We start from the raw sequence: 144,179 nt of genomic DNA, 5'->3' as shown, positions 1-144,179 counted from the left end.
CAAGCAAATAAATTTCTTGCACAAAGTAGACTTTGATAAATCATAATCAAAGCTGTAAGGACCCAAAAATCAAACGGCCCAAACCCACTTAAAATGGTGAAATCTATGCAACCCAGCAAGGCTCAAACTAATAGATATTTGTAAAGAGAGTGGGATAAAACAAGGGGAGGGGGCTTAGCCCGAGGATCTAATCAAAGAGGAAATGACCAAAGGTTAAAGTTTATGTATATAAGAGATTCTTTACAAGTTCGTCCGAGGACAAAGCTCTTACACTAGATAATACACTATTCACTCTCTTTCTTTTATTGTTCTTTCTCTAATTTTCAGTCCTTCGACTATTTTTCTCTCTTTTTTCCCCCTCTCACTAGGAAGCTCCCTTTCCTTATATACTCCTCAACCCATCGCATCTTGGCCCTTCATCCCCACTTACGCAGACTCTCCCTATGACACTTGTCTTTTTAAACTTCTGTTGAAGGTGGTAAAAGGAGCTGCTTAATTATGAATTCCGCTGTTCAAGTCACTTCCTTATCAATGCAGCTAATAAACCTATTGCCAGTCATTTAATGTGGAGGCAGTAGGTGGAGTTTCACTGGAAACTTCCTTCACCTACCACGATTCTCTCTCTAAACCCCATCCTCCTCATTCAGACTTCCCAAAAGTCTTTTGTCTCTTCTCCTCCTATCCTCGGGTAGATTCCCTCTTCAAGCTCACAATGCCTTTGTAGTGACAACCATAGCTCGTTGTACCCTTTCTCAGTCCTTGGGCCCCCACAAAAGCCATTCACATACTATATACCATCAATATAGCAAAATTTGAAGCATTCATGAATTAGGGTTTTTTCCTTTTTTGATAGATGGGGGTTAGGGATTTTGATCACAAAATTTTCTCACTTTCACTTATTTGTTGTTGTTGTTGTTGTTGTTGTTGTTTTTTTTTTTTTTTTTTTTTTTTTTTTTTTTTTTTTTTTTTTTTTTTTTTTTTTTTTAAGATTATGTTGACAAGTTAGTTTAGGTGTCCATTGATGTGGCAATTTTTTTTAATATTTTTATTTAGGCCGTTTGATACATCGGTTTTTTCCATCCAAGAAATAAGATAGAGACTAAATTGACATGGTATTGAAAGGTTAGAGACCAGATTGACAAAATTGAAATGTTAGGAACTAAATTGAAATATGATGTAAAAGATAGGAACCAAGTACGTAGTTTACCCAAGATAAAATAGAATAAGCTTTTATTGTGATTATCATGAAAATACAAATTTTTAACTAAATTTATTTATTTATTTTTGCTATATTTTAATGGGCAGAGTGTAAAAATTGCGTGGATAAAGAGTGATTAGGTAAATTAGGTATCCATTAATGCCAATATCAGTACTAGGTAGTTTTTTTTTTTTTTTTTTTTTCCTCCTCTGAGTGGTAGAAAATCAAATCAATATCTCTATAGACCACATTTGATAACCGATCAATCCTATTTCCATTTATGTTCATGATGATAAGAATTACATCAACATAATATATTACAAGTTACAACTCATTTTATTTTTTCGCTAACATAGCTTAATTTCCCATCAATATTACAACGCATTGTCCTATCTCATGAGGGTGTCAAAATCATCCACAACTAATACCTTATCACTGTAATCAACCCCAACTAACCTGCCAAGATAGGCTTCTTGGTGCACAATACGCTTGCCGGTGGTCATGTTCCACGCACTAGCAGACGTGTCTAGCCGTCACAAGATCAATTTCCTCACAACATTTTCCGTCCAAATCCCAAGCCGATCTACAAGAAAAAGAAAGTTCTTCGTAGAAATGGGAACTTTCTAATTTTCCATGTGGACATAGATTACTGTTTGACCAGTCCCATTAGCCATATTTTTTATCTTGCACCGTCCATCCGCACACACGAAAAAATAAATATACACACATGGATTAATTCTCACTATAAAAAAAAAAATTTCTAAACCCTACTCTGTATATAAGCATATCTCTGTACTACCCTTCTTCACCATTTTATTAATTCTCTCACTTTCTTTCAGACCAAACACTTTCTTACACACCAACCAAAGGCAAAACTCTCAAAGTCTCTGTCTCTCTCTAATCAATGGCTTGCTCAAGCTCTGCTTTGAAGACCATCTCTCCCCCTATCAAGCTAGCCAACCCAAGATCACACCCCACCTCTTCAGTTACCAATGACTCACTCCTATCATTCAAGCTCTCAAACACATCTCTCACCCAAAACCCTAAATTCCAGTCAAGAAAAAGAAAGTTCTTCGTAGAAATTGTAACTTTCTAATTTTCCACGTGGACATAGATTACTTTTTGACCAGTCCCATAAGGGTGAAAATAGCCAAATATCATGTTTTGGTAAAATTTATGGCAAACTAATACTATTTCGGAAATATTTAGCAATCTACAAATTATTTAGTACTGAGTTCCACAAAATCAAATTCTAAATAGTACTCGAGTTCAATGAACTCGAATTCCTAGTGAGTCGCCAACGTGGCACCGCTGATCTGGAATTTGTGTAATTTAAAAAAATAATGTAGTACTCAATATTACTGAAATCAAGTATTTCTTTATAGTAATCGAGTTTAGTGCAATCGAGTATTTTTTATTTTTTTTCCTTCTTCTACTTTTTGTTTATGTTGGAATGACTTGAACAGTCAAATTTAGTGACTTGACATTAACTAACAAACCATTAAATGGCTTGCATGCCCATGCCAACAAGATGCATGATATTCAAGAAGTTTCATGGGTGAAGAAATGTAAGAGCTTGTATTAAATGTTTTTCATGAATTGTCAAAGAAGATGACCAAGAACAACACCTGACATGCAATCCAAATTCATGCTACCTTTCTTTGGCCATAAAATGCTTGTCATTTTCTTTGACTTGACAAGTTTCATTGACTTACAAGATTAAGTTCCTATGGGAGATAAAAAATAAAAAAGAAGAAAGAGTGTCTCTAAGTGAGAGAGATAGAAAAGAACTCAATTGTATAAAAAAAAATAAAAAATAATGAGAGAGATAGAAAAGAACTCAATTGTATAAAAAATAAAAAATAAAAAATAATGAGAGAGATAGAAAAGAACTCAATTGTATAAAATAAAAAAAAAAGAAAAAAAAAAAAAAGAAAGAGGTACTTGGTATGAAGCTCGAGAACTATAAAGAAGTACTCGATTCAGTAATATCGAGTATTACATTTTTTTTTAATTACACAAATTTCAGATCAGCAGAGTCACGTTGGCAATTCACTAGGAACTCAAGTTTATTGAAGTCAAGTACTATTTAGAACTCGATTTTGTGGAACTCAAATACTAAACTCAAGTTTATTGAAGTCAAGTACTATTTAGAACTCGATTTTGTAAAACTCAAGTACTAAAAGAATGATAAATTATTAAGTATTTCTGAAAGAGTGCTAATTTATCACAAATTTTACCAAAACATAATATTTGACTATTTTCGTCGTCCCATTAGCCATATTTTTTTTCTAGCACCGTCTATCCGCATACTCGAAAAAAAATTATACACACATGGATTAATTCTCACTATAAAAAAATTTTCTAAACCCTTCTTTACCAATTTATTAATTCTCTCACTCTCGTTCAGACCAAACACTTTCTTACACACCAACTAAAAGGCAAAACTCTCAAAATCTCTGTCTCTCTCTAATCAATGGCTTGCTCAAGCTCTGCTTTGAAGACCATCTCTCCCCCTATCAAGCTAGCCAATCCAAGATCACACCCCACCTCTTCACTCACCAATAACTCACTCCTATCATTCAAGCTCTCAAACACATCTCTCACCCAAACCCCTAAATTCCAGTCAATCTCACCCCAAACCCCCAGCTTTTCACTGCCCAAAAGATCATTCACTTGCAAAAGCCAGGCCAACCCATCAGACTCCACAAGACCTAGTAAGTATTTCTCACATTAAATCACTCACCCGCCAATTTTTACACCATACAATCACAGTTTTTGGTATGATCCCCTGTGACCCTTTTGGTTTTTTCCTTCTGTTTTCGCAGCCAACGTTCAGGAATTGCACGTGTATGAGATCAACGAGCGAGATCGTGGAAGCCCTGCCTACCTCAGATTGAGCCAGAAATCTGTCAATTCTCTTGGAGATCTCGTTCCTTTAAGCAACAAAGTAATTTTCTTATGCTCTGTTTGTTTCTCGAGAAAAAGTCAATTATATATGCATGTTAAATCTCTATCCATTGAAAAAAAAAAAAGGTCATGACTTTCTAGTTTCTGTTGTTTTCCAAGATAATCTTTTATGTGAGGACTTAATTATGCAAAGTAATATATTAGTAAAGACTTAGGTCATGTTTGGTAGCCATTTTTATTTTTTATTTTTAAAAACTTGTTTTAGGAATATAAAGAAAAATATTTTTTTGTATTTTTTAAACCAAAAATATGTCTGGCCAGTTAAAATTAAAAAGATATTTCTTTAAAAATATATATATATATATATAAAAATATGTTTATATTAGAATTTAAGTTTTAATACTAATTTATTAAATGAGGTAAATTTATTAAATTAAATGTGTTTTTATTAATTTTTGAAAATTAAAAATTAAAAATAATATTTTACATGTTTTTAATTTTCTTTCTAAATTAAGTTTTGAAAACCGTTTTTATTTTATAAATAATGTAAATTAAGTTTTTTTAATTTTAAAAATAAAAAATAAAATAACGAATAGTTACCGATCATGGGAAAGTATTTCCCATAACAAAGCAGAAGTCAATAAAGACATCCTCTTTTTGCTTCAGGCAAATGACTTTTTTTTGTCTGTTTTCTACTTTTTCGTACATAGTGAATGAACATATCTTTGAATTTTTTTTTTTTTTTTTATTTTAAATGTTCAAGTTGTATACCGGAGACTTGGAGAAACGGTTGGGGATCACAGCAGGAATATGCATTTTGATCGAGAACAAACCGGAAAAGAAAGGTGACCGGTACGAGGCTATATACAGCTTTTACTTCGGAGACTACGGTCACATAGCGGTGCAGGGAGCGTATCTGACATACGATGAGGACACGTACTTGTCAGTGACTGGTGGGTCTGGAATCTTTGAGGGTGTATATGGGCAGGTGAAGCTGCACCAGATTGTGTTCCCAATCAAGATCTTCTACACGTTTTACTTGAAGGGCATCAAGGACTTGCCAAAGGATCTTCTATGCAAGCCCGTGGAGCCCACTCCTTATGTGGAGCCCACCCCAGCGGCAAAGGCTTGTGAGCCCCACGCAGCCATTCCTAATTTCACAAACTAATAGTAATTTTCATATAAATTATTTTACTATTTAGTTTATTTTTTTACTATTTATATATTTTACTATATTTTATAGTACTATTTATGTGTTTTATTGTATTATTTTATCTAATTTTTATTTTTATTTACTATACTTTTTAATAAACAAAATTTAATTTCAGTAAAATAATCTGATTCCAAACAGACCAATATAAATGGACAGGGAATTGTCATGTAATAATGGGTTTTGCCAAATTGTCTTTTTGGAAGTGATTTATATATATATATATATATATATATATATATATTTTATGTGGAGGGTTGATAGTGTTGCATCAAAAGGCTAAAGTGGGAAAGCAGAATAATAATAATAAGTTATTATTATTATGAGTACTTTTTTTAATAGGAATGTGAATTTAGCTTAATCACAAGCATGTGTAGCAATTATATATATGGGCTATATACACAATTATTTATTTTTTCAAAAAACAAAGATAGAAGGCATATGATGATATAATCATATATGGGGTTAATTGAGATGATGGCCATGATGGTGAGTGGCAACAACAATGTTGAGTGCTTTTCCCTTTGTTTTTTAACATAGCATTTAACATTTCACCATACATAGGATGTTTTATTTTTCTGTACACAACATTAAAATAATACATACAATACATTAAAATAACCTTTTAAAAACTCCTATATTAAAAATTTATTTAAAAAAAAAAAAAAAAGCGCACACACACACACACACACAATACCCACGATACCACCCATAACTCACCCCACCAAATCAAAAACCCACTACCACCACCACCTCAAAACTCAACTCAACACAAGACATAGCTGCCAAGATGAACCAATGGCCACCAATCAACAACCACCACACAACCACCGCATCCCCCACAGCCTAAAACAAAACTCAACCAAATATAGCCAAATACCCATAACAAACCCACAACCACCAACGACAAAAACACCAACAACCAGCACCGTACAACCACAACTCAAAACCTATAAACACAATTTGAAAAATTATTCAAGCTTAGAAGAGAATAGGCCAAGAAAGCTAGAGAAGAGTTTCACCCATGGGGATTTTGGAGCTATGGTGAGCGGCAGCGATGTTTTGGAGGACCAACCATGGGTTTTAAAGTTGTGAGAGCAGGGGCGTTTTTGCTAGAGAGACCGACCATGGGAGGGAGGAGAGAATACAATAGATATAGGAGAAAGGAGAGAGAAATCTGATTTATGGGAGAAGAGAAGAGAGACAAGGAAAGAGAAAAAATGCTGGAGAGACCGGCCATTGCATCTAGTTTCTTATATTATTGGAGTCTAATTTCATGAAATATAAATTCTAGTAACTCTTTACTAAAATTATCAGGTTTGATACTTTGAACAATCAATTCCCATTAAATCTATCTCAACAAGATGCTGATTGTCTCTTATTGAGATGGTGGATTCCATTTTGAGGAATAGTGTTCCACAAAGGCAACATAAAGACTCCTTATTTTATTGAAATTTCTTAAACTTAGTTTATAATACTACATACAATTACCCAACGTATTAGGGTATTGACAATAAAAGATTTCACTTCGGTATACATCAAAATAACTTATATTTTACTTCAGAGTTCACCATCCTCTCAAGATTGAGAGTTTATGCATTTGGCAATTGTGAGGTCAATTATTGAAATGAAAGTAGTTTATAGGATAACAACTCACAGTAGTCCAGTTCAATGTATTCCAAATAAATCAATGTATTAATCAAAACTCTCCACTTCCATAATCAAAATAGATCATCATGATTGATACACTAAAGTCTTATTAGATGAAATTCCCAATTTCATTACCTACTACAAACTAAGATTTATGAGTTTACAAGGAATGGTAATTTAGATATTCTGTATGTGGATCTCATTCCCATACTTAAATCATGCACAATGCATCTCATGAACTATTCATTAATGAATGTGTAATATCCAATTATTATATATTCTTAGATAATTAAACACTTTTATTAGTTGAAGAATGTTATGCAAATTGGATTATAGGGCTTAAATCTCAACAATCTCTCACTAGCCCTCAAAAACAGTTTTGCATATATTATTTGTCACTCACTTCCCTTCAAAATAGTTCGCTAGTATTCTTAATTTGGCAAGGTCTAGAAAAAGGTTTCAGCCAAACTCACAGCAAAGATATCTTTGCTACTACTATATCCCACACACTTCTATCTCTTTAATGACTTAATTAAAATGCCAATGACCTATTTAGGGGGGAAATCTTGGAGTTTTTAAATGATTAGGAAACTAAGTTGTTTGGATATCATTTAATTATATTGTAAAAAATATTAATAGCATTTAATAAGGCCTTACTTATGGGAAGAAGTTTTCAAAATATACTTGAACTCATTATACAATAATTCATATGATTGTCCACATCTATTTTGATCACACTACCTATCAAGTCATTTAATAAGGCACGTGACTTTTTTTTTTAATGATAATTCAATAGTTAGAAGAAGGGATTTAAATCATGGGCGTGTCCGTTGGAAATATTAGGGACTACCAATTCAAACACAAGATCCTTGCCCACATGGCTATTAAATAAGTAATGTAATTAAAAATATTAAGTTCAATAAAAAAAATATTAAGGATGTTCATTTGAACCATTATTTAATGAATTGTGGAAGCTTTCCTCCAAATCGGTTTAGAGAAGTTTTTTATACTTAATAAGTTAATTTTTCATGAAAAATAACTAATCACTTAATTATGATGGAAGAGAAGTGAAAGGTACAAGCCATAACACCTAGTTATTTGTAATGACATGCACTCAATTATTTTATACATATCAGAACCGATGAAGCCACTTGATAGATTTGTTTTTTTCTCCAAATAAATAAAACTTGGTGGGAAGAAGAAGAATATAAACTAGTAAACTACGTATTTGGTCCCTATCTTTTACACCATATTTCAATATAATCTCTAACTTTTCAATTGTGTCTATAGGGTCCTAGTTTGAGGCCGAAACCCAAAATGTATGAGATCTTGGTCCAATGAGCCCAATACAATGAATTTGTAGAGAATGGGTCAACGAACTAGGTCTTAATGAATTGGACAACAGCTAGTATTGACTGGCATGGCGTTCAAACACGAACCAAGGATGCTAGTACCACTAAACTTCCAGTTCGAGGAGGTTAAGTCTGGATATATTGTTCACTCAGAATGATTTAGATTAATTTTCTATTTTTTTCTCTCCCTTTCTCTGTCCCCCTTCTCATGGAGGGTCTTTCACATTATATAACTGCTCTTGGATCATCTTGATTCTATACTTGTTGATCATCTGAGTCCCTACTTGAGTACCCGTCCCATCAGACACCTCTTTCAGCCTTCTGTGAGTTGTGGTAGCCAAGGCAACACTGTTCAGAGGTCTTCTCTACATAAATGAGGCTAAAAAAGTAGCTACAATGCATTTAATGCGGTGATAGCAGCTTTTCTTTAGATATTTTGAATTTCCTTCCTTCTCATACATTCACAAGGTACATTTAGTGCATACTTGGACTACATTTGTCGTATCTAAGGAGGTATTCCTCCTCGGATATCCTTCCATTCATCCCCCACTTATGAGCTTTTAACTGGGAACCCCTTAGTAGCTATTCGTTCCTCCTTGAACTTGTCTATATCCTTGGACAAGGCCCAAGGCCCAATACACTATTTTAGGCCTTAGTCCCTCAATCCGAGAATATCAGAGGGGCCGAGCCGGATACATAGCTGAAGTCCTGGAGCAACCCATACTCCTTCCTAAGGACATGGACACTTACAGGCGTTTCTCGCAAAACAATCTCTTCCTGTCCCTGAAGAGGGACCTCGCAATAGTAAGGTAGCTTGTCCTTTTATGAATATAAATGCTAAATCGTATTTTGTTTTTAACTCGTACTATTCTTGTGGTTCTTGGGTAGATTACTCAACAAATTTTTGTGGCCGAAGAGTGGCACCGTGACGCTCGTAAGTAAGCCGATGTTGAGGCCCTTTCTCGCGCCGAGACTGAGAAAGCATTGGGGGCTATTAAACGGGAACAATATGAACTAACTGAGAAGCTAAAGGAGGCGCAATCAGCCCGTTTGAGTGCCGAGGCCGATTTGAAAACCGCAGAGAAGCAAGCTGAGGACCAGCGGCAGAAACTGCACGTGACAGAGACTAATCTAGCCACTAAGAGGCAGTTGGTCTTAGATCTCAAAGCCGCGTTGCAAAAAGCCAAGGAGGAAGCCCCAGCTAGCCAAGGAAGCAGCCGAGGTCGAGAAGAGAGCTGCATACCAACTTGGCGTGGAGGAAACGCAAGTAAGGTTTACCGAGGAGCTATCAGAGGTATGCAGGGACTACTGCAGCGTGACATGGGACAAGGCCCTTAGCATTGCAAGTGTCCCTGCAGACTCTGTTTGGAGATTGCCTAGAAGCGTTTTCTATCCCCTAGAGATTCGGGAAGTTCCTACCTCTATCCCTTCTCCTCTTGCTCATACCCCCGAATCTTCCGAGCAAACTTTGGCTATCCCAAATGCCGTCCCTTTGGCTGAGATTACGAAGGGATCTAGCCAAGCCGGCGACTAAGGCCAGGGGGCCGAAGGGGAGAAGGGCAAAGGGAAGAAACTCTCCTCCAAGTTGAAGGATGCTGCCAAGGAGAAGGAAGTAGAGGCCGAGACTCAGGGAGCTGACCCCCAGGCCAAGGATGTTCCTTCTTCTCAGCCAAGCCAAAATGAAGATCCTCATCCTCCTCCTACTGAAGCTTAGCCCTAGGGTTTCTTCTGTAATACCATTTGTAGTAAAAGTGTATTTTTTGTTTCAAAGACATTATGTCTGTGCATAATGTACTATCTTTATTACTTAATGAAAATGCTCTTCACTTCATCTTTTGTTCTTTTGCCTTATGTGACTTAAATTTTATTGCATAGCTCTGAGTTGATGTCACTGTGCCTTCAATTAAAGTTTACAATAATAATTTGTTTGCTAATCTAACTAAGTGTCAAGAGTAAAGTTGTGAATTGAATCTTAGGTAATGAAGACTGACATGCATAGACTTATATCATGTGGAAGAGAACAAAAAGGGGTAGACAGCCTGTATATTGCACCTAAATACAAGTTTAAATTTGCCTTGGGTCTATTTTGGCTTCAAGTCCTGTTTAAACATTTACGTATATGCATTTGAGTATTAGTTTCATCCCCATATGTGATTCGAAAAACCTGACCCATTTTAAGATCTGTTTGTTATTTGAGCAATCATCAGAAGTAGTTAATTTCCCTTAAGCCTATGGTTCGAGGAGCCATGTAAGACTTAGGTTCTGTTTAACACTTGGGTTGATGTCAACAGTTGTTAATTTCCCCTAAGCCTATGGTCCGAGGAGCCATGCAAGGTTTAGGTTCTGTTTAACACTTGAATAGATGTCAAAAGCAATTAATTTCCCCTAAATCTGTGGTCCGAGAAGCCATGCAGGACGTAGGTTCTATTTAATACTTGAATAGATGTCAAAAGCAATTAATTTCCCCTAAGCCTGTGGTCCGAGGAGTCATGCAAGACTTAGGTTCTGTTTAATACTTGAATAGATGTCAAAAGCAATTAATTTCCCCTAAACTTGTGGTCCGAGGAGCCATGCAAGACTTAGGTTCTGTTTAATACTTAAATAGATGTCAAAAGCAATTAATTTCCCCTAAACATGTGGTTTGAGGAGTCATGTAGGACTTAGGTTTTGTTTAATACTTGAATAGATGTCAAAAGTAATTAATTTCCCCTAAGCCTATGGTCCAAGGAGCCATGCAGGACTTAAGTTCTGTTTAATACTTGAATAGATTGAGAGACAAGAAACACGATGACTTTATACAACAAAAGAACTTATTCAGAAAGGAAATTTTCATTAATAATAGTACATTTTCAGGTTGCTTACATTCCAAGGGCGTGGTATTACATTCTCATCTAAATCTTCTAGAAAATATGCCCCGATACTAGCAACTGAGGTGATGCGATATGGTCCTTCCCAATTTGGTCCCAGCTTTCCCCATACTGGGTTTTTTGCAGTGCTTAGAACTTTCCTCAACACTAAGTCCCCAGGTACTAGTGGCCTTAGATTTACTTTGGCATCATACCCTTGCTTGAGTTTGTGTTGGTAGTAGGCCAATTGAACCATTGCCCTTTCCTTTCTTTTTCGATAAAATCTAGGCTTTTATATAGCAGCTCATTATTGTTGCTCGGACAGAATGAGCTGGTTTTTAGTGTTGGAAAGCCCGTTTCCAGAGGAATAACGGCCTCGGCTCCATAAGTCATCGAAAAGGGGGTCTTTCCTGTTGATCTACGAGGTGTGGTCCGATACGTCCATAGGACGTGTGGCAGTTCTTCCACCCATCTTTCCTTTGCGTCGTCTAACCTCTTCTTGAGTATGTTCACTATGACCTTGTTAACAGCCTCGGCTTGTCCATTCCCCTGGGGGTAGGCTGGGGTAGAATATCTATTAGTGATTCCCAATTCACAACAGTACCTCTTGAAGGCCTTACTATCGAACTAAAGGTTATTGTCCAAGATGAAGGAGTGAGGGACCCTGAACCGGGTAACAATGTTTTTCCAAACGAACTTTTTGACGTCCACATCTCTGATATTCACTAAAGGTTCAGTTTTTACCCATTTAGTGAAGTAATCAGTATCGACGAGCAAATACCTTTTGCTCCCTACTGCCTTGGGAAAGGGCCCAACAATATCCAAGCCCTACTAAGCGAATGGCCAAGTGCTGGACAGTGGATTGAGGATCCCTCGTGGTTGATGTACATTTGGCGCAAACCTCTGACACTAGTCACACTTCTTCACGTACTTGAGTGCTTCTTTCTGCATGTTTGGCCACCAGTAGCCTTGAGTGATGGCCCTATGAGATAAAGATCTGCCTTTTGTGTGGCTTCCACAAATCCTTTCGTGTAATTCCTCCAGGATTAGTTCTAAGGCCTCAGGGTGTACGCAAAGTAAGTATGGTTCATAAAAGGAACGTTTATACAGATTTTGGTCCTCGGATAGCCAAAACTGAGAAGCATTCCTCCGTATCTTGTTAGCCTTGGTCTTCTCTTAGGGCAAGATGTCTTCCTTCAGAAACAGTACTAGAGGGTCCATCCAGTTAGGTCCCACTCTGACATTGTGGATGTGGATTACTCCTCTCTTCGTCACTGAGGGTTTGTATAAATCTTCCACAAGGATGACTCGGGGTAGACTTTAAGCCGAGGAGGTGGCAAGCGTGGCTAAAGAGTCGGCATATATGTTCCCACTTCTAGAGATATGCAGTAAGCTAAAAGAATTGAAACGTGACTATAGGCGTTTAACTTGGGCTAAGTATCTCTGCATTCTTTCGTCTCTTGCTTCTAATTCCCCACTCACTTGGCCAACGACCAGTCTTAAGTTCGAGAACATGTTTACTGCTTTCCTACTCGGTTTCTGAACCATGGACATCCCCTCCAGTAAGGCCTCATATTCAGCCTCATTATTCGTGGCCGAGAAACCCAGCCTTAGTGATTTTTCAATGGTGATCCCTTCAGGGGAAATCAAAACTAGCCCCACTTTGGAGCCCCTTTGGTTCGCAGTGCCATCAACATATACTTTCCAGCATGTCAGCCCCTGTAGGGAGATTGCACCAACTAATTTTTCATCCATGTTCTGCGTCCTTGCTTCCTCTTCTAACGAGGGTTCAGTGAATTCAGCCACCAAATCTGCAAGGACTTGGCCCTTAACAGAAGTACGAGGCATGTACTTGATGTCAAAAGCCCCCAGAATCGTGCCCCACTTAGCAACTCTCCCTGTATAATTAGCACTCCGAAGTATGGACCTAAGCGGGAGCTATGCTAGAATGATAACTGTGTGTGCCTGGAAGTAATGGGGAAGCTTTCGTGTAGCCTGAACTACCGCTAAGGTGGCCTTTTCTAGTGGTAAGTATCAGATCTCAGCTTCATGCAACGATTTGCTCACGTAATAAACTTGTCATTGCACACCGTTGTCCATTCGTATTAGCACTAGGCTTACTGCATGAAGGGCCACAGCGATGTAGGCGAACAAGACCTCTTCGACCTCGGGGCTGGACATGATTGGTGGCTGAGATAGATATTCTTTAAGTTGTTGGAAGGTCAAAGCACATTTCTCGGTCCATTCAAATCTCTTCCATTTATTCAACAAAAGGAAGAAAGGTCTACACTTGTCTGCTGACCGGGAAATAAAACAGTTTAGGGCGGCAATCATGCCGGTAAGCTTTTGGACTTCCTTTGGATTCCGAGGAGGCTGCAAACTGTTGACAGCCCTGATTTGATCGGGACTGATCTTGATCTCCCTGTAGGTCACCATATAGCCCAAGAATTTTCTTGATCCTACCCCAAATGAACATTTGGATGCATTGAGACATAGCTTGTGTCTCCTCAGAATTTCAAAAATGTCCCCAACGTCTTTCACGTGCTTGGACACCACATTACTCTTCACCACCATGTCGTCTATATAGACTTCAATGCTCTTACCCAGCTGCGGCTCAAACATTCTGGTCATCATTCTTTGGTAAGTGGTACTTCGTTTTTCAAACCAAAAGGCATCACCTTGTAATGGTAGTTTCCAATGGGAGTGACAAAAGCTGTCTTTTCTTGGTCATCTGCGGCTAGTGATATTTGATGATATCCTTGAAAGGCGTTCAAGAAGCTCATCCGGGGATGGCCCGCGGTTGCGTCTACCAATTGATCTATTCGAGGCATAAGGAATTGATCTTTTGGGCAGGCTTTATTCAGATCCGTGAAGTCTACACAAACTCGCCATTTACCACTCTTCTTCCTTACCACTACAATATTGGCCAACCACTCGGGATAAAAAAAATTTCCTTGATAGCCCCTGCTTTTTTAAGCTTCATCACTTCATTCCTAACAGCATTGGCATGCTCCTTCGACGAGTGTCGAGGAGGTTGCTTCTTGGGTGTGGCGGATGGGTTAACGTTTAGGTGGCAACAGATGAAACTCGGATCAACCCCTGGGGCCTCGCAGGTGTCCCATGCAAACACGTCCACGTTTTCTCTGAGAAACCCAATCAGTTCTTCTTTCTCTTAGGGAGGTAGTTCCAAGCCGACTTGAAAGAACTTTTCTGAATCAACGCCAACGACTACCTTTTCTAGATCTTCGCATTTGCCTCCTCGGTTGATCCATTACCAGGCAATGCCGGGGTGGCTGATTGCTATAAGCCTCTTCCAGTAGAGGCTAAGGGCTCAACACTAGGTTAGCGTGAGATGGCAGCCACCATGCACTGTCTGGCCATGGTCTGATTCCCCACAATCTCTTTAACTTAGCCCTCCGACGGGTACTTCACCTTCTGGTGCAGGGTAAAAGAGACAACCCCTAGGGCATGAAGCCAAGGTCTAGCCACAATGGCCATGTAGGGTGAATAAGTGTCAACTACAAATGAAATTCACCTCCACCACGTCCGAACCGGTTTGTATGGGCAGTCTGATTTGGCCCTTTAGAGTAACGGTTTTTCCCTCGAAACTCACCAGAGGGGAATCGTATGCCGATAGGTCCTTTTTAGGTTCAGCCCCTTGTATAGGTCGGGGTACATTACTTCCACGGCACTGCTCTGATCTACCAGCACTCTCTTCACATCATATCCTCCAATCCTGAGTGTGACTACTAGAGCATTGTCATAAGGTTGGATGGTTCCGATCTTATCTTCATCCGAGAAGCCCAACATTGGTGAAGCTCCCTTCTTGGCCTTTTTGGACTCCCGATCGTTATCCTCGGTGGAAATCCGAGCCACAGACATTACTTTGGAAGGGCAAGAGCTGGTCCTTCCCAGAGCAGCAAGAATGACATTTATCGGCCTATAGGAGGTCTTAAAGAGGTGTCTCTCAGGTCTCATGATTTGCCTGTCCTTGTTGACCACCGGAATGATGTAGGAGGTGCCTCAATTTTCCTTCTCAGACCAGCTGGTCCAAATGGTTCCTTAAGTTCCTGCATTCTCAGTGGTATGCCCTGGTTCTTGATGGTATTGGCAATACAGGTTTTGGTTGCGCTTCATGGGGTCTCCTGCCATCTTATTTGCCATTTAAAGAATGGCTTGTTCTTGATCTTCTCTAGAACCTGATGTACTGAATCTTAGAACACAGCATTAACTGCCTGCGAGTCGGTAGACCCGGATTGCCCCGCAAAGTCTCTCCTCGGCCGATTGTTGTTGTTAAATCGGTTCGACCTGAAGTCCCTCCTCTCTTAAGGGACAATCTTTGCCTTTCCTTTACCCAACTGCTGGTCTTCTTCGACCCTTTTATACTTGTCGATCCGGTCCATGAGTTGGCGCAGGCTGGTGACAGGCTTTCCTGTTAGGGATTTTCTTAAACCATGCTCAGTTGGGAGGCCGCTCTTGAAAGTGTTGATGGCGACGTTGTCATAGTTACCCTCTGTTTCATTGTACATCTCCCAGTACCTGTCCTAGTAGGCTTTCAAGGTCTTCCCTTCTCGTATGGACAAAGATAGTAGAGAATCCAAGGGCCGAGGAACCCTGCTACTTGTGATGAAGCGAGAGCCAAAAGCCTAGGTCAACTGCTTAAAGGAACTTATGGAATTTGGTCTGAGGCCGTCAAACCATCTCATCGCCACTGGTCTTAAGCTGGACGGGAATACTTTGCACATCAAAGCCTCGTCTTTGGAATGGACGGCCATCCTTTGATTAAACTGGCTTACGTGCTCTACGGGGTCAATTTGACCATTGTACATAGTGAAAGTAGGTTGATAGAATCACTGAGGAAGCTTAGCCCCTTCTATCTTGCGTGTGAAGGGTGACTTAGAGATTCAATTCAGGACCTTGCTCATGACATCGTTCACTAGGCCTTTACGAGACGGACTCTTGCGGCTGCGTTTATAGTGGTACTCTTCCTCATAAGAAAAGGTCTCACTTGGCGTAGTTCTTGATCTTTGTCTATAATTATCGTCTCCTTCATCACTAGTATCTGAGCTGGAGAGGGAACGCCTCCGTTGCGTGCGACGTAATTTCTTTTTTAAATCATCAATTTCCTGCTGTAAGGCTTTGTTATCATCCTGCCTTTGGGATACGTGACTTCTCACCCTAGAATGGCTTCTACTTGTATGGGTAGTACATACACTACCCTCTCGACATTTGTCCTGGTCTCTTTCCCGTTCGAGGTTGAGAAAGTTGTCTTGCCGTTGAGAACCTACTAGTTTTGTTTGGTGTGGACCTGATCCCACCATGTTTAACCATTGCACTCACTAAGGCACAAACTCTCCCCATAGACGGTGCCAATTGTAGGGTCCCAGTTTGAGGCCCAAACCCAAAATGTATGGAATTTTGGTCCAATGAGCCCAATACATTGAATTTGTAGAGAATAGGTCAACGAACTAGGTCTTAATGAATTGGACAACGGCTAGTATTGACTAACATGGCGTTTAAACACAAACCAAGGATGCCGGTACCACTAAACTTCTAATCTGAGGAAGTTAAGTTTGGATATATTGTTCACTTAGAATGATTTAGATTGTTTTTCTATTTTTTTCTCTCCCTTTCTCCGTCCCCTTTCTCATGGAGGGTCTTTCACATTATATAGCTATTCTTGGATCATCTTGATCCTACACTTGTTGATCATCTGAGTCCCTACTTGAGTACCCGTCCCATCAGACACCCCTTTCAGCCTTCTGTGAGTTGTGGTAGCCAAGGCAACATTGTTCAGAGGTCTTCTCCACATAAATGCAGCCAGAAAAGTAGCTGCAATGCATTTAATGCGGTGGTAGCAGTTTTTCTTTAGATATTTTGAGTTTCCTTCCTTCTCACACGTTCACATGGTACATTTAGTGCATACTTGGACTACATTTGTCGTATCTGAGGAGGTATTCCTCCTCGAATATTCTTCCATTCATCCCCCACTTATGAGCTTTTAACTGAGAACCCTTTAGTAGCTATTTGTTTCTCCTCGGACTTGTCTATGTCCTCAGATAAGGCCCAAGGCCCAATACACTATTTTGGGCCTTAGTCCCTACAGTGTTAATTTGGTCTCTAACCTTTCAGTGTCATGTCAATTTTGGGATTTGCTTATTTTGCTAAACTGAAAACTTTTTGCTAAAAGTATGGTAGATAAAGGTAAAAGTTAGCTGAAATAGTATAGTGGGGCCCGTGAATAGTACCAAAAAGTGTAATAAAACCCATAAATAGTAACAAAAATAAACTGATTAGTAAAATAAGTTGGCAAAAATAATCCATGCCAAATGCACACTTAGTCCCAGACGTTATTTCTTGAATGTAAAAGTCTGACGTGTCAAACGGCTAAACTAAATAAATTTCCACGAACACCTAAACTAACTTGTCAGCATGATCTTAATTTAAAAAAAAAAAAAAAAAGTAAAAGTGAAAGTGAGTAAATTTTGGGATCAAAATCCCTAACTCACCTTTATCAAAAAAAAAAAAAAAAAAACCCTAATTCATGAATGTTTCACGTTTTAAAAAACCTAATTCATGAATGCTTCATGTTTTTGTATCAGACGCAGTTACTGCTCTGACTGTGGCGATCTCTTCTGGAATAATCACAATAAACAAGTAAATTAAGAATCCAAACAAATTTCAATTGAGACTGAGAACTCTTCTAAGAAGATTTGGATCTTTTAGATGTGCCAACTTATGCATAGTAGATGGAGCTATCATGATTGGCGCTGAGATTTTATAACCCAGTACAATAGTTGACAAATTTATTATGCTAAAATCTACAAGAATTCTTGGCCGGAATCTAAGAAGCAGTGGAAAGTGATCAGGAAATAGCCAGTTTGTAGCAAAAATAATTGCAAGAATTTCTTAATATATGTGACTCCTGTTTAAGGCCTTAAAAGTTTTCATTGATCTTGCTTATATTATGATATAACCACAGGCCAGCTTGAGGCAAAGTTGGGTTCCCAAGCAACTATATTTCTGGCACAAAGTAGAATTTGATAAATCATAATCAAAGCCATTCACATACTATATACGTCAATATACCAAAACTTGAAGCATTCGTGAATTAGGGTTTTTTCCTTTTTTGATAGATGTGAGTTAGGGATTCTGATCCCAAAATTTACTCACTTTCACTTATCTGTTGTTGTTGTTGTTTTTTCTTTTTCTTTTTTTAATTTAGGATTATGTTGACAAGTTAGTCTAGGTGTCCGATGATGTGGCAATTTTTTTAAATATTTTTATTTAAGCCATTTGATACGTTAGATTTTTTCATCCAATAAATAAGATAGGGACTAAATTGATATGGCATTAAAAGTTAGAGACCAAATTGACACAATTGAAATGTCAGGAACTAAATTGAAATATGGTATAAAAGATAAGAACCAAATACGTAGTTTATCCAAGATAAAATAGAATAAGCTTTTATAGTGAATATCATAAAAATACAAATTTTGAACTAAATTTTTTTATTTATTTTTGGTATATTTTAATGGGTAGAAGGTAAAAATTGCGTGGATAAAGAGTGATTAGATAAATTAGGTATCCATTTTACCAAAAAAAAAAAAATTAGGTATCAATTAATGCCAATATCAGTACTAGGTAGTTTTTTTTTTTTTTTCCTCCTCTGAGTGGTAGAAAATCAAATCAATATCTCTATAGACCACATTTGATAACCGATCAATCCTATTTCCATTTATGTTCATGATGATAAGAATTATATCAACATTACATATTACAAGTTACAACTCATTTTATTTTTTTCGCTAAAATAGCTTAATTTGCCGTCAATATTACAACGCATTGTCGTATCTCATGAGGATGTCAAAATCATCCACAACTAATACCTTATTACTGTAATCAACCCCAACTAACCTGCCAAGATAGGCTTCTTGGTGCACAATACTCTTGCCGGTGGCATGTTCCACGCACTAGTAGACGTGTCTAGCCGTCACAAGATCAATTTCCTCACAACATTTTCCGTCCAAATCCCAAACCCATCTACAAGAAAAATAAAGTTCTTCGTAGAAATTGGAACTTTCCAATTTTCCATGTGGACATAGATTACTGTTTGACCGGTCCCGTTAGCCATAATTTGTATCTTGCACCGTCCATCCGCACACTCGAAAAAATAAATATACACACATGGATTAATTCTCACTATAAAAAAAATTTCTAAACCCTACTCTGTATATAAACACATCTCTGTACTACCCTTCTCCACCAATTTATTAATTCTCTCACTTTCTTACACACCAACCAAAGGCAAAACTCTGAGAGTCTCTGTCTCTCTCTAATCAATGGCTTGCTCAAGCTCTGCTTTGAAGACCATCTCTCCCCCTATCAAGCTAGCCAACCCAAGATCACACCCCACCTCTTCACTCACCAATAACACACTCCTATCATTCAAGCTCTCAAACACACCTGTCACCCAAACCCTTAAATTCCAGTCAATCTCACCCCAAACCCCCAGCTTTTCACTACCCAAAAGATCATTCACTTGCAAAAGCCAGGCCAACCCATCAGACTCCACAAGACCCAGTAAGTATTTCTCACATTAAATCACTCACCCACCAATTTTTACACCATACAATCACAGTTTTTGATATGATCCCATGTGACCCTTTTGGTTTTTTCCTACTGTTTTTGCAGCCAACGTTCAGGAATTGCACGTGTATGAGATCAACGAGCGAGATCGTGGAAGCCCTGCCTACCTCAGGTTGAGCCAGAAATCTGTCAATTCTCTTGGAGATCTCGTTCCTTTCAGCAACAAAGTAATTTTCTTATGCTCTGTTTGTTTCCCGAGAAAAAGTCAATTATATATGCATGTTAAATCTCTATCCATTGAAAAAAAATAAAATAAAAAAAATAAAAATAAAAAATCATGTCTTTCTAGTTTCTGTTTGTTTTCCAAGATAATCTTTTATGTGAGGACTTAATTATGCAAAGTATTATGGAGTAGTAAAGACTTCACATTTTTTCTTGGATTCACTTTCCTGGTAAAGTATTCCCCATAACCAAACAGAAGTAAATAAAGATTTCTTTTTTCTTCAGGCATATAACTTTTTTATCTGTTTTCTACTTTTTCGTACATAGTGAATGAACATTAAAATTAAAGATAATTTTTTTTTTTTTTAAATGTTAAAGTTGTATACCGGAGACTTGGAGAAACGGTTGGGAATCACAGCAGGAATATGCATTTTGATCGAGAACAAACCGGAAAAGAAAGGTGACCGGTACGAGGCTGTATACAGCTTTTACTTCGGAGACTACGGTCACATATCGGTGCAGGGAGCGTATCTGACATACGATGAGGACACGTACTTGTCAGTGACTGGTGGGTCTGGAATCTTTGAGGGTGTATATGGGCAGGTGAAGCTGCACCAGATCGTGTTCCCCTTCAAGATCTTCTACACGTTTTACTTGAAGGGCATCAAGGACTTGCCAAAGGATCTTCTTTGCAAGCCTGTGGAGCCCACTCCTTATGTGGAGCCCACCCCAGCTGCAAAGGCTTGTGAGCCCCACGCCACCATTCCTAATTTCACTAACTAATAAATGGACGGTGAATTGTGATGTAATAATGGGTTTTGCCAAATTGTCTTTTGGAAGTGAAAGTTTTTTTTTTTATGTGGAGGGTTGATAGTGTTATATCAAATGGTTAATGTGGGAAAGCAGAATAATAACTTATTATTATTATGAGTACTTTTTTTTAATAGGAATGTGAATTTAGCTTAATCACAAGCATGTGTAGCAAGTATATATATATATGGGCTATATACACGTTTATTTATTTATTTTCAAAAAACAAAGAAAGAAGGCATATGATGATATAATCATATATGGGGCTAATTGAGATGATGGCCATGATGGTGAGTGGCAACTACGAAGTTGAGTGCTTTTCCTTTTGTCAATTGATGCATTTGCTTTTTGGCCTAGATTTTTAAAGAATGTGTATGTGGGTGGAAGCATATACTGGCAGGCAGCAAACATGCGTTGGACTTAATTTATTTATTTAAGGATTTACTTCCATTTAGAGTGAAAGTACGATGTGGGCCAACTTAAAAATGTGCGATAGTCCAATCACACAAAAGTATTTGCAACATATTTTTTATATTTTATAATTGTTTTAATAATAATAATGATAATAATAATAATAATATTAATAATAATAAAAAAATTATTTTTATTATTATTAATATTATTATTATTCAATAAAAATTGGAGATTCAAGTGATAGGGCTAACATTAATGGTATTAGTTCTGGTCATGTGGTACAAACTCAACTCCCCCTTCCTAATTTTATGACAATGATAAATCTATGTGAAAATAAAGATGCATGGGTCACAAATTATCACATCCATGAACTATAAGATAGATTGTAAAAAATGTGTTGTACACCCTTTTCCTTCACGTAAATTTTATAAGTCATAATAATCTCATGTTTAAACTATGTAATGGGCATCTAATTTTGTAACTCCTTTGTAATCCCATGTACTTAAATGAGTTTTAACTAGGCTTATGGCACCATGTGGACTCTGATTTTTTTATCTTTAAATACTTGTAGTATGCTAGTGTGATATACTAGTTAAAATTTATATTTAAAGTAAAGAAAATATCATAAATATAAATGAAATCAAAATACAAAATTTCCTTCATTTATATGATAAAAGCCTATCATGTAAGATCGAATTTTTTTTAATAAAAATAATAATTATGGTAGATTAATTAAATAAGTTAAAAAATGTAATGGATTTTTGTTTCTTTCAATTTTAAATAGGAATTTAGACTTATTTTTAGAGTAAAATTAGGCTAATATTTTTAACGCGTTTATAATGTGGTGAGAACTCTTCTATTTAACACATATATATAGCCAAAACTCAGAGAAAATCTAATTAAATTTTAATTGGATTTTCAATTTTGCGTCATGTGTCTCATTTAATTTTTAATTTTGTGCCAAGTGAATTATTAAGTATAAAAATTGAAAAGTCAAAATCCAATTAGATTCTAAATTGAATTTCAATTGGAGTCTAATTTTTCAACACGTATCCATCTATTTTTTTAATTTTTGTAGCAAGTAAATTATTGGGTGCAAAAACTGAAAAGTCTAAATTCAATTAAATTCTAAATCATATATATATATATATATATTAGACTCATTACACGTGCTTTGCAAGTGCAGTAATGCTTTTTATTTTTATTTTTTTTATTTAGTGTTATAATACTTAAAAGTGATATATTTATATATATTTATTTATATTTTAAAGAATGAGGTAAGGTAACGTGAAATAATGTTTAAAAATGAGATAGAGAACCGTAAGAAGTTAAAATCAATGGGACATTTGAATTTATTGATTGGGATAAGAATTGTGATAAGTAAAAAAATGTTTGAGATTCGAACAAAAGAAAAATGATATACATTAGTGTGGATGGATGGGAATTTGTGATAAATGTATAGAATTTGGATAACAAAAATTTTGGAATGTTTTAAAGAATTAAAAAAAATACCATAGAAATTTTGGGATAAGAATGAGTAGTTTTTACATGAGGTTGTGGGTTTTTTTTTTTTTTTTTGGGAAGAAGTAATTTTTTTTTTTTCTGATAAAGATAATTGAAGTTTTTGAATTTAAATAGATAACAAATATAGATAGGAATCAGACATTTGAATACAAATGGGCAGTGAGAATAACTTTTTTTTTTTTTTTTGTTGTTGTATGTGAGATAGTATTACGGCTGGGCAATTATGAGAAAAATAGTCACTAGGTAATAATGGGTAAACTAGTTGTTGGGTTTTTATGGATTATTATTAAGCAATAACTATAGACATATTGTCATGAATAACATATATAATACCATCACAACACCCTTTCCTATAAATTATTTTTTACTTTATATTTCCAAATACACAATTTCTATTTTCTTTCTCTCCCATATATTTTTCTACAATTTTATGGAAAGACAATATTAGAAAGTTGTTCTTGAATCTCCGTGAGTGAAAGTGCGTCTATCATGAAGGTTGACTTTATAGATTAATCCTATAAGGTTATTTGGCGAAGAGAACCAGTAGCATTGAGTTTTACTCCGTGTGGCACGAATCAACCTTTAAGAACGACACTTTCGCAATGTGATTCTATAGCATTATGAGATCTTTCTAAACTTCTTTTTATTTTATATTCTTGCAAATTATTCTAGTTATTATCTGTTATATCAAAACTTGTTTATTCACTCAAATATTTCCAATTTGTAACATAAGAAAATATTGTTCACTTGTTAATTGTTATAACCACAACTCCTAATATTGACTTTTATTATATACTATATATGGTTTCCAATTTCCATATATTTAAAAGTTGTTACATTAGCCACAAAAAAAAAAAAAGTTGTTACATTAATGTTTTGTGATTAAAGTTGAAAGTGAAATATCTCAGAACCTTTTGTCAAAGTAGTAATGGTCCAATTTAGAACTCAAGCCACCTACAAAAAGCAAAGAAAAAAAAGTCGGGCACCCATCTGGAAGCTAGAGAAATTTTCTTATTTCAAAATTTCTGTTTAAAAAAAAAAAAAAAAAAAAAAAAAATTGGTGCCAAGAATCACATGCATCATGAGTAAGAGCATCTCAAGCATAATATGTAAACCATTTTCTCTCCAAATTTAGGAAAACCAGACCATAAAATAGACATCCAATAAATTAACTATTTAGCTATTTTTCCTAAATATTATCGTGGCTTCCACGTCGAGAGAGTCATTGGTGAGCCATCTATTTCTGTCCAAATAAAATATTCACCCCTCTCTCCTTTTTCTCTCTTCATTTTCTTAAAAGAATAAAAAAAAGAGAACACATAAAAAAATGATAAAAGGCAATACTAAATAGAATAAATAAAGAATGGAGAGTTTGTTGGACACTAATTTAAATAATGATTAGCTAAATTTTTTTTTTTTAAATTGTTTTTAAAGAAAATTTGAGTGAAACTTTTACATGGGGATGCACTAAAATGGGGCTAATCCTATTCAAACATAACATTCGGGTTCAAGATCTTACTGAATTAAAACAAAATTATTGTGGTTATACTCCGTTGAAAGACCAATAGTATATATTTTGATAACCAGATAAACTTTTTAGTGAAAATGAAAAAAAAAATTAGGAACTGATTACAAGTTACTACCACGTCTGGACACAGGTCCTGAAGAACAACATCAACAAAAAGTCCCCAAAACAAAATTGCATAAGCATCTCTGCTATCTTGCTTCTTTTCGTGATTCATATATGTAGAAAGGTGATTGTTCATTGTTTATTTGTCATTCATTTCAGGGTCTTCTTCTTTTTTAAGAAAAAAAAAAAAAAACTATTTGAGCATTATGCCTTTGTTTAAAGAAAAAGAGGGAGAAAAAGAGGGAGTGGGGAGCAGAAAGAAATAGGAAAGGGTACGGAGACCGGAAGCAGGAAGAAACAAAAAAACTCAGAATGAGAGCTACGATAACCAAACAATATTGGCGGAGGCTGCAAGTCAGCCCCGCCAGGAGCAATGATCGTATTAAGTTGGAACTGCCGAGAGCTTGGAAACCAATGCGCAGTCAACGTTCTCTCTCACCTAGTAAGGGAAAAAGCTCCCAATATTTTGTTTCTAATGGAGACAAAACAGACCGTTGAGGAGATGAGATGGGTTCAAGGTGAATTGCATTATGATTCCATGCTTGCAATTTCATGTTTAGGAAGAAGAGGTGGCCTAGCTATGATGTGGAATAATGAAGTGGATTTGCATATCCAAACCTACACATAGAACCATATCGACGCCTTTATTTTTAAAGATCGCAGCTCTCCATGGCGAATTATGGGGTTCTATGGTAAATCGGAAAAGCAGCTTCGTCATGAAACTTGGGACCTACTAAAGCATCTCAAATCAAGGAGTTCAGCCCCGTGGTTGTGTATTGGGGACTATAACGAGATTTTGGCATCGGAGGAGAAGGAAGGTGGACACCCCAAACCAATTAGATTAATGAATAATTTTAGAAGCACATTGTTACATTGTGGATTGATAGATTTGGGATTTACAATAAATATGTTTACTTGGAATAATGGAAGGGGGGGGGGGAGATGATTTTGTTCAATTGAGACTTAATAGGGCTTGTGCAATAGTCGAATGGAGGAGTCTGTTTCCACAAGTTTGGGTTTCCCATCTTCAAGCCTCTTACTCTGACCATGTGCCCATCCTACTCACTACACACCTAGCAAGCCACCAGGTCCGACCCAAAAAATTCCCACGAAGATTTAAGGAGAAATGGGTGATGCATCTAGATTGTGAAGTTGTTATTCAACAAGCATGGAATCACACAATGAATGTGGGCAGCCCTATGTACCACCTTTTTGAGAAAATTAAAACTTGTAGAGGTGCCCTGGTGAGATGGAGTAAGATCACCTTTGGTCAATCAAAAAATAATCTCCAAGAAAAGCATTGAATCTTGGAGGAGTTGACTAGAGAACATACAGCAGCACACTTGGAGGAAATCATAAGGGTAAAGGATGAAATCAATACCATTTTGAACCATGATGAGCTACACTGGAGGCAAAGATCTAGATCTACCTGGTTGAAGGCAGGAGATAAAAATACAAAGTTTTTCCATCAGAGGGCAAGCCAAAGACGACAGAAAAATAATATCTCAGGTATCTTTGATGGAGGTGGGGTGTGGCATGAATCCGAGAAGGGTATAGCAAGGGCAACCAAGAGCTATTTCCATGAGTTATTTAAATCGACAAACCCATCAGATATGAATAATGTGTTGAATTCAGTGGATAAGGTAGTAACCCCGGAGTTGAACCATAGCCTTCTCCAAAACTACACTGCCAAGGAGGTTTATCGTGCTCTCTTTCAAATGCATCCCTCAAAATCTCCGAGCCCCAATGGTATGTCCCATTTTTCCTTCCAAAAATTTTGGCACTTTGTGGGTGTTGATGTCACAAATGCGGTACTATTTGTCCTCCACTCGGGTCGTATGCTACATAAAATGAACTTCACATATATTGTATTAATCCCCAAAAAAAATGAACCAATGTATATGCTTGATTTTCAGCCTATTAGCTTAGAAAATGTGGTAGCTAGAATTATCTCAAAAGTTATTGCCAATAGGTTGAAAATGATTTTGCCTAATGTAATATCAGATGCCCAAAGTGCTTTTATACCGGGTAGGCTGATTTGGCAATACCACTATAGCTTTTGAAGTGTTACACAAGATGTGTAATAAGAGGAGTGGAAAGAAGGGCCAAATGGCGATGAAGCTGGACATCAATAAAGCATATGATAGAATGGAGTGGAGCTTCCTTAGACAAATGATGCTAAAATTGGGATTTGATGGAAGATGAGTGAATTTGGCTATGGAGACGGTGTGCACAACATCATACTCAATCTTGATAAATGGAGAGCCTAGAGGTTTTGTCCAACCATCTCGAGGTATAAAGCAGGGTGACCCCCTATCACCATATCTATTCTTATTGTGTGCTAAAGGTTTGTCTGGAATGATTAGAAGGGCTGTGGAAAATAGGGAGATCCATGGGGTATTATCTTGTCCAAATGGGGTGTGTATATCCCATCTATTGTTTGCCGACGACAGCTTTCTGTTTTGTGAAGCATCAGTAGAGGAACGCCAACGCCTTATGGATATCCTAGGTCAATATGAAGCAACATCAGCCCAAGCTATAAACAGGCAGAAGACATCCTTGTTCTTCAGTAGAAACACAAGGGAAGAGGTAAAACAGAACATTCAGCAAATGTTGGGGGCAAGGATTATGACTAATTGTGAAAAATACCTTGGTCTCCTAATGGCATGTGGGAAATCAAAGGTAAACACTTTTTAAGACTTCCAGGAGCGGATCACCAAGAGGTTCATGGGATGGAAGGAAAAATTTATCTCGAAGGAAAAATTTATCTCTAAGGTGGGGAGGGAGATTTTAATCAAAACTATTGCTCAAGCTATTCCCACATATACCATGAGCATTTTTAAGCTCCCAAAAGCATTATTTGACTCTATTAACTCTACACTAGCAAAATATTGGTGGTGGCAAACAAAGGATGAGAAGAAGATACATGGATAAATTGAAGGAAATTATGCACAAAAAAAAGGGAGGAATGGGATTTTGAGCCCTACAAGCTTTCAACTTAGCTATGTTGGCTAAACAAGCTTAGAGGTTAATACAACATGCACTCTCTCTTATATCGTGTATACAAAGCATGGTACTTTCCAAATTGTTCCTTCATGGAGGCAGAGATTGGACACAACCCATCCTTTGTGTGGCGGAGTTTGGTGGCTGCTAGAGAGGTGATAATGGAAGGATCTAGATGGAGAGTGGGAAATGGGAGGCAGATTCGGGCAGAGTCACATAATTGGCTATCCCATAAGCCAATTTTTAGAAGGGAGGAATGGCCAAACCTGCGGGTGGGAGACCTGATTGATGATAGAGCTTGGGAGTGGAAGAGGACAATGATTGCGGAAATTTTTGCTCCCAGAACCTATGAGGAAATTCTAGCAATTCCGCTCAGTAGAGAACGCACCCAAGACACATTGATATGGAAGGAAAATAGGAAGCACGAATTCTCAGTAAAATCGGCCTATCGTATCGCTCAACGGCTAAACAAGCAGGAAGTAACGGAACACTTACAGGCAGGGGCGGATGGGAAGCTATGGAAAACAGTATGGAAACTCAATGTCCCACCAAAGGTCCGAATGTTTATGTGGAGAGCTTGTGCAAATATCCTGCCAACTCGTGACAATCTGCACCGGCAAAGAGTGGACGTGGATAGAAACTGTGAATTCTGTCGCCAACAACCTAAAATGGGTGCACACTTGCTGTGGGAGTGTCCATTTGCTCGCAATGTTTGGGCTTTGTCCAGTGGGAAAGTACAGAAATGCAGGAACGACGTATGAGATTTTTTCCAGCTATTCCGAGTGTTGGAGGAGAAATTGACAATGAACTTGAATAGTGGGCAACAACGTGGGCAATTTGGAACGCAAGGAACAGAGCTCTCTTTGATAAGCTTCAGACACAACCTCAAACGATTTTGGATGGCTCTATAGCTCTACTGACTTCATATCACACACTCACAGCCACTCAAGAAAACATATGATGGGGAGACAAGGGGTCCACGGTTTTATAAGGGGTACATGTTCTTCCACTGGTATAAGGAAAAGTTAGCATGAGTCAAGTGTTTCCATTTCCTTTTTACTCTGAATACAAAGGATATTACAATCGATAAAATATTTCTATCAGTTATCTCAAAAAAAAAAGAATAAGAAAAAGAAAAAGAGAAATGATTGAATATGTCGGCAGACAAAATTCATTGGTTAGAACTTTAATTATTGCCAAAGTAAAAGGCAGTAAGAAATCATCGCGAATTGGTAATTTGGTATTACTAGGCACTTCATTGAAGAGTGAGTCATACAAATATACAGCAAAGTGCAAATGACACTTGTGGATTTCTTGGGCATGACATGCTCAAAAAGAACATTGCTTGGGACTACTCCATAAAACACTTGCATTAAAATAAATAAAAAAAAAAAACCACAACACAATAATAATTAACTGAAAATGAATTTATTTTATTATTTTATTTTCTTGCAAAATGCTTTATAGTTCTTAATTATTGTAAATGGACAAAGGATGATCTCACAAGTGTGGTATATTTTATCAGAAAGAGTGCTATTTGGGACAGTTTATTTTAATGAGTTTATTTCACTTAAAAAGTAAGTTAGAGGAATACCACTATACCTACAAAATAAAATTAAAAAAAAAAATTATTTACATAATTGTACATAAATCAAATAGATTGAAAATGAACTCTTCCATACCAGCGAGTAAGTAAGATAATTCATTCGAAATTGAACTCTCATAATGGAGTTCCAAAATCTCGATATAGGTGTTGAAACTATTTTACACCCTTGGGGTAGAATGAGGATTGTGTCTCTCAAAATTCAAAAAATCCTTAATCTTTTTTTAAAAAAATTTATATATTAGTTTTGATGCATGTGCAAGGCATATAAAAAAAACATTGTCAAAGAATATTCATAGTAGATAGCATTATAATTTGGTCATAAGTTGGTCTAAAGAATGAGAATTGACTTCCTCAAGTCCGTTGTTCCTCATTAGCTTAGTGGTAGAGTGGTCGATTGCTAATTGATTGGTCGTAGGTTCAGGTACTACTTTGGGAGACTTTTTAGTTATTGCTTTTTTGACCTAGCGAGCCCTACCCCTCTCCTTAGTTTCAAAAGAATCTAAACTAGTAGAATCGTGAGACATAAAAAGGGGAAGTTGATTGTTGGTTTTATTCCTCACTCTCATATAGGTGAACTTGGTTCATTTATAATGATTTTCTTTGTCAAAAGTCAATTTTATAGTGGGATGAGTAGGGGTGTGCATAGGTCGGATTGAGGGAAATTTTCAATCCAACCCATGAGTTTGACAATATTATTTTTTATTAAAAAAAAACCTAAGTATTAGAACAAACAATATATAAAATTATCAACACAAATAACAACATACTTATAATCTTATTTGTGTTGATTTGATGCATTAATCAGCCTGGAGCATAACACCAAACCAATACAAATAACATCAAATTTATAATCTTATAAACATGAGCATAGTGCCAAATCAACATAAACTATTTGATTAGTGCATCAAACCAACACAAATAAAATCTCAGATTGAAATGAAAGGAGAAAATAAGTTAGGAGTTTGTTTTTTATTCAGGAAAAGAGGCAAAAGAGTAATTAGCAAAACCGTATAATATATATTTACAATATATATTAAATATAGGTGGGTCAGGTTAGGTTAGGCATATTTGTGAATTTGCTAACCCAAAGCCAATCCAACCCGCTGTAAAAACAAAAAATGGCAACCCAACCCAACCCAATGGGTGGGTTGGATTGGGGTCAATTTTGGTAGATCAGTGGGTTGGCTGCACACCCCTAACGGTAAAAACTCTTTTGTTGAGTGGGTTGGGTTGGGTTAGTTTTGACAGATCAGTGGGTTGGCTGCACACCCCTAACAACGAGAACTCTTCTATCGTACATGTTGCAAAAATGGTGTATATCCCCGGAACTATGGCATCTAAGATTCAATTTAAATAATGAAATTTAATTTCTTTTTTAAAAAATTCAAAACTTTAATAATAAAATACAAGTAAAAAATTTAAACATATTAGACTTATAACTTTAATAATAGAGTTTTTTTTTTTTTTTTTTAATATCTAGAATAGAATTAGATTAATAATTTTGATATATATATATATATATATATATTTGAGAAAAAATTTTGATATACTTATAGTGCAGTGACTGGTGAGAACTCTTTTATAACACTTGTAACATAAAGAAAGAATATTCATTTATCACAACCACAACTTCTAATATTGACTTTATTATATAGTATATGGTTTCCATATGTTTATAAGTTGAAATATAAATGTTTTGTGTTGAAACTTACAAGTGAAACATCTCAAAACCTTTTGCCGAACAGTAATGGACAATTTAGCAATCAAGTCCGCTACAATAAACAAAGGTAAAAAAAAAAAAAAAAGATAGGGCATTCATTTGAAAGCTAGAGATTTTTTTTTTTTTTTTTTTTAATTAGTTGGTGCCCAGGAAATTAATTAAACCATAAAATAGACACTCAACAAATTTACTATCAAATAGAGCCATTGTAAATGAGCCATCTATTTTGTCCAAATAAATCTTCACCCTTTCTATAATTAACATTTCTCATTGTCATGACTCATAATGATCAAATTTTATATTTATTTTTTAAATAAAAAAGAGATTAAATCATATTTTATTAAACTTTCTTCTATATTGCACAAGTTATTGATTAATTAAATAGAATGGAGAATGAATGAAGAGTTTGTTGGACACTAATTTTAAAAAATGATTAGCTAAAAAAATGTTCTTAAAGAAAATTTGAGTGAAGCTTTTACAAACATGTTGGCGATGCACTAAATGAATGTTATTTCTGATGAGGATAATTTTGGCACAATTGCACTTTTAGTCCCTATATTTTGAAGTTTTTCCATTTTAGTCCCTACATTTTATTTTTTCCATTTTTAGTCCCTAAAACCAATTTACGCTTTCCGTTTTAGTCCTTTCCGTCAGTCAACCAACGGAAATAGCTGAGGTGGCAGCCGGAACAATTAAAATATTATAAAAAATGCCACATCACCCTGACAAATCAGCATATATATTTTAAAAATTAATTTATTAATTTTAACTAAATAAAAAAAATAAAAACATAATTAAAAATCAAAATTCACCTTAATTAAGATTTAAAGAGTACAAACTCAAAAAAATCATACAAACCCAAAAATCAAACACAGAAAAACCAAATCCACATCATATTAAACATGAACAAGAAATTAAACATGAACACATTAAACATTTGAACAAGAAGACAAACACAGAAAATTTAAAACCCAAAAAATTAGCATTAGATCCACATCAACACAAAATTATACATGAACAAATCCGAAAAATCAAACCCCCACACCACCAAAGCATCAAACACAAAACTCAAACCCAGAATTTCTAGCCCCCAAACACAAAAACACTAAACTCTAAACCCAAATTTTCGGGCACCAAAGAAAATAGAAGAAAAGAAAGAGTATGATTCTCTTATCTTTTTGAGAAACCAACACAAAACTCAACAATCTGAAACCCAACGATCAACGACCCACCGATCTAAAACCCAACGATCTGAAACTCAACTCAAACCACCGATTCGAAACCTCCAAACGCACCAGATCCACCACCTTTGATCTCTACTTCTGTTTCATTGCAAGGAACCCAGGCTACCTCAAGCTTCAATCCTTCGTTATTGACCACGACGCCACGAACGGCAGTGAGTCCTTTCTGGGCTTGGTCTATGGGTTTCACATCAATGGACCTAGCCGATCCAAACCCAAAAAACCCAGATCTACCCAAAAAACCACCACCACAAACCCACCAACCACACCACCGCCGATCACCACCACATCATAACCCAGCAACCCAAATCAGCCAAAAGTCACGAACCCAGCCAAAACCAGATTCACGGCAGCCCACGACAGCCCACCGCCGCTGCATGTCCTTAACCCACGATTCATAGCCACCAAACCCGACCCACCACCAACATCAAGAGTAGGGGCCATTGAAGATGAAGGAATCAACCTCGAATCTGCCCAGAATGACTTGAACAATCGCTGGTCCACTCGTCGGTGGTGGAAGTACCATTAAGGCACTCGATGGAGAGGACCGTCGGAGAAAAATAAATAAGAGAAAGCCAAGAGAGGAGTTTGACCCGAGAGAGAGAGGGAGAGAGAGATTTGGGAAAATGAAAGATGAGTTTGGGTCTGAGTTTAGTGTTTATTGATAATTTTGTTTTGTTTGGTTGACAAGAAAATTTTAGAAAAATTGAGAAAGTTACTACAAGTTTTTTTTTCTTACTCTTTAAATCTTAATTAAGGTGAATTTTGATTTTTAATTCTGTTTTTATTTTTTTTATTTAGTTAAAATTAATAAATTAATTTTTAAAATATATATGCTGATTTGTCAGGGTGATATGGCATTTTTTATAATATTTTAATTGTTCCGGCTGCCACCTCAGCTATTTCCGTTGGTTGACTGACGGAAAGGACTAAAACGGAAAGCGTAAATTGGTTTTAGGGACTAAAAATGGAAAAAATAAAATATAGGGACTAAAATGGAAAAACTTCAAAATATAGGGACTAAAAGTGCAATTGTGCCGATAATTTTTGATTGATTGGTATAGGGTGCTGAACCTCCCTTACAATCCTAAAGGGATGACTGACTCCATGGGCCGACGGATCAGGCAAGTGATCTAGTCCCCAATCTCGATGACCTATCACCCTAGGGTTTTCATGGGACTTGGGTAGGGTCCATTCATACATTCTTACATGGAAATTACTTGCACATCACAACCAAAGACCCTATCACGCAATAAGATCTCCTATATATGGAAAGGTGATCCCTAATATCTTGGGATTCTTCTCTCTACAAGGAAATTTCCCTGTATCAAAAGATTCGGGTCAACTCTCCACCACTATATAAACCACAAACCCAACCCTTCTTGAGGTACGTGAATTCTCCCTAGTTTTTACACTCTTGAGTTCTTGGAGATTCTTTTATTATTGACTTAATCTTCGGAGGGTCTTTGGCCAACACCCCACCGGTGCTCTCTAATTGGTTCTTCTCTTTTGTTATTCAGGTACACCCATTGGCACATGTGTGGACAATTAACTCATTGACAATTTTTGTGCATCATCAATTTTGATATTTATTTTTTTTTTCACTCATTCTAATTTAAGGTTTACACTTGTGGCCATATTAGTAGTTTTAACATTGAAATAACATTCTATTTCGATATTCATTTTTTGGAGCATGCCTTATGACACTTCTAGCCATATTAGTAGTTTTAAATGCGCAATTTTGTGAGAAAAAGTGTAAATCTTAAATTAGAATGAGTAAAAAATTATAACAGTAACGCATGTGTTGAGGCTAGAATAACTTATTGTAATTAATACATAATAAAAATAAGGGCAAGACTTAGGTATAGTACTTAGGTGTTGTTCTTTAGATTACTCTCTTAAAATTCCGTCATGTGAATTTTTTTTCATGAGATGGAAGTATATTTTTTAGTTAAGTATCCATGTGGTAAAATCTTAAAAGGAGAACCTAAGGAATAACACTTAAGGTATTATACTTAAATTTTGTCCTAAAAACAATATTAATGGTAAACTAAAGTAAAAGTAATGTTACTCCACCATATAATAAGTTATTAAAAAATTTCACCTTGGTGGGACTCCATCATGGAATTGAGATTTTTGAGTTTATTTATTAAAAAATGTTACAACCACAATTTATTATTATACAGCTTTTCCCAAACTTATCACGTGGCAAGTTGTGAGTAGTGAATTTCCACTATTCACGACTCGCTATGTGGCAAGTTATGACAAAAGTTTTATAATGAGTTACATGGTTGTAGCGTTGTTCTTTTATATGTCAACCTAACCACCACCAAGATTGTAAAATGAGTAGGCTCCAATTGACTTAACTGGTAAAATCTCTGATGATTGAATAAGAGATCTGGTGTTTAATTCCCGTCTACACCAAAAAACGATTAGTGTCTTGATTTGATAATAGTTATTATCAAGAGCGAACGTTATCGGTTGAAACTCTCTTAAAAAAAATTTTGCAAAATGAAATATTTGTGTCCTGTTCACCTTCTTTTTTTTACTTTAAAAAAAAATAAAAAAACATAGGGAAAAATCATACATAAGTATATAGCTTAGGCATTGAACTCAACTTTAATGAATCAGTGAGTTTCAGTTAACTCAACTAGTAAAGTTTTTGATGATTGAATAAGAAATCTAGGGTTTAATCTCTGTTTACATTAAAAATTAATCGATGTCTTGATCTAATAATAAAAAACTATAATCACGAGCGTAGGTTGAAACTCTTTAAAAAAAAAAAAAAAAATAACAAAACAATGTTGAATCAGGATTCATCACAATCCCATCCCCTACCTAATTAGACTTTAAAAAAGACTCAACAGCAAACCAAAGAAAATCAAAACCCAACGACAACATGTTTCTTCCAATTCAATGCCACTTCTAACTTTCCCACAAGTCTAACACACACACACACACACCAAAATCTCCCTCTTTCTTTCTCTCACAGGCCTTTCTGGTTTGTGTGTTTATGTATATGTGTATTTTTGGTTTCTGTTAATCACACTCTTCTCTCTTTCTCTCTCTAAATCTAAATGGTAGTTGTTCAAGCTTCGAAGCTCAACCTTCCCAACCCATCTCTCTCTTCTCCACACATAACCTCTCTTCTCTTCGACCCTCACTCTCTCTCTCTAGCTCTCATGCACTCCGACTCTTCTTTCTCTCTCTACCCTTCTATTTCCCTTCTCTCTCTAACCTCTCTCCCTTCCCCTCAAACCCTAATCCCTCCTCCTTCTTCTTCCTCCACTTTCCTCCGCCTCCTCCAAAACCCTAACCCTAATTCTCGCTCCCTTTTCATTGTCTCCGGACCCTACAGAGGTGGCTCCCAGGTTCTCCTCCGCTTCTATATTCTGCGCAACAAGACCAACTCATTTGTTAGAGCTCGGGTCCTTTGTAATCAGAGAGGTCTCCGATTTGACGAAGAGAAATTGGGGGTTTTGATCGATGTCAAGCATGGGGTTTCGGTTCGTGTTTCTGGCTCGGTTAATTTCTTCGCTATGTACTCTGTTTCGAGCTCCAAGATTTGGGTTTTCGGTGTGAAAACCTTGGGTGATGAGGATGAGGATGGGGTGATTGTGAAATTGATGAGGTGTGCTGTGATTGAGTGCTCAAGGCCGGTCTCCGCAATCAGCGTTTCGTTTGGGGTCTTGATTTTGGGGGAGGAAAATGGGGTTAGGGTTTTTGATTTGAGGCGGCTTGTGAAAGGGGGCCGTGTTAGGAAAGGAGACAGTTCGGGTTCGAATTCGAGTTTGAGTTTGGAAAATGGGAAATTGTTGAATGAGAAATCGTTTGAGGAGGGCCGGGGAGGATTGAATAATTTGCGTTTGCCAAATGGTGTGAGTGGCGGGCATTATGCGAAGTTTGTTGCTGGAAAAAGTGGTGGTGAAGGGGCTCAGGAGTTCACTTGCAATGGTTACTTGGATGGGGGGATGGATAAGCATTGCGTTTCTGGTGAGTTCTGTATGGTAATTTGGATTTGAATTTAATGTTCTTTATATTGCAACCGTGAATGTCGTTGGTAAATATGGAAAGGAATTGATTAGCTTTTGTTGAGTAAACAGAGTTTTTATTGTAGAACTATTCGGTTGAGATCATGAGTGCTCTATATACTGTAGTTAGCTTTTAGATTTGGAAAGTAAATTTGAAGAATGATGTTAATATTTGTGTGTATGGAAATGAAATGACCATAGTTAATAGTTAATAGTTAAAAAAAGTGACTTAAGTTGCTTTTCTTTTTGGTATTATTTTTTGCTTTTAGATGCTCTAGATTTAGAAGGTACATAACATTTTTAGAAGTGGTTCTAGGTATTTACAACATTTACAAGTATTTTAGAAGTCTATGAAATGGTATTACTTGTTAAAAAAAAGTCGATGAAATGCTTAAATGAACCTTATGGAATGCCATGATGGTCAAAATTCTAGTGTAATGCTTCTCATTTTCATTTTTTATCAAATTGGTGCTGTGGAGTATCCATTTTTACCGCAATTTGGAGGTATGCAAAAATGAGAAATAGAAAAAATTATGGAAATATAAGTCGGGAGTGGCTATTTGGGGCTCCCAATCCTTCGAATCCCCCTAAGTGTCCCTCATTGCCTTTGAAATTGGTTTCTTTTGAGTTTTGAACATTCAATCCTTCAAAGTATATTTTCGTATGCTAAAATCCTTCAAAGAAGTTTTGAACTATCAACTATGCTAAAATCCCTATTCGCAAATGGGCAAAACTTAGGTACAGTACATTAGTTTCTCCAATTAAATTCAAACACCTGGTTAAATTGACTAATAAAGTACAAGCATTGTTACCTTTTCCAAGGATGAATAAATTCAATGCAGCTACGTGTTTGAATTTAATTGGGGAACCTAATGTGCCATGAGTCTTGTAGCTCAAATGGCACCTCCTAGTGTTTTCAATGAAGATACTAGGGTTCAAATCCTTCCTCTGATGCACCAATTTGATTGATTGTGTGTGGGTGTGTGATGAGTCCTACATCGGGTATTTATTGGGTTGAACTGAGCTTTATTAATAACTGTAAGGAGCCCCAATTGTGACTAGTCTTTTTAAGTTATATCGTAGATGTGGCTAGCACTTTTCCTTAGGTCGTTATATATGGTATCAGAGTCGGCCCGGTAATCCCGTGTGGACTCGGAGACATTACCTCACAAAGTGGGCCCTAACGAGGACATTAGGGACTTAAGTTGGGGAGATTGTGATGCCCCAATTTGATTGATTGTGTAATGTGTGTGGGTGTGTGATGAGTCCCACATCAGGTATTTACTGGGTTGAACTGAGTTTTATTAACAATTGCAAAGAGTCTCAATTGTGACTGGTCCTTTTGAGGTATAGCACAGATTTGGCTAGCGCTTTTCCTTGGATCATTACATCCTCTCCCATTGTAACTGTCGAATTGGGGAACCTACCATCTGGAGAGAGAAACTAGTTTTGAAGCTAAAAACTTGTTAAAAGAAAAAATCAATTGCCTATTCTTACATTTGAAATGACATGGAATTATTCTTGATGTTCTATTTTGCTATCATCATATACATCCAACACAATCTTCCATATGTGATTAAGATGTAATGGGCATTCTTTTCCCTTACCACATCTAAAGTTTTGAAATTGTTGCAATATCCATGGAAAGACTAACATAATTTCAGCTGGAGAGTTGCAACAAACTTGAGAATTGGGTTAATCTACTAAGTCTTGTTATCTTAGAAAATGTATCCCTTCCAACATATCTTGCCTAAAAAATTCTTTGGTGATGGTGCAATGTACAGCCAGCAATATTTCCTTTAAATTATTTCCCTTTTTTTTGTATTTAGATTTGATAAGGGTTTTTTCGGTACTCATTGGGACTAAGGTTTGGTTGTTGTTGTTGTGTACTAGGGCTTCACCATTTTTCACTTTAATGAAATTATTACTACTTATCCAATTAAAAAATGAAATCTCACCCTAACATGGAATGACCTGATTTTGTGTATCGATATGTGCCTGGCACTTTGAATTGTTTAGTTTTCTTTTCCTAGTAATATTCTACTCTGAATTTCTTTTAGAAAAAAAATGCTTAACCAAAAACTTGAATCCAGTCATTGAAAATTGTAGAAACTCTTACTCCACGCTCTTGTATAATTTTAGGTTGTCCTTTGTAAATTTCTTTATTGTATAACTATCAAATAATCAACTTCGGTTATAGTGATGAACCTATATAACTAACTTACTTGATTGCTCTTTTTTTTTTTTTTTTGGGTCTATATATATTAAAGTATGCTAATTATGAACACAGTAGCCATGTTGATATACTTGGTCCTATAATTTTTTAGCATTTGGCAGTGGAGTTTAACATCTAGAAGCTTAAAATTGTGCAAGAAGTATATGAGTGCATATTGCTTAATTTTATATCATTTTCATGCATTTTTATCTTGATTGCTTATTTTTTGTTAGAGCTTTAGCAATTCTATAGTCCTTGACCTATAGAGCTCTGAGGTAGACAAATGATCTAAAACAATTCTCAGTGCAAGATGTATAGGATTGTCTCATTATTAACAAGCAGAGAATTTGGGGGCTCTAAATCCTTTACAGCTTGTAGCCAATAAGCTCTAGCTCAAATGCTACATCTTCCCATTGTAAAAACATGGTGGAAAATAAGGTCATGTGACGTAGGACAACCACACTATTTCAATGGAACAAGTAAATCACAAAACAAACCCTAGGAGTCCGCACCTAAGGGCTGCTTGGAGTCCGCACCAAGCAAAAACTAAAACACATGTTTTTTTTATAATTCTCAAAAACTGTCTTACAATAATCAGAAAAAGTGCTTAAATAGCTAGCAATAAAAATGCATCAAGAAACCTTAAAGAAACCCTAATTATTAAATGCTTGGGCTTGCTTAATCTCAAGTCCAATAACTAATAGGCTCCATCCATAAGGCCACAAGTTGGGCCGTCTTCTTTTTGCTCTTCCTCCTATACGTGCGTGTAATTGGGGGCTTGTACTTTGTGTCCACACCAAGTCCCCCGGGGTGAGAAGAACTCGACCCCGTCAAGTGGAAATCTGAAGAGTTCTGATATTACTCCAGCAAGTCAGGATCCAATCGCTGTAGTTCATCTCAAGTAATCCATGTGCAATCAGAATCTGGTCGCCCTTGCCACCGAACTAGGAGACGGTGAACTCCTCCATCCCTGGTAGAAACAATCTGCTCATCTAAAATAGCATCAATAGATTTTCTATGTGCATAGGGCAGATTTAAGGGTAAAGGGGTGGGAATAGGGGCTTCAATAAGATTAGGCAAAGACTCATCAAAAGGGGTATCAGGAATAGCTGTGGGGCTTTTATAAGCAACTAGATCCTCAATATTAAAGGAGGAGCTAATACCATAATCATGAGGAAGGTCAATGACATATGCATTTGGGCCCATTTGTTTCAATACCTTGAATGGTCCGGCACTACGAGCCTGCAATTTCTTAATTGTCCCAGAGGGAAACCGTTCAGGTCGAATCCGAATCATGACATAATACCCTACCTGAAACTCTGCATGACGCCGATGAGTGTCAACATGAATTTTATATTGAGAATTACTTGCCTGAATTTTTTTGTGAATCTCATTATGCAAATCATGAATATGTATTGCAAATGCCTCAGCAGATTCAGAAATCCTAACATGTGGGGACATGGGCAAAAGATCTAAGGGCTTCCTAGGTGTATATCCATGCACAACCTCAAAAGGACCAAGTAAATCACAAAACAAACCCTAGGAGTCAGCACCTAAGGGCTACTTGGAGTCAGCACGAAGCAAAAACTGAAACACTTTTTTTTTTTTTTTTTTTTTTTTTTTTTATGATTCTCAAAGACTGTCTTACAATAATCAGAAAAAGTGCTTAAATAGCTAACAATAAAAATGCATCAAGAAACCTTAAAGAAACCCAAATTATTAAATGCTCGGGCTTGCTTAATCTCAAGCCCAATAACTAATAGGCTCCATCCATAAGGCCACAGGTTGGGCCGTTTTCTTTTTGCTCTTCCTCCTATACATGCGTGTAATTGGAGGCTTGTACCTTGTGTCCGCACCATCATGTATTCAAGACCCGTTGGATGTGCACTAGTAAAAGAAACTCGTACATATTGCGGCATAAATGAGATTCTCAAAATGATAGGCATACTTGAAGGAGCCCTACCATTTACCGATTTTCTGGCCTCCTACCAACCCCTATCCTCCTTGCATAGTGATTGATTGAGGATTCCATATTTCAAAGCTTTACTTACCTTTAGTAGTTACATTTTGTTTTCCCCAAGCTTTGCTTTGTCAAATCTCTAAACAAAATGATTAAGAGGACGGCGGGAGGTGGCTTTCTAGGTAGATTTAAGGTTGAAGGGGGAAGAAAATGAGTTTTGGAAGGGTGTGTGGAAACCAAAGGTTCCTAAGCGAGTGGCTTTCTTTTTGTGGATAGCTATTCATGGTCGGATTCTTTGGATAATCTCATGGTTAGGGGCCACTCTTTGGCAAATCGGTGTTGTATGTGTCGTTGTGATGGGGAGTCGGTGGACCACATTCTTCTTCATTGTCCTGTTACATATACCTTATGGACTCTTATGCTTCAGCCTTTCAGTATTCATTGGGTTATGCAAGGAATGGTGGCGGGATTATTATTTTGTTGGCATCAATGGCTTTGGAATATACTTCAAATATTTGGAATTTGATTTCAGGTTGCTTGATGTGGATTGCTTGGTTGGAACGAATAGTTGTTCCTTTGAGGACACTAAGAAGACTTTGGAAGAGTTAAAGGTTTTATGCCAGTGTAGTTTGTTTGAGTGGTCTCGGTGTTGGGGTTTTACTGATTGTTCTTCTCTTTTTGAGTTTATGTTTTCTCTTAGATTAGTTTCCTGATTTCCCTCTTCTTTGTTGTTTGATTTATCCTTTCTTTGTTGTTCATCATCATGAACAATTTGTATTTTTACTTTCTATTTTCATTAATAATATTTCTTTGATTACCTAAAAAAAAAAGAAAAGGAGTTTTGGAGATCTCTCACCTCCTTTTTTATTAATGAAATTTATGTTTTGTGAGGCAAGCCCTATTCAACCTCGATACTTCTTGTCTCGTCTTCTATGTTCAAAGGAATTTCACCTTTTCAATCTAACTCTTTTTATATAGGTGTAATAACTTCATTTATGATTTGTTCACAACTACATTGGATGTAGTTGTGAGGTTAACCTTGAAATTCAATGTTATAAATAAAAATCATCTCGTCCAGATTGACTTTCTCGTTTATTACTGCTTTTAACATTGCAGTTTCTTCTTATGCTGTAGTTTCCTGTCCCATGATATGGTTTACTGTAACTTAACGCTGATCAACTGTAGTCAAACCTCCTGTACTTACTCGTGACTACTTGTAGCAAATTTATATATTTATTTGTAAATTCCGCTGACAAATTGTTTTTTAGGTATTTTTGACCGGATGCTACCTAAGCAAGGTGCTGTTCTTTGGTTTATACATGATAAGGATGCCTCTAGATGGTAAAGTACTAATCGTTAGATATAAAACTTTAATTAGGGAATATCTGTCACAATTTTTTAATCCAAATAAATCTCTAGTGGGTAGACGGGTCTGTAAAACTTGTTTCTTTGATACCTCCATACATATGTTACAAAGATAATTCTGTAGTGTGCTGACTATTTGGTTAAATATTTCTTAATTATTCACTGAGGTTCCTTCCGCTGGTTCTTAGTAGTTGCAACTGATTGTGCATTTTAACTTGCAGTGAAGCAGAATTCAGTTACATTGAGACAAGACTCCAGCAAAGGAGGTACATGTTTTGTGGCATTCAGAAGTTATGAGGTTACATCCTTGACATCTACAGCAACACCACTGATGTCAATAAAGGCAATTTCCATTCAGGCATTGTCTCCGAAAAAGTTTCTAATCTTGGACTCAGCTGGGGATTTACACCACTTGCACCTATCCAATTCCGTCATTGGATCGGATGCAACTTATCACATGAAGCAGTTGCCCCACATTATTAAAGCGCAAAAACTGGCTATTTTTCCTGATGTTTCTATAAGTATGGTTCCTTCATTTCTTTGTGACAAATATTTGTGGATTCTTTCATGTTAGAATGCTTCATGATCAAAAGTCATTTGAATATTTATGGAATTATGATCTGGGAAGAAAAAAAGGGGGGTGATGGTGACGTGTGCAATTAGAAATTGCTAGACCTGGAAGATAGGTTAAGGGATTGGGTTGTGGGTAGTCTGGCATTTGTGCTTGGTTTATGTCCCAGAGAGGGAGAGAGAGAGAGAGAGTGAGAGAACATTCATATTATATATTATTCCAACCAAATTATAGGGTTAAATTATAGAGATTATGTAATTAACATTTTTATGAGTAGGTTGAATTCCCTTATTATTAGGTGAATGTGTATAGAATTATATTGTGATAAAAACGCTTTAAAAAAATGAGTTAAGGGAATAAGGATATAGGTTTGATTTTATTTAATGTCCCTCATCACAATTTTTCCTTAGCAGATGAACTCAAGGGGCTTAAGATATCTGTATAATTTTGTAGTCACCATGTTCTTTCAAGCTTGTTAGGATGTTGATCAATTATGTGGCTGCATTAAGAAGGATAAAGAAAAAAAAATAATTCATGCAGTTTATGTGGTTCATGTTAATATCAGGCATAGGCTTGGTAGTTGGTATTAGCATTCTGGTCCAATACTAAATCCGTAGTCGGGTTTGGGTTGTGACAAACATGGTATTCGATAGCACATATTATGTTAATCCATTAATATTTTGATATATACCTTTTGATATGACTTTAGCCAAATAGGAAAAAGCCATTGAGGTCACTGGCCACAATCTCACTGCTGTCTGCAGCTAAATGACTGAGGTCATCATTTTTGCAGGAACCCAAACTGTTTGGATATCAGATGGATGTTATTCTGTGCACATGATGGCAGCATCTGACATGGACACCGCTGTTAATGAGAATGACAGGAATGAGAGTGATGAGATGCAAATGCAAATCTCAGGTTTTTGTGTTTCCATAATTTGGTGGTTACTAATAATTATGATATGCTTTTCTCCTAGTCATTTGGACAAGACCTGCATATTTGTTTACCCAGGGTTTGTGAATGTTTTGCTTTGAAGCATTTGTCATATTTGTCTTCTATTTTACCCTTGTTAATAGAGTTTTATAATGTTGGAAACTTGTTTTGACAATCATTTAGCGTCAATTGCTCCCTCTGATGATTGGGCCATTTGTGCAATTTTCCTTTTAGTAAGAAATATGAATTGGCTTCTAAGTATATGTGTGTGTCGTGGTGGACAGATGCAAATTTAATTATTTTTCTTTATTTGTCTGTTAGTTAGTCAGGCAATTTTCGCTAGTGAAAAGATTGAAGATGTTATTCCTTTGGCTCCAAATGCTATTTTGATTCTTGGACAAGGTAATCTCTGGATTTCTTTATTTAAATTATTGTTTAGTCAAGAAGTGCTTTAGAATTTTAAATAATTAAAATGGCTAATTGTTATCAAATCAAATTGACCATGAAAAGTTAAATTTGGACCTTAAATTAAAAACAAAAAGACAAATGAAAAAATATTTTTATGACATGTGATTATAAACTCAAAAATAAAATAAATTAATGTATCGTATACTATACTTTGTAATTTGAAAGGTGATATATCTGGGATATTTCTTGTGGGCAGCCTGAAGTTACAGGCTGTATAAAAATGCACTCCCTTGCATAACAAATTACTAAACTGCTGTTTGTGCAGTACTTTGTATTCTTATGCTCTTTTTGTTCCAACAAAAAATCATTTCTTGAAAATTATTAATTTTCCTGTATTTGGTTGCAACCTTGAAAATGAATTTGGAAGATATTATTTTGTTGTTTGGTTTACATAGAAAATCATTAATATTTCTTGTGATTCCAAATAATTATATGAAATAAAAATTTCATTCATAACATGATCTGTCCAACGTGAATAATATTTAGAGCAACTAGAAAATGCACCTAAAAAATATTTTTTAGGACACATTTATTAGTTTGCCCAAAAAAAACTATAACTATAATAATAATAATAATAATAATAATAATAATAATTTTATCTTTTTAATGTCAATCATTTATTATTATTTGTAGTATTGTGCCGGTATGATGCAACTTATCAAGAATCATATATAAACTTTTTTTTTTTTTTGAATAATATAACTAATATTGAATTATAAAATAGATAGTAAACTAAAACAAAAATTTCTTTAAATTACATGACGAAGGACGAATGAATGAACATCGTGTAAGTCCAAGTTCGATAAAAAATCATAGATTGTAATATAAAAAAAAATTCTAATAAAGAACCAAAATCTTTTTAAATATCTTGAAACTTTTGATAATTTAGTTTTCATTGAAATAGTATTTTAATATTTTAAAACTTTGGTAATAGTTACTTAAAATAAACTGAAAGGGTCATACTTAGTATACAAACTCTCACTTCTACGAGGTCTGAGTCTCTGAGAAAGATGATGTGTAGGTGGGCAATCTTATCCTTTTAGAAAGGCTCATTCTCAGACTTAAAATAAACTATATTCCTAGTCTTAATGTACTTATAGTGAGTCATATGACAAAATTATGTTTTACAACCTGTAGCACTTATAATAAGCCACATAGATATATTGCAAGCATGATGCATATGACCCAACCTTTATTATTAAAACAAAGGATTATAACAGAATATTACAGTTCAATAGTTTTTTGGGGGGGGGGGGTGGTTGGAGGACTTGAACCTTACGACGGCTTTGTTGGAAACACCAAGAAGTGGCAATAGAGCTACAGGGCTCTTTGCAATAGAAGATTCTTTTTTGATATGTAAAAATACGACAGAATATTAAAATAATATAGAATAAATGATTAATATATATATATATATATATATATATGATGCAGGACAAATTAGGGATTTGTCTACTTTTAGTTGTGGTGGATTTAGGGTAGGAAAGAAGAAGCATTAGAGAGAAGATAGGGCTGTTTAGGGGCAGTGTGAACAGTAGGCCAATGTGCCTATTGCTCAAAACACTCAATTTTATTAATCAACTCATTCTCCTTTTTTGAATACATTGAGCACAATATATATATATATATATATATATATATATATATAAAGAGACTCTTACTTGTACCAGCAGTAATATGATTCCTACTAGTATTAGGACTACTAATAAAACCTAATAAATACTAACTTGGACCCGAAGTAAATAAACCTAAGATACTTAAAACCCTAGAAGATTCTAGACTCAACAAAATTACCAAAATACCCTTAATTTGTAGGAATTGCGGATTTGCCCCTCAATATAAAACTGACCATAATTAATAAAATAAAAACCCAAATTAAAAACTATTTTAACCCTAAAAGACTCATACTTAGACCATTAAAAAGTCACTACTTTCACTTCAATAGAAATAGGAAGTCACATGAGAACCCAATAAAATAATTCTTGAATAGGCGAATTTGCAAAGTAATAGCATATTAATCTTCCATGAATCTATCAATATATATATATATATATATATATATATAAACTTCTATATACTCTTAGTAATGGAATTTTAATTGTAGTAGTACATAGTTCATCCCAAATTGTTAGGCTTGTTTAGAAAATCCAACTTTTTAAGAGAACATGATTTAATACATTGTCTTTCACATAAAAATGTACAAGTTTCTAAAACTACCCCCTTAATTTAAACTTTAGTGAAAGGGGGGAAGGGGGGAATTGGCTTTTTAATTAAAGGGTATGTTAGAAAATTTATTTATTGACTTTTTAAGAGTACTTCATTTTGGGACACCTTGAAATGGAATAGAGAACTAACAATTTGGAATGGAGGGAGTATTTTTCAAGTTTTTTGAAAATTTGGAAATTGAGTTTCACTTATAGTAGCTATGTTAATTATTTAATATAATTATAGTGTCGCATGAGATGGAGAAGAAAAAAACTCGAAAAAAAATTAATAATAAAAGTGTGTTCACTTGGTGCAACCATATCATTTAGGGCACAATTTTTATTATATTTTATTTATATGACATCGTATGATTTGGACATGAGCTTATGTAATATATAATATTATTATATTTTGATGACAATAATTAAATGATTGATCATTATATAATTTCACAATTTTCATATTATATACCAAAGGTCTTATAGTTTTACATTAAATCATTGTTTATGTTTAGATAGGTTTTGGTACTCATCAACCTATCAAAAAAAAAAAAAAAGGTTTTGGTACTTATAAAAAAAAATGTTTAGATAGGTTTTAGTTACAACTTATGTGAATTTTTGTTGTCTTTAGTTATTAGAGACTTATTGGAGGTGTGAATTGAAACAATTTTATTAGAATAATGGTGAAATGATTAAATTCACCATATTCTAATTTCTTCAACTTTTGAAATAAGTGGGAATTTATCATGTTATTAGGATAGGTGGTCCTAAGTTTGAACCTTGTCTCACCCCCCATTTAAAAATTAAAAATCACACGTTGGATTCCACTTATTAATGGGGAGTAGTTTGGACCCACACCTGAAGAGGGAGTGTTAGAATAATGGTAAAATTCACCATTTCTTAAGAGCTTAAGTTTTTCAGGGCAGGTGATGATTTATCAAATTTAAAAAAGTTCATAGTTTTAAGTAAAAATCTTTTTAAAATTCAGGTTTAATTTGAAACCACCCCCAAATTTTTTGAAAAGTTTCGTTTGCATTAATTAAAAGAAAAAGAGGCATTAACCATGTACATTGGATGTATACAATAGGTACACCAACATCAAACACAGAAGTAAAACTATCTTGTTGTTCTTGAGTGGTGTTTTATGTGCAAAAGGTGTGGGGAATCTTTAGATCATGTCCTCCTTCACTGTCCTATAGCATTTGAGATGTGGAGTATGATCTTTTGCTTGTTTGGTGTTTGTTGGGTGATGCCGCAAAGGGTAGTGGATTTGTTGGATTGTTGGTCATGCAATTTCAGGCAGCATCGTAATATAGTTATTTGGAGATTTGTGCTGCACTGTTTGATGTGGTGTATCTGGCGGGAACGGAATTCTAGGAGTTTTGAGGGTCGCGAATGGTCCGTTCTTGAGTTTTAAGTCTTTTTTCTTTTTTACTCTTCTCGAATGGTGTTTTGTTTTACCTTTTTTTTTCTTGTTTCTCCCTTCCTGTGTTGATTGATCATTGTACTTTGGTTTCTTGATGTTTTTGCCTTTTTCGTACATTCTCTATGTACAGGGCAGAGTTTTTTTGAAGTTTTTATGTTACTTATCAAAAAAAAAGAAAAAAGAAAAAAAAAACCCGGGGCATTTATCCACTCAAGCAAAGTTTTGAGTAATAAAAGCTTCATGTCAAAGATTGAATTTGTACATTCTTCAAAAGTCCTAGCCTTTCTCTCTTGCCAAATGCCCCACAGTAGTCTCCCTATCCCTCTTCCCTCTTAAGCAAGCAATGCCGATCTATAATAATTATTCCATGCTTCTTGAGGTTATTAGCGGTTAGAATTTTCCCAAAGTTACTGTCTTAAAAAAAAAAAAAAAAAAAAGCTAACCTTAGTTGGAATTTTAGACTTCCACAAAATCCTCCAAGGAAAAGGTGAATGGGCTGTGGATTGTAACATTTTGTAATAGGATTTAACTTCTAAGACATTCCATGAAGAAGTTATCCCGAAAAAGAAAAGAACAGGACATTCCATGAAGAAGGATTCTAGCAAAAGGTATCCACCCTCACCTTGTGTTATCAACTTAGAGTAAAGCAAGTCCGTAATAGCGGCAATGGACTCTAGCTCCCGATCATGGACCAGTCTAACAAAGCTAACATCACAGTCGTAATTGAAACCACCCAAAAATATGGAGAAATTATGGAATTTACCAAAGTCTTTAATTAAGGGTAGCCACTTGGTGCAAGGAGAATGTAATCACTTGGTGTAGAGAGAAAATAGTCACTTGGCACAACCACAACTTCTAGGACCCAACTTTGATTGTATAATATATGTATGATGTATTAATATTATCATTATCTTCCTCAAATTTAATTTAGAATTTTATATGCTATATCTTAAAATTACATGGAATCAGTTTAATTTTTTCCCCCAATACCCAAATTTTTTTTTTTTTTTTCTCCACCTGTTCATCCCATCTTTTTGCTTTCTTACCTTTTTCTCTTCATTCTCTTTTTCCAGCCCATTCAACTTAACCTTATTTTTTTAAATTTTTTTTTCTCTCTTTAACGCCTCACTGATTACTTCTCCTCCCTCAAACTGCCCTCCTTTCCTTCTTCCTTGGGTGAGTCTGACATTGTGGGTGTGGAGTGGAGATGTGGGCATGCAGGATGGTGATTGTGGTTTGGGGATTTGGGGCTGTGGCTGTGGGGCGGGTGTATGGTGGTTATGGTATTTTTTGGCCTGTGGGTGGGTATTTTATGGCTGTGTGTTCTATTTTTGAGGGACAGGCTTTATGGTGGTAGTGGGATGGGGTGTGTGTCATGGGGTTTGGGTGGTGAATTGGTGCTGTGGATGCTGTTGTGGTGGAATGGGTAGCATTGCAGCTGTGGATCAGGGGCAAAGGAGAGAGACAGAAGATAGAGATTTTTTTTTCTTATTGAATGTTTTCGAGAGGCATCTTTGAAGTGGTGGCTTAGTAATGTGTTCCAGACTTTTTTTTTTTTTTTTTTTTTGGTTGGGGTGGGGGGGAAGCGGGCGGTGGAAGGAAAGGAAAAACCATTTCAATAAAAAATGGGTTAGTTTTTTATTGACCAACCAGCCTTTAATTCTAGTAAGGTAACAAACAATGCAAAAAGGGTGGCACAACCCTAGTACACGGGATGTGTACAAGAGATCAGCAAAGAAACTACGAAATGCAAAACCTAGTTTCCAAAGTTAAGAGATCTAAGTATTCAACCATGGATTTAAGAGTAGAATGATTAGTTGCAGCCATCCAATTGAAAAGCAAGTATGGATTTTTTGAGCCCATCCAAGAAGATTCCAATCCGTAGAAAGTGTATTCCTTGTTGTCAGACTGAAGTCTTGAGCCATACAATAATGCTTTCAATTGCCTAACTGTGTATCAAATTGTTTATGATGCGGATTTTTTATTTTTTAATAATTTTAAGTTCCTGATCTTTGCCACATGCTGCTCCCCCCCCCCCCCCCCCTTTCCCTCATTTATTGTTTTGGCTAACATTTATTCTTGTTAACCAGGAAGCTTATACGCGTATGCAATTTCCTGAAGTTGCTGAGGTCCTCAGTGATTGTCATTTTCAGTGGTCAGTAGGTTGTCTAGTTTTTCTGCCCTATAATATATTTCCTCTTATTTTCATGATCTAAGCCGGTTATTTTCAGGACATCTATGTTCTGGGAGATACTAAATAATGTCTTGCCAGTTTGAGTGGGTTCCCTGGATCAGTTGTTCTGTTTACTCAGTAAGTTATTTATACATGTAAAATTCACTCAGATTTTTCACATTTTGTCAGTAAATTTAGGATAACCTATAATTTTTTAGTTTAAAAATTGACTCATTTTATACTGAATTTCAGTTGGTTGTCATAGGTCCTCTGATTACCATGGTTCCATTTGTCATTGTGATATTAAGTCATGAGCTGCAGTTGCCTCATTCATATTGTGGTGCATGACACCCAAGAACACTGAGCTCTTGAAGGTATGTATGATTACAATGTTTATTATTTAATCAAACTTTCTACTGGTTTTAGAATGTGAACTTGAGTGAAATACTAACATTTTAAATTGAAATGGTACTAGAATAGTGCAATCACATTCACTTTATGTTCAGAAATATATATTTTTGTTGTTGTTGTTGATAAGTTTTATTGATATAAAAAAAGGGACACCCTAGTACACAAGGAGTGTACAAGGGGTCAACAAATCAAGAATAAAAATTACAAGAATCAAGAAAATCAAGAAAGGAAGAGAATGATTGGTTTCACAAAGTAGCCAACCAATCTAATAAAGTTCTAAAGGAAAATAGCTTGAGGTCTGGTATGGAACTCTCATTATCTTCAAAACACCTACTATTTCTTTCCCTCCAAAGACTCCACATTAAGCAGTGGGGAACAATTAACCATATGCGACCGTTTCTATGACAACCAAGCCTGCCTTGCCAGCAAGCTAGGAGCCCCACAACAGTTTGCGGCATAACCCAGCTTACTCCAAATAAACCCAAAATCATAGACCACAAATCCATAGCAACCTGACTGTGAAGAAATATATGGTCAACCAATTCACCATTACACTTGCACATATAACACCAATCTAATATCCAAACCTTCCTTTTACGTAAATTGTCAATCGTCAAGCATTTTCCTAAAGCAGCAATCCAAACAAAGAATGCCACTCAAGAAGGTATCTTCTGCTTCCAAATACTTTTCCATGGAAAACAACAATCATTAGAGCCCACTAGAAGACTATAATATTTATTAAATATGAACCCCTTATTTCTATTTAGTTTCCAACAATTCTCACCAAACCCCCTTATTGTAGAGTCATATATGGTATCCATGAAGCTCGACACAGCCTCTAATTCCTGAGCATGAGCACCCCTAAAGAAATTTTCATCCCAAAAAAAAAAACTCTATTAGTGGACTTCATAAGCTGTGCCACACTTGTCTCCTTATCTCGGCAAAATCTAAACAATTCAGGATAGGTGACTGCAAGAGATTTCTCCTCACACCAATGGTCTTGCTAGAACTTCACCCTTGACCCATAACTAGGGCTGTCCATCAACCTGTCAGACCTGACCCACCCACCCGACTGAACCAACCCGACCCAACCCGACCCGAAGACCCACGGTCAGACCTGAATTGCATTATGGGTCGGATGTGGGTTTGTTAGTGTAAAAAATCGGGTTTTTGGTTCAAGTTCAGGTCTTACACATCTTGACCCGCAGAACCCAACCCAACCCAACCCGACCGCTCATAATTTATTCACGCTCAAGCCTTTCTGTCTGATCTCTTTTTGGCCTAACATTAAAATCCATTTTTCATTCTCTCTCTCTCCCTCTCTCATCTTTCTCTTAAATCACTAACCCTAGCCGCTGCCATCGCCAACTTTTCCCTACTGCTACTGTCCTGGGTTGAGTCACTCTCAAACCCCACTGATGGTGGATGTACTGATCTTGTGCAATCTGATCTTCGCCATAAAACATCCTCGAATCTGCTTCAAATCTCCTCCGACGCTCTAATCTTGTGTGATCTGATGGTGGTTGTACTGATCTTGTGATGGATTATGTGGTGATGGTGGGGGGAGGGAGTGGTGATTGTGCGTCTTGTTCTGGTTTTGGTCATATCTCTCCTCTTTCTCTCTCTTCGTTTCATTCTCAGATTTGAGTTTGTGGTATTTTTGGTGCTATTTGGTTTTAGTCTCAAATTTGGGTTTGTGGTAGTTTTGGTGTTATTTGATTTCTCTAGCTTTGGATTATGGTTGTGAGCTGTGTTTTTGTGGGTTTGATTTCTTTTGAGATGTTCTTCAAACTTGAAATCACCCAATGACTCCGACCCGCTCAACCGATAACCTGAGCCACCGGATCCGACCCGAATGTTCGGTCAGTTGCAGGTCTATTTTTTGTTCACCCAATTCAATCGGGTTGGGTGCGGGTCAACCTCAAACCCAATCCGACCCGAACCGTGGACAGCCCTACCCATCACTAATATCATATAGAATATAATGTGAAAAAGAAGGCCGTCCCCTACTAATATTTTTCCACAAACCAAAACCATATGGACCATAAACAGATCTGGTACACCAGCCACCCCATGCACATCCATATATCACCTCTATTACTTGCCTCCAAAGGGTGCCCCTTTCAATCCCAAATCTCCATAGCCCCTTCCCAAACAAAGCTTCATTAAAAAGTCTTACGTTCCTTATCCCCAAGCCAACTGAAGGAGTACAAACAGTAGCCCTTCCAACTAGGTGAAATTTGGGCTCATCACCTAGCCCAACCCATAAGAAATTCCGTTGAAGTTTCTCAATACGGTTAGCCACAACAGCAAGTATAGGAAATAAGGATAGAAAATAAGTAGGTAAATTAGATAGAGTGCTTTTGATTCCCTTGGATAAGTACCAACATTTCCATCCCACTAATCTCCTTTCCATCTTCTCCAAAATTGGGTTCCATATTGTCTTATCCTTGAGTTTAGCACCCAAAGGAAGACCCAAATGTTTCATTGGAAGAGTACCTTGCTTACAGCCAAGGACATTCAACAATAACTCGATATTCTACACCCCTCCAACAGGAACCAATTCTGACTTGCCCAGATTTATTTTTAGACCAGAAACCGCCTCATACCAAATAAGCACCATACGGAGAATCAGAATCTGATCTAGATCTGCATCACAAAAAATCAGAGTGTCATCCGCAAAGAGATGAAACACCACCAAGGATCTTCCCTCTAAAATTCCCACATGAAAGCCTTCACAGATATATTGAAATTTAACGTCATATCTATGTAGTACATGAGCAGGAAAGACAACAAACCAAGGACATTACCTATAATCTTGTAATTCAATCTGCTACGCTTGACTGGAATAGCTAGATTGACGTCATTGGTTGAGGGTAATGCTAAGTTTTGAATGGTTTAATATTTGGTTTTTGCTAGTATTATTGGACATTTGACAAGTCCTGTTGACACTCACTAACGAACCTTTCTTACCTTTCTTTTTGAATTGAATTTGTGGTTTCCTTTAGGGGGAGGTTAAAGTCATAAACATCCTAAGTCCTATTAGCTTGGCAAGTGACCTTTACAAAATTATATTCAGGATTCTTTGCTCTAGCTTAAGAGTTCTGAAACTTTTTACATGTCTGAAGGGAAACTTCTGTGTGAGGACAGATCATGTGAGAGTGTTGATTACCAATGTTTGTGTCGAGGTATATTTTTTAATATGTAATAATTTCTTAATTGGTCCTTGCATATCCTCAAGAATATGTGATCATTAATCTAGACCTTAAGATCAATTATATCTCTCTAACTTAGATTCGCTCTAGTAAAGCGAGAAACCTTGGAGTATACCCCCTCTTTTTTATAAGTGAGTAACCTGTGAGTATCCCTCCATAGCTTTGTCCCTACCCTGGTGTGATTTATCTGAAATAATTTTTTTTTATGCCAGCTTTAATCTTTGAAGATTTAGGCTTAGGCCTTTAGCCTTTTACTTTAAGAATGTGGAATTAATAAATGGGTCTTTTTCTAAGCTGTAGTATAGGGTTATTGTCGCTCTCATTGTTGCCAGCTCAATGTACTAGCAGTTTTTGTTGACTTAGTAATTCGGTTCTTTACTTTAAGAATATGCATTTTTATTTTCTTTATTTATGTCATATTTTATAGCTAGGATCAAATTTAATAGATTACTGATAGCAATTATGATGTAGGACAAAGGGACTTTGTTCTGGGTACAAAATGTCACGGGTTCCAATCCTATCATTCCTACCTTTTACTTCTCCTCATAAAGCCAAATCTGATACAGATATTAATGGACAGCAACTTATTTTGGGGTCTATGGAAGAACTAGGGTTAAGATTTTGACGGGAAAGGATTAGAAAATATTAGTGAATATATGGGTTTATAGTGAAGGGAAAAGGTAGCATTTGGAGAAGAAGCAAAGAGGAAAGACTTAGGGTTTGGGAGTTGTTTCTGGAATGAACATTACCATTATTAGTGTTTTGAGGGGCTTCGGGAGCTATTTGATGAATGGGTAGTTAGGGGTTCAAAGGTTAGAATTGAGGGGTATGAATAAATGCAAATTCAGATTTATTCTTGGCAATAATTTGACTCAAAATTACTAGAAATTTCTAGGGAAAATAGAAAGATAGACATACCTAAGAATCACACCGAGGGGGACAAGGTTTCTCTTCAAACTAGTTTGGAGAGAAACCCTTCAAACTCCTCCTATATCTTTTTATTGTATTTGAATTTTGAAAATCTAACTGTTGGATTGCATGCTTTTTATGTTTTTAACACACATGTCAAATTTCGTTCAAATCGGATGTTATTTACTATTTGATCAATGGACTTATTTTTTCTACATAATTTCAGATCACAAAAACTTGAAATCTAAACATTTGATTGATGACATAATTATTGATCTTTGATTTTCTTGAAATTTTGCAAGTATATTGGATATAATAAGAACATGCAATCCAATGATTAAATTTTCAAAATTCACATCCAATAAAAAGATATTGGTGGAGTTTGAAGGGTTTCTCTTCAAACTAATTTGGAGAAAAACCTTTTCCCACCGAGGGTACCTTGATATTACATCTTGGGAAGGGTTGCATCACACAATCCTTAAAAGCAATAATAAATCCTTATATATATATGGGTGGCTAATACCTACTCCTAATAGAATTGGAGTTCTTGAAACCCCCCAAACTAAATAACTAAATTCACAAATAAAATGTAAAAACCCAATTACTTGATAAAACCAAAATAAGACCCAATGGACTAGTACAGCCCATATTCAGAACCATAAAATTATAGAATGCTTGACAGAAATCAATAAAACTCCAGAATTATTGTAATATTCTATCATAATTTTTAGTGTATCTTTGATGTCTTGGCAAACAGGATCCAATGCTGTATCCAGCCGCCAAGCCCCTTTGGTGGTTTTGAATTTTTCCAAATGCATCAGAATTGGTGGATACATGAGATTATTAATCTACATTTATATATATATATATATATATACACACTTAATAGGAAAGGCAGGGAGAGAGAGACTTGGGGAGATTTCATTTGTGTGATTGGAGCATGTTTTGGTGGAAGAGAATAGATAACTGCAATAAAAGGACTTGATGACATATGCAGGCTGTACATGCTCCCTCCATTGTTCATGGATCCCAATGCCCCCTCCGTGATGTCTTGGCAAACATGATGCATTGGCAAACATGAACAATGCATTGAGCCTCCAAGCCCCTTCAGAGGTTTTGAATTTTGCCAAATGCATCAGAATTAGTGGATACACGACATTATTAATCTACATCCTTATATGTACTTAATTTTTTTTGATAAGTAAGAATGATGTATATAAAAAAGGCTACTTATGCAGGAAAAGTACAGAGCAAATCCAAAATTTACAAGAAAAGGAAAAAAGAGAAATGAAACAGAAGAAAACCAAGCAACAATTTAATTACAAAAGAGAAGGGAGAGAATCATTGGTTGTGAGTCCCCAAGCCTGAGACCAGTCAAATAGAGTTCCATAAAAGAAGCAAGCATCTGATCTCCAAAACTGTCCAAATCTTCAAAACTCCGCCGATTACGCTCCTTCCAAAGACCATAGTAAACACAACGGAACTAAATTCCTTATATGAGACAAATGCTTCTCCAACTAATTCCACTAGCCAAAAAGCAAATCTGGAATCAATCTAGGTATGACCCTCGAAAATCCAAAAGTTGTAAAAACAATGCTTCACAACCGATAAGCCATCTCGCAATGAAGTAGTAAGTGATCCACCGTCTCCCCACAACAGCGACACATAATGGACCAATTCACAAAATCAAAACCCCTTAGTCTTAGGTTATCACTTGTTAGCATCTTATTCCAAGTTACAGACCAAACGAAAAAGGAAACACGCTGAGGGACCTTAACTTTCCAAATACCTTTTCAAGGAAAGACAACAGAGGGAGAATCTCGTAACTTGATATAAAACGACCGGATGTCAAAATCCTCATTAGGCTTCAACTTCCATCTCATCCGGTCTCCAATATCCATTAAAGGAATATTAAGCCCTATTTGGATGGTGAGTGAGTGATATCTCATTACTCATCACCCAAAACTCATCACCCATAACTCATTTTTTATCACTTGAAAATCCTCAACTTATACACCACCTCTGTTTGGCCCTTAAAACCGATTATGTTTTCATTCTAGAAACTCAAAATTGTCAACTTTTTGTGGGACCCATGGACTGACTTGGTGCAGTGAGCACAAAATGGCTACCCGTGTCATTAATGGAACCCCTTCTTCTCTCTCATATCTCACTGCATTTTCAGCTCAAACATGAAGCACAATACCCACATAAAAATTGCAGAGCAACAACTCTTTACTGGCTTACAACGAAAAAAAAAAAAAAATTTGCACAGAGCATATTTTTGTCTTCCCCGCTCCAAATCTCAGATTGTTTTGCCTAACCCACAGCCCAGATTTGCTCTCTTCCCCACTCCAAATCTCTCTCTCTCTCTCTTCTTCTTCTTCTTCTTCTTTTTATTTTTTTTATTCCTCTCTTACCCATAGCCCATATTTTCTCTCTTTCCCACTCCAAATTTCAGATTTTTTTTCCCTCTTTCCCACAGCCCAAAAACAACCAATACAAACTCTCTTAAACATACAAACATAAACTCATAGATACCCAACATGGAACCACGTCTATGCCGTCGAGATGATAACCCACAACCTGGAACCACGAGACCCACTGCCGAGACGGAGACGGAGCAGAAGGAAGACTTGAGTTTCAGCTGGAGTGGCAGACTGGAACTATGAGAGTAATGGGTTGTGTTAATGGTAGATGGGTATGGAGAGAAGAGAGTGGCTTGGGAAGAGAAGAGGAAGAGGAAAAAAAAGAAAAAGAAAGAAAAGAGATGGTCTAGTAGAGAAGAGAGCCATTGGTAGTTATTGGAGCCGGCAAGGAAAAGACAGGACACAGACAATGGGGCCCACCATATGAATATATTTACAAAAATGCTACCATCACTCTGTTTTCATAACTCAAAAACACATTTTTTTTGTTTTCATTTTCACTCACCCATAACTCATTTTGGTGAGTTTTGAGTGATGGAAACAAAAATTGAAAACAAATCCAAACAAGTGTAGCATGCATGGGACCCACAAATTTTGAGTAATGAGTGATGAGTGATGGAAAACACAAAATCCAAACACCCCCTTAGCTTCCAAAATATGAAGAAAGTTCACCCCTTCATCCATGTCCCAATCATTAAAGTTAGAGGCTTCTTTGTCAATAGCAATACCATACAGCCTCGGGAAAGCCAATTGGAAAGGTTGATCCCCATACCCATTCTGCCAAAATCTCACTTTATTCCCCATCCCAACAAAAAATTGAGTATTTTTGCTAAAACCTCCCAACCCGTACGAATACCCTCTACATAAACCACACCCATGAACTCCCCTACCCAGCTTAGAAGTCCATCCCCCCCACTCTTCCCCAAACTTTGAAGCTACCACCCTCCTCCACAGCCGAGTCTCCTTGTTCCCAAATCACCAAAGCTATTTCCCTAGTAAGGCCTTATTGAAAGTAGTTAGTTTTCTTATACCTAAACCACTGTTGGCCATAGGCCCAAATACTTTATCCCATCTTACCAAATGAGTCTTGCTATCACCCTACAAAAAGTTCCTTTGCAACTTTTCAATTCTATTAGCCATATGAGTAGGAATGATGAAGAGTGATAGAAAATAGGTAGGAAGACTAGATAACATACTCTTGAGCAGCATCAATCTACCCTCCTTAGACAAATACAACTTCTTCCATCCGGCCAACTTTCGCTCAATTTTTTCCAGAATAGGATTCCAAAAATCGGAGGAGATTTATTTACTTAATTAATCATTGGAGTTGGGTTTTATGACTGAATACTATTGACCCCATTTACTTCCTGAATTCTCCTCTAATAACTGGTTGTGGGAAAGCACAACCCTTTGCTTCTTTCCTTCTTATTAAAAAAAAAAAAAAGTCCTTTCCTTCTTTCTTTCTTCTTCTTCTTCTTCTCTCTGGCCGAATTAGAAGTAAACAATGTGTATTGTACCCCATTACTACACATGAGAAGTTTTTAGGAGACACTAAAGCACCATTTTTTAATTTGGTTTGATTGAAGCACCACATTAATAATTATGATTTGGATGGTTGGTGGCCAGTTATCTGTTTGAATTGGGTCACAATGTGTATTGTACCCTGTTCCTGCACATGAGAAATTTTTAGGTGCCACTAAAGCACCATTTTTTTGGTTGAATTGAAGTACCATTTTAGTATTCTCAAGATTTGAATGGTTGGTGGCCAGCTACTGTTTGAACTGGGTCTATGGTTTTATCCTTATACTCTTGTGTCTGCTTACTAAATTTTTAAACAAGTTGATTCATTCCTGTTCTGGGTGCTGCTGTAGGAATGATAGTTGTACACCTTTTCTTGCATATGTTTTGACATCACTATGGAAATTTAGTATGATCTTTAAATGGATGATTGATACCGCTTGTCAAAAGAGAATGAAACCTGACTATATTTTGGAGTTTTTTTTTTTTTTAATAATGTTTTTTAAATTTTAATATTTTTTTCTCGGAGTCTGAACTCACTTGTATTTTTAAATATGAATTTATGACCAATTGAGTATAAGAGTTTGACTTTTTGTTCTGTTCTTTAAATCTAATGTATTAATTTAATTTACTGTTGCCAAAAGTTTATTTTTTTTCTTTCTAAAGTGACAATGTGTGTGATTGAAATGGATAACAATTTTCACAGTTGATGATTGTTATTGTTTCGGAGCTGTTGCTTGTGAGCATTAACCATCATACATCTATAAATATGACTTGTACAAACTTGGTTCCCTGTTATTCTCCCCATACAAATCCATGCATTGAATGGTGTTTTTTTGGCTAAAGTGATATGGATAGGGATTGAACCCTGGGAACAAACCCCGCGGAAAGGGCAGAATGCCCTGGATTAAATGGGGTTGGTAAGTATTAAAATTAGACAATTTTATGGTGTCTAAAAATTTTCAAAAATGGACATTGCTCTAAGTGGAATAGTGTGTCCATTCCGTATAGAAGTCAAAACATTAACGTGTGACATCCTGTTTTGAAATTGCTCGTTTTCAAAGTACAATTTTTAAAATCTTATGTTTTTCTAGGTACGTTTTCGAAGCAACCAATCTTCAAAAAAATGAAAAAAAAATAAATTCTACTTGATGGAAGGACCACTGTCCCATCTGAATGTTTTGCATGTTATGCTTCACTGCACTAAATGTTATTGTTTTGTTTAATTATCTTTGTTTATGTTTTGACTTTTAGGAAACATAGAATCGTGGAAACCAGTTGGATACCTGTCATGGAGTTCCAAATCTGAAGATTGATCCTTTTAACAACTCAAAGCCACCTCTGCTGTGCGGTCTGCTTCCATGTGCTGCAAGACAACTCTGCTCTAGACGTTGAACTTGTTGCTGTCGCATTATCTGTTTCCCCTATTTCTGGAGCATGCATCAAGTCTAGGTTTGTATATTGGAGGACTAAACTGTCATTCAACATGGACAGTGATATGAGACAGCATAAGTCGCTTTATCTGTTGCAAAATTGTGTCCGATTTAGATGAAACTCCATAATAATTCTTCACTATCAGGTTCAAAACTCTTGATATATGTAAATTGTTCCCACTTTGACCCAATACGCATAAACGGGGGTGGATACCCATAGAAACGTTTGATGCTTCTGCTCAAAATGTTGAATGTTATATTTAGTTTTCATGGAAAACATGAAACTCTAGTTGTCAATTGTCTAAACACTATGGCCTCTATTCTTTGCTATTAAGATGACTAGCATGTTTTTTATATGGCAAGCTGGTGAGACATCAAGATGCACTAAGATCAGTGTTAAATTTGAATTTCAAATGTTATTGTTGTAATTTTACTTTCCTTTTTGATGTACTCATTGAAAGCATATTGAAAAGGGTTCTTGTAAACATAGAAGGCTTACTTTAATGGATAAAGTTTTGTATCAGAAAATTTTCGATTGCTTGGTTTTGATTCCTGGCGGCGTAGGTATTTGTTCTTAAGTATTTTAGCAAACTTTAATCGTGGAATTTTAGATCTATCTTTTACTTTCTTTTCATTTCCCCCCGTTATGACCTTTTCGATATTGTCCGTCATCAACTTGGTATTATAGCATTTCAAAGCTTAGACACGTTCAATTAAGCTCATGACTGGCCAAAAGAGACCGGACATGTGCATGACAATTGACGTGAGATTCCCTTGAAATTTAGAGAAAATGGAGGAGCAAGGTTCGATTGACACTCTAAAGTGGGGATTGAACTGCTAATGGGGGAGCCCTCTAGTTCTCGATTGATAGTTTAGCTTCTAATTCCTAAACTTGCTCTATTTTGGTGCCTAACAGGACTAGGGCAATTATTGTTAAAAAATACACACCATTTGGAAAATAAAGAAAAAAATGTACTTTGAAATTACCTACTAACATAACTAACCAAGATGTTATTGTTTATTGATTTGTTGAAAGTTATCATAAACTTAAAAAACCAATCAAACAACTTTAAATTTCTTTTCAACAGAATCTTGTATTGACATTGTTAATCCATTCAAGAAAAAGCAACTATTCGTTCACCCCAAATGGTAGAAACCTTTAAAGAATAACACCCAAAGAATACCGAATTCTGATACCAACTTCATAATGCTAAAACAATCGAAATCTTCAATATAATTTACAATACTTCCAATTTTTTCACAAAGAAATACCTATTACATTATTTCTTGGAAACTTGACCCACATCCAAATTAACAATATCCCAATACCTAAAAGAATCAAAATATATAACACCCAGATCACATAGCTACTTTGTTGGAGAAGTTGATCAAACTTTAGCAGAAAATTGATCAAAATGATTGGTCATGTATCTCCTTTGCCACTAACCAGATCAAACGACATCATTTAAGTTTAGTTGAGACCTGCTCCTTTGTACCCAAACCACCCTAAGCTGTCATTCCAAAACCCAAATAAGCCCCGCTTCACCCTTTAGAATTAATATTTAAGTCCCGTTGTAATGAAGTAAGAAAAAGTGCTAGTCATATCTATATTATATGCCAAACAGACTAAAGAATCATAATTGAATTATAAAAGAAAATGCAAAGAGAGATGGTAAAGATGAATTATAAAATAAAATAGAAAGAGTGGATGCTATTGCACAGTTAGCGGGGTAGCAATGTTAAACGCTAATTTGTGTCAAATGGTTAGACATTCAAATATTCACATGAGCATAAAGTCCAAGTTTTATTTTCCCTTCTTTGTAAGACATTCAACTCATGCAACTCATTATTCTATTAAAAGGAAAAGAACAATACTCAAGTACACTCTTATCATTTAAACTGTTTAAATTTCACCATTATTTGCAATAACATTACCACATACTATCTCATCAACCAATCGAATAATAACATCTTCCTCATGAGGATATACAACCTTTGATCAAACTCAAACTTATTACAATGAGACGAATCTCCCCACACATCATCTATAGCCTACCAAACGACACGTTTATCTCCCTGAAGTCAAAAGCAGAACCCAATGTAAAGGCTTACTAAAATAGATATGACAAGAAGACTTAGTAAATAGCTTCATCATCCAAATAAATCTTTAACTATTGTATTTTTCAAAAAGACCTTAAATGAGAAACTATGAAATCTTTATCGACAAGCTATAAACACAAGACATAACTTCCCATCATCAAGCAATAGTGCTCAAGTCTATACGTTAGTTCAAAGCAACTAACTTCTAGGAATACTAAGGTCCTTAGACATATTAAACGACAATTTAACATTATACTCATCATATGAACCTAATGGTTTAATGTCATGCTCACTCATGACTCATGAGTCACTTGAGTCAAAGTAACCTTATCTAAATTAGTGGAGGAACATAATTTGTTCTCCATTTTTCTTAATTATATCAACACCCAAACTTGCAGCCATAGTCTCCAATTTCTTTACTTAAAAAAAAAAAAAATCTATTCATATTAATTGGTAAATTAACCAGTAAAACTAAATAAAAGAAGAAAAAAAAAAACGTGTATATATCAACCTCAAAGTTTAAGAATTATAATCAAGAAAATAAAATGAGAGAAAGAGAGAAATTCCGTTGCCTCCAACTGATATCACGAGTAGCATCGAGGACCTCAAGGGACTAATGTTTCATAAATGAGTTGGCAATATTTTTTGAAGTGATTTACGCGTTCTATACAATAACACCGGACACATCATTTAAGTTTAGATATTTATTGACTTTTATATATATATATATATATATATATATATATATGTACACATATATTAATGTTGTAGGGGCGTGTAGTGTGGGCTAGTTGAGTATTTTATTTTATTCTCTTTGTGATAACCTTTTTTATTTTTATTTTTATAATTCGATAGTTATAATGGAGGAGGAGGAATTTGTCTTAAACATCTCCGTTAGAAATCTTAAAAAAATGCCAATTGAACTACAACGTTCTTAATGTGATAACTTAAGAATTTTTTTATTTATTTTTATAAATAACGAAAGTTTATTAATCAAAATATGTAAGTACAGTGATAACTTAAGAATTAATGATTTATTTATTTATTTTAATTCCTACTACTTAGTGGGGTTCGCAATTATTAGCTTTTTTTTTTTTTTTTTTTTTTTTTGGGAGGCGCCGGGGTGTGGGAGGTGTGGGTTTGATTATTCATGTTGTTCTTTGTTTCCCCTCTCATCATCCATATTTAAGTATGTTGCCTGTTGGTAGAAACAAACAAATAACAAGAGAGTGAAGGTGGAGCAAGAACTAATTATTATAATAAGACAGCTATCTAGCTAGGAATTTGAGGAGGATAAAATTAAGATATCTGCTATTCTGCTTAAAAAAGGAAAAAATAAAAAATAAAAAAAGAAATTAAAGGAAGCAGATGGACCCAGTCTGACAGCATACAGAATCTATCCCTTTCATGAAACCTACGTTGCATGTGAATCAGACAAAGCTGATGGCTATGATGAGCCCTAAGTGGGACCCTTCTGCTTCCATATTGTGAGGACCTCTACCCTCACTGCTCACTCATGCTCACGAGGTTGATGATAAACACATGACATGCTCAATCACAAACACATCAATGCCATTCTCACACTCACAACTCTTCCAAACTAGCTAGTCCCCCCACTTCCCATCTTTTTCTTTTTTTTTGCTATCCAGTATTATTGTGTACAGCCCACACTGAGGAGAGAAGACAACCCAACAATCATATCCACTTGGATCAACTTTTGAAGACCATATCTTGAAGACCAACAATCATTATTTTCTGAGATGATCTATTATTGACAATATTTTTCCTGGTATTAATAACAAAATGTCACCTCAACAATTATAGAAAATATAATGAAAAATTCTTTCCATTGGGCTACACGATTTTATTGGTCAAGTATGAACAATTATTATTGTAAGGACACAATTCATAATGACCTATAATAGTGTTGGGTTCGCACGTAAAAAAACCCAAACAATATCATTTATAGAACGTGAGTTTGAAAGGCTAGGCCTTGGTCACAAGACAGTGGGTTTTTGGTGGTGTTTATACATAATTAAATCGTGTTCGCCCTAGGAATCTTTCTCCTGGAGGCGGGCTGAGAGGTTCTGGTTTTTGGCTATTTTTTCCAGCCCCTTTTTTGGTGCATTAACCTTCATATTATATAGCCCTTCTTGGTTGATCTCAGCCCTCCACTTGTCAGTCAGGCAGGTGCCTGTTTCTGTATCTGTCCTATCAGCTGTCCCTCCTTACTTTCTGTTAGTTGCTATGATCGAAGTCACCCTGTCCAGGCGTCTTTTCTCATTAACATGGTCAGGACGCTGGCGGGTGCATTTAATGTGGAGGGGACGTATTTACCCTGAACCAGTTTTGCACCGTACCCCCACGTGGGTCCCATTCCACTCGCATCTCCTTCAGGGGGCTTTTTGGGGGCGGCCTTCGTCGAGAAGTTGCTCTTCCTCTTGAAGTCCTGGAGTACCGAGGACAGGGTTGTCCTCGGCTGTTCCCCTTGACACTTTGGCCATTCCCCATTTGTCCTCGGCACACACCCTCCTCGGCATGGGCCTCGAGCCCTAATAGAGCGTGGGCCGGATCATAAGTTCCCTGGCCTCACAATTATATTTATAGATTTATCAAAAATGATTTATAATATATCAATGTTAGACCTTGGTTGAACTTCAATCTGATTTCGAAAATCTTGAACTTATCACTTTTCTGGTTCTTTAAACGATTTGGATTTCTAAACCATGAAAAGCCGTAACTTTTGTTATAACTATCTTATGTGGCAGATTGTTACTGTCTATCTATCACTTTCATTTAAACTCACAATTTTTTATCCACCACTCATAGTCTGCTATGTGGATAGTTGTAGTAAAAATTGTGAGTTTTATACGGTCCTAAAATTTTTGTTCTTTGACTAACTCAATAGGGTGTAAAAGAGCTATTTTAGGACCACAAACTTTAGCACACCCTTTCGCACAACTATTCTATGTTGCAAATTATAAGTGATTATCCCATTGTCTCATGGACTCATCACTTTTTCTCTACCACTTACAATTAGCCACATAGGATATTTGTAGAAAATATATGGTACAGTTGTCCTAGAATTATTGGGTGTAAAATTGGGAATGGTTGAAAATTTTATCTTTTTGAAGTTAGGATGTGTTTGGTTCAACAGAAAATGGTTTAAACTTTCACTTGTTATAAAATATTTTTCACTTCACCCAAAACTTATTAACCAAACCACCACCACCTCCCATCCCCCAATGTCAGTTACCAAACTACCACCTCTCACTAACGTCCGTGGTCTTCCGTTGTCAATCACCATAGTCGATTGCCGATCATTTTTTTTTTTTTTTATCTAAAATTCTTTTTAAAAAAATTATATATGTACTTGGAAAATAAGAAAATGTGAAAAAGTTTTCCATATAGCATTTTCAAAAATGCACCAAATACTAAAAATATTTTAGTGTCTCAAAATGGCTTACCAAAAGTGACGTCAATTGAGGGAAATATATCTATGCCTTCGGCTTTTTAAATTCAAAAAAATTCAAATTTTATGTGGTGCCCAAAGACTGTGTGGGCTTGAGCTTTCCTAACCATAACTTAAAAATCATGTACGGGTAGAGTCAGGGACTCCTATCTTTGTCTGGAACATTTGCTGCAAAATTTGTTTCTTCAGCCACTTCTATTTGCTAGAAAGAAAGTTATTTTTGTTAGTCATTAATACGTAAAAATATCTGAAAGTTTTTTTTTCAAGCTTTTCATGGTACTTCGATCATTACATGACAAGGTGTCATTAAAGAGCACATGCATCACTTTGCTTCTTGTTCTATGTACCCAGTTTTGTACAGTTGTCTTTCTTGTTTATCATTTTCCATGTAAAAGATTATCCATTGCAGAGAAACAAAAGTTGTACTCAATTGGAACCCAAAAGAAAAAAAAAATTGTACTAAATTTGATTATAAAAGTTTTGAGGACTCGTCTCTGCCAATTTCAGTATGTTTCCATAAAAAGACCAAACATATATCCACCAAATGCATTAAATAATTTTCTTAATAGGGAAAAGAATGTTATTGCATCAACATCCAAACCACAAAATTTGATGGAGTGTGTAACTACTAACTAGATGTTTATTAATACAACGTACGCTTATTATTCTATTGTTAGCTTTTCTTTTCGCAATGCTAACAAAGAAAAATTGTGAGATACTGTTACTCGCCATTCTTGGAGCAAAAGCTACAGGAAATTGGTGACCCACCGATTAATTGTATGTACGGTCAATTATTTGCCGATCCGTAGACCATAATATATATATATATATATATATATATATATTCATTTTACAAAAACACTGGTGAGTCTCCAATGTAAATTATTTGTAAAAAAGCCTATAGTTTGTACATTTTCTTATCTTGCTTGGAAAAAAAAGTTGGAAACAAGTAGTAGAAATCAATATTTGAGGGTCCTAAATGGACTCATGTGAGATCTTAGAGCATCTTCAACAGTATTTTTAGATTCTCACCCAAATTTGACATAAAAACCTCCTTTTTATTTTTTTAAATATTTTTTCAATTACATTTTCCAATAAAATCTTTAATTTATCTCTATTCCATTTAAATATTCATTTAAAAGTTTGGAAGAAAATTCTATCGTAAATTAAATAGATATCAAAATGCCCATACATAATTTTTGTTTAAATATTTATGATATGACAAAATTGAATTTTAGAAGATTAGATTTTAAAAACTCTATTATAAAATTGTTCTAAGAATTATAAAAAATCTTAATCTTGAATCTGAAGCATGAAAGTTTTGAGAAATGTAACACCCCTCATAAAATTTTTACATGTCAAAATGCATTAGAAGCATTCATCTTTGAATTGAAATTGTGACTTCAAATCATGATTTCATTGTAAAATTTATGTATATGTTTGTGTGCGATATAGTGTGTGTAACAAATATCAACAAAAATTTATTTAAAAAAAAAAAAAAAAACAAACAACAGTAGAAGCAGTTAAGTCATCAGGCAAACAAACCATGGGTTACCAAAACAATAAACTTAGCATTAGTTTGAGACTTTGAGGCATATTTTGGAGACGTGGCCAAAAAAAGATACTGAAAAAGTAAAACACTTTATAAAAGCGAACCACATTTGAGAAGTTAAAAAGTGTTTGAAACCGTAAAAGCCCTTGGGAGTCCAGTTATAGCACCTTCATGGCTTCCACCATGGAACAGTCCGGACGAAGAGATGAATCAGAGTTCAGTTTGAAAGAATGGGCCATCAAGGCACGTATTAGTCGTGAAAACACCAATTCCAGAAGGTTTTCAGCATCAAATATCAGAAGTTTTAGAGAAGATGCGAGGTCTTTCAGATCAAATGTAACCATTTCAAGCACTGCTTCTTCACCTGGCTACTCCTTGAGAGGTTAAATATACTTATACCACTCTCTTTTTTCTTTTTCTTTTATTTTATTTTTATTATTATTGCACAACTGGGTTTTTATTAGCTGTTTCTCTAAAAATTGTTCCTTATTATCCTTTTTTTTGCAGATGAAATCGACCCCTCAACATATTCATTTACCAATGCTCTTAAAGGTACATTTTGAACTAATCATGCAAGATGATCATAAAGTATTATATACTTCTTTTGTTCTTCTATACAAAACACCCATATTATTTGCTATAGGGTCCATATTTTTGTTCACCATAAAAGGACTCACAGGAATAGTTTTGATATTTTGAATGTCTCCCTTAGAAATATAATGTTAATTGAGCTACAGTACTTTTGAGTGTTCTTCTTTATCTTTTAGTTTTTGATACACATGGTAATGGTAGTAGTGGCTTTATATATGCAGCATTGCAGGCAAGGTCCGGTTATCCTAGCTGGGAATGCTTATCGCCAGACAGGTTTGCTTTGAATTCCAAGTGGAATGAAGCAGAAAAATATATATGCAATCCACTTTCAGGGGAAGTTCCCATGGAATGTTTATCTGCTAAAACACTAAGTGGAAGATCATTTCGTAACTCAACAAACAGAATTACAATGTCTGCGCCTCTAGTTTACTCATCCCATTCAAGACAAACCCAAACAAAGCCGTATTCAACTTCTACACAAGAAGCCTCAGTTCTCCAATTGCCAATTCCAGGTTCAAACACTACTTTTGCCTTGTATTTTTACATGTTTAATTGATTAGTAGGTCATAATCTTTACTCTAAATATTGTCTATTCAGAAAAGAGAACTGAGGGCATGAGGACTAGAGATGTTGGCACTCAAAGCACACCTCCTGATCTTAGTTCAAGCAGTCCTAGTCCTACTTCCACTCCTTCCATCATTGAGAGATCCATAAAGCGATGTGGACTAGAAGCCGGAGATTCACCTATTTCAAATGCAAAAATTATAACTGAGGAACCGGTATGTACTTCTTCTAGATTTTCATTTTGATACTAATGAGCTACTAATCTAATTATATACTATAATTACAAGTGGTAGTCTAGCTAGCTAGTTTGGTTTAAGCCTAAAATTTATCGACGAGTAGTATAAGGTATCCAAAATTTCACTCTTTTTTTTTTTTTTTTTTTTTTTTTTTTACTGTGTGTAAGTATCCTCCTGAAAACTTGAACCCCAATCTTTACCTCCCACACCTCACAAACACTTATACTCGTGGAATGACCATTGCACCAAGGGTACATGATAGTATATCTCTCTTTAAGATATGTTTATTCATCCCAAAATATCCAACCTAATGAGGTTTAAGACTTTGTTATGCCTAATTTAATTATGAGAAATGTTAACAAATACCTTAAGAGCATTGATTTAGGGACTATTTTTATAAACATTTTATGAAAAAATGATTAAAAAAATTAATTTTTCTAACAATTTTTTATATTTTTTATAAAAATGGTATTAAAATTTTTCTTAATATAATTTATTAACCATTACCTTAAAGACACTTAGTAATATAACCCATTAATTATAGCATGTTGCAATTGCAAGCGTCCTTTTCCTTGTCTCCCACCATCAAAAAAGGTAAATTAAGTAATTTCCAAATTAATGTTGCATTTTTCAAGATGGAACAACAATATCATGATTTGATGATTGTGAAATTTTTTGAGGTGCGACCAAAAGTTTTGAAACTTTTTATGACACTAACATTTTTCTGTAATTATACTCACTGCTTATACCCTACCAAGGTGGAGGACGAGAATTCAATTAATTGGGAATATAGGGTCTCTCTCTAGATTTGATGTGCACATGTCCTGATGTCCCCCCAGTACATGTTTCTTTCCTGCTAACTTTCAGCAACACGCCTCTGCTTTTTCCTCCCAATAATTGTGCTCATATTCACAAAAACCCGGATCACCACTAGTTGATTTTTTCGATGGTAAGTAAACAGTAATGGTGGGTCTATATAATTGGCCGTGGGTATAAAGTATCCACTACTTATGATAGCGCTAATTAATAAATAATAAAATTAAGTATGCGAATGATTATGTTTTTAGAATTATTCAAAAATTATACAGATTAGTATAAAAAGTCAATGGTAAAAACTCGCTGAAAAAGTCTTCTTTGTTTTTGATTTTTTATTTTTTAATAGAAAATGCTAAATTTACAAACTATTTTATAATATTTTTTTTATAAAATGTTGATATGGTAAGTAGTTATTGAAATATAAAATAATAATGTTAATAATGGGTCCAGATTATAACCAGTAAGAATTTTTCATACCAATAGTTTTTAAAAATATTATAAATTTTTTTTTGGAGTCCATAGCATTACTCATTTTCAATTTGGAAAAATAAAATACATTTTTGGTCTCTAAATTTTGACAATGTTTTAAATTTGGTCCTTAAATTTTAAAAACTTCATTTGGATCTGTATATTTTTAAATTTGCAATCATTTTGGTCCATACCATAATCTCACTTACATAAACGCAATTTTAAGCTAGCAATGCAATCCATTAATCATATAAGTGTTCTTTGTAAGTGAGATGCAAGCAAGGACCAAAACAACAGCAAACTCAAAAATATAAGGATTAAAATGATGTTTTTAAAACTTGAGAACGAAATTGAAAACATTGCCAAAATATAAGGACAAAAAATGTATCTTGCCTTCCAATTTTCCATCCATTCTGTTGGCAAATGGAGAAGGATTCTTCTTCCCCAAAAATTTCGGGTTACATTATTCCGATTAGTTTCTTTCGTATATTTGGAAAACTAGTCATATGTTTCAGGGCTGGTCACTAAAAATAATTGTACTGGGAAATACCATTTGGGGTGTCCTTGGACCTTGCATTCACAATAGAGAGAGACAAACGATTAGACCTATGAAACTAGATTTGTACCCCCAACTAAGGAGAATCTGTCATCTATTGACTATTGAGTCCTCAGGTAAAATGCAGCCTTGTGTGGTACTCATGGTTGTTTATACAGTGGCCATAGAGAAAAACTGAAAAAGTGACAGCATCTTATACTTCTCGTATATGCAAAGGGTGCAAATAATTAATAAAATAAATACATAAATGGTTAACGGAATCCAGTGTGTACAAAAGGAAAATGATGGATTTTGTTTGTGGTGAACATAGAAGTTTGCCTACAATTGATTATAATAGCTGAAACCCAAATAAAAATCGATGTGCCAATACGAATATATAAGGTGTTCAATCATCAATGTACTATGTATATATGACATCAACATGGTTAGTCTTTACAAACTTGGCCAATGGGTGATGCAAAAGGGAGAGATTGGATCTGCTTGTGCAAGTGAAGGTTTGGATCTCTTTGTATTTTTGAATTGAAATCATGTTTTCAACTCACGATTTTATTTCAAAAAATGAATGTATAACAAATATTATCCTTATATAAATTAGAAGAGTGCAGACACACAATGCATGCCATACAAAATATCTTACAATATAATTTCTCTCTTTTTTCTTTTTTTGAGATCTGAAGAAAACTTATTTCTTCTTATTGAAATTTAGAATTGATGTGTACAGAAGAAAAAACCCTTAAGAGAAGAATTTAAAGTCATCGGGTTATTTATTTATTTACTATCACTAGATTCATTACCAAAAAAGAAAAAGATCACTTAGATTCATTTATATTGTTATTCTTTTATTTATCAAAATGTCAAAAAATTTGAAATCGTTTTTCATAAGTAAAAGATTGTTTCTTAATTCCTTATAATAAAAAGGGTAAACTTTCTTTAATTGGGTAGGTTCAATTTGCATTATGTATTGTTTTAGATATAACATGTATAATTCAACTGATAAGATTCGTATGAACGTTAGTGATAAAAAAAAAAAACACAAAAAAGTAGGGAAATTGTACATTATTCACTTGTTTTTAAGGTGCGGTACCTCTACTAGTAACAAGGTTACACATGTCAATGACTTTATCACATCCTTTGACAACTCTGTCACATTGAGCAATAATTCCACAATTTTCTGGTATTATTTTGTTTTATTTTATTATGTTAGACTGTGATAATCAAATGATTCATGTTTATTGTTTTTAATTTTAATTTTAATTTTTTTTGGTCATTTTAGATAAGCATGCTTGATAATTAATGTGTCACATTCATTAATAGCTCATGTAACATTAAATTGTAACTTTACAATAGATATTATATCCAAAAACATTGAAGACGCCATAAAATTAAAAATTAAATTAAAAGTCCTCAAGTTTCTCACTCCATGCTGGACATTTTTACTTCTTTAAACAAAATGACATGGAGTAAACTGTAGAAGTCAAAAGAAAAAGGGAGCAGTATCTTTCTTGGAATCTTGGGTCATTAAATTTGCTAATTCTTGTATAAAAAAATTGCTAATTCTGCTTCTAGTACTAATTTAAGCCAAATAGAATTGTAGGTCATTAGACTTAGGGATCCTCTGACTCAAAATACTAGTTTGAGTTTAGCTAATTAGCAATATTAGTATTAATTTTAAGCCAAATAGATAGTATATTTTACCTAATTTCCTTAATTTCTGAGTAAATGGACTTTCCTGAATTTTGTGGAGGTCATGACTCATGTTGATGTTAGTTGAACATTTCCTAATTTAGCCAAGTATATGAGATCATTAGTTGACAAACAATACTATGAAATATGACATTGATGTGAGTGTACCGCATGGACTAGTGCAGGTGAAAGAAACAAGAGATACAAAAGAAACAAAAAGAGAAAAGGAAGAGAGAAGGAAGAAAGACGAGCAATTATGCAGCAGGCAAGCTGGGTGCTTATCATGGATGAGAAAGAAAAGGCAGAGAGAGAAACACAAAGCAAGAAAGAACAACAACATCTTTCTAAGACGTTTCAAAGGGTGTTAAAAGAAAACAGATAAAAAATGGTAAAGAATATTGGTGGCCAGGAAGATTCTCTTTCCTGACTCTTTTATTATTATTATCAGGGATTGTAGCGGTATAATGAGGTTGTCTCAAAAGAAAAAAATGAGAGCAATCATGAAGTGATGGGGTCTATGGTGGTTGTTTTCTTCTTGGTTTTGTTGCTGTGTAGTGGTTCTTAGTGATGTTATGCTTTGTTTTACTAGGGGTGAGATAGGCTGACAAACTGAGCTTCACGTGCATGCTTCTTTCTCTGCCTTAAGAATGGAATCGTTCCCAACCCCTCTCTCTCTCTCTCTCTCTCTCTCTCTCTCTCTCTCTCTGCATTTTACCTAAGAAATATTTTTCTTGGAAAAATTTTCTGGTCATTTACCCAATAATTTCTGCAAAACCAAATACACGTGTCAAAGGTAGGGGTGGTAAGCAATAGCTACAAAATTTGGACTAATATATATTATATATACTAACATGTAACCCGTGCATATACACGAATATACTTAAAAGATACAAATTAAGATGCATAGTATAATTCATACATATATAATTTAAATATTATTGATAGTCATTCTTATATATATTTTTTAACTCTTTAAAAAGTCTTGTAAGAATATTATTAGGTAGAAAATGTAAATTGTTCATTTTATAAAAGATATTTTTATGTTCATTAAGTCTAGACTTTTTAGTTTTTGTACACAATAACTCACTTAAATGGATATTTATTATTTGGTCCCACATTTGATTTCAAAATTAAGAAATAAAACTCTTTCTAAAAATAAATGTAAGGACACGATTCGTGGCGGACCGTAACGGTGTTGGGTTCGCACGTAAAAAGGCCCTAACAATATCATTTGTAGAGCGTGGATTTGAAAGGCTAGGCCTTGGTCGTCAAACGGTGGGTTTACGTGATATGCATACATGGTTAAGTTGTCTTCGCCTTAGGAGTCTTTCTCCTGGAGGCGGGCTGGGAGGCTCTGGTTTTTGGCCATTTTTCCCAGCCCCCTTTCTAGATTCTTACTTTCTCTTTTGTACTAGCCTGCGTTCACTGCCATTCGTCCACGTGTAGGGTCAACCTTTCCAAGACTGATACTTGTCCCATCAGTCCATACCCAAAGTCGTTGGGGGTGGTTGTAAAAGCCGAAGAATACGGCTCTGTCAGGTACAGAGTATTGAATGGCAGTAAGGGCAGCTTTCCCTGGATATTTTAGATTTTCTTTCAAGTTTAGTCCTATACCGTTTTTGCCCCTCTTTCCGGTGGGACTTTGGGTCTGCCGAGGATTGAACTGTCCTCGACTGTATCCCAAGGCTATCTTGTGCTTTATATTATTGAGGTTGGGCCATAGCCCTCCTCGGTTTGGGCCTTTGGACTCCCCACGGGTAAATGGGCCTGACCCATAAATTATTTGGGCCCCACAATAGCCCCTCAAAACCCCGCTGTCCGACCTCTTGGTTGGAAATGGGGGTTTTGGTAATACCGAGCCTTCATTATGGTTCATTTAATTCAGCCTTTCACTGATGTTGGTGGTTCTCCACCTGCCCAGGAAAGGTATCGGTCTACGAGATATTCCTCTTAATTTATTCATGACGCGCTCATACCGTTTGGCTGTCCAAAGCGTGTCTTTAATAGTTTCCTTTTACGAGACATTTCAGATTTAATGGTTATTGATGGTGTGGGGAAGCGGAACGGGCATATTCTTGTTTGTAGATTTCCTTGGAGATCTGAACATATTAAGTACCTTCCGCTTCGCCCCTTATACAAAAAGGAAAGGCGAGAGTTGTTTCTCCCATACATGAATCCCTTTAATCCCCCCAAAATCTGAAATCTTTAGACTCCTCTCAGAGTTTACTTTTACCCTCTGGTTATACCTTAAATTGTGATACGTTCACCATAGTAATAAACAATGAAGGAACCATACCCCTCCCAAAAACACCATGTTCTAATAAAGCTCGAAATGGCTCGGTCAGGGCAAGGATGGCGGAGACTCAAGATTTGTCTCATTTTTCTTTCAGCCAAAATCCGAAGCAGGGACTCGTCACGTCAAACTTTCGGCGTGACTGAGCCGAGGACACCCATTATCAGTACCAACCGCTCTCTCATGAGCATATCTAACATGGCACCAGTGTGTTAGGAGTCAGGACTGAGGCAGGGACTAAGTGCCCCTGCTTCTTCCTCTCTTCGTTCACTGGTGCCTCCTTTTGCCTCTCTTTCTTCTTCTTTCCACCACCAGATCCATCCTGGTGCTTTTCCTTCTCCCTCTTTTGCTCCTTTTTCTTTCTTTTCATCTCTTCCCTCTTCTTCTCCTCCTTCTTTCCATTCATCTTCTCCATCTTTTCATTCATCTCCTCCATCTTCTTCATTCATCTCCTCCATCTTCTTCTGAAGAAGGTCCTTCTCTCAATATGGGCACTACTGAGGCAGAGTTTAGAAGGATTTCGAAGACGAGTTTAAAAAGACATCTGACTATTTACTTATCTGTATTGCTTTTTTTTTTTCTTATATTGTTTTGGCAATCCACCTTTTGTATAGGCTTGTTTAAGCCCCTCTTTGTACGTTGTAATACATCTTTATATTAATAAAAATTGTTATCACTTTACTTCACATGTTCTATCTCTATGAAAGTTCAAAAACGTGTATAAACACCTTTGAACGTTTAGACCCCCAAATTACAATTTAACCAATTCAAGTAATATGTCAAACAACTAGTGTGCGGAAACTTAACATATGCTATAATATGAAATTGGTTAAAAACTATCTAAGCCAAAACAAAAAATAATCCACAGCAGATAATAAAAAGTCAAAGATAAAGAGGAAGGAAGATGCAAACACAAAGACAACACGCGATGTGTTATCGAAGAGGAAACTGAAGCCCTCGGCGTAAAACCTCTCCGCCGCCCTCCAAGCGGTAAACAATCCACTAGAAAATACAGTTGGGATACATGGACAGCAATAGACCCTCCAAGCCTAATCTACCCAGTGCACCTAAGCCCTCCAAGCTTCTTGCTCCAACGAGGTTGCGCCGAACCTTTTTCTTTTCTAGTTTCCCGGATTCCACTACTAGACCGTAGCATTAACCAATGAAGATTGGTTCCTTCCTAACTGCTTCCCAGAAACCCAAACAGCTGTCTCACAGTGATGATGATGGTGAGAACCAGGTTTGGTATAATGCCTCTCAAGGATTTGACAATGGAGAGGAAGAGAGTTGAGGAATTTGAAGAGACTCTAATGTATAGATTGTGGGTGAATCAATCTTGTTTTTCTTTAGGGTTTCTCTCTCAAAATTCTCTCTGGAAGCTCTCTTTCAATCGTGGGTAAAAGGGGCATTTATACTAGAGTGGGAGAGGAATGTGAAACGTCAGGTTTTACAAAACAGGGGTGGCTCGCTGCTTGACCTCGCGGCTTGACTAAGTCGCGAGATCCAGTTGCGAGATAACCGTATGGCCAGTTGTCCTGTTTTGTCCTGTAGTGCTCCAGCTAGCATGACTGTTCATCTTCCAGCATGCTTGGCACGCGTGCTGCATCTAGCGGCTTGCAGCCGCGAGTCACCCGCGAGTCCCAGCCGCGAGTCTCTGTTTTCTTGCACACTCTTGAGCAATCTTCACTCTATCTCACTCACTACCCTTACATCAAACCCACCTAAATACATGGTTACTAAATGCTGAATTACAAGTAAATTTGGCACGGAATAAAGCCAATTAGATGGTTGAATAAATTCAACCTTACACTCTATATTTCCGAAATGATAACGCAATGAATAGACATACAATCTTGCGAATTTTTCTTTTATTTTTAAACCGTGACCGACGTCTAGGACCAAAGTCCCAGTTAATAAAAAGATCTTGCTCGGTGTTTATAAAAACAATCCGGCTTAATAATGCTGCATCGAATAAGTGATACTTAGGGCTGAAACTCCCATTAGGTAGGAAAAGAAAGGACATTATGATGAGCTTACTGAGTCGGCCTGGCACAATACCGCCGACCTTAGAGTACAATACTTGGGACCATAATCCCTTATCAAAGAGAAAGGCGCTATTATGAATTTGCGAGTACCGTTCGGCACAATAATATAGCATTGAATTAACGACACCTAGGGGCACAATATTTGCTAAGGAAAAGATATTATCATAACTTTAATAGAGTTATTTGGCACAACAACGCCAACCTGCGAAAACAACACTTACCCCGAAAGTAGCCGAGATGACAACTGAATGCTCGATACGGTGTAGGATGCAACCATCCGAAGACATACCACCCGCAAAATGAACAGCCTCTGTAGGTGGCTGAACTGTGGGGCGTTTCGCCATCTTCTTAACACTTTTAATAGTTTTAACCTTTTATAGTATTTGAGCCGAGGACTAAATAACTTAGAATTTTTATTAAGTAGCCGACCTTACGAAACTCAGTTTTCTCATTCAAGTAGTTGGTTTCCCCAGAGGCTTGAGTCCGAGGACCATGCAATGCCTTGATTCTGTCCAAAACTTAGTTTTCTCATCCAAGTAGTTGGTTTCCCCATAGGCTTGAGTCCGAGGACCATGCAATGCCTTGGTTCTGTCCAAAACTCAATTTTCTCATCCAAGTAGTTGGTTTCCCCATAGGCTTGAGTCCGAGGACCATGCAATGCCTTGGTTCTATCCAAAACTCAGTTTTCTTTTTGCGTGGGACCTTGGCTTTAAGGGAGTTAACTCCTCGGCCAAGCCCCTAGAATTATCCGTGCGATTAACGCTACCGAGCGTAGCCCCTAGTCAAGAAGCATAGCCCCTAGCGGAACTTTACACTAAAACTCTACAACCAGTTGTTCGAAATGACAAGGGAACTCTCTCGACCTACCGCCTATGCCAACACACAAGCCTTCCCCACAGGCGGCGCCAATTGTAAGGACACGATTCGTGGCGGACCGTAACGGTGTTGGGTTCGCACGTAAAAAGGCCCAAACAATATCATTTGTAGAGCGTGGGTTTGAAAGGCTAGGCCTTGGTTGCCAAACGGTGGGTTTACGTGATATGCATACATGGTTAAGTCGTCTTCGCCTTAGGAGTTTTTCTCCTGGAGGCGGGCTGGGAGGCTCTGGTTTTTGGCCATTTTTCCCAGCCCCCTTTCTAGATTCTTACTTTCTCTTTTATACTAGCCTGCGTTCACTGCCCTTCGTCCACGTGTAGGGTCAACCTTTCCAAGACTGATACTTGTCCCATCAGTCCATACCCAAAGTCGTTGGGGGTGGTTGTAAAAGCCGAAGAATACGGCTCTGTCAGGTACAGAGTATTGAATGGCAGTAAGGGCAGCTTTCCCTGGATATTTTAGATTTTCTTTCAAGCTTAGTCCTATACCGCCTATGCCAACACACAAGCCTTCCCCACAGGCGGCGCCAATTGTAAGGACACGATTCGTGGCGGACCGTAATGGTGTTGGGTTCGCACGTAAAAAGGCCCAAACAATATCATTTGTAGAGCATAGGTTTGAAAGGCTAGGCCTTGGTTGTCAAACGGTGGGTTTACGTGATATGCATACATGGTTAAGTCGTCTTCACCTTAGGAGTCTTTCTCCTGGAGGCGGGCTGGGAGGCTCTGGTTTTTGGCCATTTTTCCCAACCCCCTTTCTAGATTCTTACTTTCTCTTTTATACTAGCCTGCGTTCACTGCCCGTCGTCCACGTGTAGGGTCAACCTTTCCAAGACTGATACTTGTCCCATCAGTCCATACCCAAAGTCGTTGGGGGTGGTTGTAAAAGCCGAAGAATACGGCTCTGTCAGGTACAGAATATTGAATGGCAGTAAGGGCAGCTTTCCCTGGATATTTTAGATTTTCTTTCAAGCTTAGTCCTATACCGTTTTTGCCCCTCTTTCCGGTGGGACTTTGGGTCTGCCGAGGACTGAACTGTCCTCGGCTGTATCCTAAGGCTATCTTGTGCTTTATATTATTGAGGTTGGGCCATAACCCTCCTCGGCTTGGGCCTTTGGACTCCCCACGGGTAAATGGGCCTAGCCCATAAATTATTTGGGCCCCACAATAAATAACTTAGAACACATGATGCAAAATTGGACTTCAATTATAGAATCTAATTGGATTTTTTCTAAACTTTACCTATAAATATATATATATATATATAGATGACTTATAAATTTGAATTGTTTTTAGTTATAAAAAAAAATGTTCATAAATATAAAATCATTCAAACTCTATCTTCCTCAAATTTTATATATAGTGTTAGATATATGATTATGTTTTTTATGATTTATTTATATTGGACTCCTCATCTTCTACTCTAAATTAACTCATTTTTCACAAAAATTAAAAAACTTTATTTAGATGGGACACGTGCCGTAAAATTAAACTCTAATTGAAATCTAATTTTTATATAAACTAACTAACTTAGTACAAAAAAAAAATTAAAATTTTGATTAGATGGGATACGTGGCGCAAAATTAGACTCTAATTGAATTTTCTCTCAGCTTTACCTATTATTAGATATATAGATATACATATATATATAGATGACTTATAAACTTGAATTGTTTTTAGTTATACAAAAAAAAAAAAAAGGCTCATAAATATAAAATCATTAAAAAATTATGTTTTAATGGTTTACTTATATTGGACTTCTTGTTTTCTACACTAAATTAATTCATTTAGTACAAAAATTAAAAATCTTAGATTAGATAAGACACATGTCGCAAAATTAAACTCTAATTGAAATCCAATTTTTACATTGAATTAACTCACTTGGCACAAAAATTTAAAAACTTAAAGTAGATGTGACACGTGGCGCAAAATTAGACTCTAATTGAATTCCAATTTGAAATCTAATTGGATTTTCTCTCATCTTTACCTATTACTCCCTCCGTCCCACTTTTTTTGTCTTGTTTGAAAAGTTAAACTTTTTAAAGGAATATCATTTATTGTCTTGTCTATCTTTTAAAAATGTATAAGTTTCCAAAACTACCCTTAAAAAAATTTATCATAAAATTGAATTAGTAAATTAATAGGGGTATAATAGGAACTGTAAGGACTCAATTTGTAACGATCCCAAACTGGTATTGGGTTCGTATGTTAAAGGCCCAAGCAATAAAATTTGTAGAGCGTGAGTGTCCAAGAACTAGGTTAACTCTAAAAGAAAAATGATTAGACTACACGTTTATAGATGGATTAGCACTGATATAACAATTAATTTTTCTTTGAAACAAGTTTAGTTCTTGTGTTCTTAAGGCTTTCCTCTGAGTACTCTTTGCTTTTCGATCTTCCGATCTCTTTCTTCAATGCTTTCTTTTATGTTATATACTATCCTCTTGATATCATCTTCACCACACACGTGTAAGTGGGGTTCAGGGAATCTCTTTCTGTCCCATCTAACACCTTCTGGAACCTCCAACTAGCAGCTGTAAGGCTGCTTTATCACTGTTTAGGCATCACCTCCACATTAATGCGGCCAGAGAGTTGGTTGAGAGGCAATTAATGTGGAGGCAGCTGTTGTTATAGATATTTGTTTGCCTTTTCTTTCTTACTTTTGGTCACATATCCCACTTTTAGTGGTAACGTAGCTCCGAAGTACGTTTGTAATAAGGTGGCATTCTGGTCGTCCTTGGACTCATATTGCCGAGAAGGATTTTGTCCTCGGACGAATACTGAACTCACCTTACGTGATATCTACTCTTCCTTTCATTTGGTTACCCTTACAACCTGATATGAGCCTCCTCAGACAGCTTTACGTCCTCGGATGGGCCACAAGCCCAATCAACTTGACTTTAATAATTTATTGACTAATCGGCCCTCACAGAAATATTAGTAAATTAATGACTTTTATTTTTAGAAATAGGACAATATTTTGGGACATCTCAAAATGGAATAGAGGACAAAAAAAGTGGGACGGAAGGAGTATTATATATATATAGATGTGTGTGTATTGAAGTGATTTGGACTAAGATATTAAGTAAGGGAAGGGTAATTGTTAATTCCCATGCCTTAATGCGCCCACCATATACACAATTTTATTTTATAAACTGAAATAGTTTTAGTTCAAAAATTGAAATATGTATACAATTGGCCTGTTTGGGATTCGCTTATTTTGCTGAAATTGAAAACTTTTTACTGAAAGTACTGTAGATAAAAGTAAAAATTAGCTGAAATAGTATAGTAGGACTCTTGAATAGTACCAAAAAGTACAGTAAAACTCATGAATAGTACTAAAAATAAGCTAAATAGTAAAATAAGTTGGCAAAATTAATTATGCCAAACGGACACTATGTGAAACATAGTATGATAAATACTATCCTTAAGGAAAAATATCTTTTTACACTCATTTACATTTATTATTTTATATTATTCTCAAAAAAAAAAACATTTATTATTTTATATTAATATCCACAATTAATATGAGAATATCCATTTCTCAAAACAAAAAATACGAAAATGTCCACATTTTAACACATGAAAGTGTAGATGAAAAATATAGCTTTTTTAGATTTACTAGATTGCCCAATTTACGTTTAAAAAAAAAAATTGGTCAAAATAGGTTTCAAAGGACAGAATAATAAATATCATTTTTTTTTTCACATTTTCATCCCACTTTTCTCTCCAAGAGTTGAAATTTGTGAGCCCGGGTGAAAAATTATCCACCCCATTTTATCTTCTCGACCAAACAATGGAAAAATCTTATTTTTCTTCTTATATACTTCCCTCCTCTTTTCACCCCAACAGAACATAGTGTAAGACAATTTGATTGCCATTACCAAATAAACCCCAGTTTTTGAAGAACAAGAAAAGCTAACCTCAAATGGCTGTTGGGAACCTTAAATGAATGTTGGGATCTCATCTTCTTGACAAACAAATAATATCTTATGCTCTTTTATTTTCTTAAAAATGTTCTAATAAAATTTAAAAGTCAAAGAAAAACAAATGATGGGAAAATAAAAGAGAAAGAAATTGACTGTCTTAGAAAGACAGAGAAGGAAATGATAAAAAGTTGTCAAACAAATACTTTATAAGAAAATTATAAAATACTCTTAAGAGTACAATAAATAATCTTAGGTTCCATTATAAATTTAATTAGTAAGATTTACAATTATACAAAAAGAAGGAATATGCATTTATTGTATTCTCAAAGTATTCAATATTTACCCATTTTTATAATGGCATTAAGAAGGAGGAAAAAAATTTAGAATTTAATTAATATAAGTTAAGGGTAGAATAGGAATTTTAAGTTTAACTAAGGTAGGTTTGTCCCCCAAAAAAAAAAAATAAATAAAATTCAAACAATTGTTAACGTTATTAAAGTCAACGTTTGGACTTCAGAGTAAATCATTTCAATTGAAGTTGGAATTGAAAGAGTGTACTTCCCCGTAAACCTCCAAAAAGATTGGAGTAATATATTCAATTTTTATTATTATTTTAGAACAAGGGTGTTTGGAACTTTTTGAGAGTCTAAAGTGTCTGACTATTCCTCTTCTCAAAAAAAATAAAATAAAGTGTTTGACCATTCCTTCGACTGTGTACAATCTCCATTCCCTCATCTTGGATAAACTAGTACTACAAGAGAGAATCCCCTAAGGATGATACCAAATTGATAAACCCAGAACCTCATGAATTTCATAATACCCTAGAAACCATTAAGCCAATCTCTTGGGATGACTTGATTATTTTTTTACTCTATTAATGTTTTATTTATGGTACCAACCACTACTTATGCAAAGCCGAGAAGATTGAGTTGTTGGCGCCGGCCGAGGACAACTCAAGGCCAAAGTATCTTTTTAGTACAATTTTTTTTGGAAAAATGAAATTAGAGATTATTTTTATGAGATACGTTGAACGAGTTACGAATCTAAATGATTATGATTTTTTAAAAACTTTTGAATTGCCTTTTTGTTGAATACTTTGTTTATTTGTTGTCATTTAACCTAATTTTGTTATTGTTTGGGCTATTTTTGCTGTTATTTGAGTTACTTTTTATTGTAAATTGGGATTTTTATTTTTTGTTTAAAGGGTTAATGATTATGTTTGGAGGGCTAAGATTCTTTTTGTTAAACCTAAATTATTGGGATTCTCAAGTCAAGTTGTTCAATAAATTTTTTAAAAGTAGACAAAATAGGTTAGTTTAAAAATAATTGCGTGTGTGTGTGTATGTATATATATTTCAAGTATATATATATATATATATATATATATATTTTTGTAAGTACGAATACCCTGAGCTCAAAGTAAACCCTCTCGAGCAGTGGTTCATGTCACTAAGATGAACTCATCAAGAGCTACTCCGAGCACTGAAGTGCACTCCTTGACAAGTTTCTGAAACAACGAAGCACAATTAAAATAAATAACATGATATGGGACTAAGCCTAGACTCTCTTCTACCAAAAATTGTGGTTACTAAATACCTATGTGAAGGTGGTTCCAGTCAACTCAATGAGTAAAGTCTTTTGTAATTAAATAAAGATCAATGATTCTAACTCTACCTATACCAAAACTTGATTAATATCTTGGTTTGATGATAAAAACGATCATTATAGAATGAACTCCAAAATTAAATTTCTAACTCATCTATTCATAAATAAATAAAAATGTGAAGCATTTAATACCATAGCCTTGTAATATAATAGTATTTTTTTTCTTCATTAGAATATATAATATAGAGTTGGTGTTTTAATTAATTATTTTTTATTATTTTGCTAAAAGACCAAACTTCTTTAAGTTTATAGTATAGGGTTGGTGTTTTAACTTTTAATAGTAATATGGGTGTCATTGTGTCAGCGAAGTTATCATTATCCTGTTATTTGACAAAGAAAAGAGATCTAGAGGATGTTTGGTACATGCACTTAAAAACTGAAAACATGTGTTTGAAAATATGTGTAGAAATATGTGTAATATTGTTTAAAAACTGAAAACATGTATTTGAGTGGGTGTACCAAACGAAGCCTAAGTTCTTTTGATCATGGAATTCCTAAAATTACAAAAATATTTCAAAAGAATACTGAAAGGTACGTTAGTACTACTTTTTCTTCCCCAATAAAATGCCAAGCTACTTAAACTAACTCAGCAGGATCTTGTTATTACTCAGGGAAATGATCCCACCGACACTAATAGATACAATTCCATGTCCTTTTACCTCTTTCCTTATTTCCTTTGGCAACCCCTTTCCCTTGGCTACACTAGATTCATCCAAAAGACAAATCCAAATCACTTCACCCCTTTTTCACTTGAGTTAGGGGAGAGGAAAAATCTTTTACTAGGAATTTATGAGTCTAGTTGTACACATCTTAGTTTTATGAAACAATAGCACCCCATGTGAAACGTGTACATATATTTTTTACAATGCTCGCATTAGTAGAACGAATACGGCAATATCCACTTGCACTGTAAGTCATCCATCTTCCCAAATTCATTTACATATTTTTCTCTTATCAAAATCTTATCTTTGTTATGATAATGTTATTCAATCTGACTATTATACAAAATTTTACAAGAGACTTATGTCATGCAATGAATGAAGCCAAACCAGAGAGCAGAATTAGATTAAAACCAGCGTACACTTCTGACTTCACTAAGGAGATGCATTGGGGTTTGTGTTGGAAATAAGTCGGACTTCATATAGATTATCTTCACTCTTTACTGCACACAGAAGCATATAAGAATTCTTCAAAAGGTTTGCTATGTAATGCAGTGTGTGCTTTTCAAGCTTTTGAGATTTTCACTTAATTTAAAGCATTTGAACATAAAATAATTACCAACTTCAGCCGTGATCCCTGGTCCAAAGAATGAAGCAAATTTTCCCTACACCCATGATTGGCGATCAAAATCAGCATGCAGTGATATTCAACTGACCTAAGCCCTAAGGATTACAAACAGAACTACTAAGGGTCCAAAGCCTTGTCATTACACGATCTTCATGAAATATTTGAACCATACACAGAAAGTCCTGAAAGGGTATAGCATTGTTTTACCTGTCTTTTTTCAAAATCTGACAACTTAAGAGCTTTGGCCTCAAACACCAGGACTAAACAGTATTTACCATCTTCTGTGACCTAAGACATGGTAGCAAGTGTATCAGAAAGTGGGTTATGCTCATGACATACAAATTCCAACAATGAAATGCCTATCTAAAAAGTACTAGTTTGATAGATAAGGTCTCTGTCAAACAGTAAACAGTCTCAAGTATCAACATATGTATAATAATGGAAAAGTGATCATATAAGTATTAGGATTTAGGCAGGCTAGTTGTAAAATATTGCAAAAGATATCATATTGGATGACCTCAGACAATAGAAGGTTCTACGTATCTACATTTTTGCAAGATGCCAAAAAATAGATGGGCAACCAAAATGGTCAAATATGCTTCTTTTGCACACAATAAGAAAACTCATATTGAAGTATGCGGGTTCCTAAACAGAAAAATTAAAGTTAATCACAAAAGAAGTAGCAACCAACATTGATTTGACAGAACAGTCATCAGTTATCCTTTAGAAAAGATAGATCAAGTCAGAAGAACATACTTCTTCACGAATCAATTGTAAAACAGGAGCACTTCTCCGTGGTATTCCTCCACCCTGCAAAGTATAGCAGACAAAACTGATGTTAAAGCATATGGGCAAGAGTATACACCAAGTAGAAAATCCATGACACCCACACACTTGAACCAACCCATGCCTAGCCTTGCATGCGTAGCCTGACCAATTTTTACATTCCCAGAAGAAAATAAAATAAATTACAACAAGTACAGAAGCACATCGAGCACACAAAAAAAATGTCCTTTTAAGTTAAGCTCCTGTTATGGTTTTTTTTTCTCACTCACACTTCTTTGAAAATTTGATTCCCCTCCAGTACAAGAAACAATTTAATAAAAAAAAACGATGGTAAAGAAACAAAAGTTTGCAACAACTCAAATCAGAAGAACAAGTTGTTCTTTTCAGTAGGCACAAGAAACAATATAATAAAAACAACGGCGGTAAAGAAAACAAAAGGTTGCAAGTTGCAACAAATCACATCAGCAGAGTAAGTTGCGCTTTTCAATAGGCAACGGGCCTTTGTAGACACTGCCCCCCAAGGTTCCACATGATTAAAGCAGCAGCCAGATTCTGATTACAAATCAACATTTGAAGACATAGCACTATAGCAGTGGCCCCTCAAGACTGGACATATAATGCAACAGCTACACCACAAATCCTATCTCATTTTGGCCCCCCAATAATTACTCTTCAGATTTATCCACGTTTGCATAAAATTATAATGCCTAAAAAGCACCAATACAGTACGCTAGGATGTATATTTCTTTCATCCGTAAAGAAAGTTTCTCAAACAAGATGAATATATATATATATATCTGTGCACATACATGTTTTATATGTAAAACTACAGAGAATTCAATAAATTTTGTAAGAAAAGAAAAATAGTTCACCCATGATGAGTATTCTCACCAGTCAATAGAGCTATAAAGAGCTGGCAAGTACAATACAAATCAATGCAAAATTCTTAAACAAAAAAAAAAAAAAAAATGGTCCAGTGCCCAAGAACTAATTTTCCATGATGCACAAAACAAACTACAAAGACAGATGTGGTAAAACTACAAATTTCTGGTTTAACAACTAATTGGTCAAATGGTTGAACCAATCATTGGTGTGAGAGAACCTTGAGGCTTACTGAAAACTGTGTCTACAAACTCATCTGGTCTTATAACAATCTTAAATTATATACGGTAATGTTACATTTCTTATTATGTTGATATTTCTAAAGACTTTTTTTTTTTTGGCTCCAGATCCATTCAAGCAGCTTGTTCACATTTTCAATACAAAAACCATGAAAGTAACCAAACTAGATTGGGCAATAGTGCTTCCAATAATTAGGAATACAACTACTTAAATAAATTTTATAGATCCAGAACACAGAAGCATGATAGAAACTGAGCAAAAACATGCCATACAATTACTTCTTATTGTCAAGCATTATAAGGACTACAGTTGTAATATGACACTGGACTAGTTCCATGATTCTTTGACTTTCTTACAATTCCACCTGAATGCTATATATTATGCACCCATTTCTTGCTCATATTTGTGAAACTCCCAGCTGCTCCTATATCTAGTACAACAGATGGTAGCAAATGTCGATATTCTCAAGGGACTAATGATATAAACTTCACAATTCACAGTATGTAAAGAACTAATCAATCAATATCTATATATATATAGCTCAAGGGACTTCACAAGTGCATGAGGTCTTTGCTTTTATATATATATATATATATATATATATATACACACACACACATATCAAAGCAGATACCTCATGCGGAAGTGCATGAGGTCCTGCCATGTGGCGCTTTAATTTTGCATTTAGTCTTTTTTTACCTCTTTTTATTAAGTTTATTTTACTGTTACCCAAAAGTTCACATTAACTTATTTTTACTATTATCTCATTAATCTCTCAATTGCCTAAGCTTAAACCACACATGTCTCTCTTATTCATGTCTTTTAGCATAGCCACCGTTTTAGTATTAAAAAAAAAAAAGAAAAAAAAAAAAGGACTAATAGTAATAACTAATTAGATAAAGCCCTATGGAGAGATGGAGAGACAAAAATGTTATGGATTGTTAAATGAAATGCACTATTTTACTATTACCAAAATAAAAGACCTAAGATTGACAAGGCATTTGTAAGAGAGAGAAGGAGGAATCTAAGAGGCCGCTACCTCCATCATACTGGCTTGCCACCACCATCAAGCCACTGAAAACCCTATGGGTAATTTTTTTTTTTTTTCTTTTTAAACTAGGGGCTTAAATATGATTTATGTTTGGGTAATTTGATTGGATAATTTTTGTTTTGGGTATATAAGTAGAGAGAGTCTTTGGTGCGCAATGTAAAACCATATTCTACCATGATTTTAAATCATCTATAAGACATACATACACACACACTTTTTCACACCCTGTCTTAATGTCGCATTATCGATGTGTGGAAGACGATGAGAGAGTTAGGTATACTTTTATTTCATGATATGCAATTGGTGAACACAACACAAATGAATTGATTTTCATAGTTTTGTTACTCTTTTGCATTAATTTTTGGTTTCATGATTTTTTTTTTTTTTTAAAATCTTACCTTGAGAAGGCTACAAATGTGTAGTGAAGTTATTAAAATAACTTTTAATATCTCAAAATGGATATGTTTCTTTACTCTAATTTAGTTTACATTTTCTTTATAATATATGTACAACATTCTCCAAAATTGTCTTAAATAAAATATCACAAAATTATCTGTGCATCGCACAGACTGTTGGGCTTTTGTGGAGCCTAGTTGTGTTTGATCCAGTTGACGACCCGACCCGACCTGAATAATATTACGTGGTTTTTAATAGGATATTTTTTTAAGCTTAGTCCATGGACCGGAGGCTTGGGCTGACAAGCCCAAGCCGTAGTTTTTGGCCCGTTTTGTAGCCCATTGTGAATCCTGTGCGCAGGATGTAGAAAACGCACCTTTTGGTGATTAGGGTTTAGGGTTGTAGTTTTTTTTTTAGAGAGAAAAAACTGTACTGCCGCACTTTGTATTTTTCCCTGATAATAGTAAAATCCCTGCAATTCCGTGGACATAGGCAAATTGCCAAACCACGTAAATACTGTCTTGTACGTGTAATTATTTTTTCTTTTGGAGTGTGTTTTCTCTATTCTTTGTTTTCTCACAGGTTTGGGAATCTCAGGTCAATTCCCTACACAGACAACCTACTAGTTTATACCAGAAGGAAGCACTTATAAAAAAAAAAAAAAAAATCACAGTATGAAGATGGATTACAAATACTGTTCAATATTTGTTGGATTTTCTTTCACAATGGCAGTTCTCCGTTTCTGGTCATGGTTTCTTTTCTTCAGATGTGACTCATTTAATTGTGAGTAGCTAAAATCCTTACTCAGAATTCTTATTTTCTCCCTCCACTATCATGTGTAGGAAAGTTGATTTGAAGTGCCAAGAGCTTTTACAGTTTTGATTTATAAAGAAGCCAATACAAATCACAATGTTTGCAGAAAGCTATTCAAACGCTTCATCAAATGAAGAACCAGATAATTCTTTTCCTATAATTTTTCCCTATTATCATTTCTTACTGAAACATACTATATGAAGTTTTTCATCTTATCTAAAACTTTGTAGTCTCATTTTACAAAGATAAGCCAGTGAAAAGCAGGATTGACAACAACATCAAACTCTTTTGCTTTCTCTTTAAGGTTCAGGCAAGAACAACGAGTAATATATGTATTATTTAAAGCTTGAAGAACACAGGACTACAGGAGAGAAAAATGGCCTCAGTAGTTTATCAATTCAGTCGACATTCAAGCAAGAAGTTTTATGCATCAGAATTTTTTTAAGAATAGTTGTAAACTTGACAGAATTATTCAGAAACACATTATGTATCATGTAGTATAACAGAATGTAGGATGACATACTTGACCATATTGGAAAATCCGTTTCAATGCTTCATCCAAATGCTGTTCATCCCCATAGCGATATCTTATAACATCATTCCTGACCTATTAAATATGCACACAAAAAAAGTCATGCCATACATAAAATTATTTGGATAGAGTCAATCAGATTTATGGCCCATTTTTTTATTTCTATTCAACATTAATATAAAATAATATTGTTATTAGTTGTTTGTCAATTCTAGTCCAAATCTCTATAGAACAGATTAGATTGTTGCTGGATTTTGAGACATTTAGATAGAGAATCATTACATCCAATTCAATTAAGATATTGTATGAAAATATGGTTTTTTCTATTCTCTTTTGAGATGAGAATACAACTGATCAGAACATACATTCCATCTAGTCAGACAGTGAATAGTCAGCACATGATCAAACATGTTTAATTATGAGACTTGAACAAAATTGGATAAGACTTAGTGGTGCTGTTCATTTAAAAGTCGATTTTGGGGTATTCAAAATGAGTACTTCCCATGATGACATATTTTAAGCTCCTAATATGTAAAACATTGTAATGAAGATCCCTTTCTTCCCATTATTGTTTCAATCCCTTCAAAGTCAGCATTAGCACAACATGTGGAGGTCATAATTAAATAGAGAAATAAAAAAACAGGAAGCTTTCAAAAGCCCCTCCCCCCCCCCTCCCCAATCCCCAAGAAAAAAAAAAAAACAAAACAATGGTGTTATGCAACATACAAAAAGAACCAGCAAGATAAGCTTTTAATTGTTCTTAAATGTTCATGACATTATTCGATTCTAAACTAAAATAACAGTTACCAACTATAAAAGAATATTTTGAGGACCACTATTTGCTAAGATTCTGCATAAGCTAAGAAGTGAGTTGATCAATTTAAAGTACCTGTTTAAGAATTGGAGTGGCACATGTTTCTCTCAACTTTTGAGCTTCTGAATAAGTCAAGCATGGCACTGGTTTGAGTTCCGCATACTGCAAAATGGTCAAAAGGCTATTTTATGATGCAAAAGAAAGACATTGTAGAAATTTTAACAAATAAGACATGATCATAATGTCATTCCAAAAAGAAATTCCAACATAACCACAAGAAGTTTTCCTATTCATTTTTCTTTGGGAGATATGAAGTGTAAACCATACAATGAAGGTAAATTCAAGTGGGAACATTAGAATATGCAACATAAGTAAGTAGTTAAATAACTTCAACACAGTGTTGATAAAAGCGCAAGTTGCACTTAAGTGCAAAGGCCTCCTGGAGCCTAGGCACAAAGAGCAAGTGAACACCTGATTGAAGTGAGTCACACATTTTTAAAAATATAATGTAATAAATTTGAAAATAATTATTAATGAGTAATACAACAATAAATGATCAAATAATTATATAAGTTGAAATATAAAAATTTATATCATTCTCTTAATCATTTATTCATGTAATGAGTATTAATCAATATAAGTCTAAGCGCACGGTTCATTATATGTTCAACATCAACTACTAAAGTAACTAAACAATTATCACAAATGAATTAAATCGTACTTTCTTTTTTTTCATGAATGAACTAGGAGTTTCAAAACGTAGCAGTTTTGGTACCAAACAGAAAATTCAAGGGAATATGTGTAAAGGTGGAGGTGGGTGGGCTTAAGTGTATGGTAGCATACATGAAATTGACTTTCATATACGAAATCATTAGTTCATTTCAATAGTATTAAGATCAGATGGCTATAATTCATATTTGGTTCATTTTAAAAAATCTTAAAGCACGCTTTCAGCTTAATGGAAAAGCTCCCAAAACTGCACTCGCTTTAGAGGCAAAAAGCACTGGGGCTTTCATGTGCTTTTACCAACACTGCTTCAACGGCAGCAGGTTCTTCTTCCTTTTTGTTTTCCCTTCACACGCCAATCTACAACCAATTTTAGCATCTCCTATAAATGTTAATTCATTTGAATGAAAATTTCAACAAAAATTTAGGAATCCAAAGTGGCATTTTGATTTTACTAGAAGTACACCAAGAAGTAAAATTAAATCAATCCCCTACATTAAAATAGACTAAAGTCGGACCTAAATATGTTTCAATTCACATTGTAAAAAACAAGCAAAAAAAAAAAATAGCAAGCACCACAACAGACAACAATTAACGTGGTTAGGCAAAGTCTGTGCCTAAATCCACAATCAACAATATGGATTACAACCACGCTCACAAAGTCTCACTAACTCTTCAAAAAAAACTACTTCTAAATCCCAATACACCCAAAAAATTCCCTCATGCTAACACACTAGAGAAAGCTTATTCTTTACTCTTTCACAAGACAAAGATTAGTCTTTAACTCTTTCTCAAGAAAAAGCTCTGCTTCTAACTCTCTCTCACACACACACAACAAATCTACACCACCACTCTATTTATAGGGACTGTCACACCTCCTTACTTATTTTCTATTCAATGCGGAACAATCACTTTTAATAGGATTAGTGTATCTCATTTTTATTCTTCTAGCTGATGTGTGATTCCAAAACAAATAAAGAAATCTCTAAACTTCTCCTATAATGGGCTGGACTTAACACGTGTAGACAACACAACGATAGAGAACACAAGACAATATCACCAAGACATGGAAATACATGACCAAATTATCACTTCAGTTCAATGCTAATACAACAATGACTTAAGCCTTAGTGGTAGGTCGACAGTTCAATGCTAATACAAACTGAAATAAAAGAACGCAACTAATGCGCCACATTAAGTCTTACATCATTATTTGAAACGTTAGAGTAAGCAATGACAAATGCCAATCAAAAAAATCCCCATTTACACACAAAAGTATTTACCTTGAGAGCCATTCCAATGATTGCGAGAGGGAAGCCATATGTTAGCATTATTGCTGACCATTCAGATCCTGGGAGGATATTAAAATAGGCCCCAAAACCATACCTATAGATTCCCAACCAACCAATATATAAAATTAGAGCAATCCAATATATACCAGAAAGTTTTGTATATATAAGGACAGAGACAAGTTATATATCTCATGTAACTATTTATTAATGTTACAACACTCAATAACTTTTAATTAGATTAATATATATATATATAATATTATATAATAAAAAAAGGAGCATTTAGTTGAGATTAAATACTCACGACAAGAGTGAAACCCCAACACCTAGGCCAATAACACCAAATGAAACCTGCAAAAAAAAAAAAAAAAAAAAAAAAACCACACAACTTTCTTAATTTTCCAAGATTATAAAGAAATTACTATAATTTCATATAAAGTAATGATTGTATTTCTAATACAATTACATACACACACAAACACAGCTCAAAAACATAGAATATACAATATTATCAAAATTTCTAAATAAGCGCGAAAAGTAAAATGACAAAAGAGGGGCAGGTGGGAAAGGTACCTTAGCGAGGGAGAATTCCTCGTCGGAAACGATGGTTTTATTGGCGGAAGTGGTGGAGGAGGAGGAGAGCGAGGAGGCGGGTTGAGTTGACTCGGCGGCTTTGGCTTCGAGGACGAAACGGTGCGTTTTGGGAGGAATGGGTTTGAAGAAAGTGATGATGATGGGAGGTCTGGATCGTGTGAGGTTGGGTGTAGGATTAGGAATAGGTGGTGAGAAAGAGAGGCGGTTGCAGAGAGTGAAGCGGTGGTTGTGAGAGCAGAGGACAGCGTCTCCTCCTCCTCCTCCTCCTCCTCTAGCTAAAGCTGATATTGCTTTCATCTTTGTCTATAACTGTGTATCAGACTCACAGAGAGAAACAGTGTTTCTTTTTTTTAAGAAGAAGAGGATGGATACAGTTTTTGAGGACTATAGTAAAATCAGTTTGCGCTTCTCTCAACCGCCAAATTTCTGGTGACGTGTCCTCATATTTTCTCCACCATTTTAATATCCTTAATCCTTACTAGAGAGAAAGATTTAAATCATATTCTATTTTTAATAAATTTTATAATTTACAAAAATATGGAGGGAGACGCTTCCTAACTAAGCCCATTACTCTGTTATTAAAGAGAGGGTACACTTCCTTACTCGTTAGATATATGAGATTAAAATAAAATCTAACCCATGTTTTACAAACCAATCAGTATTAAAGTTGCTTTGCTGTAGAATTCCTATAATTTTAGCCAGGTGAGTGTTTTCATTTGTCATTTTTGTTAACATTTAAACAAATATTAATCTTCTTTCTTTTTTTTCTTTTTCTTTTTTTTTAGGGAAACAAATATTAATCTTCTAATTATTCATAATATGAAAAAATTTATACTTTCATTTAGTAAAGAGTCATGAAGATTTTTTATTATTATTATTTTTTTATAGATACAAAATAGATATTCTACTCTAACTTAATCTAAGTATATGTATGTAAAACTTTCTCTTAAAAACGTCTATGGTATAGTTAAATTGCTAAAGATTTTGACACAACTTTCATACCCGCTTTGGTGTAAATCCTTTTTAAAATATTTAATTAAAAAATAATAATAATAACTTAGTATGTGAAGAATAAAATTCTTAATTACTTTTTTTTTCTTCAAATACTTCAAAATAAAATTTCAAATGAAAAGAATTGGCAAAATGATATAACCAAGTTGTTACCAAACATTTTTAAATAGCTCAATTTAAAGATATTTTAGACCTAGTTTTTAAATTATTTCTAAAAATAAAAAAAGATATAATAATAATTAAATAAAAAATTTTAAGACTTGCTTTTAAATTTTACTAGCTTTAAATTTTTAACAAACAAGCATTAACATTAACATTACCAACCATTTGTTAATTTGAAACTTAATATTAAAGGAAAAAAAAAGTATTCTGTTTACAACATTTTACAATATTTTCACAACAAATCATAAGTGTTAAATCATTATTAGTTTTTATTTAAATCTACAGTTTAAATTACTTTTTTGCCCACCCATAACAACCTACCATTTCAAATTTGTTGTAAAAATATTATAAAATTGCCAAATTTCTTATAACTCAACTAATACCTCCTAAATCCAAGGTTCAAATCTCTTCTTGGACCCTCCTCTATTGTAACTTTCAAATTCTCCACACAAAAAAGGCCAAAGAAATTTTTTTTATAAGTAGTTAAAGGGCAGAGGAGAAATTACATAAAGAATCACAAAGATGCCTTTACAACTAAACCCCCAAAGAAAACTTCTATTAACATGCAATAATTTGCTTGTTTGACAAAAGATTTATCAAACCAAATTCAACATTGACGATACATCAGATTTCTAGAAATAGTTTAGGAAAATCAGTACTTCAGTAGAAAGCACTATTGTCATACAAATAAAAAAGAAATCTAGTTTTTACTAGTAGATACATTGGAATACAGTACAACCAGATGTAACACATGTTAGCAAATCATCCTCTAAACCCTGCAACTTAATATTAACGTAATCCCCTTCCCTTTACATTTACACGTCTTCAAAAAATGAAAGCAAAAGAATTCATTCAAAGTACAGTAGAAATCAAATCCCGCACTTTCTTCTTTGCTACCTGCTCCATAGAAAAGGAGAAAAAATGGTTAAGTATTCAGAGATATAAAAGGTACTGTAGGTACTAAAGCATTCCCTGTTAACATGTCCTTGAAAAACTCTAGAACAAACAGAAGCCAATTTATAGTTCTAATTCATTTTCCTTAATGCTACATATTTTCTCAAACTTGGAACTAAAAAGCTGGCTCTGGCAGTCTGGCTGGCAATAAAAATACACTGAACAAGGCACAAACCCATAAATGGAATTCTTAAAATTTGATTGAAATATATAACTTTAAGAGTGTTATTACTTGTCCTATTCTCTAAGGGCCATATTCAGCATAGGGTTTTCCAACCCATTTATACAAGGTCCACCATCAAGTAAGTTCTGTAACTCAAAAGGCCTTGCTTGCATCAAACCAATCAAATTTAACTTTGAACCTTTATATCATAATTTAACAAAACCTTCTTGCAACCAAGCACCTAAAGTATAACATCACAACAGTGAGAAGGTTTATGTCATGTTACCTCAATTCTAATGGTAATGCGTTTGCAAAATATCCAAGATTAGATGTTTGCTACATTACTTCCCCTTGGAACAGTGTGAGCAACATTTTGATTCCTTTCCCTTTTGACCCTGCAAGCAAGGCACAAGAGACATTAAAATGACGAAACACATAAATAACCAAACAAGAACAGTACCATAAATCACAAATAAAGAAAGGAAAAAAAAAAAAAAAGATGCATGTAGATACTTTTGCTTCATACAAAAAGGTACTTTCGATCTGTTTTTTTATCATTACAAACCCGTAGACCCACACAAACATCAACAGTAGATACTTTTATTAAACTTGTAATTGATACTAGGACCTAGAAACCACTTAAGTAGGACCAACGCTATGTAATGACCCTTTCATACTAAGACCGAGGAATTCAAAAGCTCCAGCACAGCATTTCAGCTATAATTTACCCTCTTTATAAAATAAAAAATAACCCTGATGCAGATAGGTAGGTAAGCCATTGCATAAAAGACATTGACTGTAATTGATTGATCCCAATGATTTTAGATCCAAATATCCAAATCCATAGTTTCATTTTATGATCTGCTTATGTACCAAGCTCTATCACATAAACCAGTCTCAAACCCATATTCATAATAGTTTTTTGTTTTTTTGTTTTTTGACAGGGAACCTCACCAAGGCAAGGCCCTTGGACCCACTACTAAAGAGTAAACCATGGGTATACAATCCCACCCATCATAATCATGTATCAAGTAATCCAAGAAAACTCTTAATAGGGATCAAACTCAAGATGTCTGGGTCTACTCCTGTTTTCATAATAGAATTAGTTTTGCCTAAATACCTTAAACCTTTTACTTGAACACAATAAAATGATTGGTAAGGGCAGTGAGGATCATATGTTGCCTTTTTCACATCCATCTAAGTTCTTCTACATATGGTGTGAGCCTATGGCTTAAAATTCCATTCGTTAGCATGATGGTAAGAAAAAATAATAGTAATTACGTTTTCTTGGAATTTATAAAAAAAAAAAAAAAAAAAACCTTGTCTTCCTGTAAATTTTGCAGGAGATATTTTATGTACAGTAAACAAAAAAGAACCTAGCAATCTTGCACTCTTCTTCTGACAAGCAATATTCATGCTTTGCAACTCATTGCATCAGACCAGGATGCAATGAAAAGTAAGCAAAGATTAGCTAAGGCATTCCTTATAAGCAATGCACTGCATTGGAATTTTGGGTGTAATGAGAAATGAGCAAGAGTTCTCAAACTATTATGATCCAGTGCAAGTAAAGTTACTCTCGGAAGATGAAATTCATATGGGCACCTAGAATATATGATCTACAAGAAAACTATTGGAATTAATGGATACAATAATTAGGAGGAGAGTAAACAAAATCTACCAAGACACTAAGTGAGTAAATGACAAAACTAGAGAAACCGAATATACTTGATACACATTATAGCGAACAAAAAAATACAAAGATGAAAATAGGGTAGAGATAATCATAAATAAAAGTCTTAAAAAAGGAATTTGATATTTGGACAGTTGATAGAATTTTGATAATAAATCTCGTTTTAGTAGAAGAAACAGTTAACATAGTACATACACTCCTAAAATAGGGTTGGAAGAATGCATTAAACAAGATTTTTGGGAAGACGTAGATACATTGATTCAAGGGGTAACATACAGGAAAAAGATTTTGATTGAAGGAGACCTAAATTGGTCATGTTGGAAAAGAGTGAAAGTTTTGAAAGAGCTCATGAAGGCCAAGGGTATGCAATAAGGAATGAATCAAGAGATGCTATTCTAGACTTGCAACAACATAAAAATTTGATAGTAATGAACACTTGGTTCAAGAAAATAAATTCACACTTAATTATATTCAAAAGTGAGACAAATAGTAATCAAATAAATTTTAGTATTACCTAAAATTTTTAATAGTAAATATAAAAAATAATAATAATAATAATAAAATAATATAAGGTAAATACCAAGAGAGAACATAACCATCAACATAGGTTGGTGACACTAGTAATTTGTATTAGAAGGTGGAAAAGAAGAGATATAAAACAAAGAAACCCAAGAATTAAGAGATGAGTTTGAAGGGAGAAAGACAAGTTATGTCTAAAGATAAACGAAAATGTTGATAAGATTAAAATGAAATTATTAGTTTTATTTTAAAAGAGTGGATAGGAAATTTTGGGAGAATCTAAAAGATGTGAACAATTAACTAGGAAGACTTAATGGTGGAATAAGGAGGTTCAATCAACAGCTAGATTAAATAAAGTTATAAAAGCCTACCCAGATGTAAAGACAAAACCACTTAAGAAATTATAAAATAGTGAATAGGGAAATAAATATGGTTATCAAGAGGCTAGATTTAAGACTTACGATGAATTAGATAGCAAGGAAAAAAAAAAACTAATATTTATAAATTTGTTATAACATGGGAAATGAAAGCGAATTACTTAAATTGAGTCAAGTGCATTAAAGATATAGATCAAAGAGTGCTAGTAAAAAGATGAAAAAGGTTCTCCAGACTAGTTTGGCTGGTTATGATTAAAAAAGATGATGAAATGCTAGAGAAATTCCTGCTGGTAGCGTGGGTAATTTGGACTTCTTGGAATAAGCTAATTTTTTAGAACCTAAAAGGACATCCTAGACATCTGGCCTGATCTGCTATTGACTAATATAGAGAATACAAGGAACACACCATAGTGCAATCCAGGTCTCAAACTTTCTTGATGCAAGAGCATAGCCAGAAATTATTTCAATATTTTATTTTGGATTTTCATTGGATAATTTTATACTTTAAGTTTTTATTTGTGTAGTTCGAGTTGTGATAGGGATTAGTTGTTCTTGGCAAATTGATGCAGACAGCCTAGGCTTCACCACCTAAAACAGGATTGTGAAGCCTAAGGGTTGTTTCAAATCATCACCAAACATAAAAGCATTTTGGAAAACCCTATCCACAAATCTTATTAGCCACTTCAATATGCTACCAATTCTCTAAAAGCTTCCTACTGTTGAGACTTAATGAATAAGAGTTTCACAGCTGCATATAGTTGATGAATTGTGAAATGAAAGGTGACACCTGCCAAAACAAAAGGTGAGTAAAGCGCTTTGATCAAAATGAATTAATTTTTGTTTAGCCAAAAATGAATTGTTGTTTCGACTAAAGAGTTATGTTGCAGGATTTCCAGTTACTAATTCCTTCCTTTTGTTGATGAATTTGATTCATAAATACCTTCTGAATTCAGGTGATAGAGATAGAACGAACTGAAATCCTCAAATAGAGTTTTGATAAAACAAAAGGTTCAACCATTGAAACAATTCATTGGTACTAGAAATGAAAAATGCACACCTTGAGAAAGAAATGTATTTCTCAATTGCTTGTTTCTGTTCAGCACCATACACAAACCATTTTTCGTCAGATGCAACTGCATCCCAGGTCCCCATATCTGAACAACGAAACATGATAATTCTTAGATAATGTGCATTGTATAATTATCATTGCCAATTGCAAGGTCATATAATAGTGTGTACATCAATGTCATAGTACATAGTCTCAGATGGTTCTGATTTTCTCTGTCCATATATGTTTGGGTTTTGACATAGTTCTTCAATAATAAACACCCCCAATTTTGTTGTGAATATACATATTTTTTTAATTGGATCCTCTATAAATTATATTAAAACTTTTGAAATCAAAACAAACCTTGAAGTAAAATAACATCTTCACCAGTATAGCCTTTCAATTTCCAAAATGCACGACCATCAACATCCAAAAAGATAGCCTCTGTTCTAATAGCATCAGATTTTTGCTTGCCTAGAATATACATATACACACAAATATATAAGAAAGAGGTCCACACAACTCAATAATTACTAAAGCAATAACCAAACCAACATAATTGAAAATAAGATAGATTTCAGGTTAAATTTTCTGAGTCCACTTGTGTGTTGGCTTCATGTTTCATACAAGTACATTATATGGCCATAAACTATACTGCCAGCAACTTCCTTAAACTGGAGGTTCAAAAAAATGATTTCCTGATCTTAGTACTCTGCCTCTACTTTTCTCGAGGAAAAACATCAAAATTCATGCCTACTTTTCAAATATCTCATGCCAAAGAAAATTTTGTATTAGCCATTCACTTGTCTTTTCTTTTCTTTATATTTATTGACTTGAAAACTGTCAAAAATTATTTTAGTACCAAAATTTAAATTAAACAATTAGATTCTCAACAACTAACAAACTATTAGAAAGATGCACATTTTCAACACAGCAAACCTGTGGATATACATTGAAAAGTACCATCTCTAGATTTTAAAGCATTGAATCTCCATAGGTAAAATGACTCCCTGTTAATATTTGTATTTAGAAACTGGGGGGGAGAAAAAGAAGAAAAAGTATCTAGCACAGCTTAATATTAAGCTCAAAAATTTTAAAACAACTTACTCTTAGATACCATGCCCATTGCATCAAGCCTCTCAGCATGAGCCTGAGCTGCCTCACTTTTTATTTGTGAAACAATAGCATCATGCTCTGCAATTGAAAGAGCACCACTTTTTGCTATAATTGCTTTGGCCACCTCATCCTGCAACTTCCTCTTTAGATGTTTCTCCTACATAAAAATATCAGTTTCAAATTAGAAATGACCTAGAGAACATAATTTGTAGCTCTAAACGACGCATTGCCTTATCAATTTTCTTACCTTATCCTTTGCTGCAAGAAGCTTTTCTTTTGCTTCCTTCCCTTTTCCAACAACTTTTGAATTTTGATCATCAATCCAACTCCTCAATTTTCTAGTATTAAATTAAATAAATAATAAGTTATACTCTAAAAATATTGAAAAAAGTGATTAAAAATATAATTTTCCATTAAATAAATTTTGCTTACACAGTGCCTAGAGCCTCATCACAAAGAAAATTTAAGATTCTAAGTTTCATAGAGAAATCTAGCTTGTCATATTCATCAACACCTCCATTGAAACTATCTGAGAGCAACTCATTCAATACAGAGGGCGATTCAGAGATGAATTTCCCTAGAGCTTGGCACCATGACTCTCTTCCATTCGTTGGACTTGATAAAAGAGGCCTAAACAGAAAACCCTCATCAATAATCAACTAATTCCTCAAAATTGTTTAAAGGGGAAAGAAAAAGCTTTATACATAATAGAGCAAAATTCATACTCTTCTCCCACATCTTTTTGTATCAAAGATAAGAGCTGGATATGAAATTGAACATTCATTGAATATTGTGATCGCCTTCCACGTCGTCCATATCTTAATTCCCGAAGTAAAGATTCAGCTTGTCCTTTTCTCACATCAATAACCTATTAACAAGAAAGCAGAGAAAGTGTAATATAAGATTTTTTTTTTTTTGGTTGCAAATGAGTTACTCAAAGAACACCTCACCCACCCTAAAAACAATGTGATGAGTGAAACCATATGTTCAAAACAGAAGCATTAAAACACGTGCTTGTAAGATTGGACAAACAATACAAAGAAATCAAACTCCAACCTACCAGAAACATTCATTTTAGGGTGTGGAAGCAGGTAGAAGAGGAATCTTATTAGGATATCTTTGCACCTGAACATATCCCATTAAATAAATTGACATTAAAATGGAAATTTGTAATAACCATGAACAACAGGATGACTCAAATTTGGAAGGATGTTCATAACTTACAATCACTAACAATCTACGCTAAATTTTTCAAGTGCGTGCATAACTTACAATTACTAATAATCAATGCTAAAATTTTCAAGTGCTCACAATTAATAATGGTCCCACATTCACAAGCAAAGATACCACATTATTTTATAAGATTCAAGGATTTGCATTTCAGTCTAATGTTTTAAAAAAGACAAGTTTAACTTACCTTTCCAAAAGAAGCACAAAATTCTAAAAATTGCAATGCATGTCCAACATCTTCTGGAGGTAAATCAATGTCAGCTACAGTCATTAAGCTGGCACCTTGAGGCAAAGGAATATCGACTTCATATTCTTTGTTCTCAAGAATTATGGTACAATTATCAACTTTACATGACACAGGGACTTTCTTGGGATTAACCCTGGCATTGTCATTCCCCACAGCACTTGAAGCTCCTCCATCTTTCTGAGTTCTACCATCCTTCTCTTCTTTTTTATCCTTTGAAACACGTATCTTGGAATTATTTTTCTTAGAGATGACACCATTGTCCTTTCCATTTGTTTTAGCTTCTTTTTTAGAGACCTCCGAAACTTTTGGCTTTTTTGGGCTACTTTTCTTTGGGTGAGCATCATCATTAATGCTGCCATTAGATATTTCCTTCAATTCCTCCCGCTTTGTTTTCTTTGACTTCTTTTCAACAGTGTTTGGTGTTGATATCTGAGAATTCAAGTTAGCATCAGTCTTTGCATCAAAAGAATTTTCCTTACCCTGTATCTTTGGTGAAATGGCTTCAGGTTCCTGCAGAGGAAAACAAACCTCATCAGATAAACACACCAAAAACTAAAATGCTGCTGCAAGGCACAAAGAAAAACACTAAGAAACCTTGTTTGAAGCAACAGGCTTTTTTGGTGAAACACCAATGTTTTCAACAACCTTCTGATGAACCAAATTGTCAGAATCTTTGTTATTCAGCATCTCTGAAACAGATGAATATCCCGTTTTCCTGGCTGTTATGACTAGCTGACCAGTGGGTTTGTGACCTCTTCTCTTCCTAGAAAAACAAATGTCTATCAGAATTAACTAAATACTAACAATAACAAAATATAATAACCTATGAGCACATATCATGGAACACTTACATGCAGACACTGCAATTGCAAATTCCTCTGCACTTGGGACATTTCCAGTCACCCAACATTGCCACATCTTCTGCTCTCTCTCCATATCTAAGTAACATGAACCCAAATGGATTGACCAAAGGCATACACAAAAACCCCAGCATGAATTATAACACAAAATCAAATTTTAGCAGAAGTTAATTACAAAATCTAACCTGTTCAGAAGGCATTTGTGACAGAAATTTATGGTACAAAGCTTGTTCAAGTTCATGTTCTTACATGGCGCCGCAAAGTCCCTTGTTTTTTGACGACACTTCAACATTATACCCAAAACATAAAAAATAATCAGTAAAATTGACCCCAAACAATTCAACAACTTAAATTGTCATTAGCATAGATAAATGATTATTGAAAACTGACCACAGATAAAATTCAGAAACCTAGGCTTTGCATTGTGGTTCCTTTACAAGAAGGAAATAAATTTAATAACCAACAAATTGTCTTGGTCCCAAACTAGGACTTTTTCCAACACTACCAAACAAAGGTTCAGGAATTTTTATTTTCTTTCACTTTCCCACATTTTCTCACCTACCAAACATAACAAAAAGGGAAAATTCAGCAATTAATGATGTAAATGTTGCCATGCATTTAATACTTAAACAAAAATTTATTATGAACATGGTTTTAAACTAGATTAGATCAGTCAGTAAAATCAAGTAAAATACGAATGTACAAAACTACAAATTTAATCAAATATTTAAACTTACAAGAAAATATCAACTTGATCTTTATAATAAATGGGGAAAAAAAATCATTTTATCATTAATGAATATATATATATATATATATATATCTCTCTCTTAACATTCTTAACAAAAATGGAAAATTCAGCAATTATGATTTCTTTCCCTAACATCACAAACAAAGGGAAATTTTTTATAATAAAAAAAAACCCAAGATTCAGAACTTCACTTTCCATTAGTTTCCCACATTTTTCTTGCCAACCAAACAGAGCCAAAACAGAAATTTGAAGTTCCCAGTGCAATTATGTACCATACAATTACCAAGTCAATGTTACAACTTACAAGGCCAAGTAAATCTATTGGTTCCAAATCCTACGCACTTTTTCCAAACAATACCAAACTACGAATCAGAAATTTTACTTACTTTCAAGACAAAAATAAGTTCCCAAATTACAATAGGGAAATTGAGGCCAATAAGCTTCGCAAATCAACAAGGCTTAGTTCAATAACACGTTTTCTCCCCTTTGAATTGTGTGTATGAGAGCTAATATGATTCAGAACTATGCTTTCTTTTTTACCACATTTTCCCTTCAACCAAACAATACAGAAGCAAGAATCCGAAATCCAAACAAACACACGCAATCATTTTCACACATTTTTCAGATTAAAAATTATATATTAGAATAAAAGGCAAATAAAAATTCAATAGCAAACTGAGGAAAAAAAAAACATGCCAATGAGTTTCAGAATTTAAACTTAAAAGTATACTTTCTCTCACTTTCCCACATTTTCTCGTGAACCAAACAGTAAAAAAAAAAAAAAGAAAGGAAAAAAAACCTGGTGACAGGTCTTCCCGTTCTCGGAATCGTAGATCCGATTCCCTTTAACGCGAACTCCGGGGCACGAAATCCGCTTCGCTTTGGAAATCTCACTGGCGTCGACTACTTCGTTTTCATTTTCATCCTCAACTACTTCTACTACATGCCTCCTCTTCCTTGCAGAGACTACTTTGCTTTCAGAAGCAACGGCCATATTTTCTTCTTTTCTCTTTTTTCACTTTGAGTAAAATGTTTTCAGTGATTTGAAAAAACACAGAGAAAACAGAGATGATATTTATTGATAAGTAATGTGTTTCTGAGTTTGGATTGTCTTTTCTATCTTCTTCTTCTTTTTTTCTATAAAATAAGAGCTCAGTGTGGTTTTGAGTTTTGACGATGTTTTTTGAATTTCGTTTCGTTTCCCTCCTCTTTTTGTGTTTTTGTTATTGTTGGAGTGGCGGGAGAAATTAAACACAATTGAATGGAATTGGAAATGAATTGAAGATCTAGCGGGGGAAGTGAATTCCCGGGATTTGGAAATTTTTGAGAGTATTGGTTGGAGGGCGCCAATTGGTTTTAGGGTTTAGAGTGGGCCTCAAAATGTGAAATTGAGCCACGCTTGTATCCCTCTTTTTGGTAACCAAGGGTCTCTTTGGGAAATCAATTTAAATACATGTTTTTAGTTTTTAAACAACATTACATAAATTTTCATACAAAACATTACATAAATTTTTATACATTTTTTCATCCATACATACGTATTTTTTAAAAAATTAAAAACTGTCGTTTAAACACACGTACCAAACGGCTCCAAATTTTATAACTTTTTTGTGAAGGGGGATACTTTTTTTTCCTTAAAAAAAGAAGGTAAATCACTCATTGGCTTGCGGACAAATGTTGATGAGTCGTACACTACTATTCAAACCCAAGCATTGATGGCAAGATGGATGAGTTACTTAACCACTAGACTCTTACACCAAACATACTAAAACTGGGGATTGTAATTTGTACAAACTTCATACAATATTACTTTCACTCTCACAAACATCACTTTTATATTATATATTAATTATTATATTTCATTTCTGTAATTGTGAAAAAGATTATGTGAAATTGTTGTATTATCTTTATATATTAAGAAGATTTAGAAAGTTAATTATTACTATCTAAATTGTTAAAAATACCCCTAATCTAATTAGATAGTCTCTATTCATAAAAAATAAAAATGATGTTAAATTTGTAATTCAATAAATTAAAAAAAAAAAAAAAACTATCAAATAAATTTCTTACAACTTCTCACTAGATTTCCTATAACTTCCCACTAGAGTCTTAGACAGAGACAAATTCCTCACCTGTTAGAAAGCTAATTACTACTATCTAAATTGTTAAAAATACCTCTAATCTAATTAGATAGTCTCTATTCATAAAAAATAAAAATGATGTTAAATTTGTAATTCAATAAATTAAAAAAATAAATAAATAACTATCAAATAAATTTCTTACAACTTCTCACTAGATTTCCTATAACTTCCCACTAGTCTTAGACAGAGACAAATTCCTCACCTGTTACTAAAAAACAAAAAACCTCCTATCCCATCCCATGACTCACAGCTTCCCACTCCATGTACAAACTACCAAAAAAAAAAACCTTCATCGCACATACAAAACATGTGTGATGAGGCTACTCTAGATTTACTGTTTTAATTCTATCACATTGTTATTATTTCAACCGATATTGATTATCACTTTTTCTTTACATATATATATATATATATATATATATATATATTTTGATGATGTAAATGTTGCAATGCAATCAATATTTAAACAAAAAATTATAATGGTCATAGTTATAAACTAGAGGCAACTACAAAAAAGCGGGCTATAGTCACGTTTACAAAAAAATGCGACTATAGCTGACATATAGCCGCGTTTCTAAGAAACGCAGTTATAGACTTAACTTATAGCCACATACTAGGATTTGATTTACCTCCAGTACTATTTTAACTGGACATGTTCTTTTATTATAAATATACAATGGCAAGTAGATTGGAAATTGAGTGTGACTTAAAGAGGTTTAAAGTCTGTGCTGTGTATCCAAAAGTTAGGCCCTTTTGGATATACACCACTATTAGTTTCTTCAAAATCTTCTCCGTTCTCCCCATGTATGTGTGTGTTAAAATATTTAGTATTCTAAAAAAATATACATATATATACACACAATGCCAAGTGGTAGTGAGTTTTAATACTTATCTTTTATTTAGTTAGTGGGTGATATGACAATCTCTCATTAAAACAAAAAAGAGATTCATTTAAAAAAATATTAGAGATAAGTCAATCCTTAAACTATATTAGCTTACTCAAACGAATCAGTTTAACCGTGATTCTACAAAACTGCAAATTTGCTCAAATATTTAAATTATTAGAAAATGTCTACTTAATCTCTATAGTAAATGGTAAAAAAAAAAAAAAAAAAAAATCATTTTATCAAAATGAAGACATATATATATTTGGACATTCTTAGATATTTTTTGAGTCAAGCCAAGATTGCTAATTATTTACAAATTTATCTTATTTATTTTTGAATTAATTACAAACCACATCATTAATATTCAACCTTTGATCAAATTCCAATTCAACCTTAACCATAGTTGTCAGTATCGTACGATACGTATCGTATCATGTGTAAAAAGTTCTATATCGTATCGGGGTATCGTAAGTACTTATGAATCGTACGATACAGTGTGTGTATCATATGAATCGTATCGTATTGTAAAATCATATGTATCATACGATACATAGACAGATGCTTTAAAATGAGATTTTTTATTAAGACTTGTACTTTTATTTGAATCTTACAAGTTGTTAGACTTGTTTTAAACACAAAATTATTAGGTTACTTAATTTAACTTAATATAATAACATATTCATAAGTTTTTTTTCCTCTCTTTTTTCTACAAAATGTGGACTACATAGTACACACTTACACTTCACTTTAATATTTACAAATTTATTTTCTATATCATGAATAAGATATTAATTGAAAATATAATTATTTTTATTTTTTTTCACTATTGTTATAAGTCCAAGAAACTAGAATGCTAAGAAGAATTTTTTTTTAATTATTAAAATAAAAAGAAAAAGAAGAGATAGTAAATGTTAATGATGATGAAGAAAATTTTAATGAAGAAATAAATTTGCAAAATGATAACACATGATGATAGTATTGACTTAGATGAGGTTGATTAGCCAATATGATGAAAAAAAAATAATTTTTGGGTCATTTGTTATATATTATCACTTTTGAATTTAAGCAATTTGAATGTGTATGTTATAAACACATGTTAGTTTGATTTATTTAATTAGCTTGTTAAATATTATTACATAAGTGATGAATAAATTAGTCATTAGCTAAATATATTCAAAATTTATAATGAATATACCCTTTATATATGTATATCTATAATTTTTTATAAATTTTATTAAGTGTTTGTGTATCTTACGATACACGATACGGAAAAATAAAAAATCGATTTACGATACGATTCATGATTTGACAACTATGACCTTAACTGTGAACTTAAAAAAAAAAAAATTCAACGATTTGATTTTTAGAAACATTGATTATCATATTTCGACATTTATTCAAGTTATTGATGTTGTGGTGATCTAGAGCACTACAATGATTGTCATTTTAAGAATTTTACTACATGCAGTTACTATAATAACAGTAATAGATGTGAATGCATTTATCAAAACTCATTAATTTTGTTAGTGTCTTTATCGGACTTACCTTTTAAAAATATTATAAAGACTCAAGTTACCATTTTTTTAAAGGTATATACATGTAAATGTAAAGGGTAAGAAGTATGTTCATATAAAGTTGTATGGTTTAGCCAAAGGCCTTGTAGCTGAATTGGCACATTTTCATGTACAAAGTGCTCGGGGGTTTAGGGGGGAAAGGGTTCGAACTGCGGGGTTAGTAGCATGTTGTAATTATTTCTCAAAAAAAAAAAAAGTTGTATGGTTTAGATGCTAACATATTTTACATCCAATTGAATTATATTGTATCCCAATTTGTCTCTATCTCCAATCAAAATTAGATTTTTTTTTTTTGTACTTATATGATTCCACTGCTTTAAGAGTAATTAATGCAAGAGATAAAACCTTTTTTACAATTGCCGATATGGCCTACTGTGATTAGAGTAAGAGCGCTTTTCAAGTCTACTACTTTCACTATCTTTATTATATACCAATTTGAACAAATCATGTATGTTGTTAAAAAAAATAATGTGACAAATGTTGTGTGCTTAGGCTTATTGTGCCTTTTATTGCTTGTCCAAAACAAATTTTTTAGGATTCTAATATACAGTCAATTTCAAATATTTGTTTCAAAAAATCTTTATATTAGTTTGCATGTTCACATAAGTCATCGATCACATTTTATCTTGAAGCTCATTAGAGTTATTCTTCTTTATCATGTTCCTCTCATATGGAAGTTAGATGTTTAACTTGAAGGAAAGCTTGCCCTATATTCTCATCCCATATTAACATGTTGCATTCCAAGAAACACACAATGAGGTCACTACATTCCCAAGTTACACTACAGGAAATTGGTTCTATTGCAGCCAGGGGTGGAGCTAAGAATTTTTGTTTGGAGGGGTCAAGTTGCGGCACTAATATATATATATATATATATAAATATATATATATATATATCAAGACAACCCCCCATATACATATATATATATATATACACACGTTTTTTTTTTTATTATATATACACACACATATATATACACACTTTTTTATTTGATAAGTTATATATACACACATACCCTAGCCAAAAAAAAAATAGAGCTTAGTATTTTCAATCAAAATTATGTTTGATGGTGATCTTTCATAAAATAAAATTCATTTTTTTCCATTTTCATAGTGAAATTCTTAGAAAATTTCATTTTAAATACAAATGATCAAATTTTATATTAAAGTAAAAAATCTTTCAATTGAACTAATGAAAGTTTCAAAAATATGAATGATCCCAAAACCTTGGAGGAATAAATTAGTCTCCAAATATATTTGAAACTATCTTGCTCTAACCTATTATGTGGCAACTAAAAACACATGTCATGTATAGTTTTAATAACAAGATTTTTTTTAATGAGTCAATGACTTGTTAATTGTCACATAACGGATTAAAAAAGATAGATTCAAACATGTTTGATGCCAAACTTTATCAAATATTTTACAGATATAAGAGCACATTTTAAAATAAAAAATAAAATTGCAAAAAATAAATTTATATCTTTATTACTATTAGACCATTTTTTTTTTTTTTTAAGAACATCATTGGACTAATTTAAATATTGGAGGGGGGGAGGCAACTCTTATTTTTATAGACTAAATTTTGAAAACATTAAAATAATTATATATATATTTTAAAATTTTTCAAAATTTTGGGGGGACCATGGCCCCCCCACCCTTCAACACAGCTCCGCCTCTGATTGCAGTGGTCACAAAACACTGCAAAACTCCCAGAAAATGCTGCAAAATGTTTTGCAATGTTTTCTTGCAACACTTTTCTAACCGTTGTAAGAGTTGTGCAGCATTATCCCTATTTCAATGTTTATTGGAAATGCTGCAATAAATTTATACTTTTGTAGTGTTTACTTAGCAACGGTAAAAAAAAAAAAAGCTTCAATAAAGCCTAAATTCATTTATTTATTTTTTTTTTTTTTGGTAAACAAGGATGTAGCATAATATTAATCAAAAGCCAAAGAGGTCCGTGAGGGCCTGTTTACATCAGTAGAGTCATAATCTAGAGCCTCCAACACAGCAAAAGGAGGATTAACAAAAGAAATAAACTGCACATCTTGACTGCACCCCATGTTAGCAAGCAAGTCTGCAGCTCTATTGGTTTCCCTGTAACAGTGTTGCACACGGTACTCCTGGAAAACTTGGAGAATGCTCCTGCAGTCAGTCACAATTGGCTGGGTTAGCCGGTTAGTGCTAGAAGGCTTTGAGAGAAGATTAACAACTTCAGATGCATCCACATGAATAATAAGTTTCTCAATGTTAAGGTTAGAGGCCATAATTAATCCGTCCCTTAACGCCCAAAGTTCCGCAAGGAGGACATTAGTGGAACCGATTAGCCTAGAGATGCCTTGAACCCAAGCACCATTAAAGTCCCTAAGAAGACCGCCCCCACCAGCACGGCCAGAGGAGGGAAGAACAGAGGCGTCTGTGTTCAGTTTGAACCAGCCCACACTCGGCTTAGTCCAGAGAGCAGCACGCTGGATTTTCTGGGCATGCGGCCTTGTACCTTGAACAAGGAAGTGAAACTCAGCTGCTTTCGCAATGCAAAGCTTCACAATATCAGGACTAACATGCTTACCCCGGAAAGCCATAGAGTTTCTATTTAGCCAAAGAGTCCATATCCCAAAAATAAAGACAATTTTCCAGGGCAACCCAAAAGACTTCGAAGTAAAGCTACATGTGCAATTAAAATGAAGCCAATCCATAAAAGGCAGTCCAAAAGATTGAATAACTTTAGAGTGCAGCCCAAGCTGGTTCCAGAAGCTGACAGAACTTTGGCATTCCCTAAAGATGTGAATAATTGATTCAGAGTGATTGTTGCATAGGGGGCAAGAATGATCAATGGTTAAACCTCTTGAACCCAATACTTCTCTAACCGGAATGCTGTTGTAGGAACACAGCCATAGGAAAATAAGAATTTTTTGAGGAGCATTCAGCTTCCAGATCCAGCAAGCCGAAAAAGTGGGAGGGTTCAAGACATTTAACCCTTTAGCTAGCAAATATGCAGAGTTGAGAGAGAAACAACCATCCTTAGATGGCTTCCAAGCAATAAGGTCCTCACTAGGAGAGGAGCTGCTAATAGGGGTAGCAATAATTGCATCCAAAATAGATTGGGGTAGGACAAAGGAGAGATTATCCCATGACCAATTTCCATTATCATCAATAAAATCCGTAACCAATATTTGATCTTCCTGCAGATTAAGGGGACCAGAAATGGCGGACCTAAGAGCACCAAGAGTGGTCCAGGAGTCATACCAGAAAGAGGTGGAGATGCCCGACGAGATAACTTTCCGCAAACCGGAATCAAGAGTGGGCTTGGCAGCCTTACAGGCAGCCCAAGTACGAGAGCAGGCGCCTTTAGAGAGCCAAGGGGAGCAAGTGGTGCGGCTGGAAATGTACTTAGCACGCAAAACCATAGCCCACGGCAATTTCTCACCGGTGGAGAGTTTCCAATCCAGTTTAGCAAGGAGAGCTAAATTCCTTGGCCGGGCGGCATGAATGCCAAGCCCGCCATGGTCAATAGGCAAGGTGATAGTATTCCAGTTTACCAAATGGAGTTTCCTTTTATCAGGGGTGGAGCCCCATAGGAAATTACGATTCGCACGATCAATCTCTTGGCAGACCCTACTAGGAAGCAAAGCACCTTGCATGACATAATCAGCAATAGCACTAGAAGAGGATTGAATTAAGATACGTCTTCCAGCCAAGGAAAGAAGATTGGCTTGCCAACCAGCAAGCTTGCCTTGAATATTTTGGATAATGAAGTCGAAGTCCTTGCTGCCCCGGTTGGAGAATTTGAGAGGAAATCCCAGATATTTATCAAACTTCTTAGTCTCCAAGAAACCAAGAGAGGAGCATATGCTATTCTTGATCAAGTCAGGGGTATTTTTAGAGAAAAGAATTCGGGATTTTTCATTACTAACTTTCTGTCTTGACAAGCGGCAAAAATGGCTGAGTACCTCGTCAATGGCATGGGCTGTTGAAAGAGTAGCTTGACCAAACAAGATAAGGTCATCAGCAAAAAACAAATGGGAGAAGGCAGGGCCGGTTCTAGATGCTTTAACAGCTTTCCAAGCCTTGAGAGTGATCTTATCATGAATGAGCAGCCCTAGGTACTCAAGGCATAGAATAAAGATGTAAGGAGAGATAGGATCTCCTTGCCTAATCCTGCGGGAAGGGGTGAACGGGTCAAGCTTACCTCCATTGAAGAGGATGGAGACAGTAGATGATGAGATGCAGTCCATAATGAGAGCAATCAAGGTTGGAGGAAAGTTGAAATGGACAAGAACTTCCCGCACAAAACTCCATTCCAGCCTATCAAAAGCTTTCTCCAAGTCAATTTTTAAAGCCATTACACCGACACGGCCTTTTTTCCTTTCCATTGAATGGAGAATCTCTTGGGTTATGATCATATTGTCAAGACCCTTCCTACCGGGAATAAACGCGGCTTGGAGGGGGGAGACAAGTTGCTGCATGTAGGGCCTAATTCTGCTCACAATAACCTTAGAAACCACCTTGTAAACTGTGGAGCACAGGCTGATAGGCCTGAAGTGCCCAAGTAATTCGGGTCCAATTCTTTTTGGAATAAGAACGACAAGGGTCCGATTAAGGTAAGAGGGCATTTTCTGGGTAGCAAATATTCTAAGGACTTCTTCAGTGACCGAATTCCCAAGAGTGGGCCAGAAATGCTGGAAGAAGCCCGCATGAAGGCCATCCGGCCTAGGGGCCTTGTAAGGCTTAAGAGAAAGAAGGGCATTGTGGATTTCAATTGGGGTAACGTTAACAGATAAAAGCCTTGACTCCTCCTCAGACAAACTAGTAGCCCAGTCCACCTCAAAATCAGACTTATCAACTGAAGAAGCATGCTGGGTTTTATAAAGTTCCTTGTACCCGCCCAATATATGATCTATAATTTGTTGTTCCGAGTCCAGCCAGTCCCCGACACTGTTTTGAAGGCGATTAATTCTATTGGCTTTCCTTCTGTTAAGGGTTTTAATATGAAAGAAAGTAGTGTTTCTGTCTCCTTGAAGCTGCCAGTTCAAATGAGCTTTAAGAGCCCAGAATTCTTCTTCTTGATTAAGGATGGTATTGTACTCAAGGGATAGATCTTTCTCAAGGGCAATGAGGAAAGCCGAGGGCCTAGAAGCCATGGCTTTTTGAGCACCATTAAGGCGAGCCAAAATTTTTTTCTTACGAACGAAAATATTACCAAAAACCTCCTTGTTCCAAGTGGTGGCAAACTTAACAAAAGAGGAGATTGCCTGGTCAAGCATGGGGTTCCCATCCCAAGCCTTAGCAACAATGAGAGGAAAATCAGGATGACTAAGCCACATTTTTTCAAATCTAAAGGGCCTCTCCGCATTACAACAGGAAGATCTAGAGAGGCTAAGTAGCAAGGGGCAGTGGTCAGAGCTAATACGGGGAAGATGGGTAACATTAGCTTCAGGATAAGTAAGAGACCAATTCGGGTTGGCCCAACACCTATCGATTCTAGTTTGAATAAGCCCATCCACATCTCTACGGTTGGTCCAAGTGAAGATAGGCCCAGAAAAGCCAAGGTCAACCATGTTACAAAAACTCATGCAATTACTATAAGCAGTAGCTCTTGTCATATTAACCCTATTACCACCCTTCTTCTCAGAATCATTAAGGACATCATTAAAATCCCCAACAATTGCCCAGGGAAGATTATGAAGGCGGGAGACAGTACAAAGATTATCCCAGAGAATTAATCGTTCAGCAAACCTAGGACTACCATAAATAGAAGATAGTAGCCAGGAAGAGGAAGAGGAGTTTACCTTGACAATGGCATGAATTTCCTGCTCCGTAGCAGTCAAGACATCCAAATCGACCATGTCCCTGCGCCATAAGAGCCAGATACCTCCAGCAAACCCAATAGGGTCAGTAGTGTGAATGCCGTCATAAGGTAGGGCACGAAGAATGTCTCCGGCTCTGGAACCGCTAATACGGGTCTCAGTAACGACAATGATTCCAGGAGAATGGAAATTAGTTAGATCACGGATAGAGCTTCTAAAGGAGGGTTTCATGGCCCCCCTGCAATTCCAAATCAGAATATTCATTTTGGGAGAGATATGAGGGTTGAAGGACTCACATTCTAGGGCAGACGCCCTCTTGGAAGTCATCCAAGTCCATCCCACCCGCCGTAGGTCCTCCTTGAGAACTTGAGTTCCCGTCAACAGTGTCACAGAGTGTTCCAGCAGATTCAACCGCGTTTGCTTGGTTAGAGTCCCAAGCGTGAAGCTCGCTGTCGCCATGATTGTCTGGATGAGCTTCAGTTGAGGAATGGTGCCTTGGATTAGCACTCCAGTGGCTTCCCCTGTGAGGTATTTCCTCTGACATAGCTCCAAGGGGACAAGGTCCCTCTCCATCAGGTCGAGAGATGCTTCGGAAAGGTCTGATTCCAAGAGAATGCTTGAGGTGTTGGAGGTCGTTTGCCCCAGAGGCAGCAGTGGCGGACGGTCCAGAGTGAACCGCCACCATGGTTTGGGGGTGTAATGCCAAGCTGGATCCGTCAGCGGCAAGCAACCGTCCACCCTGCTCTTGTCCGTTAGAGGAAAGATGAAGCTCCAAGCTTCCATTAATTCCTTGTCCGTCCAGCCGAGAACAGTCAGCGGATCCCAGCGGATGTTCTTGATCGTTTTGTCCCTGAGCTCTACGATCTTGTTCTTGTGCCAGATTGCCCAAGGCATGTTGAGGAGAAGGATTGGGAGAAGCAACGGCTATGGGTTGAGCGTTGAAGGAGAAAGGCGACTGACCAAAGGTTAAGGAAGGTTCAGAAGGGTTAAGGTTACTGGAAGTGGATTGGTTAGGCCGAGTGAATGGTTTTACATTAGTAGAATGGGCTTGGGCTTGGGGGTTTAATGAATGGGCCATAGTAAATTTGGCTGGGCTTGGGGATTTAGAAGGTTTGGCTGGGCTTGGGGCCTTAGGCTTAGTCTTAAAACTTGTTTTCAACGTAGGCTTAGTTGGAGTTGAAGTTGACGAGTCTTGCTTCCTTTTACCTTTATTGTAGCCTGGTTCCGTTCCCTTAATCACGCTGGAAATGGGTGCACGATGAGGGATGGGACTGTTCCGTGTAGGTAGAAAAGGCGCCTGAAAAACTGGCTGAGGTGACTTGCTAGGAGTGCCAGCCTTAGCCTTGGGATTCGGTTTTTTCCTGGAAACCAGCAACCAAGGCCCAAAAGCATCCGGCACAGCTTCCCTTGGTGAGCTAACTCGGTCCAAGGAAGACGGTTCCGACGAGCTGGGAGATGAGGTAGAGAAAGGCTCTTGGGATGAGTGATTTTCTTGCTCATGATTGAAACGTTTAATGGGCTCTCTAATGGTTTGAGGGCATGATTCCTTTCTGTGCCCAAGCCGACCACAGGAGAAGCAGAGTGAATGGATGCCTTCATAGGTGATTGGCTGACGGAACTTACCGATGATGACATTCTTAGCAAGTGGTTTATCAAGGCTTACTTGGACACAAAGTCTAGCGAATCGGCCCCTAGCATTGGACGCAGTATGCCCATCGATTCTTAGGACAGGTCCAATCTTTGATCCAATTTTCTTGAGAATAACCGGGTCATAATATTCAATGGGGAGTCCAGCGAGACGAATCCAAATAGCAACTTGTGAGAGGTTGGCAGAGGAGGCTTTGAACTCAGGCTCCCAGGATTTAATGGCTAGGAAGTGCTGGCCAATAAACCAAGGGCCATCCTTGAGGACGTGGTCCAGGTCTGCATCCAGTTCGAACCGTGTAAGAAAGTAGTCATGGCCAAGGTCTACCAAGTCTAGTCTTCCTGCAAGACCCCACAGTTCTCTAACTCTTTGTGAGAGGAAAAGGTAACCAACAGTTCTGCCAAAAGTCTTAATAATGAGAGCTTTGGACCATTGGGATCTGATGCGTATTTTTTCATCCTTCGTGAGAGCAAGGACCACGTCTCCATCATCCACATTCTCTTCCTCAGAATCCGATTCTACATCTTCTTGCATCTGCTCAACGAGGTTAAAAGCGGCTTCATAAGCGCCTGGTAACTGTCCAACCAACTTAGATTTGTAGCTGGGGGCTTGGAATGGGGAGTTGGGTAATGGAGAAGTGTGTCCATCCTTGATCTTTTTGGTGCTACGATGAAGAGCGTCCTCCTCTTCTTCACTTGGGGAAGGGGAAGGTTGAGAGCTTTCTTTCCACTTAGACATTAGTTCATTAAATTCATTTATTCAAAATCCAATGTAACGGTTCTAAAACATGCTACAATAAATAATCTATCACAATGTTTTTAAAAAACGATACTCTATATATATATATATATATATATATGTTGCAGCATTTTTAAAACTGCTATAGTAGATATATATTGTAGCGTTTTGTTAAACGCTGCTATACACAAAAATTTTCAAATTGTAGTTATAAAAAGCAATACTCCTGTATAAACCAATATTCATCCATGATCAAATAATTAAATTTCAAATACAATACTCCAAATATTAAATTGAAATGCCAAAGGCCTTGTAGCTGAATTGGCACCTCCCCATGTACAACGTGCTTAGGGGTCTAGGAGAAAAAGGGTTCGAGTTGCGGGGTTAGCAGCATGTTGTAATTAATTCTTAAAAAAAAATATTAAATTGAAATAAATGTTACATTTGTTCAAATAACTTAATACACCAAGTTTCATCCATACAAAGTGCAAATAACATTGTAAAATTCAACAATAAACTGTACAATCTTTTCAATTCATGCCTTCATTAAAAATAATAATTTTTGGCTACATGTTAAATGCAAGCTTGCTACTTGCTATTGATGTTTCTTACCTATAATATAATCACAAATATAAAGATTAATAGTACGTCATTGATAAAAGTAATGATTATAATCACAATTTTAACAATGACTATCAGAAAACATGGTGAAAATAAAAATGATAACGACATAAGTTAAATTTAAAAGCATAATATAATCATAACTTGACTATTCATTTGTTGAGCAAATAAGGCCATTTGTGCTTTTAATGTGGTCATATCTTTTTGTTGATGTGCATTGGCATCCTCTTGACTCAAAATTTTCTATTCTTAACTTACAAGCTTTTCCTCTTGACTCATTAGTTTCTGCTCATGAAACACTAATTTCTCTTTGAGTTTGCAAGTTGTTTCTTTATCTCTTAATCTCTCTTATTCTTATTTCACCTTGAAACTTGAACCATTGGTTCTAGAATTTTGATCAAATTTAGAACGAGTTGGCCCGAATCCTAAACCATGAATTCGGTCATTTCGCTCGTTGCCTAATACTTGAGAAAAAACTTGATACCCAGACCAAGCAATACTCCCACTTGAAGTGAAAGTCAATGGAGTTGGTTGTTGGCTTGTGAATTCATCCATTTTTTTCCTAACAAACAATTTATTGAAAAAATGAATATAGGATTAAAAGCCACAAAATGGAGTTGTAATAAAGAGAATTCCAACTATATTAGGTAAAATATATTACATACCATATAACCTTAGCTATAACACTCATAGGTGTCTCATCTCTCTTAGAATGAAGAACTCTATACATTTTTTCCTAGGTATTTGGATTCCCTTCTTCCATTTCCTACATAAGTTAGTAATTTTCCACTCTAAGCATATCTTTACTAAAAAAGAGATTTGAACATAATAGAAAAATGCACAAGTTACTACCATTTCATCTACATATTGAGCAATGCTTTTTTATCCTCCACTGTGTGCATGTGCAACTTTTTGGCATACTCCTTAATTTTAACACTCATATCCTACATTCACAAAATCAAAAAATAGTATTAAATTCATGCATACAATAATGGCACAAATTAATTTGTCATACCTTTCCATCCTTTTAATTCCAATATTCCGCAAGAACTACAAGTTGATCAAGATTGATTAAAGGATGCATTGCCTTTAGCCATTACTTGTGCCGGTGTCATGTTGTCCTTATAGCATTTTTGTTTCAAGCGATTATAAAACCCCTCCAACACACCAACAATGAACTAATAGTTTTCTTCTTGATTTCTTCCTTATTATCTTCTGGAAATTTGAATTTAGATTGCATTCAAATATGTATTTTGTAAGCCAATTGAAAATTACAAATTGCTAAACAAAAGTTTAAATGTAAAGAAAGAAATATTATTACCTAAATGACATTCCAACTTTCTTGATTGTAATGGTCTGGCATCTTATGCCGATCGAGATAATTCAATGCACATATTTGGCATTTTAGAAGTAGCACCTAAAGCCCATGCAAGTAAACTTGCCTCTTTTCCTACCGGATGAAGGTAATTATTATATTAAATAACATAGTTAGAATAGCTAGGCAAATTAAATACTTCAACCATACTAGTAACCCCTCATGTACTTCACATGCGAGAAACATCTATGACCAATAAACGAAAAAAAAAAAAGTAAACATACATTAAAAAAAAAATATATTAATGTTTAATATGTCTAGAATATCTAAACAATTATATTAATGGTTATACGTCATTATACCTTTAACATTCAATTGAATTGCTGCAAATTCTTCTTCATCCAGTTCATCATTACCTATGATATCATCAAGCTGTTGCAAGCCTTCTTGTAGGGGCAATGTATTTTGATTAGATATGCCCTAACTAGCTAGATGTAACTTGACAAGGTGTACCCTTGTAAGGTTGAATTTATTCAACCATCTAATTGGCTTTATTCCGTGCCAAATTTGCTTGTAATTCAGCATTTAGTAACCCTGTATTTAGGTGGGTTTGATGTAAGGGTAGTGAGTGAGATAGAGTGAAGATTGCTCAAGAGTGTGCAAGAAAACAGAGACTCGCGGCTGGGACTCGCGGGTGACTCGCGGGTGACTCGCGGCTGCAAGCCGCCAGAAGCAGCACACGTGCCAAGCATGCTGGAAGATGAACAGTCATGCTAGCTGGAGCACTATAGGACAAAACAGGACAACTGGCCATACGGTTATCTCGCGACTTGGTAAAGCCGCGAGGTCAAGCCGCGAGCCACCCCTGTTTTGTAAAAACCTGACGTTTCACATTCCTCTCCACTCCAGTATAAATACCCCTATTACCCACGATTGAAAGAGAGCTTCCAGAGAGAATTTTGAGAGAGAAACCCTAAAGAAAAACAGATTGTTTCACCACAATCTCTACCTTAGAATCTCTTCAAATTCCTCAACTCTCTTCCCTCTCATTTGTTAATCCTTGAGAGGCATTATACCAACCTGAATCTCACCATCATCATCACTGTGAGACAGTCGTTTGGATTTCTGGGAAGCAGTTAGAAGGACCAATCTTCATTGGTTGATGCTATGGTCTAGTAGCGGAATCCGGGAAGCTAGAAAAGAAAAAGGTTCGGCGCAACCTCGTTGGAGCAAGAAGCTTGGAGGGCTTAGGTGCACTGGGTAGATTAGGCTTGGAGGGTCTATTGCTGTCCTTGTATCCCAACTGTATTTTCTAGTGGATTGATTACCGCTTGGAGGGCGGCGGAGAGGTTTTACGCCGAGGGCTTCGGTTTCCTCTTCGATAACACATCGCGTGTTGTCTTTGTGTTTGCATCTTCCTTCCTCTCTATCTTTGCCTTTTATTTATCTGCTGTGGATTTTAATCTGTTATGACTTAGATAGTATTTAATCAATTTCGTATGATAGCATATGTTAAGTTTCCGCACACTAGTTGTTTGACATATTGCTTGAATTGATTAAGTTGTATTTGGGGGTCTAAACGTTCAAAGGTGTTTTTACACGTTTTTGAACTTTCAATTGGTATCAGAGCGGGTACACTGATATTGGTTTCATTACCATTGTGTGATCCTTGACTCCCTTTTGAGATGGATAGGTCTCAATCCCTAAATGCACCTCCATATTTTGATGGTAGTAATTATGCTTTTTGGAAGGTTCGAATGAGAGCTTTTCTGTGTTCTATTGATGAATCCGTTTGGGATGCTGTTGAGATTGGTTGGACCAAACCAGAGGCAGCCAAATCCACATGGGATAAGGCAGCACTTGCTGCATCTAATGCTAACAGTAAAACACTCAATGCTATTTTCTGTGGTGTGTCTCCAGATGAATTTCACAGGATTTCTCATATTACCGTGGCCAAAGAAGCATGGGAGATTTTGGAAACTACCTATGAAGGCACGAAGAAAGTGAAAGACACCAAGTTACAAATGCAGACCACTTGGTTTGAGGAGCTCAAAATGATTGAGGATGAGTATTTTGACTCTTTCTATGGGAAGTTAAATGAAGTGGTTGTCAGCAAGTTCAACTTGGGGGAGAAAACGGAGGACTCGAAGATTATAAGGAAGATCCTTCGATCATTGCCGGAAAGTTTTCGAGCTAAAGTGACAGCAATTGAAGAGAGCAAGGACCTCGATGACATCAAAGTGCAAGAGCTGGTTGGTTCTCTGCAGACTTATGAGATGTCGCTGTCCAATCAACGGAAGAGTAAATCTCTTGCTCTAAAGACCATTAATGAGAAGGTGGAAGATCAAGACTCATCGGGAGAAGATGTGGTTGACAAAGATGTTGCATACCTTGTCAAAAATTTCAAAAAGTTTTTGAAATTCAAAAATAATGGCAAATTTGATGATAAAAGAAAATTCCAAAGTTCTGGAAGGGAGAAAAGGGAATTCAAAAGGAAAGATGGAAAAGAATCCCAACCTACACAAGGTGTCACTTGTTTCGAATGTAACGGGCATGGACACTTCAAGAAGGAATGTCCGAATTATTTGAAATCGAAAGGTAAAGTGTATGCCACGACCTTGAGTGACTCGGATTCGTCTGACTCAGAATCTGAAGAGAGCTGTGATGGAGAGGGGAACTATTCGGCTTTTATGACTATTGCTCATGTTGAGTCTTCAGATGAGCTGAATCTGCTTGTGCGAGACCTTGGAGAACATAGTGATGATGAATCACTAGGAATTGTTGAAGAATCGGATGCTGAAGAAGATGGAAGCACAGCGAATCTTCAGGAGAATTATAACTCACTCTTGGAGAAGTTCGGGGAATACACAAGGGTGGCCAAGGCTGCTGTGAGAAAAATGAAGAAGGCTGAGGAGGACTACAAAAGTCTCCTAATCCGATATAGGGAGGCCAAATGTGAGATAGAAACTCTGAATGGAGAGTTGTCCGAAGCTTACACAAAAGTAAGATTTCTTGAGAGTGAGGTTGTGCAAGCAAATGCTAAAGTAGAGAGGGTTACTACCAAGAAGCTAGATGATGTTATCTCATCTCAAAAGAGCTTTTCAGACAAATCCGGATTGGGATATACCGGAGGAGGTAGTTCGTCTAGAAATGTCACTAAAGAAGTGAAGTTTGTAAAGGCCAAAGATCCAGTTGTAGCTAACCTTACTAGTGAGAAGCTCGAGGTGGAGGAGAAGAAGAATTTGGTGAACCAACGGATGTTAAATCCTCGCAATCAGTTTGTAGGCAGGTCTGAATCTCGTGCCAAGTCACGTCCTCGACCACAAAGAGGTCCTAGAGGAACTTATGTGTGCCACTATTGCGGACTTCAAGGGCATACTCGACCAAATTGCCAAAAGCTGAGAGCAAAGAATAGTGCAACTCCTCAAAGGTCAGGAGGACCTAGAAATGATAGAAGAATTTGGGCTGGAGATCAATCTAGAGATCAGAATGGTGATCCCGGAATGATGAACGTGATGAAGATGATTGGTGCATTCACCAACTGCTTGGAAAGCTTCTCACGAAGGTTTGAAAGCCCTAACTCCCGTACCCAATCCTATAAGGAAATCACCCCAAATGCAAGTGACGTGAGGGTGAATAAGGGTACTCATGCATAAGCATTACAACATGTCCATGCATTAATACTTCCTATGCTTTGTGACTATGTTTGTTTGTTTTGCTTGCTATTTTTGCTGTTGGTTGTTTGTTTGTCTACTTGTACATATCTTTAATTTTGTCCTATCAATCTTTTTGTTTCTTGTGTCAAAAATCCAAAAATCACATAAAAAATTAGAATATCAAAAAACTTGATTGACTTTGTTGAGTTTTTGTCTCAAAACTTGTTTTGCCTTGTACCTTTGTGCTAATGGCTTTGTGCATTTTCGAGCATTGCTTGTTTTCATGCACTTATATCACTGTGGGAAAAATCTTGAAATCTTTGTGATTGTTGTAAATAGATCTTCAAACTTGTCATGAATGATTAGTGAATGGTTTTGTTGATCTTGAGACTTGCATAGACTTGTGTCTATATATCTTCCCACTCTTTATTTTTGTTTTGCTAAAAAGAGCTCACCAAATGTAAATCTCCAAATGAAAAGAGATATTGAGCTGCAAAAGCCTGTCGCACATTCTAGTATTTGACTAGGAAAAAGGGTAAGCGACCTTATATTAAAGTGAATGTTTATTCAAAAAGCCAAAGGCTTATTCATTAAAGTGAAATATCAAATATCACTCTCACAATGAGAGGTGATTGACTCAAAAGATCAAAAAGATCAAATGTTATGATTGAAAGTGGAGTCAAATGTAAAGCTCCAAATTATGTTATCAAGTTTTGTGGGAGGTCATATATACATACTTCTATAATTGAGATGGGTCACATGATCTAGTGCTAATTGTGTATGTCTTGGTTGAATTGATCATTGAAGCTTCACATTAGACTAAGGACTATCTCATTGTTGATATCCACACACAACACACAAGTTTATGCTCAATAAATGCCATATTCATTTGTGTGATTGTACTTGATGAAATGTGTTTTCACATGCTCAATCTTTGTTAATTCAAGCACAAAAAGATTTTTGAGTGTTTTAGGTGTTTTTGGAAAGTATTTTGTTTGAAAAATCTGAAAATTTCAAAAATCCAGTTTTTGCCTTGTTTTGGCGGCTCAGTCGCGGGTATGACAAGTCGCGAGACTCAGTCGCATCTTCGCTGGTCATTTTTGGCGACTTGTTCGCGAGTGGAAGGTCCAGTCGCGAGGTTCACTCAGAGATTTTCGCGGCTCAGCTCGCGACTCACTCGCGGGTAGACCTTCCAGTCGCGAAAAACACTTAGAAAAATTTTTCAAATTTTTGTTCTTGAGTGATTTGGCGGCTTGAGCTGGCGACTGTGTGGCGACTTAATCAAGTCGCGAAAATCGCGTGTTTGGCAAAAACAGGAGCAGTTTTTAAATCTCTTTTCAGTTTTTCCCTCGAACTTTTGTGACTGTTCATCTTCTCTTTAAACTTTCTCCTTTCCAAACACTCTGTGAATCCATTTTCAAACCTCATTGGTGCTTCATTTCTTATCCAAATCATCAAGAAAAGGTATGGGTTTTTGCTTTCTCTATCTCATTTTCCTTTTCCTGGATATTTTTGCTACTGTTTGGTTTGATATTGTGTTTGAAATACTTCTATCTTGTGTAATGGGTATGGCGTGTCTTGTTCGATGTTGTTCTCATCTGTTTTCATGTTGAGCGGTCACAATGTGAGTTTCATTGTTCTGATTTTTGCCTATTATTGAGTCTGACAATCTTTTCTTAAATGGGTTTGGTGTCTTTTTGACTTACTCATTTCAATTGCTTGAGTATTGATGTTGGTGTTCGGTATTGGTTACTGAGTTGTTATGATAACATAATGTATGTCTCTCATCCATGTGCTCTAGTATGAATGATTAGGTTCTTCATGTTGAAATATTTTTCCTTGCTCATATCTCTGGTGGAGTGTTTTATGTTATCTGCTCTAAATGTTCGAATGCTGTATCTGTTTGCATATCATGGTCTTGATAAACCTGTCTCATTGACAGTTGTTAGTTGTTTTGTCCATCTCTGTCTTTGTGCACTATCACCATATTGCTGCACCTATCATTTTGTGCTCTTGTGTATTGTTGGTAGTTTGGTTGGGACTGCAATATCTCCAATTTGTGTTTAAATATTGAAATTTTGTTTCCACTGAATCTTGTTGACATTTATCTTGTGTGGTATTATTGTTTGGTTCTTTGCTGTGGGCCTGTTCTCTTGCAGATGTCTCGTCGATCTTCTAGGTGTAAAGACATTGTTGCTGACGAACTAGCATCACCAGTTGCCAAAAGGACTCGACTATCATCTCAGGCTTCTCAAGACCCCAATGAGGATAGGTTCAGACTTCCTCTTAACTCACACGTCTACTCAAACGTGTTTGACAAGTCGACCACTATAGTGGAACGGGTGGTAGAGTTTAATACCTTAGGGACCACTTTCATCCCTCGAATCTTTGAGAAACGAGATTGGGCAAACTTGTTTGGGAACTTTGATGATCCAATGGATGAACTGGTCAAGGAATGCTTCTCCAATGCGACTGATCTTGGACCACAACTCATTTTCTGGGTCAGAGGAACAGAGTTTAGTGTTACCCCAGACTCCATCGCAGATCTTCTCGGCATCACCAGACCTCAGAATGTGAATCTCACTCCTTACGATGAACGAAATCCAGAAGTTGGAGAAATTTTACAAATCCTAGGATACGATCATGAAGTATCCAGTGCAGGAACCTCCATCAGCACCGCAAAGTTTGCACCTGAGCTGACCACACTGAAGTTGATCATGTTCACCAATCTCTACCCACTATCCAACACTACATTCATCAATCTTGGGAGAGCTCTATTTCTCTGTGACCTTATTACAGGAGCCCCCATTGATATATGTGCTCACATCTACTACACCTTGAGGAAGACCGCGTGTCGATCTGTAGCTCGAGGAGTCATTCCATTTTGCAGTCTCATTATGAAGCTCATTCTTCGTGAAGGCATTATTCCTCCTGCCGATGGAGAAATGTTACCTCGTCAACGTCCCATTTCCTTGTTCACTCTTCAAGCCAGCAGAAGTCACTCCTCTAAATCACCAAGGAGTGCTCACATATCTCCGGTTACTCCATCTGCCCCTGACTCAGAGACACCTGCACATACCACATCTACATCACGTGCAGTTCCTGAAACTTCATCGGCTAGTATTCCGCAAGCACAGACTGCTCCTCATACTGATAGAGTCGGCAGTGTACTTGAGCATATTCAGAAACGCGTTGATGAGCTTGTGGCACTTCTCTACTCCACAAACAACCATGTCCAAATGCGTCTCGAGACTATGGAGAATCAGTTGGATGATATTCAACGAAAGTTGGACGAGAGCCTTTAGCTATTCCTGACAAAAAGGGGGAGAGCATTCAGTAAGGGGGAGAAAGTTTCAAAGGGAAGTGTGCATAATGATAGGGGGAGTACACACATACTTTTGTCATACTTTTGTTTTTAGTCTTATCCTCTAAACTTATAGTTTTCGGTTTATGTTTGTTGGACTAGTTTATGTTTATATGGGTTTGATACACTGTGTTTTGGTGTATAGTTGTTTCTAACTCTTATCATATACTCCTGGTTTAAACTTTAATATATTTTGATGATGTTATTCAGGATGTTTAGTGTTTGTACCCATGTGCTTGTGTAAGCTTTTAGGGTTCGTGTTTTATGCATAGTTTGTAGGCTTTATGGTTTGTACCTTGCTTAATGCAGCCTTTATGCTATGTTGAAATCAGTACTTTAATCTAAATGTTTTGCATTTTGGTTTATGTACTGTCACTCTTGTGCCCTTGTAGGATTGTTCCTAGATGCATATGCCTTGTGTGATATGCATTGGTTGAGTGTTGAGCATACAAGTGTCTTGCCTTGTGCTTGTTAACTTGTATGTCCTTGTGTTCATTCCAAGTGTGAATGAGCACTGTGATCACTACCTTATGGTGTTCACTTGGTTGATCAAGCCATGGTTTGTTTCATAACTCCATCTTTGCTTGATCACATATTGCCTATTTCATATGCATTTTATAATTTTCTGCTTACAATGATCATGGTGTATTGTTGTGTTTCAGGAGTATTATGTTCATATGATTCAAGTGCTTCACAGCTTCTAGAGTTAGGTGTGAGTGAGTTTTGCTCAACTGTTCCCAACTCACATGTTAAGTCTAGAGTCTGTTTTAGGGTTTTGTCACGGAATAGCCAAAGGGGGAGATTGTAAGGTTGAATTTATTCAACCATCTAATTGGCTTTATTCCGTACCAAATTTGCTTGTAATTCAGCATTTAGTAACCCTGTATTTAGGTGGGTTTGATGTAAGGGTAGTGAGTGAGATAGAGTGAAGATTGCTCAAGAGTGTGCAAGAAAACAGAGACTCGCGGTTGGGACTCGTGGGTGACTCGCGGCTGCAAGCCGCCAGAAGCAGCACACGTGCCAAGCATGCTGGAAGATGAACAGTCATGCTAGCTGGAGCACTACAGGACAAAACAGGACAACTGGCCATACGGTTATCTCGCGACTGGATCTCGCGATTTAGTCAAGCCGCGAGGTCAAGCCGCGAGCCACCCCTGTTTTGTAAAAACCTGACGTTTCACATTCCTCTCCACTCCAGTATAAATACCCCTATTACCCACGATTGAAAGAGAGCTTCCAGAGAGAATTTTGAGAGAGAAACCCTAAAGAAAAACCAGATTGTTTCACTCACAATCTCTACCTTAGAATCTCTTCAAATTCCTCAACTCTCTTCCTCTCCATTGTTAAATCCTTGAGAGGCATTATACCAAACCTGGTTCTCACCATCATCATCACTGTGAGACAGTCGTTTGGATTTCTGGGAAGCAGTTAGGAAGGAACCAACCTTCATTGGTTGATGCTATGGTCTAGTAGCGGAATCTGGGAAGCTAGAAAAGAAAAAGGTTCGGCGCAACCTCGTTGGAGCAAGAAGCTTGGAGGGCTTAGGTGCACTGGGTAGATTAGGCTTGGAGGGTCTATTGCTGTCCTTGTATCCCAACTGTATTTTCTAGTGGATTGATTACCGCTTGGAGGGCGGCGGAGAGGTTTTACGCCGAGGGCTTCGGTTTCCTCTTCAATAACACATCGCGTGTTGTCTTTGTGTTTGCATCTTCCTTCCTCTCTATCTTTGCCTTTTATTTATCTGCTGTGGATTTTAATTTGTTATGGCTTAGATAGAATTTAATCAATTTCGTATGATAGCATATGTTAAGTTTCCGCACACTAGTTGTTTGACATATTGCTTGAATTGATTAAGTTGTATTTTGGGGGTCTAAACGTTCAAAGGTGTTTTTACACGTTTTTGAACTTTAAACCCTAATCAAATGTAGCCCCAATAACTTCAATATTGTATCTTTTCTTCTTAGTCATATCTACTCTATTTTCATGTAAGAATTTTTTTTTTTTTTTGGAGAAAATTTTCATGTAAGATTTTAACAATGTAAAAGCAATACCAATGTGTATAAAATAGTAGCATCACTTAAAAAGAAATTAATGTAGTACAAAGATAGTAGTAATAAAAAATTAGAGTTTACAAGCTAAGTAGAAAATGTATGGGAAACCACTACTTTACAAATTTATAAAATTGCATATTAGTTCAACAACTAAACATCCTCATCAAACTCAAAATAGCATATATCATCCCCATTGTGTCTAATCCAAGAGAGATTTTCAGCTACTTCTTGAAGTGTGTCCTCAACTGGAACATTAAATGGCTCATTTTCACAATATGTGTCAACATCATCCTCACTTATTTCACCATTATTATCATCAAACACGTCTCTCGGTTTTGTTTTAATAGCAACCACCCAATCAAGATGCCTTTCATCAACCACATAGTACACTTGTAAAGCTTGGGATGTCAATATGAAGGGTTCATTGATTGATCAATCTCCAATATGACTCAAACTTTTAAAATTCAATAAGACAAACCCAAATTGATATCGACCCAATCACATTTGAAATTGAATAGTACATATTCATACGATCAAAATAGTTAAATTTGGTAATATCAGTCAAAACCCCATAATAGTCAATTCCCCCTTCAACAGCCACACAAACTCCACTATTTTTGGTTTTCTTGTACTCTTCATTATTTTTTGTGCAAAATTTGTAACAATTAACAATATGACGTTTGAACTTCTTAACAATGGGGTTTGGACCTTGTGCAAGCCAGTGAACATTTTCAGGAAGTTGCTCTAATGTGGCATGATCCATTTTCACAAACTATGTTTTTCAATCGAGTGAAACAATGTTAGTGTTTGACCTAATACTCCAAATTTCTTTCTACTAATATAATAATTAATTGTGCACTTACATAGTCTAGAAATCAATCAACAAACTTTTCCATATGAATCTTCTCTATAGTTGTTTCATTTATATGACTGGGATGTTTTTCTCTTCTTGTTGATTCTTTGTGTTCTTTTTATATATAGAAAAAAACTTTGTTTAATAATTTATGGATATACATAATGTACACAATCATAATTACAAACAAAATGACATGATTTTATCGCATTGAAATAGCACATAGTGATGAGCTTGTATCCAGGATGTATTATCAAGCTTGATATTTATTGTTGCACCTCTAGCATCTTCCACGTTTCTTAAGGGTCAATTGAATAATGTTTCAATTGATGCTAAAAACTATGAATAAAATGTTAAGCACTTCTCACCTTGTATCCTTTTGCAATGGAGCACTTTAGATGAGTTTTATTGCGATTGTATGACTTTAGCTGTAAAAGGTACCTATTTCCAAACCAATAGTAGGATTTATCAACAACATCATCCTCAATGGTTAATAAAAACTGATACTTAAACCATTATTTTCATACCTTTCAATTGTGTACATCCAATGATAGTGAATTGGTCCATCTATCTTCGCTTTAGTGACCATATGAGTCACCAAATAGACCATAATACTAAAGAATGAGGGAGGGAAGATACTTTCTAAATTGCATAATGTCACTGCAATTCTACACTTAAGTTGCTCAAGCTCTTTTACTTGCAAAGTTTTGGTAAATGGTTCCCAAAAAGTGCAAGATAAATCAATCAAAGTAGATGTGACCTTCTTTGGAAAAGATCCTTGTATCGCTATTGGAAGAAATTGTTGCATTAGTACATGGGTATCATGACTCTTCAAACCAATAATCTTGCATTCTTGAAGTTGGATACACCGCGAGATGTTTGAGGCATAACCATCCGGTACTTGAATACCCTTCATACAAAGGTTTCTCAGCATCTTCAAGTAAGTTATAACAATTTTTAGCATCTTTATTAGGTTCTTCTTCACATTGTTACGCATTTTAACCTTCCCCAGTTGGTCTTTCCAGAGCATTTGCACCACCATATTCATCCATTAATTGACTATGCCTAGAGAACATTTCATGTAACATCCCACGTATATTATCACATTCACCATTCAAATCTTCTTCTACTTTAGTATTCCTAGCTCTACTAGATGTGGCAACAGATGTAGACTCCTCATGACAAAACCAAGGATCATAAACAAAACAAACTCCATTGGTCACTAAATGATCTTTAACAACTAGTGGTTCAAAATAATATACATTTGAAAACCTTTTACATGGACATGAAATTTTCCCATCCACCCTAATTCCATTTTGTTTAGCAAACTGGATAAAATCCTTAACCACTTGTAGGTACTTTCTTGAGAATCTTTTCTTATCCATCAAACTCTTGTCCATATGAATGTACAATAAGGTTTTTTTTTGTGTGTGTGTGTGTTGAGAAACTACAATAAGTTAAATTGTATGTACATCATGTCACTGTAAAAATAAAATATAGTTAAAACTAACACTGCAATCTTCATTGTCACTTTCTTTTACTTCACATGCATATATGAACCAAAAATAAACATACTCCCAATGTTAAAGTTAACAACACCCTTATACCCCATGCAAGCCACTCTCTTGCTCCAATTTAAACCACAAGCAATTTTCAACATCATACCATATATTACAAAGTAACTGTAATCATATTAATATGCTTAAAACTAAAAATTAAATAAAAATGGTGAATTAGTTGACAAACCTTAGTAAAGTACAACACTTAATAGACTGAAAAATGTAATATTTAAGCATGCCAATTAGTTTTCACTTGCAATGCCAATTTAGAACACAAGAATCAATCTTTGGGTACAAGTGGAATGTCAAATTCAAACTACAAATTGAATATTAAAAAATTCATTGCCTAAACAAGATCCAAGATTAGAACACAAGAATAAGGAATCTTTCTAAATATCCTAATTAGATTCAAGTACTTCCAAAATAAATAAATAAATATATATATATAAATAAAGAATCAAAAAAAGAAAAAAAGAAAAAAGGGAAAGACTTTATTATTACCTTCTCTAATCCCAAAATCAATGTATCATATCACTAACGTCTCTAATCCCATAATCAATGGTCTACCAATAATGAAAGGAAAAATAAATAAATAAATAGAAACTTCTAGGAACCCAATTACACAAATATTGATGCAGTACCAGTTTATAACTTATTGCTTACCTGGCCACATTCATTAACTGCATCAAAACCCACAATACCAAGCTCTAGATCTCCAAATAACAATTTTCAAACAATTTCTTTTGACCACTAAAACCAAACTTCCAAATTGACAAGCTACAAAAGACATAGGTATTCAAATATTAGGCTACAGAGAATCATGTATTTAGGATTAATTATAAATATAATTGGTCAATCACATACGTATCCACATATGGTTCCTAATATTCAAGGATACCATGTAACAAACAATAATGAGTTATAAGTTGACACTCCACTTTCTCCTCTCAATAACATTTAAAATTGGAAGAGCCAGTCTTTGGTTTAGAACTCTAAAAACTTCTTGCAACAAATAATTAAATAAATATTTTCAGAATTTTCATATATACAACTTACAAGAAGGAGAACTGCAACTTGAGGAAGGAGCAAGTGACGTAAAGAAACAGAGAGATTGAGAAATACCCTTCTCATAGTTCACAAGCACTAATACCAAATCTTCAAAAAGCTCTTGAACAGCTACAAATTTGCACTCAAATACCCATCATAAAAAAAAAAAAAAAAAAACAATGACATACCCAAAAAACCTTAAAAAATTAACAAACAAGAGAGAAATTTGAGGAGGCAAGGGGAAGTAACTTAAAGCAAAAATTCAGCAACAAGAGCCATTGAATAAGAAAGAGACAGAAAGGTAAAAGAAACAAAATCAGAGAGAAAAGTTAACATACTTGTGGGTGAGAAGCTAATGTACAGTGAGTGACCAACAGAGGTGGGGTGATACCAACTGATGTTGCGGAAGCCTAAAAAAAGTACACACAATGCTCTCTTTGATGGAACAAAAACTAAACTGTTAGTTTTTAGTAGTAAACCTCGAATCCACGAGGGGTTCCTTGAACTCATAAGGTGAAAGGTCTGGAATCCACCAGAGAAAATAATAGACAAAAGTCAGAATTTTTATTAATAATAATCTCTCTCCTCCATGAACGTATCTAAAGCTTTATCTCACAGGAACAGTTTAATTGAACACAATCCCATTAAGCAGAGACTCATCCCTTTAACTTGTATGTCACCAAACAAACCTGCTTATCTTCTGGGCATATGATTAAAGAACTTCTCAACCTCACTAACCCAATCCAAATACTCCTCAATGGAAACATTAACATTAAAGGATGGTAATTCTATTTTCATACAATAATCCCTTTGCTCATAATCATTTTGACCATTATCCCTTTCAGCACCATAACGATTTATAAGGACTTCTTCTGCATACTCTTTGTCCTCACTGTTGTCATTGTTATAGGCTTGTTGCCTATTCCGTTGGTTTGGTTCACAATGGGGAGGGCCACACGCTCAATTATCACATCACTCTTCATCATCATGATTAAGGTTTTGGGCAAGAAGGGCAGCAAGTGCTTCACGAATCCCATGCAGTTTTTGCTAAGTTTCTTCAAGAAACTGTTGACTATTATCATGAAATTTTTGAGTTTCATCGCGAAACTCGTAGAACTTAGCCCTAGAGAGGACTAGGTTGTCAACTTCGTCGTCATCGTTGTTGTGCTGGTTATTGTCTTGTCGGTTAGCCATCAAACTAAGGTAAGTCAAGGCTCTGATACCAACTGATGTCACGAAAGCTTCAAGAAAGCACACACGATACTCTTTTTGATGAAACAAAAATTAAATTGTTAGTTTTTGGTAGTAAACTTCAAATCCATGGGGGGTTCCTTGAATCCACAAGGTGATAGGTTTGGAATCCACCAAAGAGAAAAGTTTGAGAAAAACTTTGAATTTTATTAATAATAATTTGATTTGCCTTTGAAGGCTACAAAACATATAAATACTGAAGAAGTAAAACCCTAGGAAGAATAGGAAACCGTTTGAAACCCTAATTCACACTAATCACAAGATTAGGTGGTAAAATACCAAATTTTACCAAAAATGGTAAAATTAATTTAAATGTAAAATCATAATCAACTGGCCTTAAGGGATGTCCCAAAATAAGCGGGACTTTATTTTAACCTTTGAGTAAAAAGTTATTAAGGAAACAAAAATGACTAAAAATGGCAAAATCACTATTTTCTGGGCCTAAACGAAGGAATTCTCCAAAATCAAGGCGTACCTCATGGCAAAGCGATGACTATTGATCAAAAGACTATTTCCCTTCAGCCTACAAATTTCATACAATTTCGACTCCATTGCCCAAATGATTCTACTAGTGCCTTTTTGCCTTGCACAATTTCAGGCATCTTTGATGGTCTAGGAAGGTCATGGTAGTTTGTTCTACATCTGGTGATGGTGGTGGTTGTTAGAGGTTGGTGTGGGTGGCAATAGATGAGATTCGGGTTGAAAATTGGGGAAGATGAAAATAGGAAATGAACATTTCATGTGTGTGTTTTTGGTTTTGGGGATAAGGATCATGCAAGCGTGTTCATATATATATTTTGGAGGTAGAGTTTTGGGATAGTAGCGGGAGTCCTCCAAAAGTAAAAATCTATTTTTTAAAATTTAAATATTAGATAACCTTTCTAATAACGTTTTTTAAGCTGTGTTCATAAGACTATTTCAAAATTTAAATAAATCAGTAGCGTTCACTATAGTAACTGCCACAATAAATCTATTTTAGTAATGTTCTCTAAAAACATTACAATATTACTATATATTGAAGCATTTTCTACAAATGCCACAAACAAAATGTTGCAAATACCCTTGTTTTTTGTAATGTTATTCTTTATTGCAATTAGATTTTGATTTTTTGTGAGGTAGTCCAAGGTGATGATAAGGATGTGAGGGTTTGGGCTTATATTGTATCTATGGAAATGATCATTGGTGATGTTAAATCTTACCACTATAAATGTGCAACCTTTCCACACTTCCATGGTGTAGGAACATTTCCATGCTTCCACGGCATAAGAAACTTTTATGGTACACAATGCACCCCAAAATGCCTAGTACAACCTCTCCTCACTTCCATGGTGTAGGAATCCTTTCTGTCTCTTAGGATTCAATTCGGTAGTGACTGTTTAGTCCGTCACCTAGGATTCAATTTGACGGCGATTGTTTAGCTCTATCCCTAATTTCAAATGATTTACTGCTTTTAAACCCCCCTCATTTCCAAAATTTTATTTTTCCAAAAATTCACCATCATCATGTTTTAAGTTCCCAACTCTTTGCTTTAGCATGCATTGTTTATCTATGTTCACGAGGCTTTCCCGCATAGGTTTTTTTTATTAATGTTTTCATAGCATTTTGCACTCACCCATGGCATTGTTTGCATTTCCTAAACCTAAAATTTCTCCACATGCATGGGTCTACGTAGATATAGCTATACATACGTATTTTCACACATGTATATATGAATGTACATTTATGTGCATGCATGTATGCATATGTGAAAGCATGCTAAAACAAAAAAAATGTCTATCTACTCATGTGAACAAAAAAAATATTTTCCAACATCATCATAGCATAAACAAAAAAATGATAAAACATCAAAAATATAAATGCCAAAAAAAAAAAAAAAAACTCAAGCATTGTTTCCTATATTTATTGCTACTAATATATTTGTAGGAAAATAACCAGAAAAAAAAAAGAGACAGACCAAGGAGGTTCACTCAGTGCAAGTACACCAATTTGGAAGGAAAACATCCCGAAATTGAAAAAAGACCATATATTAGTGGCAACCATCCAGGAAGCTCAATCCGTTACAAGAGATTTTTCTAGAGACAACCAGGTCTTCTTTGTCAGCTCCATCCTTATTAGTCTAAGACCGGTCTTGACCTATGAGCAGTGTAGTTTCATCATAAAATTTGAGGCAACAAAATGCGGAATCACGTTCTTTATCCAACACCTCCCATTGCATTTGAGGTGTTATAAAGAAGGGGCAACTATTGGTACCATATTTTATCTGCTCTTGATTTGTGTGTTGGACCCTGAAAGTTCCAAAAAAAAAAATCATTTTCTCACTAGAGGACTATGGGAACATCTAGATCACCATGGTTTAGCCCGTTTGGACATTGAAGCACTTAAAGTGCCACTTCAAGTCAAAATGCCCATGGTTAACCCAAGGTTGACTGGAGGTCAAAATTGGTTAAAACCATACCAAAATAACATTTTCCATGTTTTTAAAACAAAACTGAGGCTATCAGAGATTTTTATCAACTTTGACTAAATTTGACCTAAAGTTGACTCCAAATGGGGACAGAAATTTGACTTTCGATTTGACTGTCTGATTGGAGTGAAACCAACATCATTGCAAAGAATATTGAATCCCCTTTCAAATGATTGCTTACGGGTCAAAATCAGAGTTAAGACATGTGGGCGCAAGGAAGTGTGCCTCGGCCTTTGGAGTGGACCGTGGCGAAAGGTGAAAAATGGAGTCACTACCTAGATTAGGTTTAGGAACCATATCGGGCCTTTTAGGTCAATCATTTACATGCATAGGTCTGCATACTAGATTATGGATCCAGAGTTTGGGTATGGTTTAGGAAGGTATTAGGCACTCAAAACCGCCTGGCTTGTGAGCCGGCCTTCATTATGTGTTGCTAGGCCATATTTAGATAAAGAAGTTATTAAAAGAACCCTAATCCTTAACCTAAATATACATCATGCACTTAAATAAAATAGCACATGCAACAAGTTAAAAACATATCACAATATAATAGGAAATAAATAAAACACAATCAAACATATTATTCAAAAAGGAAAAGATAACAACTAAATAAAACACACAAAGAAAAAATACTAAATAAATCAAACATGAAAAATAATTAAACACAATTAATTAACCTAAAAAGAGTCAAACATAATCATAGAACATGTGAAAAATGATTAAAATAACAAAACAAGATTTTGCTATAATTTGGGTTCAGGGTGCGTACGCATACTCAACTATGTGTATGCATGGTTGGAACCATGTGCACGCATACTCAATGATGTGTACGCATCCTTTAACACAGAACTGAAAAATCAAATTTTTATTGATTTTATCATTCAAAGATATTAAAACAGAAATCAAACAAACATGTTAGAACCCTAACACTAAACAAGAAACAATAAATAAGTAGTAAACTACATTAAATAAATAAATATGTTAAACTTTACATAAAACTAAAATAATAAAACAAGAACAAGCAAAACAGATTATAAACAACCTAAAATCATATTAACACATATTTAAAGAATTAAAATCAACAAATGGATCAAATAAACAATTAGAGAAACTACATTAAGAAACTCATGTGAATCCTATTAAACAAAGAAAGAGTTCATGGAAAGAACACTCACCTTGCTTAAGATTACGAGTTTGGAGTTTGTTTAACTGACTCCTCAGTGCCTGCAATACAAAGATTAGATTAAGAGGAAAAAGATAAATAAAGAACACAATAATAGTTAGCAATCACAACTCAAGAACAAAAGGTTTTGAAAAGGTTTTGAGAAATCCAATTAAGAACAAGTTTTTGCCTTTGTTTTGTGCTAGAAAAAAGTTTTGAATCTTTGTCAAAAACGTTCTAGCTGCTGCCTTAGGGTTTTTGAAAAGAGAAAATAGAGTTTTAGAGAAGATGAGGGCCAAAAAAAAAAACTCTCTAGCTAAGGTTTTGATTAGAAACAAAATATGAGTATTTATAAGTTAAAATTAGGGTTTTTTGGGGCTTTTTAGAGATCTTTGAACATTCCCAAGGGTCTTGGGGCATGTGTACGCATGTGTCCCCTAAAACCCTAATTTGACAGCTTTGATGGCCTAACTTCAAACAGACATAACTCACTCAATAAAAATCCAAATTAGGAAATATTTGTGATCAAATTGAATCAGAGGGTGTCTAATTTCCAATGAAACAAACTTTACTAATAAAGTCTTTATGAATAAAAAGTTATGGTCAAAACAGTGAGCAAATGTCATTTTTTCAATATCGATTTTAAAGCGATTTGAACATTTTTGAGTTTTGATTACTTCCAAACTATTGTGAACTTTTTAATTACCCTTGGTTGACATATGTCAAGCTCATCATTGGGGTCAGAGACCGATCTTTATTAATGGGATACAAAATGGGGTGTCTACAAAACGGTTTAGATATCATTAAAACTGTGTCAATCACGTTAGCTCGCTTCTCGAGGCTATAACTTTTGATTTAACCATATGATTTTCAAAAACTCAATGAATCTGGAAACTAGACATCTATATCTTTTCAATGCCACTACAATCAACTCAATTGGACTTCAGAAAGGCCTTGAAATAAGCAGCCAAATTTAGAGCCAAAAGTTGGAAAAAGATGAAGCAACTGACTCAGGCATGTACCACTGGCGTGCACTAAATGCATGCTAGACATTTCTTTGCCTATAAAAAGCCCAAAACGTCCCCTCCCCTTCCAGATTTCAATAAGAACAAAATTTGGGGTCTTAGGGCATCTTTTCTGGGCAGTTTTTTCTTTATTTTCTCTACATTTCTCTCCCTAAAAAAAACTTTGATTTTTTCTTCCTCCATACATCAAGAGGTATTGTTCTTGCTTCCATCTCCTCCTCCTTGGTACTTTTACCTTGGTTTTAAGGGTGTTTCTTTTTGGCTACAATCTACACCAATTTAATTTCTAGCTTTTTATTGCTTTCCTCTTAATTCCTAGCATGTTTTATTGCTTTTTCTTTCTCTCTAGCATGTTTTTATTGCTTTGATGATGTTGGCCTAGAATTTTTGGGTTAGGATAAGCCTAAATTTCTTGTTTGTACTATCTCTGCCATGTTTTTATGCTTAAATACTATGTTTGGGTGATATGCTTAAGTGCTTTATAGCTTCAATAAATTATTTATGCTTTTGTCTTGTGTGTTTTGCTTTTGGGTAGGGTGTAGATCTAGATCTATTGGTCTAGGCCTACATCCAAACACCCAAGTTCAATAAAGGGTTTGGATTAGAGTCTTACTTGCTTGTTTGGTTTTTCACATGCCTTTCCTTGCTTTTACTCTTAGATCTATCTCTTGTGTAGCCATGTTTGGATCCTCCATGCTTAGATCCATGTTCATCCTTTAGATCCATGCTTGCACGTTTAGATCTAGCTTTTTGCATCTTTACCATGCTTCACATGCTTTATGCTTCTCTTTATTATATGTTTGTTTGCACCTTTTGTGCTTTTATTGTCTTGTTTGGTTGCATCTTTCCCTTTTGTTGGTTGTTTGGATGTAATCGCTTGTATAAGATCTTATCTTGTTGTTGGCATGCTTATATCCTTACTCTCTCTCTCTCTCTCATGCTTAGCTTTTATCCTTGAGTGTGATAACATGTTTTGCCTCCTTTTGTCTTGCTTGCCTTGCTTACTTTATGCCATCATGTACGTTTCTTATATGATTGGTTGCATCCCTTGCATACATACTTGTTTATTTTGCTTGTGCATGTGTCTTTGTTTGCTTGTTCACGTCTTTAAGCATTTCTCCACATATTGATTCCTTGTGGGTTCATACCTATTTTTACACACTGGATCCCAAGTCCCTTTCTTGGAGCCATGCTTGTTGGCACGTAGGTCATCCGTAATTCTTTCTAATGAATCCACAGACACTGAATCCAAACCTATATTCGTCTCCTAAGGACATTTATTCTATTTGTTTGCTTGCTAGTTCACATGTTTTCTTTCTTTGCTTATTTCTAGCTTGCTTATTTTCTACTTCATTCTTTTCTTCCTTTGCTTGTCTGTTGGTTTCTTTTCTTGTTTGTTGCATGTACTGACAAAGCACGTGTGTAGCTTCCAAGATGCAAGCAAAAGGGGTATAAATTAGTAGATTAGGGGTCTATCCCATCCGCGAGGTCCTTTCTTTCCCAATATTTCCTTTAGAACCATGTTTATAGCTTTCCTAGACTAGGGTTCCTTTTCTGTACCTTGCTTTGGGCCACACCCTCAAGGTGTGGATATGTCTGCTTTTCTTTTTTGCTTTATATGTATATGCATTGTGCATGCTATGTATGTTGTTAAAAAGGTAGTCATGCACTTCGGTGATGGACGTACATGGTTAGGAAGACAACCCCTTCTTAATCATGGATGCTTTTAACCTTGGAGTGTGGAAATGCATTCAAGGCTCTGCTGTAGATGCATTTTCATGCATCATTAGGTGTATGACCTACCACGTGTGTGATTTCCCCTATCCATGTTAGCTAGTGACATTGGTTTCGCTATGTATGTGACATGCATCATGTGTTTAGTACTTCGGTGAGCCTTGGTTTGCCTTAGTCCAAGCATATTGATGCATGTCGTATACACAGGAATGAAACCCTGCTAGTGTGTCGTAATGCACCAAATGCGAAACTTTGCTAGATTTTCACCATAAAAATGTGGCATCATTCTTGCCATATTCTCACCACGGAAATTTAGTAGGGATAGTGTTTTGTGTGCTACGATGCACCTGACCTGAAATGCTGCCGGATTTTCGCCTCGAAAATAAGGCGAAATGCTGCCGAATTTTCATTATGAAAATTTGGTAACAATTCCAAATGTGTTAGCAAAGCATTTGACAAAGGCCGCACCTTTCCCAAATCAAACCTCAAAGCCCAATTTATTTAAAGCTCCAAAAGCTAATGCCAATAGCTTGTTTTTATTTGCTAATGACCAAAAATTAAGAATTAACCAAAACAAAGGACTATCTCACAACAGATGTTGTGGGGCACCTAACACTTTCTCCACACGTAACTAGGCTTCTCAACTCAAGAATCAAGATTTTTTACCATCCATTTAGATTAGGAAAAATGACATTTTTCTTAGCCTAGGATTGGTAATAAAATCAAATAGAGTCAGGTGACCAATCACACTTAGAAAAACCCAATGATTGGTGGCGATTTCACTACCTTTAGTAATAATCAATTAAAAATGACTCAACTAGCCAGTTACACACCAAAGGTTTATTTTACCTTCTCATAGCACCTGAGCACGCATTGCTGTTTAGGGTGGTTGACTGCAGCGAGGTATCGACAAATGGTTTGGGATGCCCTTTTGGTTGCCCAATAAGCTTCAGCTCCAATTGTTTTGGTACTGTGTTCTTTTTGAAGGGTTGTATATGTATAGTTTTATGTTATTCTCTGATTTGAAGAAAATGAAGCTTATGATGTTTAAAAGAAGAAATTGCAAACATAGATACAATAATTTGATAAAATTGCATTCTAAAATATTTGGTGAAAGCTAGAAAATTGATAGATGGAATCAAAAGAATAATTCTTAATTTTCCCCAACTCAAGACGAGTTTTGCTCACCTTGCCCCATGAAGTGGTTGTGGAGCATGCATGGATAACACTTTCTGGAAGGAACTTTTCTTACAAGTTGTGTATATATTTGTGTATATATTTGTGTATATCTACTTTTGAAACTATGTGTTTGATCGTAAACTCAACATGTTATGTATATATTTGTGTTTTTGGACATATTAATTTGATGAACTACTTTAATTTTTGCATTTTTTTTATTTGTATCTTTAATTGGTTAATATAGTTCTTAAATATGAAGTTTATATTGTCTTATAATATTTATCTTACAAGACAGGTTAATAGACAAATTAACGTAATAATAAATTTTTTTTTTTCAAACTAAACCTATTGCAACAAGTTTGTTGAATAAGCTATTACAACAGAAAACTTTGTTGTTATAAGTTATTACATTTTTCACATATTACAACAAAACCTTTGAAGTAATAAACTATTACCACAAAGTTTTTCGTTGTAATAAAGAAGTTATTACATCAACCTGTCTATTGCAATATGTAAAATTTATTGAAACGAGATATTTTGTTGCATAAACCTATTGTTTTGGAGTTTATTACAATGGCTTGCAACAACTTTTTTATCGTTGCAAATATCTTATTATAATAGCTTTATAGTTATTGCAACGACTATTCCAATTGTAATAAGCATTTTTTTTCTTGTAATGCTGGGTACTAATAGCTATCAAAGCTTTGAAATTTTAAAAGTAATTAGCAAACATGTGCGTATGGTATATGGGCATCAAGTTTTTTACGACCATCTGAATTTGTTCCTCTTCATTGGGACTTATTATCATTTGGACCAAATTTCCTCTCGATCAACTTAAAAAAAAAAAAAGAAAAAAAAAAGTTTCCCTCAGTTCTTACTTAGTGGTATCCAAATGTCTTCCTCAATACTGAAGTGATACTGTTCAATGAACTCACTGTATAGATGTCTTCCAAATTTTGGGTTCTCGAGTTTTATAATGATAAGAATCACCTGGGTGCAGCTCTAGTTAATATGTTTTTAAACATTTGGAATCTTGGCTTCGTAATTCCTCATCGGTCTCCAAAGATTAAAAGGCCCAAACATACATCTTGAGATGCCCTATGGGACAACCAGTTCCATCAAATTTATCTAGAGATGGCATCTTGAACTTCAGTGGTGCACCGGTTTTTGGAAATAATGAGACAGATTGCAATCCTATTCTGAAGCAACTAGCTAGAAGTCCATCTCATATGGAGATAAAAAAAGAGCCTCTAGTAATCTCATGAGTATTTCTAACCACACTAAAGTCTCCTATTATATAAGCCAAGGCTGACTTTGGATGTTTGAAAATAAATTACCAATTTCTACAAGATCCCTACCTTCCATTCCGTCATTTGAAACACAGATCAATTAACATATGCTGATATGCACCATTACGTGTTTTTATGAAACTAATGGCCTGTTTGGATGGAAGGGGAAGGAGGGGGAGTAGAGTAGAGTTGACTAAAAATAAATTAATTTTGTACTAAATCTACTCTACTCTATTCTACTTCTCTTTCCTCTTCCTCAATTCAAATGGACCATAAATTTACAATGAATGGCCTGGAAGAATGTTGAAAGGATTTGCACATTCACTACATCTCTATCCCACGTAATCTAGAGCTTACTCGAGCCAAGACTAGAAAAATTACATTTATAACTCAATTCAAGAAAAATCATCTCTTATCTTTACTATATTACGCTCTTGATTCAAATTTTCACCAAACGTACGTAATAATGATATTTTAATGTATTTTCAGTTTTTCACCATTGTCTTAAGCCCTTTCTCTTTTGAGGGGGTTATTTAAATCCCCAATGTTCCAAACCAAGAAATTCATTAATAACGAGTTTTTTTAAGAGGGAACTCAGTGCCATACCTCGAAAGTTCACCTTTTCACTCACAATGTCTCTTCTTTTAGTTTATATACTAATACACACATCTTCTTCTTGTTTTTTTTTAGTGCTTCTTTAATTATTTGTTTATGGGCTTCACTCCCATCACCCTCATCATGCTTTTTAACAAGATAAGGGCTGATAACATGAAACCACCATTTTGAGGAGAAATCAACCCAATCTCTTTGTTCTTAATCACGTTCTCTTCCAACCATTAGTGATAGGGATTTTGTCATCAGCTCCAAACTAGTTTACATCATCTTGTTTATTCCAAACCCAAACATTCCTTTCTGGTTTCTTATTTAAATCCTTTAACCTACAATTGTTAGGAGATTGATCAAACACATTACATTTCAAACATTAGAGTGGATCCATATTAGAACTAGATAATATGGCAAGAAGTTCTCTCTCTCTCTGCCCGGTATGAGATGTTAAAAGAATCAGACTATTGAATTATGTTATAGACATCAAATTTTAGCACTAACTTTAATGATCAACACTTGAACCATCTAAAACTTTGTATTCAACAGCTTCTAGAATAAATTATCGGTTTTTAAAATACTGGGTGGGCTACAAACCTAACCTGATCAACTTCTTATCTTTGTCCATCATACACTCTCAGAGACTATCGGGAAAAAAAAAAAAAAAAAATCTTGTAGTATCATACCCTTGCCTTGCATTGAAAATGCATATAAGGGGAATAAAAGCACCATCACCCTTGTAGGAAGCATGACTGTTACCTAGAAGCATCTTAATGAAATCCTCTTGCGTAGCAATGTTGACACTGTTTTGAAGAGAAATAAAATCCCAATAAAAAATGCACATAAATCTCAAAAGAAAAAAAAAATTATCACCTTATAGGCCATCCTTTTCATTTCCAAGCTCAAAGAGATCTATTTGAGAACATCTTCAGTGTACTTGCAACACTGTGTTTTCAAAACATAATTTCACAACTTCATAATTATAACTGAAAATCGTATTTTTTTAATGAGTGTATGTATTATATGCTATTGTGTTGTAACAAAGACTAACCTTTCAAGACTTCTTAATTGTCTAAAAGATACCTCTTTGAGATCTTTGTATATGCATATCTCCCTTGTAGCACTAGTTTTCAATCTTGGACGCTCTTCAAATAATGCCACCAAGAAGAAACTGAAAGTTCTCCAAGGTTTTTGCATTCTCAAAAAAATAATTGCTTGGGATATCTCTATATGCAGATCCTCTATCTAAGATTGTCAATCTTGACAGTCTTCAAGCAATGCGGCCAACATGGAAATGGAAAGAATTTGCAACAACTATGATTCTCCCCTTTATAAATCGGCTTTTCATATGGCAATAACTGAAATATAAAAGTAGCAAGTTGGTTAGCAACATGGAAATGTCAGTAAACACATCGTCTTAGAAACTCAAGAGTTAAGTTTTAGAGTCTCAATAGCATTAAAACAGTCGACTCTAAGCCCAAAAGAGAAGGTGTTGAATAAAAATCAAATTATAATAGCAATGACAATCATTCTTTACCAATGAGGTAATGCCGAGATAAATAGTCCAAAACAGTACATATGAGGATCACCGACGACAAATCACCAACAATGGAAACATCACCACCACTGCGCCTCACATAATTCAAGACAACAACCATGCAGCAATGACAACCTACAAAAAAAGGCAGATCGAGGACAAAAAAGGCAGATTTCGCGACCTCACAACCCGGCTGCAACCTTATAGCGCCAACACTACCCTAGCCCTCGCCACCAAACTGTCAACGACGTAACCTAGTCTTGTCGCTTATGAAGAAAGCTTTAGAGAGAGAGAGAGAGAGAGAGAGAGAGAGAGAGGAGACGAGACAAAAGTAAAACTAATGAATGAGTTTTAAGAAAAGTATAACCGTTGGTATTGATTGAGACGAGACATGGTAAAATAGTATGAGCACCTTTTGGTATTTACCAAATTGTCACTCAAAATTGTTTTTGAGCTTGTAAAAACAATTTGTAGCTGTTCTCAATTTTTAGTTTCCACAATGAATATTGGATTAATTTATCTGATAATGAAAACCGAAAACAGCTTCCAAACAACTACCATCTATGTAGAGCCCAATGGTTTTTAGTATTTGAAACTAATTTTTCTTGTTTTCAAATACGGAAACCAAATAGATTCTTGATTATATCGTAGTACTTAAGATAGGAAAAAGATAAATGATTGATTATATCCGCTTACCTCTGTAAGGGATGGATATTGACGTATTTAATGATGTTGATTAAATTATTAATTCATAAATTTAAGGACGAATAGAATAGATCGTCAAAATTAATTATTAATTGTTATTTGGATGAATAAGATTTGAAATGATGTGATATCATGTGTGTAGATGCATAAAAACTAAATGCATCTTGATTATAATTATCAAAAAAAAAAAAAAAAAAAAATCTCGTTTATAAACAATTAAATTATTATCATTTAACAAAAGGAAAATTAGAAGAATCCAGACTGATATAGAGTTTTGACTTTTGAGTCACTTAATTTGGACATGGTATATCCAAATGCACCTTCAAAAGAGTGAATTCAGGTTGTTCAAGCAGACATGGGCATTTGTATACGTGGTGCTACATGCAAAATCTCTCAAAGATACTTCCAAAGAAATTTCATTTTTCAGCAATCCCAAGTCGGTCGTGTAGGCCCCACTTTTGCATGGCATTGTGTCCACATGGCAAACTTGCATGGCCACGTAAGGAAATATGTACCAGAAACGCTCACTTCCTCTTTTTCTCGATATTTTGGTCCAAATATCATCCACAGATATCTCGTGGTGACGAGCTATTTCTTTTCTTCTTCACTAGACAAAGTACATTATAAATCTATATTATCATGGAGTAAGATTTTCTCACGAAAAAAATTCAGGGAAACCCTAGAAGCTGAGAAAATGAACTTTCCCACTGCTACATAAGAACACTCACTCTTTGCACACTGTCCCATCAATCTCTCTCTCATACAGTCTCTTTCACACTCTCTGAATTCACCATGAGGATGGCTAAAGTCTCTGCTGTGTACAATGAAGGCAGGGGAATCAAGAGAGGCCTAGGAGGAGAAGAAGCAGGCACAGAGAGCTCAAGAATGGCAAGAATGAACGCGAGAGCTCGAAAGACTAGTGGCTGCAGCAGCTACGTTGAGAATGAGGGACCTGTTTCCTTCTCCTCCTCCAATGTCATGGAGGGGGTGATGACAAGAAACATGGTCAGAGAGGCTTTGGTTGGCAAAGAAAGGAGGGAGAGAACAATTTCGGCTGATAATGAGAGGGTGTATCAGGAGAGTGAAGTTGTCGTTGTTGACGATGAAGATGACGTGAAGGAGAAGAAGAAGGTGAAGGGGAAGGAGGTAACTGTAATAAGCGAAGAGCTTGAGGAGGTTAAGGAGGTTAAGGAGGAGATGAAAGAGAGTGAAGCCATTGGAGAAGGTGTTGTGGGAGAGGCTATGGAGGGTGGACGTGGAAAAAAGGTGGTGGATGATGTGTTTGAAATTGGAGGAGTGTCATTGGAGTTGGAGAAGAAGGAAGAGAATTGGAAGATAGCTTATGATGACTGGGGCTGGACATGGAGTTGTGAGGATGAGTCTCGATGGTGGGAGTCAATTTGCTATCCATATTGGGAGACAATGTGTAATGATTTGCTTCCGGCAAAGCCTGATGAAGAGGTTCCTTGGGATGGTGATCTTTGGAATTTCAATGACAACAACGAAATTCCAAAGCCCTGAAGAAAGTTTATATAAATATATGTATGATAGTTTAAGAGTATGTTGGCTTTTTTTGTGCGTTTGTGTGAGTCTGTATGAATCTGAAAGAGAGAGCTGTGAGAGGAGTCAGGTTTGGTCTCTGTAAGAGAGAGCAGTTCTGCATGTAATTGTAATAGAACAAGTTCAAGCATATAAGACTTTCCTGGTTTCTTAATTATTCATTTACTCTATTTGGGTGATCTTAATATGAAATTGCACTGTGATTAGAACCCTTATTTAACTACTATCCCATGTGGTTTTTTGGGTGATAATTTGATAATTGGGGGAGATGGATTTAAACTCTAAATATTTTTGTTGAAAATATTAGGAAGCGCCGATTGAGTTACAATGCTCGTAGCACTTGAATGTGATCTTAAATTTCGCTTAAGATCATTTAGAAAAGTTTTTCAATTAAACTTTGTTGTTGGTTGAGTTTATCTGTCTAAAGAATCAATTACTTCAATGAATAATTCTAATGGAATTATTTGTCATAATAATGCGGATATCATGACTCTTTGTCATATCCTAGTTTTTTATGGTGCACTTTGATGGCATGATTTGGGTATTTAGATTTAGATTTGAGTGATTAAAATTTAAATATTTTGTTTGGATAGTTCAAAAAAGGTTAATGATTTGGATATGACAAATCCACAAAGAATTTTAAATTTAAAATCTTTAAATTTGAAATTACGACTAAAATTAATGGATTTAAAATTGAGGCATTTTAAATTTATTAATTTAAAATCCAACTTCATATCTTAATCTAAGTTTCCATAGGCAGCATTAAGTCATTTCGATTGAAAAGGAGGCCATGACCACACACATGGACCGATCAAGGAAAAGAAATGACAAATAGCATT

At 35.4% G+C, this 144,179-nt stretch overlaps 6 protein-coding genes across 12 annotated transcripts; 4 read left to right on the top strand and 2 right to left on the bottom strand.

The window, feature by feature from the left end:
- Positions 1 to 3,584: 3,584 nt before the first annotated feature.
- LOC115975828 (allene oxide cyclase, chloroplastic-like) lies at positions 3,585 to 5,330 on the top strand. Its single transcript, XM_031096838.1, has 3 exons — positions 3,585 to 3,915; positions 4,027 to 4,148; positions 4,872 to 5,330. The coding sequence occupies exons 1-3, from the start codon at positions 3,675 to 3,677 to the stop codon at positions 5,274 to 5,276; spliced, it is 768 nt and encodes a 255-aa protein (XP_030952698.1). The 5' UTR covers positions 3,585 to 3,674; the 3' UTR covers positions 5,277 to 5,330.
- A 14,055-nt stretch (positions 5,331 to 19,385) lies between these two features.
- On the top strand, positions 19,386 to 20,946 carry LOC115975827 (allene oxide cyclase, chloroplastic-like). The gene is made up of 3 exons (XM_031096837.1): positions 19,386 to 19,749; positions 19,861 to 19,982; positions 20,356 to 20,946. Exons 1-3 carry the CDS (start codon positions 19,509 to 19,511, stop codon positions 20,758 to 20,760), a joined length of 768 nt encoding a protein of 255 aa, XP_030952697.1. The 5' UTR covers positions 19,386 to 19,508; the 3' UTR covers positions 20,761 to 20,946.
- A 13,836-nt stretch (positions 20,947 to 34,782) lies between these two features.
- Positions 34,783 to 59,707, top strand: LOC115975826. 5 transcript variants are annotated; one of them, XM_031096835.1, is made up of 8 exons: positions 34,784 to 35,918; positions 41,718 to 42,017; positions 42,861 to 42,986; positions 43,327 to 43,403; positions 49,190 to 49,254; positions 49,331 to 49,410; positions 49,525 to 49,646; positions 59,006 to 59,707. In XM_031096835.1, the coding sequence occupies exons 1-4, from the start codon at positions 35,003 to 35,005 to the stop codon at positions 43,389 to 43,391; spliced, it is 1,407 nt and encodes a 468-aa protein (XP_030952695.1). In that variant the 5' UTR covers positions 34,784 to 35,002; the 3' UTR covers positions 43,392 to 43,403; positions 49,190 to 49,254; positions 49,331 to 49,410; positions 49,525 to 49,646; positions 59,006 to 59,707. The 5 variants fall into 5 exon arrangements, with proteins under 5 accessions (XP_030952692.1, XP_030952695.1, XP_030952694.1 ...); XM_031096834.1 differs by having other exon boundaries at positions 34,785 to 35,918; positions 43,323 to 43,403; positions 49,538 to 49,646; XM_031096833.1 differs by having other exon boundaries at positions 34,785 to 35,918; positions 43,323 to 43,403.
- A 6,662-nt stretch (positions 59,708 to 66,369) lies between these two features.
- LOC115978010 lies at positions 66,370 to 71,899 on the top strand. Its single transcript, XM_031100044.1, has 5 exons — positions 66,370 to 66,690; positions 66,816 to 66,860; positions 67,121 to 67,411; positions 67,497 to 67,678; positions 71,408 to 71,899. Exons 1-5 carry the CDS (start codon positions 66,480 to 66,482, stop codon positions 71,588 to 71,590), a joined length of 912 nt encoding a protein of 303 aa, XP_030955904.1. The 5' UTR covers positions 66,370 to 66,479; the 3' UTR covers positions 71,591 to 71,899.
- Positions 71,900 to 82,843: 10,944 nt separating this feature from the next.
- On the bottom strand, positions 82,844 to 91,821 carry LOC115975825 (thylakoid membrane protein slr0575-like). Of its 2 annotated transcripts, XM_031096829.1 has the most exons (9): positions 91,422 to 91,816; positions 91,153 to 91,199; positions 90,840 to 90,942; positions 88,906 to 88,992; positions 88,008 to 88,091; positions 84,073 to 84,126; positions 83,524 to 83,604; positions 83,308 to 83,353; positions 82,844 to 83,191 (listed from the first exon to the last, which is right to left on the bottom strand). In XM_031096829.1, exons 1-9 carry the CDS (start codon positions 91,737 to 91,739, stop codon positions 83,124 to 83,126), a joined length of 888 nt encoding a protein of 295 aa, XP_030952689.1. In that variant the 5' UTR covers positions 91,740 to 91,816; the 3' UTR covers positions 82,844 to 83,123. The 2 variants fall into 2 exon arrangements, with proteins under 2 accessions (XP_030952689.1, XP_030952690.1); XM_031096830.1 differs by lacking the exon at positions 82,844 to 83,191 and having other exon boundaries at positions 83,319 to 83,411; positions 91,422 to 91,821.
- A 1,386-nt stretch (positions 91,822 to 93,207) lies between these two features.
- On the bottom strand, positions 93,208 to 102,923 carry LOC115975824. Of its 2 annotated transcripts, none has more exons than XM_031096827.1 (13): positions 102,370 to 102,923; positions 101,005 to 101,102; positions 100,811 to 100,897; positions 100,554 to 100,722; positions 99,900 to 100,469; positions 99,208 to 99,350; positions 98,915 to 99,112; positions 98,730 to 98,820; positions 98,474 to 98,639; positions 97,730 to 97,840; positions 97,376 to 97,472; positions 94,019 to 94,127; positions 93,208 to 93,512 (listed from the first exon to the last, which is right to left on the bottom strand). In XM_031096827.1, exons 1-12 carry the CDS (start codon positions 102,562 to 102,564, stop codon positions 94,058 to 94,060), a joined length of 1,995 nt encoding a protein of 664 aa, XP_030952687.1. In that variant the 5' UTR covers positions 102,565 to 102,923; the 3' UTR covers positions 93,208 to 93,512; positions 94,019 to 94,057. The 2 variants fall into 2 exon arrangements, with proteins under 2 accessions (XP_030952687.1, XP_030952688.1); XM_031096828.1 differs by having other exon boundaries at positions 100,605 to 100,722.
- Between the last annotated feature and the right edge of the window lie 41,256 nt (positions 102,924 to 144,179).

The sequence above is a fragment of the Quercus lobata genome, chromosome 2, assembly GCF_001633185.2.
Source record: "Quercus lobata isolate SW786 chromosome 2, ValleyOak3.0 Primary Assembly, whole genome shotgun sequence".
In the NCBI taxonomy this organism is placed as follows: Eukaryota; Viridiplantae; Streptophyta; class Magnoliopsida; order Fagales; family Fagaceae; genus Quercus; species Quercus lobata.
The sequence above is the reverse complement of the archived record's forward strand: the minus strand, read 5'-3'. Positions and strand labels throughout refer to the sequence as shown.

Excerpts from the sequence above, each read along its gene's own strand:
- LOC115975828 (XM_031096838.1), top strand. The coding sequence starts at position 3,675 with ATGGCTTGCTCAAGCTCTGCTTTGAAGACCATCTCTCCCCCTATCAAG. Across the intron at positions 3,916-4,026 it reads ATCAGACTCCACAAGACCTA|CCAACGTTCAGGAATTGCAC; the intron begins GTAAGTATTTCT and ends CTGTTTTCGCAG. Across the intron at positions 4,149-4,871 it reads TCGTTCCTTTAAGCAACAAA|TTGTATACCGGAGACTTGGA; the intron begins GTAATTTTCTTA and ends TAAATGTTCAAG.
- LOC115975827 (XM_031096837.1), top strand. The coding sequence starts at position 19,509 with ATGGCTTGCTCAAGCTCTGCTTTGAAGACCATCTCTCCCCCTATCAAG. Across the intron at positions 19,750-19,860 it reads ATCAGACTCCACAAGACCCA|CCAACGTTCAGGAATTGCAC; the intron begins GTAAGTATTTCT and ends CTGTTTTTGCAG. Across the intron at positions 19,983-20,355 it reads TCGTTCCTTTCAGCAACAAA|TTGTATACCGGAGACTTGGA; the intron begins GTAATTTTCTTA and ends TAAATGTTAAAG.
- LOC115975826 (XM_031096832.1), top strand. The coding sequence starts at position 35,003 with ATGGTAGTTGTTCAAGCTTCGAAGCTCAACCTTCCCAACCCATCTCTC. Across the intron at positions 35,919-41,717 it reads GGATAAGCATTGCGTTTCTG|TGAAGCAGAATTCAGTTACA; the intron begins GTGAGTTCTGTA and ends TTTAACTTGCAG. Across the intron at positions 42,018-42,860 it reads TTTTCCTGATGTTTCTATAA|GAACCCAAACTGTTTGGATA; the intron begins GTATGGTTCCTT and ends TCATTTTTGCAG.
- LOC115978010 (XM_031100044.1), top strand. The coding sequence starts at position 66,480 with ATGGCTTCCACCATGGAACAGTCCGGACGAAGAGATGAATCAGAGTTC. Across the intron at positions 67,412-67,496 it reads TCTCCAATTGCCAATTCCAG|AAAAGAGAACTGAGGGCATG; the intron begins GTTCAAACACTA and ends TTGTCTATTCAG. Across the intron at positions 67,679-71,407 it reads AAATTATAACTGAGGAACCG|GTGAAAGAAACAAGAGATAC; the intron begins GTATGTACTTCT and ends GGACTAGTGCAG.
- LOC115975825 (XM_031096829.1), bottom strand. The coding sequence starts at position 91,739 with ATGAAAGCAATATCAGCTTTAGCTAGAGGAGGAGGAGGAGGAGGAGGA. Across the intron at positions 91,200-91,421 it reads AGGAATTCTCCCTCGCTAAG|GTTTCATTTGGTGTTATTGG; the intron begins GTACCTTTCCCA and ends TTTTTTTTGCAG. Across the intron at positions 88,092-88,905 it reads CCACTCCAATTCTTAAACAG|GTCAGGAATGATGTTATAAG; the intron begins GTACTTTAAATT and ends CATATTTAATAG.
- LOC115975824 (XM_031096827.1), bottom strand. The coding sequence starts at position 102,564 with ATGGCCGTTGCTTCTGAAAGCAAAGTAGTCTCTGCAAGGAAGAGGAGG. Across the intron at positions 100,898-101,004 it reads CACAAATGCCTTCTGAACAG|ATATGGAGAGAGAGCAGAAG; the intron begins GTTAGATTTTGT and ends CATGTTACTTAG. Across the intron at positions 97,841-98,473 it reads AATGGGCATGGTATCTAAGA|GCAAGCAAAAATCTGATGCT; the intron begins GTAAGTTGTTTT and ends TGTATATTCTAG.